The sequence below is a fragment of the Ixodes scapularis genome, unplaced genomic scaffold (genome assembly GCF_016920785.2).
Source record: "Ixodes scapularis isolate PalLabHiFi unplaced genomic scaffold, ASM1692078v2 PGA_scaffold0__279_contigs__length_252992795, whole genome shotgun sequence".
NCBI classification, from domain to species: domain Eukaryota; kingdom Metazoa; phylum Arthropoda; class Arachnida; order Ixodida; family Ixodidae; genus Ixodes; species Ixodes scapularis.
In genome coordinates, this window is record NW_024609835.1 from 46,293,052 (window position 1) to 46,437,230 (window position 144,179).

Genomic DNA, 144,179 nt, shown 5'->3' on the forward strand with positions numbered 1-144,179 from the left:
CCAGACGTCCTGAGTTTGTGTGATTATTTCTGTGGTCAGCCTATAATCAAGTCTGATATCTAATTGGTAGGAAGCCTTATTGTTCAATATACCGAGGGCACCAGTGCACACCTGTCGGTATTTTCAAGCTAGCCAAAAAAAAAAAAAGCTTTGTCTCGAGCTGTTTTTTTTTGGTCTCTGTAACTGCACGTTGAATGCCCCAGGTGCATAGAACATGAACTCAGCTGTTGGCTTTTGGCTACGAGAAAATCGTTTAATGTGCTCTACACAACCCAGTCAAGCTTAGTGTGCGAAAACCAGTGCCGCTATCCTACGTGCGGATAATTTTTTTCTCAAAAGGAGGGAGGTAAGGTCATCTGAACGCTGTCTATCCTTAGGTTCACTTACACATCCCTATGGAAAAAAGTTCTCCAGGCCTACAATGTCACGACCTCTTTTTAGTGCCGGGCCAGAGATATGAAGGGATCACTTTGGTTTCTGAGTAGTCATCCACGCGCGGGTAGCCTTATTACAGCGGAGATGTGGGCGAGTTAGTTATTTACCGACAAAACCAAAACAGCGCACAAAAATAAAGACAAGACAAAAGAGTAATGCACATGTCAAGCACTGACCCTCGACATATATCGTCATTGGAAAACAAATCCCAGAAACAACAACCACCACACATTGACAGCTGAAATGTTGATAGATAGACAAAGCCACAACAAGAACCCCACATTGACGATGAAAGTGAAAATTCGTGGGCAAGCTGGTGAATTAACTACGTAACAAAAAGCCCAAGATGTGGAAAACATCATGTAATGACCAAGAGCAACAAACCGTCTGAGTTCTGAGACGCTGTGTGTGTGCGCGCGTGCGTGTGCGTGTGTTTGTTTGTGCGTTTGTGTGTGTGCGTGTTTATGTGTGTTTGTATGCGTGTGCTTGAGTGTGTGTGTGTGTGTTTGCTTGTCCAAGATTGTTTTCTTTTCGCATCACGATATTTTCGTTATGGACATATTGACGGCTGAAATCTTCATATAATAAAATTAAAGTTTCAGAGGAATTACCCCAGTGCTGAAAAAATATTAAAGAGTACAACGACAAAAACAAACAATAAGCAAATAGTTAAGAAAGAGAAAAACATGGCTACTGACACTCGAAAAGAATAGAGTACAATCAGCAATTTATACAATTGATGCAGGCAACTGTTTCCATTCCTTTGAAACTCTCAGAAGAAATGAGGCGAAATATTTGTTATAGCGGCAGGAAGGATCGTCTACTTTGTGATGGTGATCAGGATGAGCTAAAACGGATAATAGTGGGGTTATTAGCTGATTTCTGAGTGCGGAGTTGTGTTGGAAAATTTTTTTGAAATAGGCAAATGATAGGCAATTCTACGGTGATGTTCAAGGCTGGGTAGAAGTAAGGTGGTTTTCTTTTACGTTTCATTTGCTGTGCGGTTATAATTAGCCAACATAAAGCCGCGGATTTGTTCTGGGTGAATTCGAGTGAGTCGACAAGGTAGGCGGTATCGAGATCCCAGATGGAGGCTACATATTCAAGCTTCGACCGTACTTAGTGTTTTATAAAGAAAGCATTTCAGAGATGAAGGAGCTAGATAACAGTAACGTTTTAGTTGACGAAGCATACGGCTAGCGTTATTATTGACGTAACTGACATGCAAGTTCCAAGAAAGTTCGGAGCTAATGAACACACCCAGGTACTTGTAGGAGTCTACAATTTCTAGCGGAAAGGTAGTAGACAGTAGAAAAATAACCTTTACGAGCTACGCGCATTTGTTTACATTTTATAATGTTAAAATTCATTGACCGAAGCTGGCACCAATTAAATAAAAGTTACTATCATGCTGCAAATGTTACGAATCAGTTTTATTAGAAATTATTGGGTAAATAGCACAGTCGTCGCCAAATAATTTGATCGAGGAGGAGACAGTACTGGGCAGGTCGTTAATGTAAAATGGAATAACTAATGGACTTAAGACACTTCCCTAAGGAACTCAAGAGGAAACAGGTGGGAGAAAAGAGTTAACACCCTTACATATGACGAATTGCAAGCGATTTTTTAAGAGTGCTTTTAGCCAATTGAGAACGTGAGGGGCAATGTTAACTTCGCTTAATCTAAGCAGTAGAAGATTATGTGATATCTTATCGAAAGCCTTAGCACAGTCAAGAAACATGCAGTCCACCTAGAATCCCTGATCAAAAGACACTTAAAAATCGTTAGTAATAGAGAGGAGCTGTGTTTCGCAAGATATCTTCTTTCTAAACCTGTGTTGAGCTGAGGAAAAAATACGTTAGATTCAAGGAAACTAACAAGTTGCATTATACGATATGTTCGAAAACATTACATCAAATGCTAGTTAATAAAATGAGCCTGTATTTGAAAGGGAAGTGCTTGCCACCAGCCTTTTGCAGAGGAATTATTTTACTAATTTTCCGGTCATTAGGCAGAGACCAGGTGTCGAGTGATTGTTGAAACATACTAGCAAGAATAAGTGATGAATAAGGATTTTTCTGATTTCAGACACTTGGAGTTAATTTCATTTGCACCTGTAGCTGAAGATAATTTAAGCCAATTTATAACTTTTGAAACACCATCGGGGTTAATTATGATAGGGTCCATGAATGAGAACATAAAAGCTTGATAAGTCGGAACAGTGTTACTAGATGGTCAGGAAAGGACTTCGTGAACACTTTATTCAAAATTGAGGCACACAGTGACTCATCAATCTGATTGTTATCGGCTGTTTTAAGTGAAGTAACAGATGGTATTTCAGGAGAAGACATAACACGCCAAAATTGACGAGGATTATTAGAAAACATAGATGGTAGGAATTGGTTAAAAAAATTAACTTTGCGTCTCTAATAGCATTTCTATAGCATTCTGCAGCATCTGAGTATTTGTGCCAGGGAATCGGACTGAGTGTGCCTTTGGCGGCTCTAAATAGGCATTTCTTTCTGTTCAAAAGTCTGAGAGTACTCTACTAAACCAAGGATAAACTGGCATTAACAATAATAGCTTTCAAAAGATGTACTTTTCAGTCAGCTAATAACCAATTTTTTTTAAGTGTCAAATTTTGTTTCAACTGGACATTTTTTAATCAAACTTTTCTTCAAAATATTGACTTAGAAATGTACATAAATCACCGTTTATAGCATCAAAATTGGCTTTGCTATAGTCACGAATTACTTTTCTCTTATTGCTAGCACAGCTGAAAGGAATAGTCAGTGCAAAATGTAACACCGAGTGGTCACTAAGGCCAGGACGATAAGTAATTGGACCAAATAGACTAGGCATAGTAGTTAAAATAAGATCCAAAAGCTTCGATGTTGTTGTTCGCGTTGGCTTATCAGCTAATTGAGATAAATGAAATTTGGAAGCAACACCCAAAAAGTAAGCATACTTAGTGAAGAAGGGTCAGGATAAGGACTAGCCCAATTCCAAACGATGTTTGGGTAATTAAAATCACCTAACAAAAGCAGTGGTGTATTTATTAGGAGAACACGTTTCGACCATATTTAGACATCATATAGCTTATCAGCAAAGTCGTCTGAACATGGAGATAGGCGGTAACAGCATCCTAGGGTGAGCCTTTGATGTTGAATGGTAATACAGACAAAATATTTTAAAAGAGAACTCTTAACGTCAGCGATGAATGACGAAATACAGTCACCAACCCGACTAAAACGCCAGCTCCGCTACATTGCTTCCTGTAGTATCTAAATTAAATTCAATGTCTTTGCAGAGAAACAACTCCGTATATCTTATTTTCGCCGAAAGTCACGTCTCGGTTAGAACAACAATGCTACACTCTCAAGAAAAAAGGGTTAAAAGGGTGTATCGTTGCACCCTTTGTCCCATATAATACACCCCACAACTTCATTTCGACGTACTGAGCCCTATAGTCGAACAGACGGCCCCAAATTTTACGAGTGGCTTGTTAACGGTGCGATATAACTTATTAAATAGCGAAAGTGCGTATCAAAGACCACATAAAAAAGACAGAGTTTTTACAGTAGGGCCAAGAAAACCCCGATTATATTTTTTGTAGTACGTAACACGTACATTAGCTATATTAATAAGTTGTACCACACGGCTATCAAGCCCCTCGTAAAATTTGGGGCCGTCTGTTCGACTGTAGGGCGCTGTACGTCGAATTGAAGTTTTGGGATGTATTATATGCGACAAAAAGTGTAATGATGCACCCTTTTACACACCCTTTTTTCTTGAGAATGTAGCGTCACAGGAATCCATCATAGCACATAATTCGTCGCGGTTTTTAATAAGGCTCCTTATATTAGTAAAAAGAGAACGGTCATATTTCGTGGAGTGTCATGGGACTATTACCCCTCGCTGACAGCTCATCAGACGCAGGGGGCACCTCCAATTGTCGAAACGCCACGCTCTCTGCTAGTAGAGGCCAATGGGTGAGAAAGCAACTGTAGATATTACAGTTGTCAGAGAGCACTCATACTGTGTATTCCTTTTTCCTGTCTTCGTTTTTTTCTTTTGTAGCTTTATGTGAAAATACCCCGCTAAGATCCTTATCTGACAATATGGACCAGCCCTGTTGTTATGTGTCTGCACAATAATGTTGCTCACATAAAGTTCAAAGTTATGTCACTTGGCATTTTTGAGTCACTGAGATCCTAAGATACACAGGGCGTGGTGAATCACGAAAATATCTTATCTCATCAGTTAATGAGATTCGGCATTAGTCGATAGGAACGCCAGAAATCGAATAAAATTTCAGAGCGCTCTCCAGTGGTGTGACGTAAGAAATGATGGACTTTCAGGTCGCAGAGCTGTTAGTCTTCGAACCGAGTATGGCGATCGATTTTTTCGCACTCTTTTTTCTCAACATCAAGAATCTTGTAATTAGTTTTAAACGTGGTTTGCTGCCCACTTTCCACCATTTCTGTCGTTACACTTCAATGGTGCTTGTAAAAGGCTCTTGGTTTGAGAAACATGATAAAAACAAAATTCAAAATTCAAAAACTTTTTTTTTTCACACAGTATTTGCAGGACTGGTACAGCAGTGCCTATTGTTGTGTTGTGCAAATTTTGAAACAAATCAGCGACCACAGAAAAAATCGCAAAGTACTACGTAAAAAAAGGAAAAGCGACCCCTGATAAGTTTACAAAACTTTACGCTAGATATCTACCGAAATACGTATGCACCGTGTGGAGACATCGCCCCCTTTTTAAAACGCGTAAAAACGTCGTCGGCTGCGGTGTTTCGTAGGGAAGAGTGCGAGCCGAGAGGCGCGCTGAAGGCAACCCGTAGGAGGAGGCCACACTGGTGGCGAACGCTCCCCGGCAGGGCCCCGGAACTGGCTTGTAATAACCACCGATGTGGCAGGCCATAAAACAGGGCACTTTAAGTCACTTTCATTGCTCATCGGAGCCGGTGTCGCATTAATGGCCCTATCGCGCGCCGCAAAGAGAAAGAAGGCGATAGGACTCGAAGACACGAAAGGCGAGCAAAAAATTGAGCGTAGGAGCGGCCAGGGGGCATAATATGGTGGCAGACACTTCGTAAATGGCTTCCCATGGCGCCCGGCCTTCTCCTTCCTCGGCAGCGGCAAACGGGGACGCAGAGAACGTCAGTGCCTTCATTTCGGGACATAATCGGAGACTTCTATCCACGAGTCTTTTTTTTTTTTTTCATTAATACTTAAGAAAGAAAATGCTCGTTCTCTTAATGTCATGGCATTTCAGTTTGTAATGCTCGTGGCCTTCACACGTGCAAAGAGTTTCGCGTGTATCTGTCCGATCTGGTTCGTAAGACATATCTGGTTACTTTTAATTACACACTATTTGTAATCAGGCAGTGCACGCCCTTGGAGTGAATGAGAAATAGAGAATATGTTTCTGACCCACTGTTGATTATGGGTTTCACGTGAATTTGGGGAGTTGGTGGAAGTTCTTACGGAGAAACTCGCATACTTTCAACACGCCGTATATTTTCTATTTTCATAGTAACATAATCATGAAGCCTTCCGGCTCAAGATATTTGATTCTCCCTAGGAAACAAGGGAAAAATAAAAAATAAAACCCAAAATATCCATCTAAACATTAATGAGATTCTGTAGATTGGGGGGGGGGGGGGGTCGGCGGTAATTGCTTATAATACTTTATCAAATAAAAACATTACAAAAATTTTATTCATACCCTTGTGAAAAAATAATATATATGAACATGTCGAGCAAACATGGGAACGTATACGATTTCATAAGAACATATATTAGGCCTTATATGTGCTTTATATAATTGACATAAATTCTCGTATGTTTATCAGACAAATCATAAATGAACCTTGCCTTCTTTTTAAATAGAGCTTTTATTTTAGCCAATGGTTATTATTTTTAGTAAACATTGCACTTATGTGCATATTTTATCATCAATCTCATTGTTCTTCGGGATTGACAGTTTGAGTAGGAGCTGATGCTATTTTTATGTAACTTATTTTGTTTTCTTGTGAGCCAGTCTGTCTAAAAGGGCTCCTGTATCCGCTTTGTTCTCAAAGCATCTGAAAGGAATGCCAAAGGAGATCCAGTATCTTGAAAATGCTTGCCAAAACCGCCACAAAACATGCTCCAAGACACTCGCATGACTGAAATGAAATCAAACTAGCTTTATCAACTGCACAAAGGGAAGGAGCATGAATATGTCTACTCTAATCCCAATCAACATGTCTACTGGCTATTCCGGCCACGAACTTTTTCTTTTTAAGTTTAGTGAGCCGCATTTTTTTGGAAGTCTTGAAAACGTCTGCAATCACGATGCGAAGGTTTCGCATATGCTAAACATTTTATAAGAAAACATTGCTTACTTGAGAAAATTGTATATGATATAGAAATAAGCAACGGCTGGGTGTCTTCTTAGTTGGAGTTTCCTCCAACAATAACTCCTTATAAGATACGTGATAATAATTTGTTCTCCTGAAAATGGGTCGATGTAACCCAAGGAAGGTAGCGATATGGGGCGCTCTTTGCAATTGATAGCGCTGAAATGGTTATTTGAACCTAAAAATTGAGGGTGAAACGTAAATTTCTGGTAGATTAGGCAGGGCTTGCATTTCATTAACAAATAATTAAACATTAAACACGTTTGGCACAATGCCCTTCACCATAGTGAGGTAGGAGAGCTGTGGAAATAATATTCAAAAGGGCAATTTATTACCATCCAGACAAAGTAACACAAGACAAAAGGAGGTACGAACCTACAAAATCCCGTCAGTATACGCTCGCTTTCAGATAAACAAAAATATAGGTTTTAGTTGCAGTTTTTATTGTCCTTTTTTTTTTCAAAACTTTGTTTTATATATTCGAGTTGATCACTTTCATTGTCGAATGAACCAAGGGGTATGAAGTCTTGAATTTTCCACAGTATGCATCTCGTTCTACGCAGCCGCATGCATTGATTCATTTTTTGTTTTAAACTTTTCAAGTTAACCCCTTACCGTTTGACAGGTTCTAATGTACAGTCAAAATAAATAAAGAAGGAGCAGTTTCGACACTAATATTTGGGAGCCCCAGAATGGCAGTTGACGTTTGGCTCAGAGAAGGCAAAGAATAAAAGCTTAAAAATATCTGAGAAGCAGAGACATGCCGAAAAAGCGGTGTTTTAGCCAAACTCCACCAGCTACTTTCGGTCTCTCTGTAGCTTCCTTGTTTACCTCGAGTAGGAGACATTTTGCGTACTCACGCAGCGCAAAAATAATTTCAAAGTATTTGCTTGAAAATTCCTTTAAAACATTATAAGTCAAACAATATTTTATGATGTTTTCTGCATATCGGGTATATCTTCGAGGATACTTCGTTATGCAAGAATGAAGTTTGTCCACCAGTAGACCATGTTATGAGTGTAAATGTGACAATTCATTATACTCCCCAAAATACTCTCTGCAATAATTAACACATGAAGGCGAGCTAGATTCATAACGACTTTCGGGAAGGCGGTGAAAGTATCAAAAATAAACATTCCGAAAAAAAAAAAAAAAAAAAAAAACACGGTTTCAAACGCAGCTCATATCTCAGTTGAACAAGCTCAGCTCTGTGCGCTTACTCTGTACGCTCTTATCTCGTTTTTTTTAATTTCTTTTTCCTTTTCACTTCCTAGAGATTGTCTTGACGCTAGTGTTCAACACCTAATAATAAAAAAAAATGTTTTTGCTAATCGAAAAAGATGTTTACGGCGGGATATTTCAAACTTTATTATTTGTACTTACTTTAAAATTACATGGCCTCAAGCGGCTCATATATTTCTATGATGCAACTCCGCCTGTTTCCCAGCTTTCTCCTCATCCTTGTTGAATGACAACAGGAACGCCCACCAATTTTGAGATCCGTTTGGTAGTTGTAATCTCCATTCAAAATATATTTTGACATAGTTTCATTTCGAGTGCAGAAAATTTGCGTTATCCTCTGCGTTATCGTAAAGAAATACCCTATAGCTTTATAGTTCTGTGATTGAATAAGGTATCGCCTTCCTTCGGAGATAATACCCTATGCTTGTTCTGCGCGAAGATCACGTGTGAAGTCGATTGGTTGCATGTGGTGGTCAAGTTCTTTCCATTACTGTTTGGACAGTTTTGTTTCGTTCCACTGTCGTACATCATTGTGTTGTTAGGCCTAGTGCTGTAGCCTTTACTTTTTTTCTTTTTTGCACATGTTGGGTTGGAATACAAATAGACCTCTGAATTCTTGTTCTTTGTTTTCGAGCAACGAGGAGTCCTTTATGTGATTATATTCTTGAACTAAAGAATCCAACTAATGTTACTGCTGTTAACGTTGCTCGTATTTCAGCTCAAATGGGATGGTACTAAAAATCGCTACTCAAATTGGTCCAGTGCCCACACAACTAACACACAGATTAAAGCGCTTATTTCAGAACTTTTCTGACACAAATAAAGCGAACAAGCGGGATACAGTTTTTATTTTTGCCATTATCGACTGTTTATTTCATTTTATTGCTTGTTGAAAAAGGTCGGCTTGGGAGATACACCTCAAGAATAAATTCACGCCGAGTTTTTTTTTTTGTTCTCTCTCCATCCGAAGGCTCAGGGTGAAATTCATTGCCAAGCATCACAACAGCTGAAAGAAAGGCTGGAAGTGTTTCCCGTCGCTACGTGTGCAATGACGCGCTCGCCCAGAAACGGAGAGCAAAGGGGCGCGCCGCCGTTTGCCAGCTCTCCAAGCAGCGCCAGTCTCTCGAGTCGGCTCCAGTGCTGCCAAGTCGCGCCAACAACACGTCCCGCGCACCGCCGCCTCACGCAACGCGCGCAACGCCGGCACCAAGTCGGCCGACACCCTGCGGGGAAGCGGCCGCCAAGGGACCGTTGTCAGTCAGGTGCCGAGTTCGGCCGAATCCCGCGCGAGGCGCCGCGCTCGCTCTGCGAGGGCGAGGAGGCCCGCGGGAGGGGCGAGAGTCCCCCTCTGATTGGCCGTGCGGTGCCGCCAACCTTCCGGCACCAAGCTGGAGTCTCGGCGAGCGCCGGCCATGGGCGATTTTAATCCAACACCTTGCCCGGCCGCGTAAAAAAAGACAAGAAACGGCCAACAAATCCCATGTGGGAAGGAGCAGCGAGGGTGTCATCGGGTGCCAGATGATGAACTCGTACTTCGAGCAGAGCGGCTTCTACAACAGCCAGGCGGGCAGCGCGGCGGAACAGGCCTACCGGTTCCCCCAGGGCCTGCTCGTGCCGCCGTACCCGCAGTCCACGGCCGCCGCGGCCGCAGCGGCCGCCGCAGCCGCCGCCGCCAGAGTCGCGTCTTCGCACGACACGGCCGCCGCCGGGGCCCCAACGGCCTACGACGCGACGACAGCCGCAGCCGCTGCCTGCAAGCTGTACCCGAGCGTGAGCGACGCAAGCGGCGCCTTCAAGACGGAGTGCCTGGTCAAGGACCAGAATGGGTTCGGCGGTGCCGTCAAGGACATGGCCGCGGCCTGGCCCTCCACCTCGCTGTCGAGCGTGCGCTCGGCAGCCGACCAGATGCGGTCCTTCGACGCCGCGGCCAGCACGCCTCGGGTGTCGGACGCCTGGACGTCCTGCTGCCAGAGTACCACCGCCGCCGCGGCCGCAGTCGCGCAGGCGCCCACCAACGCCTTCTACCCCTGGATGGCCATCGCAGGTTGGTCCACCTACCTCCCGATCACTCTCGCGCACTTCTTTCGAGCGCAAGCAATTTCCTTTGCCTAAAACAGCCAAGACCCCCTCGTGAATGAGCCGTGCCAGGGATCTCGGGGCGCCGTCGGATCCTCCGTACATTACCTGGTAAAGTCCTCTATTTACGGCGAGGCAGACGAGAAACTCCTATTATCCGAACTCTCTAAAGGTCATCAATCGCACTCGCGATCATAAGACACCCGGTTAAACGATATTCCGCTCGGCACATAACAGCTTCTAACAATGCAGCAATGAAGGATTAGGTCATACTTGTTCTCGGAACGATTAGGCAATCGCGGACGTGTTGGTTTGAAGGTGCAGTACCGTCTCGGGTCCATTCTTTAGAAACGAGCGTCTGGCGGTCCGACATCATATCCATGCAGGCGCAGAGTACAGAAACGTAAATAAAACAGAAATCCTCACGTTCCTCTTTAATCTCGACGCCACACCGTCGCCGTGTAACTCGTGTAACTTCAAAGCGAACCACAAAGTCAACGTCGGTCACCTTTATTGAGTCGGTTCAAAGAGGAGCTCATCTTCATTATGTGTCGCTTAGGGTCAGACGGTCGCGCAGTACACAGACTGAATGGCCCACGCCAGCAACTGTGAAAGGAAGCGGCCGTCGAAAGACCTCCAGCGCGCTCGGGGGGCCATGAAGGCTCTGGGGGTTGGCGAGGAGGGGGCCCCACCGACGCACGTGGAGGGGACTCTCGAGAGAAATCGGGGGGGAGGCACCGGAGGCCGGGAGGGCGAGGGGCCATTGTGGCCCCCGCCTGGCTCCTCGGTTGGTAACTGCCCGGCCGCCCTGTCCCCCTGCAACGACGGACTCCCGTAAACTTGTGGCGTTTTCAGATCTCCCGGTCGGCTTATGGGATCGTTTGCAAATTTGCTAACGGTTTATGTGACCATTGGCCATTGGCATGAGCGGCCATTTCAAACGTCAGCCCCTACCTACCGCGCGGTCGCCGTTTTGGGGCTTTTTCTTCGTGGGCATACCCCGTGGCAGTTACTGCCGCGTTTGTCAGGGTTGTTTTCTGTGCGGGGCTGTTGTGTCTGCAGTGATGTGGGGTCGTACATCGCCAGGATGAATTTTAGATGCTCGTTGGTGGTTGGCTTCGGTTTAAGCACGTGGCTCGTCTGCTGATCGGTTGCTCTGTGTGGAATCGGAGACGTGTTTTACACTTTAATCGATTGTAGAGGACGAGCTGAAACAAATTGACATGTTTCGCTAGATTTGCTTACACCTCTTTTTGGAGTCGTTTTGTGTAGGTTACAGTATGGGTGTCCCAAACAGCCTGGCGAGCATTAGTGGGGTATTATGACGCTCTCCTCCGAAGCTTCGTTTCAGTGTGGTCTACGCGGTGCGTACGTTCCATCCCCCAAAACGGCGCGAGCGGTACTTGAAAAGGCGCTAGCATATTTGCCTGATGTGTGCCTGCAGCGTATTGGAGGTATGCTGCGCTGGTTCTTTTTACGGCTTAGACGGATTTATATTCCACTTTGATTGAACTTAAAGCGCACAGAACATATTACTGAAATATGTTATTTTTTAAATTTTTTGTTTTGTTCTTTTTAAGCGGGGGTGGGCAATCTCTCAGTATAGTTAGCAATTAAAACTGTAGAGCCAGATGTCAGACGGATTGAAGCAAAACAAGTTGGTGCCCCTTGCTGGGCGGATGATCATCATTGAGGCGAGGAGTATGACTTTCAGGTGCCGCACAACCTTCCAAACACGGTATCTGTGCTTTAATGCCTTCAGCGGAAGTCTCCTTGAGAGCCTGTAAATGTGTAAGAATGTCGGTTCACCAAGTGAAGCACCTAAAAAGGCATTTCGAAGTTTATCAACAGGACCCTTTTTGTAAATAGTGAAAGACATCTGATTGAATATACCTGATAGTTTTCAATTTATTGTCTTCATTATGCTCGTCGTCACTTTGCCTAACCACACCACGGAAGACGCTAGTTTAGGGTCTACGTTTTCGTCGCGTATAACCAACTCGGCAAGCGAAAACAAGACTGCTCAAATCGAACCACTCCGTTGTAAATTTGATGTACGACATTTCGAAAAAAAAAATAATAATTCCGCTCTACTCGAGAAGGGTTCCTTCTTCACGTCACAACAAGATACACCATATATGAACATCTATCATCCGAACATCCCAGCACCGTGATGCCTGGCATCATCTTGTCTCCACATACGCACGCTTGGGCGACGGTGCTGCGCCACCAAAAGGCACGGCGATAGTGTAGTGCGCGACGTAGTCGGCGGCTGCCTCACTCGGAGATCAGGTTTACAACAAAATTTATTGCGGTCTCGATGATTCACCGACTCTAGTGTGAGGGAGCAAAGCTATATGGCCGAGTTGGAAGCGCGTTCGCCTTGAATACCGATGACGGTGGCGCGGAGATGCCAATCGCTGATTGCGGCGTGCATATATCTCTCCGAAAGTGATCAGACGGACACGCAATCCTCGCGGCGCGCATTATAGACTTCGTTTCCCATTGCGATGCATCGTAGAGGACACTACGAACCCTCCAAACCAATCCTATGCCGTGTCAGTGACACGCTACCACCATGGGGGGCGCGTTGACACACTGTCACAGGGCCCTTTCACGGGGCTGGGTTGGCTGGGATGACTCGTGGGGTCGGCTGCGGTACATCGTAAAGTGAAACGTCGTGTAGAAAGGGTCTAATGGAGAAATCTATCCTCTGGCAGAAAAGACATGGCAGTGGTCCCACGACGCGTCGTTATCGCCCGCCGAACTTACGTGGTCGATCGTCTTTCCGCTGATTATAGTTTTGCTTGAACTTTTGAAAACTCGCCACGCTATGACGCAAAAAAAAGTTTAAACAAACTTTCCTCTTTCTTCTTTCTTCTTTCTTTTGGATAACAGCGGCGCGCGCGAGTGTCGCGTTTCTCGGGTGGTTAAGTTGGATAACAGCACAGGGGATTCCGAGAAGCTGGGGTAACCGAGTCGGTTGGCAAATGGTTTGAGCAAGCCGAGGTGTTTAGAAGTGCTTCCCGTGTTACCTGAACCACTTTGTTAAGCGAACTTGACAATGTTCCAACACTGAAATGAAGAAAACGAAACAGCGCCGAGGTTTGTCGCTGCGAATGACATTTAATCTCATATTGTGCCGATATTTTGGAAGCATTGAAAGGGTAAAAGAGAAACAAATCAGTAAAAGCGAATTCTAGATAACCGATTTGAAGGAAATAAACTTGCCGTTTGGGGGTGACTTAGTGACGTCGTCCTTTGATCGATTACAATGAATCACCCATGCTTCAGTTCAGGTGTATGTTCTAACTAATATATGTGTTCCCTACCTACCGGAATGTGTGTAACCTCCCCCCTAACTGTGGCCTCGATATAATTCCGCTTTCATTGCATTAGTTATATTGAATACTTGAGTGGTGCAAATAAGAAAGTGCACATTGGCGAGATGGATTGACACATAAAATATGCCTAAAGACATGCAGCATTATTTAGTATGGTTGCACTTCGTTCGGTCCCTGCTTATGGTAGAGAGCGAAAAGAGCTTTTTACGAGAGATGCAAAACTTGGAACCCCTGAGGTTGGACTCAAAGAAACCGCGCAAATGAGATGAAGAAGAGAAGACGAACACCAATTTAATATCGGGAGCGTACTACACCTGAGGGTTGTATGGTGCGTCAATCCGCCTTGGCAGCTAGCTGCTTGACAGCAACACCAACTATAGCGTCCGTGTTAAGTCGCGTAGTGAAATTCTGCCCGCTCCGACCTCTTCTACTGCACTCGCAGCGTCTCAGTCCCGTCTGCGGCTTCCTGCAACCGAGTTTCTGCAGTGGATCTCGCTCTGAAGTAAAGGTTTTCCGCCTTGACAATCGAAAACCTACCCACGTCTAGCGTTCTCTGCACGTGCTTTCCCATCATTCGACCCATAGGGGTTGCTTCGAGCTCCAGTTCGATAATGACCAGCGCAGTTGTAACCGGCCACGAAGGCTACATTCCGCCACGTTGTCCGTTTACCTTCGCTGAAATATGCCCCAACTAAGCGCTGGTGTCGAAGACATTCACCAGGGCTATATAGTGATTGATAAAATCTGCACGAGAAGGATTTTTCGCTAATCTTATTATCACTGGCTAGCGAAAAGAGTAGACGTACTGGGATAGAGATGATCGGGACGGTTTTCGCAGCGCATGGAGGGGATTTGTGTTATTAATTTCCAGGTCGTTGCTGAAAAAAGGTTAGTTACGACTGTGAACCCGAAGATTTTGTATAGCACTGTGCACAGGTAAGCAGATATTGATTGCAAACTAAGCTTAGCTGCGACATAAAATGTCTAAAACAGGCCGGCCGTGGTCAAGGGGAGATGTTTCCGCTAAGAGCCGCACCGTGGCGCCACTGTCTTCTCGCGCGCTTCCTATACCAACCAGCCCGACCGTCAACTCTGGCTGAACCAACCCGTCATCGACACTGAGTCACGTGATTACACAGGCTCGCGCTGAACCCCATCGAGCATGTTTCGTACGTATTGAAATAAATGCAACCGAAAGGTCCTGTTAATTATGGCGATATGAAATATAATCAACTGCCCGTTTGCTATCTAGGGGTTTCGGACTTCCGTTCATCTGGGCCCGCTAAATAAATCGTGTGTATAGCATTTTTGTCATAAACCCAAAATGAATGGTTCATCATATCGCGCTTTTTCCTCGTGCATGCGTCCTGTAACTCGTATCACCAGGCAGCTGATGATCTTGATCGCGTGGGATACAACGGGTGATGTTCAAAATCACCAGGTCTTGGGCTACTTCTCAGGAGACCTGGACGGCGGTTGGAATAACCTTTTAATAATGCGCATCACTGGCGTTATTTATACTCCAAAGTTTATTATCTTTTTAGTATACGAACTCGCGGAAATAATACAACTAAGAAACTCAATCTCATTGGCCGCGGCCATTGCCCCGCAGCCAAGAAGATTACAGCATTAGCCGGTAAGAACGCATAAGAACCAATCATAAAGCAAGGAGCTGTCCGTAACTATGACACAAAAAGGGGGGGGGGGGGGGGAGGGGGGGGGGAGGGGATGGAAGAAACGAAGTACCGATTGCGCTAGAAGCAATCGTCCATTTCTGTATCTAACTATGTGTTTAGAGAACACGATTCTACTCTCGAAAAAAAAGCCTGTGCGGCTACTTTCCCGCACAACACGCGGAGAGCCAATCAGGGCAACTTACGGAGGCAGCTCAGCGAATGGCGATGCCAAACCATATGTTTAGACCAAAAAGCGTAGTCTGAGTTGTGACATTAGGCAATGCAGAACGTCACGCTTGCATTGCTTAATGTCACAACTCAGTCTGCGTTTTTTGGTCTAAACAGATGTTTCGGCATCGTCATTCGCTGAGTTGCCTCCATAAGTTGCGCTGATTGGTTCTGCGAGTGTTGTGCTTGAAAGTAGACGCACATACTTTTTTTTAGATTGTATGTCTTAAATTATAATCTTCGGTATGAGCCTGAGCTTGCGCTAATTGATCAGATCCAAAGCGAAACATTTTACAGAAATACAGTGTCTGATTGAAACAAGCTTTTTTTCTTTTCGAAATTGTTATTAAATTTGAAGCATTGACTTATAGAATTCACGTGGCCGGTTTAAGAGTGCTTTTCTGTAAGGCAGTAAAAATGCTTATCCTTTTTTTTTGTTTTTTTTTTCTTTCGTTTCTCATTTGCGTAACGTTTGAACCGAATTTTGGCCCAATACAAAAAATATTTAAATATATGAGTGCATATGTCTGTCTATCTCTAGTGTAATAATAATAAAGATGACTAGCCCTTCACTCTAAAAAAAGTCTGTGCGTCTACTTCCACGCACAACACACGGAGAGCCAATCACTGCAGCTTACGGAGGCAGCTCAGCGAATGACGAATCCGAAGCATATGTTTAGACCAAAAAACGTAGTATGAGTTGTGACATTAAGCAATGCAAAACGTCACGCTTGCATTGCTTAATGTCACAACTCAGTCTGCGTTTTTTGGTCTAAATAGATCTTTCGTCATCGCCATTCGCTGAGCTGCCTCTGTGAGTTGCGCTGATTGGTTCTCCGAGTGTTGTGCGTGAAAGTAGACGCACATACTTTTTTTAGAGTGCTCTTTGACATCTTCAACTTTTCTTATAATTGGTTCTACGCTTCGTTAAAAATTCCGGGCTCGAGCAAGCTGATGCATCCATCAGTGCAACACAAAAGTACTAGTGGTTCAAGTATAAAGCTTAGGTATTAGGAACCAAACTTTCAGTTACTTCGTATGCGTCGATTGGTGAAGTGCTTTAAAGGAGGGAGAAGAAATTCAGAGCTCACTGTTTTAAAAGGCTAACAAGGCATGTTGTCCTTTCGGTCGGCGTTTTAGTCAATAAAAGCGCCGCAGTCAATGTTGTGTACACCGCACTAGGTTAATAAAAAAAAATACATTATTGTTTGGTTGAAATTTTATAAACAGCAAACGGAACGAAGTACGAAGCCGCGTAGTAGACACTCAACAAGCAGATTTGCTCCAAAGCTGGTGAGGTGTTGTGTTCTGCCGACGTTGTTTTATATGTAGTGCATTAAAAACACACACACACATACACACATTGTGCAATGCCGTAAGTGCGTCTAGTTTTGTCTGCAACGACTGTTGACACGGGGGCGATGACACATTAACAAAGGAGTGTTAGTGTTTACACGAAATCGTCGCAGGCTACTTGACATATGAACCAAAGATGACAAGTTTTACTAGGCTTAGTACAGAAAACAAATTAATTTTTATATTCCACGATTTGCATAACCATGAATAAAACTTTAACTTGGCGCACGTAACTGTGCGGCAGGCAGCCTACCCCTCCCAGCTTTCTCACTCAATACCACGTAGAAGACAACGGCCGCGAACTACGTGATTGTTGGCGGCTCCCCGACTTCCCACTAATAAGAAACAAGCCGAAGCTGTACGAGAGGATTCGAGAAAACGCCAGACTCCTGTATATTGGCGTCAACGCACGTCAGCATTGCGGTCGTTGATAGGCTGACGCATCCGGGGTCTGGAAATGGGATGGGCTGTTAGCGACGCAGACACGATTCAGGCGAGGTGGCGGAGGTCCCCTCGTTTCACTTTAAGCACCTTTGTAAATAAAGTTCGGCTCCTCGCAAAGCATTACGAATTTTAATGAGTATATGGTGCATTAGGATACTATGTATACTGTGTTCTTCTGTATATGCATTCAAAACCCCTGTAGTTTATTCTATCTATATTCACTCAATTCAGAAGTAAAAAAGTGTGCAAGAACTACCTATGGGGTTGACAATGACTAAGTAAATACGTTCGAGGGGGAAAGGCGATCCTCGCAGAGCTTTCTCCTCTACGTCTCTGTTCCTATTTTATTTTTATCCCTGCGTGGTTAGTCTTTGCGAATTCCCTATATCGGCTACGGCTGCTAGTGAGAAAGGAAGCTGAGACCGCGCCAAAGCGAAAGTGACAGCGATTGATGATGTCACGAAAGGTTTCTGACAGCCCCCCAGAAGTCCAGGGTGAAAGCGGTATTTATTTATATGGGAAACTAACCTCAGCAAGATCGGCCACCGCACGCGCGTTGGTTGGATGACATCTTTTGATTGGATTCTACGGTCACGCTTGCGTCCAATCAGCTGACTGCGTTCGATAAACATATAAGGCTTCTCTGCGGGGCACGCACTTGTTTGTTTGTTCTCAGTCTGGAATTAAAGTGTTCTGGACCCGTTGCGGATCTCCGGAGGGAACGACGATAATTACAGTTTGCGAAATATGATTTACTCTGAAAACTTCGTCAGTCCTTGCACGTACTTACCATTACGTCTCGTGTGCTCTGTCATCCACACAGTAACACTAGATAGAATTGCAGCAGTGTGCTAGCTTTTCTTATCCTGCTTGACCGATCCGGGGATGGCACATGATGCAGTCTTCGTACGTTTCACAATGGGGTATCGCAGAGCGAGGATAAAGCTCTTTATTTTGCAATACGCTTTGCTCCCTATTGTGAAATTAAAAAAGCAAAGTGAGTCTGTTTTGAGTTAAATGCGTGCACTGTTTTTGTAGGCGACTGCGCCCTTGCAATCTGAAATTTGTCAGAACGAAAAATGGAGGCATAATCGAGCATGGGCACATATGTTTAGGTTCTCCCAGACATTTGCGGCACCCTTTTTTGAGTTTCTATCGGAGGCCAGCTGTCTCATTGCCGTTTTTTGGCAGAAGTGATAAATGAGCCGCTTGTCGTTTTATGTGATACCAGTTCATTATTCGAAAGTTCAACATGAAATGAGCTACTGCATTTTTAATACGTTAGCATTAAAACGCTCGTTTTGACGAAAGCTCTGCGCTGTGTTTCGTTTGTCAGCGCCGGGAAGAGAGGAAAAGGAGGGGGAAAGGGTGACGCGTGCGACACTCCCATTGGTGCGAAGCGCTGACGTCAGCACATGCCCACCTCGCTCTCTCTCCGCGGCGCTGACAAACTGACAGACACCGCCAGGTTTTTGTCAAAACGAGCCCTTTCGTTTTCATCAAGTCACGCTCATAGCCCTCGCGGAGCCAGAAAGGAGGACGCGCCACGCGCGGTGGTATGCGGGTGTGCTTAGTTGCCGCTCTGCTGGCGCCGGTTGTTCTTCGCTTTGGGTTTTCGTAGTAGAGGTACGTGGGCTGTGATGTGTGTGCGCGTAGTTAAAACGATGAATGTGGGTCCCTCCACAGGTATTATGGATGGGGTTCCACCCACGAATGATATGGATGTGGTTATTTTCACATGTGATATGGATGACCGTATCCAAGGGTGTCGACGTACTCTGACAGGCCGAGTACAGGAAAAGGGTAAACAAAAATTACAGGAACATCCATTCTTGGACTCTTAGGCAATCCGCTGGAATGACCCTTGGGAAACTCCACATACGTCCCTCTTTGGGAAATGCTAACAGCGACCTCGTAACGAGGTTGAAAAGAGGCAGCAAAAAATAGAGGAAGCAAAGGAGAAAGCCAGAACAGAAAAGTGAAAAGGTCAGCCTTGGCGATTCCCAGAAGGGGACGTTTGTGGCGTTTCTCGAAGGTCATGCTAACGCATTCCCTATGAATCTACCAGTAGATCTTCCTGTATTTTTGTTTTAAAAGTCAGTATTAAACTGGGTATACTCATGGGACTAGAAAGTCGATATATAGATAAAAGAAGCAAGAATACAGTATAAAGTGAAAATAATTATAATATCAAATCTATATTGTAGGTTCGGCTGCGCAAATGGCGGGTTATTTGAGAAGTGTTTTCCCCAGTAGCAGTGTTATGGTCTGGAGCTAGATGCGCAGGCCTCACCTCGAGTAGCCTCGAAGAGGTTCCGCGGGGCGTCCAGAAATTTCCATTTTTGATTCAGAAAGGTTGCTGAATATTAGCGCTCCCTGTACATAAAGTTTTTTTTTTACTCTCCATCAACAACCGACTCGAACTCAACAACAGCAGCGCAGTCATCGGGAGTTTGTGGCGCCTCCCGAAGAAAGGACCATCACCATCGACATTTACTGATTTCTTTGCGAAATATTTATTATCTTGTTCGGTCGCAGAGGTAGACCAAGGGGACTCACAAAACAGATTAGGTTATCCGACAGTTTCCGTCAATAAAATTGTCTTCTCATTGTTTCTTTTTTTTTTTTAAAGAAAAAAGCTTTCCGTTTTTGTGTTAAGGAAATGAAACGTTGTCTTAATTGTATTGGTTACCGCAGCACTTAAGCGCATTGAGAAAGTAGCAATAATACTCATCGTGAGCAGGTGTAAAAACCTGTATCCCAGTGCGTTTATTGTTCTCTCAGATAATTTTACAAGCCAGGAATACGAGAGAAATAGTATGGAGATTTTGCTTGATCAGTAGTATCGTAAAATTACTGGATGAACATACAGATTAAATTATTAGGGTGCTAATTGCAGGGTAACTTTCTACCGCATTAATGGGTTAAAATGGGACCATTCATTATCTGCACGCAGATATCCCGGGATTATTGTCGCCGGTTCCCAGCTAAACATTAAGAATTTATTTGTAGACGAGACCTCCGCTCTTCTGGAATGTGAGATTTCAATAATTACCATAAAATTGTTCCTTTCTAAAAAAATAAAAAAAAATGTTTTATGTACACCATGCGGTCTAAGAAATGCCTGCGCGAGTACTTACCCGCAAAACGCTTAAAGAGCCAACCTCTGCGATCTACGAAATCAGCTCAGCAAATGATGTGGCGGAACATACGTTTAGACCTAAAAATGAAGTCTGCGCTGTGCCATTGCGCTATGCAAAGCGTCATGCTTGCATTGCGTAATGCAACAGCGCAGACTAAATTTTGAGGTCTGAAGACTCTGAACAGATGTTTCGCCTCATCATTTGCTGAGCTGATGTCGTAGATTGCAGAGGTTGGCTCTTTGAGCGTTTTACGGGTAAGTACTCGCGCAGGCATTTCTTAGAGTCTGTTTGCTGTTTATCTTCCTACTAAAGAACAGCTCTTATTTTTTGGCAGAGTATATAATTTTTTGTTATGTCTGCTGCTTATGTTTAGATGAGGGAGGTGAGGGATTAACAAGGCAGTGTGCTTCTTGTTCGAGGCCTATTGTCTGAAATCGTAGTAAATAGACGTTTGTTGCTTAAGTACACGTAGCTTGCACTTTCCAAGTATACGCTACGAGTACTTAGGTGCTGGGAATTTGACGTCAATAAAGTTTGTATAAATTTAGTTCTTCTTTCCTTTTTCTGTCGGAACCCATGGCTGAATAGTGCGCCAAATAAACCGATGGACGAAATAGAATAGCTTGATTTAAACAGACCGCTCCATCATCGTTAAGGCTGTAGGATCCTTATAAATTGTGATCCTCAAAAGTATATCTTCGTCTTAAGAGCTTTGTAAAACGTTAACTATTTTTATAAGCCTCCACCTTAGACCGATTTGCCAACAAATAATTTATTAATCTCTCTTCATCAAGCCATCTGCTCGAAATTCTTAAGCGGTGTCTGGCTCAGGCAAATACGTCTCACGTGAAGTCTGAGATGGTTTCCTCAGCCTCGTATGCGTTTCGGGTTTGTTAAAAATTGTCGAATGAATAGGGTCATGGCAGAACTTCCCATGGAAGGCAGCAGGATATTAAAATGCCGAATAGTCTTCCCGGAAATCTCCACAAGATGTCTAAAAAGCTACAAATACTTTTGTCGCCATAAAAAACGTATACCAACAAATAAAATAGTCACTTTTGTTTCCTATATTAAGGAACAAAATCTTTCAGATGTGCTCCATCTGACCTCTTGCAAAGAATTGCTAGAAAACGGTCTATTTGGAGAACTTGCTCGACGAGCGCGAAGAGTGGCCTCTGCGATGTCCAGGTGTTTCCCGATTTACAGGTTAATGAGTTTACAGGTTAATGGGTTTGAGTCTCGTAAAGGCTGCCCCTACACTGGAGGGTCTTTGTTGTGCTACGTAAAGCCCAAAAGTTCGTTCGTCAGTTGCAAAAAACTTTCCACCTCCTTCGCTCTAAATGAATGCAGGATTTTGCCGTCCTTCCCGGCCGCTAGCACCTCGTCAGGCAACTTGTTTGCCTTTTGTGCCAGCGGGCCGTTCAAGTCGAATTTGTATTTCACTTGGAAGAATAAAATGATTGATTGATTGATTGATTGATTGATTGAAATCGTTACACGCAAGAATTCCAAGCTATAAACAAGGCTCGGAAGCTGTTTTTTCTGTAATATTTTAAATGACTGTTTAATAACAATTAAAGCCGATGTGGCGGAGACTATTCCCTGCCACATCATAGCAAAAAACAAAATGAGTGAGTGCACTTCAAACAGGTGGTCGCCAAAACGAGAAACAATACACGTCGACCAGCACCAATGTTGCACGTGTCCCCCATACTTCAAAAATAGAAATAAAAGCAGTTAAAAGCAACCTAGTAAAGAAGAAAACGCAAGATTCTTGAACTGGCTGCAGTGTGGATTGCCTCTACGAATTATGATTTCAATAAGCGGGCCAAACATCGGTCATTTTAAGTCGTAATCTTGCAAAATTAAAATAATGACCTGCGTTAAAAACCTATGGTACTGATTTTGACACACAAATATTGTAGCACCTCGAATACGTATTTTCCCATTTCAAATTCGGTTTTCGTGATTATTTTTATGACCAGTGTAGAAGTCCCTACCCAGAACGCGGTTCATGTTTTACTAGAAAAGGGCAAGAACTAACATTGACTAAATTAAGATCACAACTGTTTCTTCAAGTTATGCCCTATTAAACATCGGTACCAGGGGGTGGAGCATATTAGAATTATTGTTAGTTATCCATTTTTTCTACATTGCTAGACATTAGTTCTGAAACGCGGGACATATATATGTTTGCTTATACAAACTGTGGGCGCAGAATGGCACGAGTTTTGAGGGGTCAATGCAAGATCAACGCTTCAGAACAAGCTGTGGTGTATTCTTTGTTGTTTCGTGTCCACGGAAGTCGAAGGCTTCTAAACGTTATTAGGTTTTGCTTCTCGGCATTTTGGCATTTTTTTTGTTATATAATTATGAGAGACGACTCTGGAGCATTTAGGTCTAGGACTTTTCGGTGAGGGCGTTTCGGTGCAGATTTTTCGGTCTAAGGAAAGGATACAGTTCAGTGCATACTTCCGGTGTACCGACTTTTCTGTCTACGGGCTTTTCGGTGTACATACTTTTCGGTCTATATTGGTGACGTGCGCTACTAAGTATGTTGGTCGTGACGTCAGCGATAGGAACCATAAGAGGGCACCACCGAAGCATCTAGTCTCCAATAGTAGTAGTCTTGGTTACATTGTGATTTTCTCGGCCCACCGCGCATGAACTGAAACAACCTTGCACCGAAAACATCCGTGCACCTAAAATTCCGCACCGAAAAGTACCACACCGAAACGTATTTCACTAAGGTGTCCAGATCCCTCACCTGGGGATAAACGATAGGGGCATTGTTTTTCTTTTTTTTTTTGTCATTGCTCGATATCACAAGCTACTTTCAGACCATTCATTCATGAGAGGGCGCAGGGAATATAAAAAAAAATTCTCTTAGCAGATTCATCCCGCGAAATTACGCAATGACTGCTCAGTTATAACCCCATGTCCTTTTCGGGCCCGTCTTTTTCAAGGCGACATCTTTCGAAGGTCGTAATGGCTTTGAACGATGTTCGGCATCACCTTCTAGTATCTGTCGGCACTCCCGCTCGATTGCCTGGGAGGAGAAATGCGCTATCATTTTCCTCCTTAGTTTTGTCGCTCCTCCTCCTCTTTACTAAGATTATTTTACTTTAGTTACACGTCTCTTTTGAGCTTCGTCGCGTACCCATTACGTTCTTTGGTCTAGATACCCTTTAATTTAGTACACGCCGAACTAGAGCAATCCGATAGCCCTTCATCGTGTCGCTCAGTCGAGTCGATGTCTGCCGGCAGCAGTTCGAACGACCACCGTATCACATTGTTATTGCGCGAATATGCCCAGCCTCACCATAGGTGTCGTAATTTAAGTTGGGGACCTTGTTTACTGGCCTCCTCTGTAACCATCGGTGCCTTTATGCGCGAGTGTGGCGAGCGCCAACTTGTATAAAAGGGAAGAGCCAGCCAGGTTCGTATAGCGCTCGTCCGGATTAGAGAGGCGAGTCGCGTATGAGAACGCCGCCGCATCTGCATACGGGCGCACGCGATCATCTCTTCCGTGTGGTCACGACGAAAGAATGGCGGTGCGCGAGCCCTGTGCGCATAATAAACGTCCGCGAGCCCACGGGATTACCGAGAGTGCGCTCGCGACGGCGGCGGCGCAGGGAGCCAACCGGAGAATAAAGAAGAAATTTGAATAATAAAACTGCGATCGCCGAGTAACATCGCCAGGAGTGCTCAGTGCGCGCAGGTTAGGCGCTAGGAGGGGGAAGGCGGGAAATGGCGGAAGGCACGGAGGAGAGTGGCATAGGTGCAGCGAGCGAACGAAGAAGCCAAGATAAGAGTATAATAATAATAATAATAATGGGAGAGAGATAGAGAAAGAGAAGAGCAAAGGTAGATGCAGAATTCTTCTTTGACTGCTTGAACCCCGATGACCTTTCCATAAATCTGGCTGACGTGGTCGAGAATGCAGACGCCGTGCAAGCCCGGCTCTGCGGCGCGTGCGTAGAGCGTACGGAGGTCTTTCGGCGTCTTTCGATTCAGACCGGATTCGGCGTCTTGGGTCTCTTCCTCCTCTCCCCCACGCGCGGGCAAAAGCCGCATCCCGGCCCTTTGTGTGCCGAACCGTCGCGAACAGTGCGAACAACTGTTAGCCGAACCTCGAGGAGCGCCCGCCGACGGACGGGCTGCGCGAACGTGGAGTGGACTTTTTGTTTTTGCGGGTTTGGAGTTCTGGCCTGGGCGTGTGTATCCCTGCCTTGCTTAGGGGCAGGGATGGGTTTTTCTATAGTGGATGAAATAACGTTGCTAGTTAAGAAAAAAGCGCTCGAATCCTTTTTTTTTGTGTTTATTTTACGTTTGAGATTGCCCGCGTTCAATATGCAAACGTTAGTGCCGTTGCCGTCGAGGATACTTCGACCAGGACAGTGTACTTGAAAGGTGGAGGTTATTGAACCGAAAATAAAATGTGCGGGCTGTTCATTCCTTCCCTTTTTGTTTGTTGATCGCAACTAAACTAAACCAGATCTCTTATATTTCCGACCTAGACCTCCAGACGAAAGAGGACGCGATTCTGCTCTGCCTGAAAAGGGTATTGCGCTCATCTAATTTGACGTGGGATAAATTGCGAGTGGTAAATATTGATCGCTCTTTCTTTTTGACGTAGAATAAATTGATGACTGATAACCTTTGCTTGATCTATCCACATTTTACCAATACTCCTGGGGCGCCCACTCGATGGTCCAACGCAAGAAGCGCTCTCGTCACATGCGAGTTCCCTCTACGCTGGTGGACGGCCCACCAATGCCGCTAATTATCGGGCAGGAAAACAGCGCCGGCCAATACGCAATCCGCGCGAGAAGGTTGTCGAGGACGCGGCATTGCGCAGGCAGCGGCGCGGTCCCGGAACACGACGTGTCCAGCAGCTGCCCGCGTCGCGCGGCAGCACGCGGAGTGAGCGCCGTGCATGCCGTGGCCTTTGGCGACGAGCACGGAGCTCGACTATTGAGGAGGCAGCTGCGGCGTTTATCTATGCGGCCCCAGTGTTGATATGCCTGGGTGGTTCTATCAGCGATACAACGAAGCGCCGCGGGACCAAGGGGGGGCGGGCGGCCGTGTTTGCTTCTTTTCCGGACGCAATTTACGACTAGATGCTCCCTAGCCTTCGCGGGGAAGCCAGTTCCGTCGTCGGACCTTTGCACGCTCGTATATTTCTCCGCGAAGGAAAATATTCTCCAGCGCGCGCGTTTTTCCGCGCACAGATCGAGTGTTGCTCCCGTGAAGAGTATAAAATTACTGGGAAAGGGGGACGGTTTCTTGGCAGCGTCGAGAGAGAGACTCGAGCACAGCGCTGTCGGTGGTGCTGGGACGATGAGTGCCTCTTGAAAGGGACGACGGAGTTCTGGGCATATCCGCATTGGAGAGCTGGGAATGACCAAGAAATCGCCATAACGCTCAAAGTTTTTTGTTTCTTTTTATATATAGGATTGTCACTCTGTTGAGAATATAGACATGATTGACCATTGAACAACTGAAATCATTATGACGCTCAGTATTTGTGTCATGTGTGACCTCAAGCTGTTGTTCTTTTCAGATCTGCGAATAAAATATTTTTGATTCAGGACTTCAGTGGCATATTTCAACACGAATTATATGAGACACCTATATTCGCTATATTTATACATAGTCTTTTTCTTTTCTAGTGGTTTCGTATATTGTTACCGTAATTCTTTCGTTCGCATCAACTAAGCTATAGGATGCGCACATTTGACGATACCAGAGCAGCTAGATTTCTTCTAGGAAAGCTCCGTAATCCCATTGATGTCCTGGGCATTTTACCGATAAAAGTGGCACACAGCAGCAAATGAGTAAAACCCCTTTTAGAGGCAGCAATAACGTTTTTCTGGAACAGCCTAACGCTGGCGGCATCATTCCGATTGTGCAAGTCCATGGAAGATAAGAGGATAACTCTACAAGACAGTAATAAAGATGATAAAATTATACGTGCCCGTGGTCGCTGAATTGAGTGCGCGCATGCTCAGAATTATTCTAGAACAATTAATGTACATTGCTCACAATGACTAATGGCCAAATCTGCTGGTGACTATAAAGCATTGTTAATGCAAATTAGTTCCTGGTCTTTTCCTTCTTTTTTTTTTCATGCACGTCCGAGCGCAGGTTATGCATATCTTGCCATAAAACACGAGCAGAGAGAGAGAGAGAGAGAGAGAGAGATTACTTGAAGAACACTGTGCGGAGGAGGTTAGCTCTCATTATTGTCGTCGTTGTTTCACCCTATTTATGACCCAATATGCCAGGACGTTCAGTTTGCGGGAAGACTCCTAATCAGCGCACAAAATTAAAGATTACGCCCAAAAATTTCCCGGGGCATTACGTGTCGGCCACGGCGAACGACGGTCGCCAAAGCCAATCCAGCCCGCCTCTGGAACGCGCTAACTGCCGCCCCCGCCCTAGTGGTGAAATTTCGGCCTAAATTAGTGAGCGACCGTGCTGGATTTCAATTAGGCGGTTGCCGGAGCGGCGCGTAAATTGTGCCCGGCGGTGCTAATGGTGCCACAGCGCTGTCCGCCCGATATTGAAACATTCATTAGGCTCGATGAGTTTGGGGTTGGTCGGAGAGCGAGGCGTTATTTTCGTAATGGTATTTCCTTTCCTCTTCATGCGGAAGCGCACGGCACATTGCCGGTACGCATAGTTGAACAGCGCTGCACTCTTGAAGCTATGCTTCTCGCGTGTGCGTCTGGGTATACAAAAAACGGGGTCAATTATTATCAGGCTAACGTCACAAGTGATAATCACCGCTGCGCATTTTTTTTTCAAAGCTCTAATTTGTTTTTGTATTGTCAAATTTATATTTTGTAGTTCCGTATTTCATCAAATTTGATTAACGAAAGCCGAAAACCATGTAGCCTTATTCAACATCACGTTATGCGTATCAACATTCTTTTATAGATCGGAACGATTATAAACTCGCCTAATTTTGTTGGACTGATATCCCTTTGTTTTAGATGCAATAAAGAGTTGAGTTTATTTATGAGAATTTGAATCGTATGAGCTATCGAGAGCAAATGGCAGGATGAACACCAACATGTGTATCAAGATTTTCTTCGGGCATAATGTTCAAGCTATGTACGTGCTTATTACCCTCATATCTTATAAATATGTTCAAATTGCTCAATCGACTGCATGTATAACTAAATCATACACTCCGTGAAATGCGAATCTGATATAAGACACACCTGTATTCATATACCTTCTTTCGTCAGTTATTTCATTTGTAGAATTGAAGAGCACGTTTGCAAATGTTGTGTGAGCTTATAAGTTAACGCGATGTTAGGATTTTGTTTTTTTAGGTTTACATAATGATATTCACTGCCATAGAATTAGCCTTTCTGTGCACTGTTATAAAAACTGCTTTCTATGAATCATAAAAAAATATACAATGGAATTTGAGTGAAATTTTGTCAAAGATATCGGCATCTTCGTGTTGACCTTCCGTGTAAGAAGGTGAAAACGCAGTGCAGGTTAAGCTAAGGTCATGTTAGTTCTTCTAACGAAGGCCTCACGACGTCCGCACACACGCGAAATGAAATAAACAGATCAAGTTATGCCGATGAATGGGTGCCCATGAGCCATTCCATGCGATGTTTCCGGCGTCATTCTGAGATCGACATTTATTTGTTCGGTTATTCCTCGGTGAGAGCGAGATCATATACGGCGTTCGCACACAGTTACATCGGCGCAATAACGCTCTGAATACCGCGCGTGGCCATACTGTACACTAGACGCTGATGACCATCCCGGTAGTATTTGTTCCTGTATAACCACGTACTTGGCTTGCCTCTAACGCACATGCTTGATCGTCTCGGTTCTGCATCAAAACTATTCTGGACGTTAAAAGGCGTTGATTTAGGTTATCTAAACTCCTTTCCGTCCAGGCGCGCGCTATGCCACCCCACCTTGTTTTCCGGGCAGGCGGATGAGGCTGCCCAGCCTTAAGTGCGCTAACGCACAACTCTGTTTTTTTTTGTTTTTTTTTTTCCTTTTAACCCAAACCCCACGACGCACCGTGGCTTCAAAACGAGGAAACGAACGTATCCGGCAGAGAACTGCTCGCTGATAAGCGTCCGCGCACAGCTTGGGGTCAAAGATAGGAAGCGCATGCGAGCAACGTTTTGACGAAACATACGTATATATAGCTAGGCGTGTTCGACGTGCGACCCGCGCACGGGCGGCCTATACAGCTTGGACAGCGAATGAATGGTTTCAGCAATGAACGCGCGCAGACGCGTATAGGCTCCTGGAAGCGCGCGCATTCTCTGCCTACATTCCTGACGTAATCACCAAACTGAGAAAGAAGGAACAAAACGAAAAAAGAGCGGACATGGATTGCGGGCACGCATGCAGCGAGGGACCCCCGACTTCGCAAAACGGGTATCTCCAAATGAAATAAATAAAACTCAACGAAACTGAGAGAGGAGAGCAAGGGGGGGGGGGGGGGGGGGGGACCTAAATCACTCGAGCTCATTGGCTTGTGTCAGTCTGGAGGGTCTAACCCCTCCCGGGATGGGGGAAGCATACTTCCAGGAGAAAGAAGCCCCCCTCCTGTAGTTTTAATTGAAAGCCACGGTGAATTCGGCCTCGACGGCAACGCATAATATTAGCCGCTCTTCGTTCCGGAGCCGGCGGACATTTGTCATCGCCGTGGATCCGCCCCTCCTCCTCCTCCTCTTTTTTGAATTTTGTGACTGGGCAGTTCGGCGTGAGTAAGCGCCCGATACCACTCTGCGTCCGCTTTGTTCGCGGGGGCTTCGGCGTGGCGGGGGGCGCTCGCGCCGGCAGCGCTCGCAGGCAGGTCGTTTATTGGGCTAACGATAAGAATCTGAATGGAGGCCTCTTGCGTGTAGCGACACCTCGTTACGGCCAGCTCCGGCTGCTTCGGAGCCGTTGAGGGGGATATATAGTGCCGATTCCGCCGAGATAAAACCACCTCTTTTGCAACATCCGCTCACATCTCTTCTGGTGTGTACACGCAGTGTGCCCACTGCCTACCCTTGGGAAACGTGTTCCTGAAAATTAAAATTATGGTGGAGTTTGCTGGGAATGTTTTCCAGAATCGTTTCGGGCAGCGTTGGGCTACGTCACTTGTTTTGTAGTCAAAACTAAGGGCTCGCGGCATTCGTGACAGAGTTAACGACCCGAAGTTGATGAAAGCGATGAACTTTTCTAACATTCATTTGTTTCGTGTTTTGCTCTTTTTTTTTCCGAGTTTTGTTTTTCGGAGGACCAAGTTTCCGTCACACAGTAGCAGTGGTATATGGAATATCGTTGAAAGAGCAAACTCAATCGGCATTTAGTTTATTTTTGTGTACTGCAGCAACTGGCTTGTTCCTTCCACATGTAGCATGAAACGTGTTCAGGTACTCAGTATGTGAAACAACAAGTTAAGTGTTTTTGAACCCTGTGCATGAATGAACAATAGTTAGTTTTTGCCTTAAAACGTCGAATTCCTTCGCGGAAGGTAATTTTTGTAATCTGCTTCAGAGTTGCAGTGGTATATACGCGTGTGATACATTCGTCCCGTTGCTTCAATATAATGTCCAGCTCATTTTGAAGATGTGATTCTTATCGTCCTGTGTGTGATCGGGGGATATGGCACGTGATTCTCGGGATGAATCAAGCCTTTTAAACGTGGTTAAGAAATTTAGACCTCATTTTACGGTACTCTGAATGGAGTCAAATATGTTGATGTTGATGCGCTTCGCTGTGACTGTGAATCGTGACTTCTGGAAACAATTCTGTCCTGTCGGAACCTCGATAGCAGTGAGATAATAGGAATAAGAGAAACGCTACCAAAGTGTGTAGGGAAATATTATTTTAAAGATGAACAATGTCTTCCGACTGGGCACACGCAATTAACTTGAAAATTGCTTGAACTATTGCATATCCAAGTCAAAAGTAGATGACAGTTAAGTAGCGCATAAGTGTTTAAGTGTTTCTGACATAAAATAGACAACCGTATTGTCTAATACATATATACCTAATTAATATCAATGAAATCAGAAATTTCCTCAGGTATGCTCCGTAGAAACTTTCCAACTAATGTGTAAAATGATTATGCCTTTACCAATAGAACCCGTAAATAAAAAAATCTGACAACGCTAAAAAAAAAAGCGAACGGAACGTTTATTTGTGAATTTTGATTTAGCCTTACATTTGTGAACTTTGTTTTTTGTTTCTTTAAATATTTATTAATAAATAATGATATAAATGCTCTGAAAAGAATAATCAACCTCTCAGGCAGCGGGTGGCAGCACTGGATGTCAATAACAAGTTTACATTCTCTAAAAATAACCGCACGTTCAAGCTGGTTGCCTAATTTTTCTTCTTAGGCCAGTATCAAATTCCTTTTCTAGAAATGTGTCCGTTATTCGATCTGCAGAACAGCATCTTTTTTCTGCTTACGCGCTCCTTCGAAGCAATTTCGTTAGTGAACCCTGTTTCGCGATCACGTCTTGGAAATCAGTAAACTCTCCGTTCCTGTTCCCTGCTGACCAGGCGTCCTGGCAAGGCAATTTCTTTCTTTGAGTCCGGTGCCCTTTTTGCTGAATTAGTGTGTTCGTTACGTGTTATCCGGAATTAATCGAAATAAAGCGTGCCCCCTCTCCTTCGAGCAATGCCCTCGAAGCAGGAAAAAGGAAAAATAATATCAGGGAATGAAGGAGGTTGAGAGAGAAGAAAAAAAAAAAAGTAAACGACAGCGAAAAAAAAAAAAGAAGAGAAAATAGCCTTCGACTTGGTCTTGGTTCTGGCGTTGTTTTCCTTTTACACGCACGACTTACTCCCGAAAGACGTTTCTGGGGGTAGTCTAAATAGATTTTTTTCCTCTCCACAATGGTCATCCCCTCTGGCCACATCGGCGGCACTAAGGCTACTCATCATTCCCCAACAGAATGGGCACTGGGTTCGAACGTTCATTTGAAGGAGGCCATAAAGGACCTCCTTACCCCCGCGCACACGCGCACAAAGCCTCGAACATTTTTTGGCTCCCTCGTTACTTTCCTCCATCATTTTTTGTTTGTTTTCTTTCCCTCCATCTTTCCCTAAAAGCTCCTCAAGAGAAAAAAAAAATCCCGTGTGCGCCTTTAATACATTGGTATCTTCCCACTCGCTCTTCTCCCCATCCAGTGGAGGCAGTGCGCAGAAGCGTCCATCATTGCCGGTCACAGCTGTCACGGATTGCCCTATACCGCTTCCACGAGCTCTGAGAGACCCTCCGAGATGTCTCTTTACTTCCCCCCTCTACCCTACTCCCCTATACCCCTCATTCTTCCTCTTCTCTAGCCCCAGATTAGTGCGCGTAGGCCTCCTTTCTTTCTTACTTTCTTCCCCTTCTCGCGTTTTCCTTCCTCACAGAGCTTCCATCTTTTTCATTCGCGCTTGTTTCCTTCCCCTCCAGTCGGTCGTGTTGGGTGGGGGAAGAGGGGGATACCAAAATCGATAGGGCCTAGGAACAATAGCCTGCACGTACGGGCTTTAAGGGACTTTGCTTCGGCCTAGATGGGTGCTACTGCGCCGCTGCTGACGTTCAGAGTGGAGGGGAGAAAGTGTCCGCCCCCTTTTTTCCCCCTCCGTTTCGCTTCTTTTCCTCCCTACTGTGAATGGGAGAAAAAAGGGGAGAGGTTGGAGTGGAGAGTGGCACGGAAATGGTCCGGCGTCTGCCATTTTCAGGCTCGAAACAGACGACCAATGGCGTAACGTCCTTCTGCGAAATGTTTCGGGGACTATGGTTGAGCAGAGGGGGGAGGGGGGGGGGGAGTACGGGGGAATTCGGGACGATGGAGGACGAGGGGGTTGTGGTGTTTCTATGGCGCAGTTGCAAATATTACTCTGAGTTGTTCTCGCTTACGGGGTTTTCTATTGTTCTCTCCGATCCCCGCGTTGAATGGAGCCGAGTGTTTCTTAGGAATGGCGAATTGTTAACGTTCCTTGAAATACGTGGGAAGCTTCCGTTGTTGTTAAGTTATGCGTATTGTGTATAAATTAAGAGATTTTTTCGTGTCAAAAATGTCGGTTATTTTAGTTACGGATCTTGTTCTTATGCTTTATGGTGGTTCGTTCAAAATGCTTGCATGATTGATGCGAGGTAGTAAGCGCTGAACGATTTTTTTTTATTTAGAAGAATATCGCTATGCTTTTTGTCACCTCAAGATAGAAGCAGATTTTACGCAGAGCGTTAAGTAGGTCTTTCCATACTCGGTTCTCAGGCGAAAGAGAAAAAGACAAAAAAAACTTATGTTTAAGTTTCAAGCGTGTACGTTTCGATTAAATAACAAATGATGTCGCTCACGCACCACGACGTATCTTAATGCCGCACAGAATATGAGCAATGTTTAACCCTTTTCTGCCACATATTTCAAGATGAACACGACTGTAGTAAAATTATTAAAATTATTTTGTCTTAAACCAGCACGAAATAATCAAATAAAAGTAAGTTTATATGATCCATGAAGGCAAGTGAGCGTCCTTATAGAAATAAATATTGCTTGGTAAAACAAGTTTTGGGACTTCCCTTAATTTATGACAACAAAATGAAACTAAATTTCATGGGTGTCCTTTCGTAGCTTATAGGCACTGTCAGACGTGCGTTATGAATTTTTAGACCTCAAGCCATAAGGAAAATATTGCTCTTAAGAATGTAGTAACCAGTGTATAGACAACTGATTCGATGACTTCGATACACAGGACAACATTTACAACAAATCACTAAGGAATCAAAAGCGTCCAACAGGCTGGAAAATCGCAAGTGTGGTGCTAATACACAAATAAGGATCTAAAAACTGCGTGGAAAATTACCGACCTATTTCTCTAACGTGCATATCTGCAGACTTATGGAGCACGTGATTTATAGCAATCTTGTTGCTCACCTGAACCTAAATAATTTTCTTATCCGAGATTGGCATGGGTTTCGATTTGGAGCATTCTATGTCACTGTACTTGTTGACGTTTTTCACTTTTTGGCAGGCGCCATTGATACTGGAAATGAAGTAGACTGTTTGTTTCTAAACTTCAGAAAAGCCTTTGATCTCGTAAACCATTAATTGTTCATTTAGAAACTTACCTCACTTGCCAATGAAAATAATGTTTTAGGTTAGCACCAGGACTACCTGAGAGAACGAAAGCAGTGCGTTATGCTAAATGCTGAAAAGTCCGATCACATTGGTGTTACATCTGATGTTCCCCGGGGTTCTGTTCTGGCGTCTTTGCTCTTACTGGTATATATAAATGATATTATTAACGGAATACCATAAAATATAAGACTATTTGCAGGAGACTGCATTATTTATAGAAAAAGTATGATTCGAATGCTGTAAATTTCTTACAGGCTGATCTTGACAATATTTCAATGTGGTGAAACAATTGGAAAATTAATCTGAAGGTTCAAAAACATGTTCACGTAAAATTTACTCCAAAGAAAAGCTCCATTGGCTCTACCTACATTATATACAATGAAATAATCCAGGCTAACTCGAACGTAAACACGTGGGTGTCATTTTGTCCAACGATTTTACGGGGAGAGCTCACGTGGAAATGATAACTCTAAAGGCTGTATGCATGCTTAATTTTATGCGACAAAGCTTTCGACAGGGTTCATGCAAAATTAAAGGAACTTTGTACTTTACGTTTATTCGCGCTTGTATTGAATATGCAGAAGTTGTGTGGGATCTCCAACACAACCACTTAATAGAAAATATATCTGTACCAGATTTTTTGTAAATGATTACGAAAGCGGGTTGAGTGTCACCACCATGAAGGATAATTTAAAGTGGAAATCACTAGTGGAACGCCGAAAAATGTCTAGGTTAAAATGTTCACATGAACTATTTAACAATTGCCTTCTAATGAGTCAAGACATGTTTTTACATCATCCTTTTGATACATCAGGAAGGGCAAACACCCAGTACAAAATCCGACCCTACTTTTCCCGTAAAGATTTTTTTGCGTTTTCATTTTTTCCGAAAACAATAGAAGAATGGAGTAGGTTGGCTAATGAAGGATATGTTTGACGTTTATATAATTTTGTTTGTGTTTCGATGTGTTTGTTACAAATTAATGTATTTTATCTACTCACCCCTGCTATAATGCCGAACGGCGAAGCAGGCCTTTATGTAAATAAAAATATAATTGGTCTTCGGTCCTGATGAAACTAGTAGTACTGCCTTAATCATAAAGCTATACCAGCTCGCTTGTCATATTACTTCAGCTTCTTCTGGTTATAGGCACATATATTTGGTCATGGAACTCACTTGTGACACATGAAAAGCGTGAATTCGGAATATATTAGCTTTATACATTGCCACGATAATAATGGCTACGCTTGATACACGGGCTGTTTCAGAGCAGTGACACCCAGAACACGTGAGATGCATTGCTGTGCCTTCAACGTGTTCTAGAAACACATATTAGTGAATAAAATATTCAAAAAGGATAATGGGAGACGTAATTCGTTGTCTGGTATAGATTCCAATGGTCGTATTGCTCGCAAATCATTCGCTTTAGGTACTTTGTCAAATCTTAAACTTTTCAGCACTGACGTGACAATTAAGGTACTACTCGATCTATGGAGATTACTAAACGCGGCAGGGAACTTATATCTAATACCAATGGGAAGTTTTAGTTGATAGTTCCAATAGTTCCAATAAGGTCGATAATGATATTCAATACGCATGCGCTTCTTCGCATGCGTTGCATCGCTATCGGCTATTGTTATCAGAAAAACGAAATCTACTGTGAGGGTGTTAGGTATAAGTTGTCAGGCAGCTTGTACTGGCACAAACGATTCCTGTGAGATAACAGCGTCAGACCTGTGAACTAAGTCATCTATGAGTTCTTTCCTCTTTCTCTCACAATATCTCATCAAAGGGAGATATAAAAATTTCGTAACTTGATGGCTGCAGATTATTGCAATACTCTTGCTTAAAGACAATTCGAAAACTAAAGCAGTTTGTCCCCGAATCTACTTCAAAACCTTTCAGATTCCCCGATTCAAGATCACTGAAGACGCCGAATCTCTCATGGTCTGTTTAGAAATAGGCCTACCATTATAAAGAGGCCTACGGCATTATACTTTGGACTCGTTAAAATACTGCTTTCAGGAATAGGCAAAATATTTCCAAAAATATACCAACATACAAATACAGAAGACTTTGCCAAAAGTATTCTTAATTACAAATCGAATTGCACTTATTTAAGTATATAAATTCAAGATGCAAATATGATGAGAGTATTTCATCCCCTTTAAATACTTTCCAAATACATTTTGTTCCCATTGTGTGACATCTTAGACATAAATTGAACCCCGGCTAAAAAGAACTGTGCCTATATAAAGAGCTGAGTAAATACTTATACTGAGAATTTAGCGCTTAAAAGAAAGGTGCAGCTCGACGATAAGGTGGTATACCGTCAGGAAACACAGTTTATTCAGTTCGAGATCATTATGAAAGGCTCAGTTGAACCAAAAAAGGCTCTTCAAACATCATGTCGTTAATGCGACGTCTAAAAACGTTAAATAAGGCAGCCAAAAATCGAATAATTGTACCCTCCCCGTTCATTCCTTGCTCTACTCTTCCTTTTTGTTTCATATTTATAATAAGCAAAGCACAGCAAGTTACATGCTCGTTGCACATGACTCCCATCGCGAAGAGTGCATAATATCGTAATTGGTTAGGAACCCAGAAAGTTAATTTGGGCAGTATCTGAAATATTAAATTTTCAGTATTTAAATACTATTGACGAATACATTAGCCAAAATGTAGTTGAATACGAAATACAGATTATTCAAAGTATTTAAATACGAATTTCAAGTTCTTGTATTTTAAATGCTGCCCATTCCTCACTGCAATGTCAAATATACAATATGAATAAAAAACGAGCGGCACCTCAAATACAAGCATTTGAAAGACTTTAGAATCAAAATGTATTCATAAAGATATCTGAGGATGATTCAATACTCTCTTGGTATTTGTATCTTGTATTAAAATACTTTTCTTACAAGTGCAATTGAATATGTAATTTAATTCATTTTTATCAAGGTATTTTGTTCGAATAAATAAGATTCTAGCAAATCAAATGAAGCTTTAGTGTAAGCGAATAAAGCCGTAAGTGTTGATTTCGCGATACAATATTTAATAGAGAAAAAAAACTACATTCTAGAAAAAAGAAGCTCGATTTGGACACAAAAAATTAATGTGCGCACTTCAGACTGGAGGTAAAAAAAATAAACGTTGGTGATAGATATGCTCATAAAGTAACTGCGTTTTACGTTTAATGCCGCGCCCAACCCATCTGCGCGTAGTCTCAAATATGTCTGTTTCACAATTTTTTGAGCGGGAATTGAGATATACGTACATAAAAAGTGATTGTGTGCGCTCCTGTCAATAACTAGAAAAGCCGATGATAAATATGCTCATAATGCATCTGCCTGCCATAATACCGCACCGAACCATTACATGTGCCTTAAGCCTTGGTGATGCATTTAAAAGGGTTTAGGTAAAAAAAAACAGTTAGATTTAAATTTAAAAAGAAATTCCAGTCGGTTGAAAATTTTGCACAGATGCATTGAGCGTGGAATCGTAGAACGCAATTTTTATGATCATATATATCATATATGTCGCCGAATTTTTGTGTTGCTGTGAGTGGGAGCATCATTGCTGCAAAATCTGCTACGACCGCAAAGTTTAGTTGGAGCTTTTAGCTGTTAAAAATAGCAATCGCTATTTTGAATTTAGGGGGATCTGGTAGCAGGACTATTGGGGAAAACGCATTTATAGGACTCTTCGAGCGTCAAATAAAATAAAAATCGGCAAACAGATGTTTGTTTTGCGACACCTACCATTTCAAGTAAACAGGGATGGGCAAAATACACCCAAAAATGTATTTAAATACAGATACAAAGAACTTCAACAAAATATGTTACACTGGTAAGAACAATATTTAGATACAATATGCAAATACAACGAGCGTATTTGATCATCTTTAAATACTTTTTAACTTCCATTTGTTCTGAAAGACTGACCTTTTAGACTAATTTAACCCAGTTAAGAAAAAACGTGCCCACCCCCCCCCCCCCAAAAAAAAAATAGCGAAGTTTATATATACTAAGATTCAAGTGCATAGAAAGAATATTTCAGTTGTAAAGATAAAAGATGTTCGTCATAACTTCATAGACGGATACAACATAACTAAATGCAATGCATTCAATGTAAGATTAATTTAAAAAGGCTGAGTTGATGCATCGAAGCCTTTTCAAATATGTCGAACATGACATGTTTAAAAACTTAAATCACTTAACCAGAAAGGCAATACTCGTAGTCATCCTATTATTGCATTTCTACTTTTTCTTTTTTCTTCAATGTTGATTCTGCACAAAGTGCAGCAAGTTTCATACTCTTTGCACATGACACCCTTCGCGAGGAGTGCCCACTAATAGATTTAATTGCTAAGATCAGTGCCCAAATGTGTATTTTTTGCAGTATTTGAAATGTTCAGTTTTAAGTAATTAAATGCAGTTGACATGTACATTCCCCAACAAGTAAATAAATACAAAATACAAAATACTCAAAGAATTTTAATAGGTATTTCAAATACATGTAATTGAAATACTACCCATTCCAGCACATAACTGCTAAATAACACCACGCGTCTAACGCATTTAATCAGCTTAACAACTGTCAATACTTTCACAATGTGGGTCGCAGAAAAAACAGCGACCACGTTATTGGTGCTCCGTAGTTAGGTATTTACATTTCAAGCGATGGCCTTAAATCGGACATTCCACGTCTGAGATTTCTATATCGTTTAAAACGCATTACTTATCAACGTTGAGTCAACAGCCCTCCATGAATCCCGCATTTATATATTTTCTTATTTTCTGCCAACGTTCAAGATTTTGCGTTTCAAACTAGATATGCTAACTTCAGTTTGGGTTATATTTTTCCAGATTCACCATAGGGAAAATTTGAGACAAACACATTGTTTATGTATCATGGAAGTGAGATTGCCAGAAACCTTTGTGCACTCTTTTGTCCTGCCCCATTGTTGCATGATGTCTAATAGTTCCCGTATTAATAATCCCTTCACTAAATCCTACGAAAAGTATGCTCAACAAGTACCAAGTATCTTGAAGCTTCTTCAAGCACTGAAAAAGTCAAGTGTCTTAGCGGAATGTCGGTAGTGTGCCCATATTCAACTTCCAAAAGGTGCTTAACGTATATTGAATGTTGCAGGATACTTCGTCGATTTCCTTGATAGTTTCCAAACGTTCTGAGGCAAAAAAGAATTTATTTACATTTTTTTCTGCAATGAAATATGTGTATTAGTCTTGACTTCATTTTTTTAGAATTTCAAGGTTCGGAACTTCCCAGGATTCGGGAGGTTTAATAAAACAACCTCCGGGATCTCAATATTGAGTTATTTGTTTACGAAAACAAGGAACCACTGGCCATTTAAATAGAACGGAAATGATGTACACCTATATGATATTTGTCTTAAAAGCTGGAAAATTTTACTATGTAAAGTTTTTTTTTTCTTAGTAACACTGGCAACAAACTCATATTGCAAAATGTATAAATCTTATTGTTTTGTATATGTGACTGAGCTACTCATGATAAACATTTTTACAGGTTATTTGTTTGTGAATTGAATATTGTATCTTACAACATAAAAATAACGTTGCAATTTGCGAGATCTCCTTTATTCCAATAAAATAAGACGCCAGTGATCCTCAAAATAATTTTTATATGACTGGGTTGTTTGCAGACATTTAATTTACAAGTTATTTCTTCCTGTACAACCCAAAGTTAGTCACACTTTTTAAGCTTGCCAAATACCACGAAAGTCCTGCAAGTCGTCCAAAACGTGGTGAAATAGGTCAAAACATATTGTTATCCAGAGATAAAAAATTGTGCCCTTGAAACACGAAGAAACCGTCTTAATCTATGAAACGCCTACTCTGCAGAAACACGAAGTGGAATTTCACATGCAATGGGTGAGACATCACTTCGCTAACGACTCTAACGTTTGTTTTTGTATTGTTGTTTTGTTTCTTTGTTTGCGTTTCCATATTTTCCGCGTCGCAAAATATCGTCTATTCCGGTGAAGGAAATTTCTATCTGTGCGCGAAAATCTCACTCGATGCGTGAAAGGCACACGAAACCCGTGAATCCACCCTTGACTGATGACTTTACCGCTCGATTCTAACTCGCAGTCGGGGACGTGAGTTAGAGCTCGTAGAGAACCGGTCTGGCATCTTTGTTACGCCTGGCCTTGCGTATCTCTCGCGTTTTGACCCTTCCGTGGTCATGCACGAATGGACAGGAAGCAATAGTTCATCGCGCCGATCGGGGTTTCCGGCCTTCCAAAAGCACCCCTCTGTCCGACAAATCGGCAACGAAGATGATACGGCGCAGATTTATTTGGGGCTCGCACAGCTGGAGCACGCGGCATTTCCGAAAGCTTTCCAGCGAAAATGTGTGCTGTCAAACGGAAGATCGCTTAAGTTTTGCTTTATATATATACGCTGTTTAATGTGAGAAACTCATATATACATTTTTTTAATGTGCTCTTTCTAGCGAATGTTGATTTTAATCAAAATTAAAAATTGAGTGTACGGTGTGTCTCTCCTCTTCGTTGAAAGAGTCTAATCAAAAACCACATAAAAATGTTACAGCGAACACCGTTGCTGATTTAAGAGTTATATGGCTGAAGCATTAGAAATGTTGCTAAGGGGACATACGTACACAGTGAAAATAACAGTTTGGCTCAGGACATTCACATGCATTTCAAACATTGGCCCCTGTTGTGCCTGTCCCTCCCGTTATTTTCCCCTCGATGAATATTTGTAGACACGGTCTTGAAAAGCAAATACCGTGTTTTGCTGCGTCCAACTCTCAATAAACGAAATCGACGCTTCGTTGAAATCTGCCGGTCAACAACAACCGCGCTAAAAGTTTCATTAGTCAGATGGCTCGTCGTTTGAACTCTGGGCAGCAAAAAACAGGAGTGCAACAATGAACGTGGCATGAGTGAAATGATGTATAGTGCCGATACGTCGCATGCCGTTCTGTTGAGTTACTTTATATTCGTATTGTCAATAAAATTATATTTTAGAAGCGCTGGCCACACCTGCGCATATGTGTAAATTTACTAGGAGATACGTGTACAGGTGTGTGTTCGTAAATTCGTACACAGCTCGATAGGGATCGGGCAGCAGTTACTTGCAGGGATGGTGTGCTTCAAAATGTCGTAAAAGACGAGGCACGTTTGGAAAACGGTGTGCTCTATGGGGGACTCTTTGTAAAGTTGCACATTATGTTTAGAAATATTCCGTTACGACGTCGTCCGGTATTTAGATGCTGTATTGATTTCTCACCATCACCGTTTCAGCGCGTACAGAGATGTCCCACCGCCGTAAAGGCTACTTTTATGGGTTGTGGCAGCGTTTTTGGCGACTGCCGCGAGGGATACGAAAAGCTTTAGGACATGGGGCGAAAAATCGAACGACGTGTTTTGTGACCTTTTCTTGCCCCAGAGGCGTATAAAGTATGTTACGTTGCTGCCTTTTCCTTGCTCTTGATTTGATAGGCTGTTCCGAGATGTGTGTTTACCTTATAATTTAGGGTATCTCTTCTGTTGTATCTATTTTAACGACAGTTTAATATTGTGTGAAATAGACGCTTCCTTAGGATTTTTACGATAATTTGCATTAAAGATTTATTTCGGTTAGCCTTTTGAGCCATTGTCACTGCCGTAAGACGTGTTGGTCTTCGCTTAAGATGATCCTTTTTATGTAGCAATTTGTGCAGTGTGTTTTGTCATACTCCTTAGTTCCGAATAATTTGGATACTATAGTTAGGCAAATCGTTCATAGAAGTATTTCAACAATGTTTATCTGCAAGTAATAAATCACTTGAAATCTCTTATTTCACTTTAATGTATAGAATTATCACAAAGCATAATTTAAGATTGAGAAACACGACAAATAAAGAGCTTATGTAATATTGACACCCTTGAAATACGATAATTGACTCGTGAAAATGAAATACGTTTTTTATACGTTAAACAGTAACTTTACATATCAACATCACTTGCGAGATGCGTTGAACAAGGGTTAGTTACAAAGCTTCTTTTTTTTAAAGATTAAACCATCTACAGTTAGAACTCCTATTTTGTTTTCAATAAAAAACGCCATTAATGTCGTGAAGAAAAAATGTGCAGTCGCCCCAGCATACTGTTTTGGCAGTGAAATTTGCTGCCTACAGATTTTTTAATATCTGATATTTTGCTTTTGCATGTTTCCATTCTTAACCGGCGTGTAGAGACAACTGTGCGACATAAGGGCGCCGATGGTCCCTTGAGACCTGGGATGCAGCAGGCTATCAGGGCCATACGCTACAAAGCAGGACCAAGTGGGACAAGCGGCACCATGGGACCGGGACAATGCTGTCTGCTGCGATTGGTCAGCGGCGCGGCGCTGACCAAATGCAGCAGACGACGTAGTCCCGGTCTCTTGGTTCCGCTGGGTCCCGCCGTGTAGCATAGGGCCCAAAGGTCTACTGGAAATGACATTTCTTTTCTCAGATTTACTCCCCGCACGCGGCGCGGTGTTGAAGCATTGTAATTGCCATCTACCTTGTTGTTGATGTCTACGACAACTTTTATTTGAAAAGTTCCCCAACTTCATCAAAAACATTACATCTATTGATGCCTTCTACAAATACGACTTTCGTTCTCAACAGCGTCGATGCCTCACCCTCGTGCGAAGAGCACAAGGACATATTACCTTTTAGAACACCTTATTGTTACATTCCCTGATGCGGCAATGTATTAAGTAAATTGCATTAAAATGTATGCTTTGTGTCGTAAACTCATCCTAGAAATGTTTTAGTATAGGCAATGAATAATTTGGAAGTTTAGCTATTTAGGCACCTCGGCATTATTTTACAATCGGCAATATTTTCGTATAATTTAGTTTCAGCTACTGGATAATATACCAGCGCTTTTTTGTTTGCTTGATATATTTAACGGGCGTATTTTTGAGGCGGCTTTAAAAAGTAGCTCGTGTATGTTGGTCCATTGTGAGAAATTTTATAAACAATTTTCTCGCTATCTATCTTTTGTCCTATTGCTTCATTTACCTCTCAGTGGATCGAAAAGCGGTAAATATATAGTTCACACGCAAGGATGGAGCTATATTCAATCCTCCTGAGGTGCAAGCTGTTCATTGGCACGCCTGAACAAACATCACATATCAGTTTCCACCGTATCCATCTTAAGGGGACAATGAAATGGATGTCCAACTTCGTCCTCCTTCGATTTACGCCTCAACTCAGCAGCGAAATGGGAAATCACGTGGTTGTGGCACGCTTGGGCACCGGATGCGATGACTCCTAGCTTAAACCGTGCTTTTTAAGCACACAGTCATGGGTCTTGTCAATCGAATGTAATGGGAAGTGCCATCACGGCACTCACTGGCCAAGAACGCGAATTCAAATATGCTTGGACGAATGAATGGTTGACGAACGGATGCGCCCGAGTGACGCAGTGCTCGTGTCCAATGCCTGAGCTGCAGGTTCGAGTAAAGTTCTTGGTAACCGCGGATGCATCAGAGTAAAAAGATGCGGCCCTTTTGAAGGAAAGGAAATTGGAAATAGTCCGCAATATTTTAAAAGTTTTTGTACCCAAATGCAGGCTTTTGGTTTTCTACCATCGCGCACTAGTTTTCTTTTGGTGCACGAAATTATTTACAATTAGTAAAATCCAAATTTACCCCTGCCCGAAATTCCTTTCATGGTCCCTTTAAGATGTTTAATCAGCGATAATAATTATTCCAATTGGGATGTTTCAATGACACCGCAGGGCAACACTGTTAGTGCAAACACGACATGGAGTTTTTCTTCTTTTCTTTTTATTTTGCGTCGAAATAAAATTAGCTTGCACCGTTTTTACCACTTAGACTAGTATCCCATAATAGAATTCCCAAGGTCCCACCAAACTTTTGCTTTTAATGACCAACATTAGAGTATAAGAAAAAAAATAACCGACGGCCGCTTGTTCGCGCTAACAATGTCGCATTGTTTCTAAAATTGCGATTAGCTATTGCAATGCATAACGATTCTGGCGGTACGTTGAGCCATGGATTTAAATTGTTATTAAATTGTTTCGGACATTTTGTTTGGGCACTCTTCGGATGATCGAGATAAGGCACTTCAGCTATAGTCGAAAGAGGATAGAGAGTTGAGACACTAATATTTGGTTATGTTTGAAGGATTCGAGCGCATTTATGCTCACAAATTTTACTTTCACTCAGAAGAAAGCCATTAAGACTTCTACTAAAAAAAGAATTACGCTGTTCAGGCTTATACCTGAAGAGATATACAAAAAAGATATGAAATTACCTGTAGGAATAAATGAACTGCGCAAAGGACGAGGACAGGTAGAAACGAGTACAACACACGGAGCGCACTCGTTTCTACCTCTGTCGCTCGTCCTTTGTGCAGTTCATTTATTCCTACAAATCATGAACCAACTAGCCCGCCAAAAGGAAAAGGTGTTATATGAAATTACCCTATGTCGTTTTTGGGATTTACTCTATGGGAAATCGTCTCGTCAAGGAAAGGGGCAGTGCCCTAACGCTGTAGGCGTAAAAACGTTTACCAACCGTGCTCTTTTGTATTATTATGTTTAACCATGTGCAGTCACACCGAGTTTATGTTGAAGTAGGCGAAACAGTACATGTTGTTTTATATATGTTCTTTACAGTGTTTGCTTAACTAAACAAGTTACGAGTAGCAGTCAAACTTGCACACTCTCATGCTCATTCCCTAGCTAATATCGATGGTGAAAGAAAGCCACGCGTCGTAAGGCAATAAAGTGCTTCGTATGGGTTCAAACAAACAAAGGCTGAAGAGTCGTACAGAAAAGCGCATTCGGAGTTCTACTAGGCACAACTCAAAGGTCGCTGCGCCGCTAATATCAATAACTGATGACATATGAAGCAAAATGGTAATCGCATCGTTGGACTGAAATCGAGGTTTTTGAGTGATAGCAACTTCTAACTTAAATTTTCCCTCCAGGTTGTTGACATTTCGAAGCGAACATATTTTAAGTTGACTGCAATTCAGTTTTTGACGTTATGTCGACCGATCACTGCAATAAGTCTAAAACCCCTACGAATTTAAGATTTTTTTTATATCCGAGAAATATATTTAAGCCCTTACCACGGATTCATAATACGAAATTCGCTGTAATCCCAAGCAAGTTCCAACTCAAGGATGCAGATAGAAGTACCAACCAAAGGAGGGTGTTAACCTTGAACAAATAAACCTTTACAAACACATTTGCCTGCACAATATTTGTTATAAGTTATAATATACATTTCATCAACAAGCTGAACTGTATGCTTCAGGTATTGTGAGAACAGTCACCCTTTCCTTTTCAGAGAACAACCCCAAAAAGAGAGAATCTATTCTTTCGGCTCCACAGAGTAGATAGAACACCTGAAATCTCTTTCCGGCGCTCTAAGTAAAGACATACAAGTCTAAAGCATTGATACCGCAAACCTCTAATGGCACATATGTTTCATCTTTGTTCGTATAGCTATGTTGAACGGCTGCAGGTGTTTTCGGCAGTATCGTGTTCCAATAGATGTTTTGTTTCTTTTCACTTGAGTGGTTACGACAACCTTTCTTTTTTCATTTTTGGGGAACCGCAATGTACCTTAACAAAATGGCGTTCCTGCATTAAAATTGGGCGTCCACTCATGCGTTTCCCCTTCTCTGGCTTCCGGGTCTCTTTAAAGTTGAATATTGAAAGAGTTCCGCGCAATGTCGGAATCCCAAGTACTCAATTCTGCATAGGTATTCTTTAGTTCGTACTTGAGCCTTCTAAACTGCCAAGCGATTTTACGAGGACTCTGTCTTGGAACTTCCGGCGCGTATGCCTGAAGCCTCTCTTATGTTGGCCGTCACGCGCACTTCGAGGTTCATTGGGTCTAATAAGCTCACAAAAAAAGTTCCCAAGTGCACGCGATAGGCTGCTCAAGCGCTCTTATGTGCGGCTGTGATACGGCCCGTCAGGCCGCGTTGGTACACACTTAACATCGTAACACCCTTGTGGGTGTAAATGGCTTGTCCTATAACTAACACCCATTTGGGTGTAGCAAAACGCCCTAAACAAAGGGCGTTATTCCTAACGCCCCTAAAATAGGGTGTTTTCCCCTAACACCCTTAAAGGACGGCGTTATTCCGAACACCTTTCAATTAGGGTGTGATTCCACTGTACACCTTTTTATTAGGGCGTTATGTCTGCGCAGTACGCCCTCTAAATTGTGTGTATCACCGCCAGAAAGGGAAATAAAAAAGGCGCGATTACCAACACCCAAAAGAGCGCTCGAGAAAATGACTGCAAATGCCTGGTTCACTTTTTATTTTTTAATCAAGGTTCTAACAGGTTCTACAAAATTCTCTATAGACGATTGCAAGCAGGTCATCTGGCCGCAGCCATGTCTCTGCTTATGCGGGCAAGTGCGTGCAATTACAAGCGTGCCAAAGGGCAAAGCTACGTTCACGCGCACGACATCAAACTTGGCGAAGGCAAGACAGAAAGAAATAGTTCTCTTTTATCCTCGCAATTCCACCACGACCGAGACGCTTCTAAACCAGTGGCGGTCCGTGCGTGTAAGGTCATGAATATTTCAACCGGACATTGCTTCATAACCCTTTCAAATTGTACAACCGAAGGCCCTAGTTGAATCTCCAACTGTACTTTTCTTGTGACGTTTATGCTTCCTTGCACTGGCGACGTGGACAAAACTGACAAGCTTGCAAAGACGGTACGACCAGGAGTTGCTTGGGACGCAAGCGGCAGTTCATGTTTGTAAACCGTAAAATGGTCGATTGAAACGGAAGCAGGGAGGCTATGTTCGACAAATGTTTCGTTACTCCTAAAAATAAACGGAAGTGGCGGAAGTGACGATATCGCGTTTGATTGGTTAGAGGTTCAAATGACGAAAGTTACCTATTTTCGCCTTTTGACCTTCCAACCAATCAAACGCGATATCGTCGCTTCCGTCACTTCCTTTTCTTTTCAGGAGAAATGAAACATTTGTTGAACATAGCCCCTTTGGACTACTATCAGAAGCATGCTTGCTGAGTACTTACCAATAAAACAGCGATCTCATGTAATCCGTGATAGATGCATAATCCGATTCGGGCAGCACAGAACTATCCACAAACACAATGTCGAGGATGAAGCGGTCTCTCACATTCAGCGGAAGTTTCGCGGTCGCCGATGAGCACCTCTCTGTCGTTATAGATGCGTAATCCGATTCGGGCAGCACAAAACAACGCAAACACAATGCCGAGGTTGAAGGCGGTCGATCACATTCAACGGAAGTCTCGCGGCCGCCGATGAGCAGCTCTTTGTCGAAATGCATCCAACAAATACAGCACAATAATTCCATGGACTCCGACGAAATAAACGATCATTTCCGAAAACTTGGCATGGATGTATTCCGGCCGTTCACGACGAAAAATCACGGCTGCGACTTAACCGCACGAAAAACAGGAATACACTGACGGGCGCCCCCCTTTTTGTAAACCGAACCTACGTGGCCCCTACAACTCATCATAACTTGGCATACGGCAAAGACTACGGCCCCAGTAGCCCATCAGCGCGGCAGAGCGAATCACGTGACAAATTTTCGTCCAAGCGTCCTTGCCCTACGGAGAGCGATCACGTGTTTTGCGCCACCCCTCTGATTTGCTAGAAGTGGACTTCGCACTCGCTCAGAGCAACACGAAGACACAAAAGAAGGTTTCGAGGCTTATCAGAAGACGAGGTCAAAGGGGGTTGGACAAAGCCGCTAATCTCCCTCTGCTGCTTTGTATTGCCACCTGCCCTGCCCAGGGAAGGTCGCGAAATCGGACTCGCTAGGGCTTGCTTTGCGTAGTACAACCTTGAGCGTCTCAAACTGCTACTCCTGTAGACGCGCATGATCTGGTACGGACCGCGAGATCACAAGATAAATACGAAAAAACATTTTTAACGCCGCCGAAGACGCGGTTTCACGTGTACCAAAGAAAAACCGAAAAAAAAAGCGTCGGAAAGCTAGATATTTTGGTGTCATTACGCAGAGATAAGAGTCGCGTCCCTGGGGGCGTCATTAATCCGGCACTTTCGATTGTGTTGCGACATTGTTTCTTCAGAGCTACACTCCAAAATAAAGTATCAGTGAAGGTGCTATAAGTAGTGCGAAACCCAGTCAGGTGAGTTTGTAATATCCGAAATGAGGTCGCCACAGTTTGTTCAAGTCTTCAGCTTAAAAAGTCTTTCTCAGGTTAAAAGTAAGCAGATTCTATCTCACTTAATCTTGCTTTGTACTGTTTTTTAACGTCGGATTTTAGACAGTCAAGCAATAGAAATACCTCGCCGGCATAGCCGATTCACACAGGACACTCTTGACAGTCAACCAAAAACGGCGCCACGTACGGTATGTCAGGATAGCGTCGGCGCGACCCATCCCATTTTTCAGATATTGGCTAGACCAAAATAATATCGGCACAATCTTTCCGATTTAATTCCATAGCAGCGCAATAGTGTGTGCTGCCTAGGTTGTATATTTACACGTCTTCATTCTTTTTTTTTTTGCGAGCGGAGATGGGTTTTTTTTATAATCAAGGTTGAACCGAAAAAACTGATGCACGCGCAAAACGTAATTTTAGGCTCGTGTCGAACGAAGAGTTCAATAGGAGTTGCAAAAACTATTCTCTAGCATTTCCTAATCATACGCGACTCCGTGTGGCGATTAATTATACTCGATGTTTGTACCGCCGTACATCAACAACAGTTTCACCAAAGCAATACATATGAACGGCCAAGAAATCATGGGTGTATTTGACAGCATCATCATTACGCCCGTTTCACACCGTGTGGATGAAGGGCGTAAAATTCGCCCATACACCCTTTCTACACGATTTCAGACACCATCGCTGCAAGTGGGGCATAAAGAGGGCGTGTAAAGGGCGTAAAACGTCAGCACACCCTTTTTACACCAACCGATATTCAGAAATCGTGTAAAAAGTGTGTAAAAAGGGTGTTTTTCCTAACCTACACCCTTCCTACACCCTTTTTACACGATTATGGGTGTTACAATGTTTAGTGTGTACTCCAACACGGGGTTTATTTTTAAGAACTACTTAGCGAGCGTGAGAGGGTTAGACATCAAAGTAACCGATTCGCTTCTGGAAGTGGTGTGTTTATTGTCTCCTCGACAATCTCGGAAAGCTGTCTTGTCATCTAGTTTTCTTTTCGCTTCTGTCTTCATATTTATCTTTCTTTGTGAATAAGAGCGATGGGCGGATGTCTTACGCTCTACTGTAAGCCTAAGTAATTTTGTTGGCATAAAAAAAGAAGTGCATTTTCGTTGAGTAAAGCGACCGTAATTATTTGAATACGTAAAATTGCGAACACAAAATTAATAATGGCTTGTTTACTTTTGAGATGCCTTGGGCCTATCTAAGCCTGTAGAGATATAAAATAGACAAAATTGCTGAGGCTTACACTAAATGAGGTCTAAACTGAATTTGTTTTTTCTTACAGAAATCGCAAGCTGCATCTCTTAATATATATATATATATATATATATATCTGTCATCTATGCTTTGTCGTTCGTATCCTGTGTCTTTCCAATGCTGTGCAATATCATGCTATGCCCAAATATTTGGTTGTTGTGCTAATTTTATTGTTTGATTATCTTTTCAGGACTGAACAGCTACATTGCACGTGAGTACCACCTCTTTCATATTACACTGTCTGACATGTTCGAATTATGAGCTGATAGTTCCACCAGGAAATACCAGCGGTCATACATCAGGCATTTGCAATTACTTTAAGCTATCAGGGGAATATTGTATTGTCAGCACCTCTCCACCTCATAGCAACTAAGCGCGAGCTGTATTGATTGTAGCCTAAAAGATACCAGAAACTGTTTCTTAATAAAAATTCAAAATTAAACACAGGGCCACTGCGAGGATCCTGACACGCCTAACTACATTACTTTTCATTTAAAAGTATGTTACCACGTTTTACTACTATTGCTGAATATAGAAAAAGTATTGCGAAATAGCACTTGTCTGCAATAAATTCAAGATTGAAGTTGTTGAAATCGAAATAAGCAATGCACATGTAAATATACGACAAAACACATTTATAACATATGTCAGAAAGGTATAGTTTTGAAACCTCGATAATATTTTGGTGAATTGAATGAGCCGACAAATGTAACTTACTTTTTTATAATTAAAAGCAAACCGAATTGTAGCCACAGTGCATGGCTCTGGTACGACCTGCGATTAAACACGCTAGCAGTTGTTGCAACAGTTGCATATCTAAATGACGGAATTAGCTTTAGTGTTATGAAAACGTGCAGTCTAATTAACTCTGAATAACGGAGGCCCAAGCTCTCCGAATTACAGTAAATAGTGCAAGCAGATATTATTTCAATGTAAGGGTAGATTTCTAATATTTACATATTAGAGGTTCGTTTGTTGAAATAATTATGTAAAATCTGATGTATAGATATTTTCCTCTCTTGTTGACGGTACCCTAACAATTCATCGACGTAATACTCATAAAAATAAATCATCCCCCAAAGGACTACATGTTCAAATAATAATGTTTGTGTCGTGCATTTCACAACTTAAGTGTTATGTACTATTTTCGTCGCTTGATAGTCTGGACAATACGCTCCACTCTATAAATTTTTGGCTTCTATTTTGTATGGCAACAAAAAAAAATAAAACGAACTCGGGACAAGGGACGTCGTCCCTTGTCCCGAGTTGGTTTTATTATTTCTTTTGCCAGTCAATGTTACAAACACGTTCTTAAGTCAATATGTCCTATTTTGGACAGTGGTATATTTTACGTTCTGATAGTTAGCGTGGAACAGCGACAACCTTTGTTATGAAATCCCAATAAAAATGGTTTTACAGAACGCATAAAATTATTTTATTGCTGCGCGGTATTTAAACAGTGAATACTGCTAATATTTGTAGCTACAAGCTGTCGCTGTGAATCTTTATCATTGTGGCTAGGGCCACTTCCGCAGTATAATACAAATATGTCCAACTGTCGCATCGTTTAGATTGGCTTCGGCGTCATCTACATCTTAAGATCAATTAAACATTCGTAGTTGAAGAAATTCAAGATGAACTGATATCTTCAAAAAAAGAACGTCAGATCCAGGTTTAAGCGCGTGCATTGTGATAGTTTGTTCTTTCGCCGAATTCCTCTTCATATGCGATAAAACTAGCTCCACAAAATATTTTTCTGCAGAATATTTGTTCAGTGTACAAACCTCGCTGTTTCTTGCATATACACTGAATATCTTATTATTTTACCTAAAATAATATCGTTAAGGCAGAACATAATGTTGGTTACGGTATTCAAGTTGTCCATTCGTTTTTAAGTAAATTGGTACGCTGACTATTTACTGGCGATCTCAAGTTTCAGGCGCCTTGTTTCAGCTCATATTTTGCATTGGCCCGAGTCTCGTGCAGCCTTATGCAATTATTAGCATAGTGGAACTTGAAAACACGCTTTAATATAACCAAGGCAGCATTATATTTTATATATATGTAAAGAATTGAGAGTTATTAGCACCTATAAAAAATATTGACTCCTAGATTTCTAGAGGTCTTGACCATACCTTTACTGGGGCAGCTAGATATTATCTCCATTTGATGAATAGTCTATAATTAATTATGCTGCAAGTTACTTATGTTAAAGACACATTATAAAATGCTCTAACCAACGCTCGCATTTAAAACTCACGATGCTGACACGTGAAGTTTGGACACACTCGAGCATATATCAAGTAGTTCTTAAGTAATAAACAAATGATACATTTACACCTTTTCAGATAACCTTAGTACCATCTAGTACGTTTAGCGCCGCGGAAGTAAGAGATTTCACACTCACATTTTCTAAACGAATCTGCATGATAATTTCGTAGAAAGTTGAAGTCACCTCTCAAATTTAAGTGAACACCCATGTAATGTTTGATCACGCCACTGAACATAACTTAAAAACTTACAAGTATACCTGTATATTTGTATACCTTGGAGGCTAAAAGAGTTCGTACTTCAAAGCCAGTCACCTCGGAAACACACACCCGCTATAGTACACACAGATACTCTGGTAGAACGAATGCGAGATCGAAGTTCGCTAAAATGTTTTCGAAGACGAGCTCTTGTTTTATAAAGAACGTTATTCACAGTGCTAAGGTGGAACGTATAGCGATTACCGAGATTATAATAATTTTATCCGGCATGCTTCAGTCTGCAAGAGATATCAAGCATTCGTGCTGCATTTGTCAGTATTTGTATCAACAAATCATCAAATCGTGCTCGCCTTACCTCGATATCTGGTACAGTGAAGCTTTTTATCCAAAATCCAATAGGAACGCACACAGGTCACGTATACTTTTGCACAAGTTGAAACCAAACTAACTGCACGCTCAACCCAAACGCGGACATTCTTTTTCGTGTTCGTTTCAATTGGTACAATTTGAAATGTCACTCAAGCCATAACTTTCCGAAGCTTCTACTTTTTGAAGCCAACATAGGGCCAAAGGTTAAAAAAAGGGAGGCACAAGGATAAAAAAAAGAATGTCGCAAGAAAGCAAGGCACTCATGCTTGCTTGTGAACAACCGGAGAACGTGCGAGGGCGTGATACCGGCGCCTGTTTGTCTGTTGCCTTCCTTACCGTCATGCCCAGTGACGTCAGCAGGGCCGATCTACAGGAGCCAATGAGAAAGCTGGGAGGTTGGGCGGTGAATCTGTATCGCTAGCTCTTTCTGCCAGGCCTGGTGCTTTGGGAAAGGAGGCTCTGTTGACTGACAGGGCTCGGCATGGGTATTCTGTTCAAGATAACTTTGGGAGAAAAGCAGACCGATAATGAGAACGTAGATGGCCATTACCTTTAGATGAGAGGACCCGACAGAGAAATGCGTCTCTTGAGAATCCATTAGGAAATACAAGTAAAAACTGAGAGAGATATTTTGACACTACCGTATGTTTGAAGTGAACTTCGCTCAGCTTGTGACATGTTTTTTTTTTCTTTATTTTTGTTTTATTTATTACTTCGAGGGTCTTGTTTCCCATATTGATCAAGTCCGTTAACTAAGAACAGAGTGACCTTGATGTCATTATATTGCTGGAAATATAACAAAAGAAATTTAAGCTAATTTGTGGTCGGAGGTCGAGTTTCAATCAGCAATAATCTCTCATTTATATTTTATACTGTCTAGTTTAATGCACAGAGCGCGCATAACGTTTTTATAAATTGCAGTGATTTAGCATAAATTCATAAATAATTTGTAAACTACATTCAATTTTCTAATATGTCGTTGATGCACGACCAATAAAAATACCATAGGTGCTATAATTAGCGGTACCTAACATTAACCTTATTTCAGTGTAAGCCTTTATATATGGCGGTGCACACAATTATCAGCTTTTGACGAGTGGTACAGGGTTCCGATTATATATTTTCCAACTTCGTAATTTTTTTCGTGACTCTACAACATAAATGTTTGATACCGCTCTGTTGGGGTAGAAGCGAAATTTAGGCCATACCATTGGGCACAGGGGACAAATCGAAATTAGCTTACGCGCCTGAAATCAAACCGCGTCCAACTCTTCTACCTCATTCATGCAGATGGCCATAAACTAAAGATGCACAACTGAGCATGTTTCGTTGGTTAAGTATATTCATATTGGGAGCCTAGTGATTGAATTAGTTCATCGACGAGGAAACTAACACGAAAATTACGTATTTCCGCCTTCGCTTGAATGCTGTTCATTATTTTTGTTTATTTAATCAAAACGTCAGAATCATCAAAGCGTTCAACAAAATTTAAGTTGAAATAAATATGGGTGATTTCTTAATCAGAAATCCAACCGTCAAACACGAGATGTTTCAAATACACACACCCCTCAACACCAGCACTTTAGATGACAGAATCGTGACAAAAGAAAAAATTAAAAATCCGGCGATGGCGGGCTTCCCCTGTGTTCTGTCCTGCGAATAATGTTTTCGCTCCTTTCCGAGAGTGTCGAGTCACTTAATCTTAATAACTGTTCATCAATGGGCACTCTGAGGCTCGCAGCAGTCTGGGGTTATCCATATTTTCTTCCCTTGAGCATTCCACGTCGTCTTGCACCTGAAACAGATATGTGTTCAAATCTGTTAAACAATTTCTAACAAATCAAGATTAATCTTATCTTGATGCACAAAACCACTTTGGAAGTACATCTATTTGAGTGATTATTTTTAAATTTGTTTTCAGGTTTCCTTAGGCATTGGCATTTGAAAAACGTAGGTGTAACATTCAGAAGTGTAACGTTACGAATGCAATTTTATTTAAGCACCTCAAGTCCATAGAGTGATTTTATTTCTTGCATTAAGTGTTTTTTGTAATCTATAAATTTTCTTACTTCATATATCTTACAAAAAACATAATATTTAAAACATAGCCAGTAAGCAATATCACTGAACCTTGGGGCGAAACGTTCGTAATATTCACTAAAATCATGTACCCAGTCTTGGGACCATTAAAACTGATATTCTATTACTTATTTCTAAATACTATTGGCGACTGGTCTTGTAAAAGCATTGAGGTGTCGTCTACGAACTAACGGAATTCCGAAAATATTTTACCAAGACACTTTAACGGCCATTTTAGAATATTATTTCAATTATATAGTTAGCATTGGACTGGAATAACATCAACTTAGGAACACTGTTCACGACCTTTTCAATACAAATAAAACAGATATCGCCTCCTGGTAAACTTTTTGTATCCCAATTCTTACCAAGAAAGCATTAGTCAGTCCTGCGCAACTCGGGGCACCAGAAATAACAAAACATCATTATGTGTGCGTGCTGTGTGTTTGAGTGAGGTGAAGTAAATATTCTTCGCATGCCTCGCAATTTGTTGCAAATATTTTTTTTTTTTAATAATGCGACTCTACAATATATTTTTCAGCTATCAGAATCATCGTCGGCGATAGTTCCCGGGTACTGAACACCCTGACGCGTCCATTTGCGTAACCTTTTGAACACACGAATGCATGTCATTCGCCAGCGTCCAAATGTGATTTTAGGATATAAATAATTACCATAGCCGGTTCGCAATTTCAAATTGGCTTGATGTGATAGCATTGAACACAAACATGAATTGAGCAGAATAGAAGACAGTAGAAAAACAAAACAAATTGGTCGTAGATTTGCGAGGGACCTTACATAATTTCTATTCTCAAGAAAAAAAAACTAAATCATGCCATTGCCGATTAAAAAAGGAAGGTGTTGCCGAACTTGTAGAAGTTAATCATAATTCAAGTTACCCGACAACTCTAAAATCGTATAGCTAACACAGAAAAGCTGAAATATAAAACCAGACAAAAATTCATGTTGAAGGAACTTTTCTTTTCAAAATCTAGAAATGTTGGTTCTTAAACTGTATGACTTATCACCCCAAAAAAAAACTTTTTTTTTTCTATGCGCGGCCATATGCTGCTGAGATGCAAAACTAGCAGCAACAGATAATTTTCTTTTTTTACCATGCTGCAAAAACCACTGCAAGCACCTTTCCAACCCATGAAGAGGTTGCGATACAGCTTTTCAATGCCATTTCTCAGTTATTTTTTTTTTTATTTTTGTGTAATTTTACTTTTGTTTGAATATTTGTCCCCTATGACTAAGTTTTGCAATAGAAAATTGCTATTTTACTATTCAGTATTCCAGTTATATTCCTTCGTTTTCAGCTTCGGCCTGCAAAAAATGAAATCCAGGCTTGCTAAAGGGAAGTCGCGCCACATTTTGTATAACATACGCATTGAGAATCGTGTTTTCGTTGCAGCGATACAAGCCACGAGGCGAACACATACCGGGGGCGGTACGGCGAAACCTGTAGCAGCCATAAAACTGCCGCTCACCCTCGTCGTAACTCTCCTCATATCAACTCGTTGCTGACTAGAAATCATAATCCGTACGGTTATCGATGTTTATGCAAATGTAGATAGTGCGTACGGCTCCAGCGCGTTATGCTCTTTCCGGCCCATAACGTCGCTGCCGCTGAAGCCTGGATAACATTTACGGCGCTTTGTCATTTCCCGAATCGGTGGCGGAAGGAGACCCGAGAAAGCCCGGTCTCGCCCGGGTCTGCCCGGCCACGTCCCGAGATTTATCGGCGTCGTAACTTCCATGACACGCGTTCGAAGCGCGCCGATGGTCTGGCCAAGACGTTAGGAGGAGGAACACTTGCACGGGGCTCCTGCGAGGGCACGTCAACCAGTCGTCACCGCTAAGTCACCGCGGCACCGATAACGTTTTCGGGGGTATTTATGCGAACTGTCCTCGGGTCTAATGGGTTCGTACCTGTCTGGGATATATTCTTAACTTGCTAGCGTTAATCTTCATGGAGTTTTGGGGTAGATATTAACGTCGTAACGTGTACGGCATTCAGCCTTGGTGAATGCCCAAAATGAGCTGCGATGTGCCAGTGCTACTTGTGGCAAGAATATTGATAACGTTCGAGGCTATATAGTATATAGACTACACTGAGAAGATTCAGCTATGACCAGACCAATTTAGGTCAAACGGGTAAAACGCCCCATCCATACAATGTACATGTATGTACTATGTACAACTTTTTCGTTTATCACGCTCATTTTGGGTCTTATTATGCATGGAGCCGCCATCGGGTCTAATGCGTTCGTGCCTTTTTGGGGCATGTACATGGCATATAAACATGTATTACAGACATTGGGTGCGATATGCTAGAGTTTCTGAACTAGGGAAGATGATCGTTCGGGGTGAATATTATAGTCTGTATTGAATACAGTAAGCTCCGGCAGAAACAAATTAGGTTATATGGTGCAGCGTCACCGTACAAAATTGCTGTGTTAGCACTCTACGGGGCTTATCACGCCGAACGAATGCATTTAAAAGCAATTTGGACATACTGCGTGTTTATAGATCAAGAGGTCGGCCTGCGCTGAGAGTGGCCAATATTCGTCCTGCAATGTATACGAGAGGAATAGCCAGTACAGCGTGAATATTAACATGATGTCTTTAAGTTGTCTCATGACGTCACTAAAGACAGAAAAACACGGCAGACGCTTAGCGCGTGTACTCCAGCTGCAATAATGGCTGCTTTAACGTGCATTCTTGCATAGTATGCTGGCACAACCATAAAGTTTCTGAGGGCCTTGTTCATTTGTTCTGAACTTTTATCCTTCTAAGTGTTCTATAATTTCATGATATACGGTCATGGTCTTCTTTATTTCCTGTTACTCTCGTCGAAGCTGTTATTTCTTTCCTAAAAACGAAGAGGATTTTTATGGAAGAAGAGAAAAAGTGCTCAAGAAAAGCTTAAGAAAATATTCAATTCACGAAACAAAACTACGTAGATTTGAATAACATGTTTGCAAACATGCGTTAAGGTTTCATTGACTCTTCGTTTGTCTGCTTTATTTTTATTCTTGTAATACATATCATGAACACCCAGCTATACGTTACTTTTTATCTTTTTTTTTTACGTTTTTGTTTGAAGACATGACCTACCACTGTATATGTTTACACAAAATAGGGGATGATTACTTTACTGGAATGTAACAAGGATTCCGTTTGCGCCCTTGTGGATGTAGATGTAATAGTAGTGTGTTTACACTATGTTAAATGATTTAGGGCTCACTAATTATCCGAGTAACCTCCAGTTTGGATAGGGGGTCAGGAACCTTTTACTGCAGCGGGGCGAATTGACGCAAAGCGGGGACGTAGCGGGTGGCCAAATAAAACACCAGGGACAAATTATAAAATGAACTCTTCCAAGCTTAAAGTGAGGTACAAGAGTTTTGGTATGCAGCATATTGCCAAGACACAAACATTCACATTAAAGCTGTTAACTAAGAGCCGGAACACTTTTTGAAGGCGGTGGTTGGCCATTCGCTAACAGATTGGTTTTGTGGTCTCCATCTAAAAATATATATTTGCCGATGTACATATTATAAGAACCACTGCAATCAAAGCTGTTGAGATCTTGTCTTTTAAATTTGAAAAAAAGAAATACTTCAGGAAGGCCAGAGTAAAACTTAACAAAGTCGTTCACTGAAAATACTTCATACCACATATCTGGGGGATCAGCTGATCAGCGAATTTTGTCTCGTAAGCCTCCTGAACTCGGCTGGGGTCTGTCTTAAGCAAAATTTAGAAAATGTGGATGTCATCACAGCATTTCGTAATATCAGGGAATTCGACTCCGACGCTGCAGTTGAAATTGCGCACTACCATACAGATACTTTCTTTATCAACCGTGTGCTTGTTCCTCCTACAATGATTCTCCACAAAAGAAAGTTATATAGATTCTTTGTTTATAGAGGTTCCTGGAGTTGGAAGGTCCCGAGCTTCAGCTTGCATGTTTGCGTCTAAGAGCATGCACCATGGGTTTCTCTTTCCTTTCTAATTTTACGTAATGATCAATAGGGTGGTGTGATATTTCAGCCAACAAGAATGTCAAGTCGCACAGCCAATTTGAATCAGGAAGGCTCTGCGAGGACGTTTTTTCAAAGCTACAAAAGAAACAGCAAACACTCTCGCTGTTTTTGTGTAGTGCTGGACAGTCCCATACAAGCCTCTGTGTGCGACAAAACTGTTGAAATGAATGATGCATGGTACAAGTCGTGACTCAGGACATTTACGCTAGACACAACATACCTTAGTTACTTATTCCCAGTGCACCACTTTGATGCACAATAATTGCCGACAGATGAACGTGAATAACTTATCAGCCCCCAGGCGTGCTTTGGAAATAAATACGTTCGATTACATCACATTTGCCACCAACCAATTATACGCTTTGCACCACTGGTCCTGGAGTGTGTGTGTGTGTGTGAAGGGGGGATCGTTTCTAGTATCGTTTGGGAGCCGCATAATATTGCCTCGCTGATTGCCGACCCCCCGTTGAGGATATTAATGCATAATTCACCGGTTAATTAGCTAACCAATTAAGCTGAAAGTGCACAGATGGCGTGGAGATGTTTTGATGGAAAATTTCTACGTCGCTGCCAAACTCACAAACGAGACTATAATTACTGGTAAGAATTCCCCCCAGTGTCCTTATTTTAAAGTACACAAGGACTAGTATTTTTTGTGTTAAAAATATATACAATACTTTTTTTAAAATTGTACTATTTTTCTTGCATAGCCTCCTGCTGGAAAATGTTCTTGCTTATTCGAGTTGTGTTCTATTCCCCATTTTATCATTGCCCAGAAGACAACTGTTTCGTATTCCTGTCAAAAGTACATTTCTGCGGGAACAACAATTGCTTCCTGCCTTTTTATTACTTCCACGGTGCTTTACTGCTAGAAACCTGAAATCAATTAAAGTATGCATTTTTCGCTGTTCACTCTTCTTCTATTGTCAGGCCATCGCGTTTGAATGTACCTAAAGATTGAAGAAAATATGTCTTAAAACGATATAGTTTCTGCACTGTTGCTGCTCTGCAAATGGAGGTTGTTGTGTCCCAAAGTAACATTGTTATGATTTCGTCGTAGTTTAACAGTTCTATAAGTCTCTCGCATTGGGCCAGTTAACCTCTTAATTATTTTATCAAAGATGACATATTAATCGGTCGCAATTCTGTATCGGTAAACAGCGGAAGCATTAATTATTGTAATCTTTAAAGTTAAAATACGCCTTTATTTTGCCGATACAGTTGGGTGGTTTCATTTGAAATCAAACACACGTGTCGGGGTGGGTATTTTTATTTGGATCAAAAAATTATATATTAAAGCACCATGTCCGTAATAAACAAATATACTTTTAACTTATTTCTTCTTTTTCTTTTGCAAACATCATGATCAGCAGCATTATTAAAAACAGCGCAAAAGACGGGATAAAAGTAGAAAAAGCACACAGGGCGGACGCTAACTGACAACTAAATGTTTTTTGTTTGTTTTTAATTCCAGACGAGCAAAGTAAATCGCACATGAACGTTCTCATCTAATTATATATCTTGTGGAGTCATACACAGAGTAAAATCGGCACTATATAAGATCAAACGTTGGCTCTTGTAAACCAGCTGCGTCACACGTAAATACGTATAAAAAGATGATTAATCACTGGTAATGACTTGCAGTTCCCTGTTCGTCAAACGTACAGACGCGACACTAATACAGCGATCTTGTTCGCAGGCAAGTATACATCTTCCAACACTTCCAACATCTCGCTCTCCAATTTTCCTAGGTTGCGTATTGCCACCTGGGTATTGCCCAATAAGGGGCCCGAACAACTACAACCCTTGCGGTGTATTGCCAAGTGAGGCCCATGCATACCTTGAGCGAAGCCGCATGCTGGCGCAGTCTGTCGTTTAAACAACGACCGGTCTGGCCTATGTATACACTCGACCACGTCCTTTTGCGCTGTTATTAGTAATGTCATTCAACAACCAACTATCCCAGCAATCTAGCATTTTATGTTATGAAGGGGAGCAAGGTGGAATGCTACATTTAGGCTGCTTGAATTTCGTACCGAGTTTTGTTGGTTGTTATAAATAGTTGAGAACGAACGTACTCGTAGCATTTCTTTCTCGTAAATATACGACGCATAAGCTAATATTTCCTGCAGATTAAACTGCGTTAAAATATTTACTACACGAAAATAAGAGAAAGAATCAAAATATCGCATCTTTTACATTTTTGGTAACATATTTGGAGTCTTGTATTTTAGGGTTATATAAATATATATTATTAAATTCGATACACCTGTGTGCTTAAGCATGCGCTATCGAATGTTACCACTTTCGTTAAATTTATTTTTATGAAATAATTTGTAAAAACCGAAATGTGGTCAACAAATAAATTTTCCAATAATTTAAACCCGCTTAAGTAAAATAAATATTTATTTTTTATTGTTTTTAATAATATCAACTTTCTGTGGGCGTATTGAAATTTACTCTTTTTGGTGCATTTTTTATAAAAGTGCTCGAACAGAGATACGTGCACCCGCATCGGCGAAAGGGTCGAAAGTTGGCTATACTGCAAGGGGATTAAGCCGTAAAATGCTATGAGCAGGGTAGTCGGAAGTGTTTGGAACGTGAAGGGGCGATGGTGATTGAGGGTGTGGAGGGAGGGGAGAGAGTTGTAGAGGATGTACCCCCATGAGGAGAAAAAAGTCTGCCCCTTCCCCTCCGATGTTCCAACGCCACTGTTACGTACATTTCTTATTTCTTTTAGCCGGTCTGGGGGGGTTGGAGGAGGAGGGGGAGGCAATTTTAATTAGGGTACCTGAGTCGGGCTGCATATTCCTCTTTATCTCAGTTAGTATATGTAATATTTCTTCATCTCTCACCTCGTATGTATTTCTGTGAGCACTGTTAAAAACCATAAAACAATATCTGCGACCGGCAGTCTTGGTGTTGCAGCTATCATTCCCATCCTCTGCTTGAGCATTTTACATTTGAGGTTCCTTGCGTCCAGTTTTATGAACAGATGTCGTTTACATATTTCATCATGTCTTCTTACGGTGGTCGACATAAAAAGAAGAAATATCGAAATGAACGTTTTCGCTCTGTGGAAAAGCAGCTTAACATGGATCTGCTGATGTCAGCCTTCCCCCTCACTGCGCTATTCCAATAAGGTATTCTAACGTGCTTACACCGGAATTGCTTCGCACGTCCCGATGAAAACTCTGTTTGCTCTTCTAGCAAGTTGAGCTCGAATTTGTGCCCAAGTGTAATTTTCAAGCATGATAGCTCAGGGACGTCAAGGAAGGAATTCCTGGCGGTGGACTAAACACGACCAAATGAAGATTCCTGTCGGCGTATAACAAAAAATTCCAACAGTCAGAGTTAAAATGAAAGTAAGACAAACTAGAAGTCGCATTCAGTTGAGATGCTTTAGGAAATTACCTACTGGCCTATTAGACAAAAACAAACAGGTGACACTTCCCAGATTATTGCTCCTGCTTCGCTCGTGGTGAGTTTTGGCTAAATGTGCATCAAGATGTCAAATCGTTTCTCAGTCGGGAGAGATGCCAGGTTCAAAAACTCACTTCTGTCAGCGTTACGGGAATCCCCGATTAATTCCCTAAACATCAACACACATGCCGTAAGAATGGACCCAACAACATACTCACTTTTTGAATGAAACTTTTGAGATTTCTATCATTCGGGAAAGGTTATAGTCTATCTATTAGGCTTGGCCACTGAGTACTGCACAAGAAAGGTCTTCCTTGCTTAAGTCAGTTAAAACACGAAACATCCTGTGAAAATGATTAAGAATTGCAAGAACAACGTCGTACTAGAGCATACATAATAAGGTCTTTATGGGAGATTATAGCTTTTTAATTGTTTTTGTTCACTGCGTCTAAAATGTACGGGGATAACCCCAAATCAAAAAGTACGTGCCTGCGTGTTTTGTATCAATTTTTTTTTTTCGTAATCGCTTATATATGAAATTACAAATCAACATCTGATCTTTATGAGCCTTCTACAAAGCTAGCCTCAGCATTCCGTGCTGACGTGTCTCATTGTGGGAAAAAGTTAATTCTGGCTAAGCGCGAGTTAAAAAGTTCAACCCGATTAATCACCCCTCTTTTATCGATGAATGAATCGATTAATCGTTCTCGTTCATGTGCATGCATAATATTTTTAAAGTCAAAATTTCACATGCATTTCTTTTTGCTTTGCTTAATATAAGATAAACAATGCAATATATAATCTCGGATATGAATCAGCTTCAATACGTAGCTGAAACAGTTCAAGAACACTCACATACACAGATTGTGACTTCTCTGTAAGGCAGTGGTTATTTGATACACCCCGGCAAAAGCAGCCTCCTTTGATTGTTCACAATAATATCTTCTGAGCTGAGCAAACACTCGCAGGGCGTTGAAGTGGCTGAGGGACGTATAACCTTCTGCAATTGTCTGGTATTACAAATATCACCCTTACAGTTTGCTTTAGGTTAAAATTTCACCTAAAGTTTGCCCTTTATATTGGTGTGCTCGTCCATTTCTGCGTGGTGAAGGCATTTAATGTTTACTTTCTTTTTGGGTCGTCCAGCTTTACCGGTTAAAAAATGTCATCGCGGTTAAAGCATTATTCGCTAATCGGTAGGTTAATCGATCAGTTGCCCGCCCCTAATTTTGATATATCTTCTTTTTATATCGGCCATCGCAGGGATACTCGAACGAATCTGTGAACGTCCGCCATTGTTAAAACTGGAGACAAGTATTTTGGAGTGTAAAAAGCTGGAGCAGCTAGGGGTTTGAAATACTAGCGGTAACACCAGAACTACCGTTTGTATGTATCATCTGGTATAAGCCCTTAGAATTGAGTCGGTGCACTCCTTGGGAGGAAAAGCACATTACAAACTGAAAAGCGCAGAAAATATGAGAGATAAAAATATTATATATACTAACCGGAGATAAACAACAATGCGCACCCCGACTAGAGTGTCTTAACTTAAATAATATTAATAATAATATAAAAATGGATGCGTTGCCAGTATCGCCAGAACAGCGGAAGTGTAGGGGTAAACATTTTATTTTTTTTTTAATGGGGGCACTCTCACATAACCCCCCTCTCCCCCTGTCCACCATCATTTTCGAAAAGATGACAGACCGAGGGCGCCAGACGAATGACCAGGACACAAGGGCTTATCAGAACCCAGGAACGCCATCTTCAATTTACTGGTGGATTACATAAGATGATCTGGTATCCATCACCTCATCTGCTAAGGATAACACCGCCAAGGCCGTGTTATCTTTTGATAAAAAATAAGTACATGGTTTCTTCGCCTCCCAAACACGTTCGAATCTGCTTTCTTAGAATTTTAAGGCTATAATACTCGCAGTAAATCCAACTTGTCAATCGAACCTTTCGGACAATAGAACAGAAAAAGGGGAACATTGATTAAGCGCACAGAAACGTAACATGATTGGATACAATAAAAAACGATAACTAAATAAAAAAATAAATGACCATTTCTAATAAGCCGGGGTTAAGTTATGAGTTTATTTAATTTTTGATAAAACTGACAAATCTATAAAAATATTTTCTAAAGCTAAATTAAAGTTGTATCAGTCCGCATCATATGTACAGGTCTGCATATACTTAGTAAGCAAATTGTGTAACGAATCATGTGATACAAGACTCCGTACGTGTCACCAAAACGTCACAGACGTGATGTCTGGCATATTTATTTCTGAAAAAAAAGATGCCAAAGCAGTTTAATCTAGAAGACAAAAATAGGCCATGCGTCATACATTTATAGAAAACATGACTTGATTGTATTTTTTTGTGTTTTTTACCTATTTTAGCAACCGACAGAATTGGGTATAACAATCAAGCAACCTAAAAGCACACTTTCACCAAATTGCTCCCTTCAAAGTTTTTGCAGATTTTTTTTTTTTTGCAAATTAAAATAGAAAGTTGTTTTGCTCATTGTGGAATAGGGACTATAAAATCTCATTTTTGAGGTAAATGAAAATACCCGCCCTGACAAGGGTGTAAGATTTGAAATGGACCCACCCAGCTATAAAGATTTTGTTTTCATCTCGGAAAAAAACAGGACAATTGCATTTAGATGAATTGATGAGGATCGGCCAACGTCATTTTGTTTTAATGCAATTATCATAGGACGTGACGTGAGTACGTGCAAAGACTGTAGCACTGCATGTTTGTATGTTACGAATGAACCTACGCCGAAGGGCCGTTTTGTTTAAGTACTCATATTTATTCTAGCCAGTCAACCACTCCTAAGAACTCTTTCATCACAAGTTGCATAACTACACCCAGTAGCTGTCTTCTATTCATTTCTAAAAACGTTTGGCATAAAGGTTTTGGAATATTGTTAAAAAGTAACCTATCGACCTTACCCTGAGTTGGATTACTACCTTTAGCTCTCATGAGTCATGACAGCCTCATTGCAAAGTTCAAATGTTTAAGTATGTTTACACCGTTAATACTCGTTCATTTGTATTATATATATATATATATATATATATATATACAATGTATATTAGCTTGAAGCCGCTGCGACCTCCAGTTACTTTTTTATCGTTTTTTTTTGCGGCAAAGAGAGCGATGCACTTATGAAAACGACGTGCTCCCTAGCTTTCCCAGTTCCGCTTTCACAGCTGAAATGTTGGCATGTACAATATCTGTTTAGCATCATATGCTGTTGTGAATCACCAACTTAGGTGGTAAACTTCAACGATCGTGACTAAATCCTTGAGAACGAATTTCCCCTAATAATCGTACATGACGTGGTTGATTTAACTGTGTAAGGCAATGCATATTGCCTTTTGTAGCTGTACCTCTGAACATATCGCAAGCTTCCAGCTGCCTTCTGCTAGCGCGTTCACGAGTTTCGTTCATTAAAATGGGGTGCTTCGCATTTCCTAAGTGGCGTGAGTTAAGTGAGAAAGAAACCGGTTCAGCAGCCTGGTCACACTATTCCGGCTCTAAAAGTTTCATTGCAAACATCACCTTGAGATTAAATCATTCATATAACTTCGCACGTATTCATGATGCGCAGTATTTACTTTTATTGATGGATATCTAATCAGTTGGTTAAATGGGCCAGCCAACAGATAACACAAGGTGATGGAGAATGAAGGCGATGATCGCTAAGATGTTCAAATGTTTGTGGCTAGTGACATGAAAAAATATAAATACATCCACTTTTATATATATTTCCCAGCACAGTTAGCTCCCAAATGGCATTGTCCATTTTTGTAGTTTAGTGAGACTGTCGTACGCCAAAATTTATGCTTAAGTTGCTGTCCGACGTTGTGCATTTCGTAGAGCTAGTTTGAATCTTCATGACAATTATTGGATTTTAACTTGTTTCTGAAACTATTAAGTAGCCCGAATTTACACGTTATCCAATTTGTATCAGGCTATATAAACCAAATATAATCTACTGACAGAGAGTGGTTCTTATTGTTTTCTAGAACATGTTTGCAATTCTTCACTTCCGGATCAAGTAAAATTGCCTTTTAAAACAATTGGATATATATATATATACGGAGGTGCCGTATTGTGCAATTCCGAAGAAGGTTTACTTTTTGGCACCTTTTATCCTTGTTTACGAACCGTTTACTTAAATCAAACTGTTAATATGTCCCTCCTAAATGTCATATTAAAGACCATTTTAGAAAGAAACACCTTTTTTTAGCTTTTATGTTAACTTTTACGTGACCATCTCCCCTCCTACCAAGGGAAATTTTGCCTCATATTCAGACTCCTCTAGAGAATAAATTGCTAAAAGCCATAAAACAGCCTTGAGCCTTTGGCTCTGAACATAGGCTATCAGGCGATACATTGATCGTGTTTTTACCGTTTATGAACAATTATGTTCTGCACCAAACCCTTTTTAAACCGAATATCTTCTGGTTTTTCGGTTTTTAAAAAAGCTATATTAATTTTTTTTCACCGTTTTGTTTTAATTGCTCATAAGGCATTAAATCACAGGATATAAATATTAGTTAATCTTTCATTCCATTTGTGAAGAAACCAAATAAATGCGGCGCTTTTCTTTTTTTTTGTTTTTGCTTCACTTTGTACAAGCCTAAATTATCAAGGTATTTGAAATCAGCTTCTTTAAAAAAGGTATTTTTCCTAACTTTTTGTTTTAATTTTTATGCGGTTCAGAGTTACTGTAAATAAAAATGGACTAATTTGGCTTTTTTGTTGTATTCTCCAGACAACCAGTTAAGTAAACAATTTTTCACAAAGCCTTACTTTCGGCTCAGGAATGCTGGCTGTACTCTACCTAATTTATTGTTGGACCCATGTATTGCAGAGGGTACGAAAGAAGTTATTTACTTTGACGTTTTCTTTGCTCTATCCTTCTCACAATTTCAGGGGGAAGTGTAAATCATCACCCAGGGATAAAATAAAGCACTTTTGTTCAATTAGGTCGGCTCTAATCACAGCTCGTGATGAGCTAGACTTTCTACTTCTAAGTCTTGCAACAGGGTATTTTCTGCAAGGGGAAACAATAATCGCCCCTGCTATGTGAAAGAAAAAAAAAAGCTAATAGTTTCAGTGAAGTCAAACGTTAGCAAAGAACTGGCGAATTTGCGAAATTATCCAAATACGCTTTTGACGCGCTCCACCACCTGAGTTTTTTTGTTTTTTTTTTTTCTTTTTTTTTGTCTAAAAGTTGTTTAGTTTTAATTTAGTTTGAAGTTTTTTACGTTACAGAAGTGGAGCTATCATATATACCTTTTTCTAAAAACCTAAGGACCCCGTCCTCCCGACATGCTTAATCAAATTAAAATGCCGCCACCGTAGCTACCTTCTTTAATTATATTTCGAAGCGAAAAAAAATAATGAGAGCTACAACACACACGTTAGAGGGCAATTAGCCCGTATACGTATATACGCTCAATGAAACGAACATGTTGAACCTTGCATTAAGCTGGGATTTTTCACTGGCGGAACTGAGCTCTAATCTTAGTGATTTAGCAACACGGATGGAGAAGTTCTTTCCTCTGGAATAGAAAAAGGTATTATAGTTTTTATACTCTACTCCCCTTCTTGTATGATTTACCTAAGTGCTGATACAATACTCCTTTAACTTCTCTTGCTACTGGTTTTAGAAGATCCTCACATAATGACCAAAAATGTCTACAGGTTATATTAAAGCTACCCTATATCTTTGTTCTTTAGTCTTTTTTTTTTTTTCGACGGCAGCTGCAACGTATGCTCAACTACACGTTCCGATACTTTCATTCAAAACTTATTCGTCTATCCGGGAAAAGCCTCGTAATATCATAAAAGCGAAACGTGTATTTCTGGATGAGCTATGAAGCAGCTGGAGGCTTCTTTCGTGTCAGTGCTACCCGCCGCGAAGCCTCGCAGTCTCTGCAGACACAATTCTGCCTCTTTGCGTTGCGCAAAGGACACAATACATAGACAAACAAAAAGGGGAGCTCGTGGCTTAGCTGTGGACCGGCTAGGATGCCGCAGTTGGTGGATTCGTGCGCTGCCGTCGCCGGGCCGGCACGCTGCCCGCAAGAACCGGCAGCAGAAGCAGCAGCTTCGCCCCGGAGTTGCGTTGTAGCAGCTGGCGTCACGTTTGCGCAAAGCGGGCCAAGATGTCTGAGCGAAGAAAAGAAGGAAAGAAAGAAAGGAGAAGAGAAGGCCCCGAGCGGCTTTCTCCCTTTGTGTTTTCATTTCTTCGCGGGTGCGCGCTCGCGGTGAATTAAATTTACGAGCGCTCGGCATCGCAGCCGCCAGTGCCGCCGCAGCCGCCGCGGTGCCTTGATCCCGCGCTGGGTAGGAGGCAGCGGCGGCAGCGCGTCGTCTTGACGGTGAGCGCCGGCGGCGCTGTCCGACGTTTCAGTGGACGGACTCGGCGGCTGATCGCGTTCCGAGAGGCTCCTTGCCGCCCTTTTTCCCGGGAAGGCCCGCCGCCTTTTTCTGATTAGTTGGGCAGCGGCGATGCGGCAGGGCATGGGCAGGGGCGGCTTTCAGCGAGTCTATCCGGGCACGCGAGGAACGTGTCTGATGAAAGTTTGCAAGCAGCTATCAGTTTTCGTCGAGGACCCTTATGAACGGCATACGGACTGGTTTGAGCCGGGAAGATGTCGAGACTATTGCGGTAATAATATCACCGTCCATCACGAAATAAGCGGCGTTCAGCAAAGAACGCAGAAGCCACGAGGTAGGAACACCGCGTCACTTGAGTTCTAATAGTCATGCAGTAGAAAGTAAACGCTATACGCACTCTCTCCCAGTAAACGATCAATTTATGAGAAAGATTGCTAATTAGCCTAGTCAGACTAGTGTAAGAAACGCTTGCACTTCTTGCAGCCTATAATATATATATATATATATATATATATATATATATATATATATATATATATATATATATATATATATATATATATATATATAGATATATATATATATATATGCGAACATAATTACGGTTGATTTTGATGATTCCTGAAGACATTTACGAAATTATGTTGCGATAGCCAGAAACGCAGCAAACGGGACCTTGAGCTCGTCCCCATATAACATTTACTAAGTAATTATAGACCCTGAAAACACTCTAATATTTTCCCATAGTTGGTTTGCCTACATAAACTTACGTCAAACTAGAATGAAAGAACGGCATGTATTCTTCCGATCCGACATTTCGACATGTGCAAAACTGTGCGTCTTAAGAAAAATAGGGAAATTGTTTTATCTCAGCGGTTCCACTGTTCACCAGTGTTGCAGAATGGAAACCCCCCTCCTATTCCATATCAACTCCTAGGAATGAAGGAGACACTGGGTCGATTCCTCTTGAAATGGCTGAACTCGGACATTCTATTCCTTATCAAAGCTGTATGTTGGGCTAGTTGGTATTGGTCTTGGGTTGCCAAAGGCATGGTAGCGCTTTTTTGGACGAGGACAAAAGAAAGAAAGACAAGACAGACACGAGCGCTCGTGTCTGTCTTGTCTTTCTTTCTTTTGTCCTCGTCCAAAAAAACGCTACCATGCCTTTGGCAACCCAAGATTCTATTCCTCTCATTCCCAAACGTGAAAAATGGCTATTGACAGCTGCTCTGTGTTGCTGAAGAAAAGCAGCATAAATCTGACGTTAGCAAAAGTACATACTATTGCACGAGTATGTAAAATGCTTCTGAAATGCCCTCATTCTGCTAAGTCGAGAGGTAGTCGCAAATGGCGCTTCGTTGCACTTGATATCACTGCATACATCGATCGTGCGATCAAGAATAAAAGGCTCGCCCCATACGCCATAACTTAAAACCATCCATTTTCTTCACAATCGGGCCGTAGGCCTCAAAAATGTCTAGTTCGTGCGTGGTGCAAGTAGAAGCTATCTTAACCTCTGCTTCGAATACCTGCACAACGGCACCTCTAGTAGACTGTTAGCACAGACGCCGCGTATACCTGTCCCAAAGCCCCATGCACTCCTGCATGCACAAGAAAAACCGCTCACAAAGGGAAATCTCTATTTTGAAGAATGCAAGGGACTGCAAAACCATATTATGAAACTGACTTAATAATGTTTGATGTACGATTCTCAAATTTTTTTCCCATATTCAATCCAATTCGTTATCTTTTTCTTTTTTCTAGGGAAACATTGAAAGGACTGCTGAGTTAAAAGTTACATATTATTTTGGCACGGTCACAACAGCCGCTTTTTTTGCGTTTCGCGGCGCCAGTAATGACATCTTGTTCGTCTGCAACTTTTCAGTTTTGCTTGCTTTCTGGGGGGTGCACCACTTTCATCCTCCAAAGAGCATTACCAGGTTGGGCATTCAAACCGTCCGTCATCTCGGTGCAATGATGCTGCTTCAAGAGCCATTCTGACCGTGCGCTAGCGTTGCGTCAGCAGACCGCGGACTCTAACTGGAGATAAACTCACTTCGCATAAGAACCAAGCCCATTTCATTCCCTCGCAATTTGCAGGCGAAATTCATCTAATTCCATTCCCATCCATTCCTCCCCGGACTGCCACCATTCCATTCCCATTTCATACAAGGGGGCGCGAACGTGAGGAATGATTCCGGAATCATTCCAACTCCACGCCTGTAGACGTCAATGCCAAAAATAAATGATAAATGTGCGTTTTAATAAAAAAATTTAGAAAAAAAAATAATTGAGCATGAATTTCAAATGTTCTTTTTATCTGATCTGTTTCCATTTCTCTTTCATATGCACAGGAAATTGGACAATTATTTTAATTTCTCCTTTAAACGTTTTGACATTCCGAAGTGCACTATTTGAATCTCACGTCATATTATCCTGAACCACCAAAAATGCAACAAAATAGGGCGGTGAAGGCTGATCTATGTAGTGTGACTCCGAGACTGTATTTATAGAGCTCGCACCTTTACTTAGTCAACTCAAGCAATATGACGTTATGTAGAGCAGATGCAACAAATGCCGTTAAAACTGCGGAAACCCGGTCAGTGCTTGCCTAACTTTTCGTAACGTTAATTTCTAATGGACTAACATGCAACGATTGTTTCTTTCGTAGTGTAACATATAAGTAGGGATAAGCTGATGCTTCCTTTGTGATATGTATTATTTGCTGAATATTAATTGTGTCCATTCATTTTTTCTCTGTTGTTTATTGTCCCACAAATTGCATTTATTCGGTTGTGGAGCACCAGGTAAACGTAATGCACAATAATGAGGTTTGCTGCTCCATGGCCTTCTGCCCCTAAAGGTAAAGGATATCGTGCTTATGTTAAAATCTATAAACATGAATTGCGAATAAAAAAATGAAGAAACGTTACGATTTGAGAAAACCCATGGTTGACAACGAGCGCTCTTACAGATAAACCACGGACCGCCGAACTCTAAATTTCGCTTGAGACATGGTATTCAAAAATGGGTCGTTTATTTCCTTTTATATGCGGTTTTATGCAACAAGAAAAATTTGGTAAAACCTTCGGGAGGGCCATGTCATTTAAAGTCCCGAATAAGAGGAAAGCACGTACATCAGCAAGGACGAGCTTAAATTGCTTATGATTACAACACTACCCTTATCAACCTCGAATTCCGACGTAGGCAACAATTGGTCAGGGTTTTTTGCGTTTTTTTTTTTTGCTCACTATTTTTTTTTGTTTGTTTGATGATTTTTAGAGCTTATTTTTTATAATTGCGCAGGTGCTCCCAGCTTACCCGCATTCATGCCGAGTGAAAGCGACGGCTCACGCTTCGTCCGAGCTGCAGCTGGATTGTTGCGTTTCTTAATGCTGTTAGTTTCTCTCCGCGCAGCGTCGTTCATTTCTTCCACAATTTCCGTGTATTGAGCGAGGCAGTCTACTCCCGAAGTGAGTATCCAAATCGAGATTGGTAGATTGAACCTACAGCCAAACGAAGTAATCGATCCTGGATCAGAGTGTGGCGGGCCTCCTAGCAGCGCGCCCTAACACGCTGCTTCATTTGTCTGACGTTGGTGCGGTGTACAAAGGCAGGCAGGCACAATGGAACAGACTGGCGCTGCTTGCTCACGTCGCCTGGAGCCCCTTGAATACTGCAATTCTAGCTCTAGTCGTTTTTGTTTTCTCGCTTTTTTGTTATTCTTTATTTACGTTGAGGAGAATTCCAATATTGAACACCTTTATTTTCGATCCAGATGTCTGTCCCATGCGGGGTCGGAGAAAAATATTGGCTAGTATCGTACCAAACTACAAGTAAAAAACAAAACAAAAAACAGCTGATTATTTGAAATACAGTTTGAAACTTTAATCGATTTTGTTTCGTTGACAGTAAGCGCGACTTGAAAGAGTGACATGCATATTATTAATAGTTTAATTAGACAAAGAAACTGTTTTTAATTTAATTCGTGAGGCAATAGGGAAGTTTTTGCATTCATACTGATTCGAGAACTAATCGCCTCCGTGGCAAACATCACCCAGGCTTCGTTTACGATCAAATCTCAAAAGGTATCATACGCTATTCTACAACCTTTCTTGTCATCAGGCTGAAGTCTTGTTCACATATCAAACAATACTAAAGCAATAGCCTACTTCGAAAAAAAATCTGTTTAATAACAGGACAAAACGTTTTCATCTTTTACCGTTCGCTTCCAGCTTGTTCTCCTCGAGCTCTTTCGTAGCGTTCTCCTCCGTACTCCTCTTCTTTGCTACACTATCCCCCCTGTCATTTGAATCTTTAACGAGGCTTAATGAAGTCTTTCGTACAAATAGCAGGTCGCTGTGGACCACGAATGCCCGCCATCGATCGTTGCGACCTATACGATAGCACATATCTCTGAGGTGTTTCGTGACGATGAAAGGTACTTGCCACTGGTGTTGTCGGTTCAGATTCAGAGACAACCTTTTTCTTCGAATCGGGTTGCAGAGCCATACTTTGTCACTTGACGAGAACAGGCGTGTGGTGGCATGCGCGTCGTACTGGGTCTTCATGCGAGTCAGACCGCTTGCCAAAGGCTGCCGAGCAGATGCGTGCATCCTTTCGAGGTTTGTATTTGAATCGCCGACGTAGGACACAGCGTTTGGGGCCGGTTCTGCAGTTCGTGGTATAGCATGCGAAGGTTATTGCCGAAGAGCATTGTAGCAGGCGTGTAGCCAGTGACTCCAGGAGCAGCTATGCGGCATGCATACGAAAGTGAAGGTACGTGCAGCCATCTTGACGATAATTCACGAACATGGATAGATGTTGTAGAATGGTGGGATACATCTTCTCCACCCAAGCCGTTTGACTACGGGTGGAGAGGCGTCGGTCTCGTCTTTGTAATGTTGATTTCGCAAACTTAGAACACTCGAGATTCGAAGTTGCTGCCTTGGTCCAAGTGGATGTTTAGGGGAACTCCATGCCGGGTAATCCAGTTCTTCACCAAAGCATCGGCGATCTCCAAGATCATCTTGCTTGGAATGCGATTGACCTCCGTCCACTTGGTGAAATAGTCAGCGATGACTAGCAAGAACATGCTGCCTAGTTTAGATCCAGAGAACGGCCCTAGTACATCCGTTCGAAAAGTGCCCCCGTCACATGTTCTTGAAGCGGTGCTCGCTGTTTTACGTGAAGCTTTTTAGCAAGGCACACATGTCGCATTAAGGGCATGATTTGTTTACGTCATTATGGCACTGCAGCCAGTAGAAGTGTTGCTGAATCTTTTTGACCGTGGTGTTCACGCCGAAGTTCGCTCAATCGGGGCTAGTGTGCAGCTGACAAAAAACTTGGGAGCGAAACCTTCTTGATAGCACCAACTGCCAGACCAGAGTTATTTGCAGCGGACTCTAAGCGTCGGTAAAGAACACTGTCCCGCAGGAACAAAGAGTTCCATTGCGCCAAGTAACTCTTGAGGGCCAAAGACAATATGTTCACTTAATTAGACTGGGATTCGCTATTCTGTCTCTTACATCTAGTGAATGGACCGATGTTCGGGTCGTCATGTTGAGCATCAAAACGTATTTCCGACGTCCACGCTTCATTGTCGCAAGAGATGTTGTTTATTGCGTTGAACAATACGAAGCTGCGTTTTGAAGTTCTCAAGCATTGCTTGCACCTTTCACTGCATAGGCAACGGGAGAGTCTATCGGCATTGGTGTGAAGTGAGCCGGCACGACGTTGGATGTCAAAGTCGTATTGATGAAGGCGTCCAACGAGCGGGGGACCTGACTAGCGGGGGTCTTGAAACTCAGCATTCATGTCAATGATGCGTGGTCTGTACAAGTTATTACCTTCCGGTCCGGTAGATAATGGTGAATATCAGTGATGGCTTTGATGATGGCCAGCAACTCACGTCGGGTGGTACAGTAATAGCGTTCACTTCGTAGAGACCTTGCTGTAATACGGAATGACGCGTTAAGTCTTGTTTGTCTTGCTCCTGCGATAACAGAGCACCAACTGCCGAAGCACTGGCATCGGTGTCAAGTATAAAGTGTGCAATGTCTTCTGGATACACAAGTTTTGGAAACGACGTGAGTGCTGTTTTGAGTGTCTCAAACGCACGCCGACATTCCGAAGACCGTACGAACTTCGCCTATCTCTCAGCCAGGGCATGCATACAGAGGCTTGGAGATGTGAGTAAGTGAAACTGGGGGAGAAATCTTCGATAGTACGACACCCAATGAAGCTCTGCACGTTGATGGTGGATCTTGGGGCTGGCCATTCAGCAAAGGTAGAGAGTTTCCGTGGGTCTGTGGAAAAGCGATCCGCCGAAAGGATGTGGCTGAGGTACTCTACTTGTTTTTTAAACAACAAACGTTTTAATTGAGTTTCTATTGTATTCTATAAGAATACATTACAGACTAAATTGGAACTCATTGATCGTTTTTGTAAGGGTAGTCTCTGAGATGTAGCCGAGGCATTGCAAAGTCCAAATGGAATCACGCTGAACTGATACGAGCAATTACCTGTGGTACAAGCAATCTTCTCGCGGTCTTCTATAGGTGCACTGGGACCTGCCAATATCCGCTTTTGAGGTAGAGTGTAAAGAATTGCGCGCACCCGGCGAGAGCGTCCAAGATGCCGTCAGTTGGAGGCAGGAAGAAAATAGTCTTTCTTAGTGACGTCGTTAAGTCGCCGATAGTCTACAGAAGATCGGATAGAGCCGTCCCTTTTTGCAACTAGTGTAACTGTTGAGGTAAAGGGAACCTCGCTGGTTCAATCACACCCTTTTGTAGCATTTTCATCCCCATATGAGTCTGTGCAAGGGAAATACGTCGAGGGTGTTGTCGAACGCGGGAACCTTGTCCTGTTACGATTTGATGTGTTGCTGCCTGTGTCAGCCCTATATCTGCCTCTCCCGCACTGGAAAGGTTTGATGAACCTTTTAAGTAGCTGGCAAAACCTCTCACTTTCGGGTTTATGCAGGTGAACACACGCGCTTTCGTAGAGTGGTAATAGTGCGTGACTAATTTGATAGGGAATGCGTGAAGATACGGTTACGGGGACGTGCCATTTATTGGCAGCCCGCTGTTGCGGAGAGCCGTCACCGTGGCGGCTGGTATGCGAAACGAGTCGTTGCCCAAATGCAGTAATCCAGCGTCGGAATCAAGCACGCACTTGTGAGGTTTGAGGAAATTGATGCCAAGCATGTACTCTTCCTCGACAGCAGTGACGACAACAGTCACAGTAGCCTGAAGCCTACCCACGGTAAAGTTCACAGTTGTGCACCCAGTATAGTCACCCTCTCCCCTGTTGCGGTTTGCCCTACGTAGCTTTCAGAGTTTCGTAAGAAAACTCGGTTTGTCTTCGTCAAAACTTCAGGCCTGATTACAGGGGCTGTAGTTCCTCGGTATTAACATGTGCTCCCACTGGCACCCCATCGACGACGCCTTGGAGGTAAATAGAAGTAAGAGCCGCTGCCGGGACATGAGTTGACGTGATTCTTCGCGGAGTCGTTGTTGTTGTGGTCCGGCTGCCAGGGCCGTTGCTACAGCACTGTGCCTGCGTGTGAATCAGCTGATGGCAATTCTAGTAAACGGAAGCTGGAGACACCTGCGTCCTTATTGACGGGGTTCGGTGGAACTCCGTGGTGCGTCGCAGAAACGTAGATTGAGATGCCTGCCGAGTCGCTTCTTGCTGCCCGCTGTGACTTGGGACGTGCTAGGCGAACGGCATCCTGCACCTCAACAGATGAGATGGCGTCGATAAATGCCATAGTTTTCGCAGCCTCAGTTGTGTCCTCCGGGAAACCGGAGAACGCAAGATGTGCAAGGCGTTCAATCTAATCGGCGACATGGGTTATCGTCTCGGTCGCAGCCTAACCGCGGTTGCGAAGTTACACATATTCAAGGAAGCGGAATGTCGCTCGTTCAGGACTGCGACCAAGACCTCGTAGGGACGTCGGGTATCAGGTTGTAAGTAATGCAACACTGTCAATGCTGACCCGGTTAGATGAGAAGCCAGGGCCTGCGCCTTTTGAGCCGTAGACCATTTGATAGGGTTAGCGATGAGGTTGAACTGTGAAGGCGCTCAATGAGCTATATTGCGTCGAATTTCGATTCTTTGAGTCGCAGGCTTGAAGGTCCAGTAGGATTCTGGACCGGGGATCTAGCCGTGTAGTGTTCCTCGGGTACAGGGAATCGGGACTCCCTCTAGGCGCTGCAGATGTTCGGTGAGCGAGGCGGTCAGTTCCTGGATGGATGACGCCATGCTTTGGTGAAGCTGGTTATCGCGTCGAGTGTAGGGTGCTTAGGGTTGCTCGAGGGGGTTTGTGAGCAGAGCCCTGAGTTGGGAAGCTGTCGGGGCGCTAACCGGAACGGAGCTACACTTCTGACGCCTGTTAAGAAAATTTTTGCTATAAAAACTGTGTAATGAGAGGACAGAACGTCCGTTATCTTTTATCGTTGGCTTCCAACTTGTTTTCCTTGAGCTCTTTCGTCGCGTCCTGCCTCGTTCTCTACTTCTTCGCTACAGTATTCCACGAGTTATTTTCGTATCTTTCATTCTTCTCATCTAAAACGTGTCGACCACTCTTTTAAAGTTATAATAGAGCTTGGTATGTACAAGCAGATCACGCAGTGCATATATTGCTTAATCTTTAATTTCAGAAATCCTGTCAGAATCTCACCTTAAATATGTGGGACTCGTGCTTCTACGGGATTTCTGCCATATGCCTCATGAGCAGCAGAAAGCAAAATTTTAATATCTTCCTGCCGTGCCCTTTGAAGAAATGTGAATGATCATGCATAGAGCAAAAAGCAAACGAAGAGAAATTCCCATTATGCATTTACAGACCTTCAACATATTTCGAAGGGCACTATAAATGCGGTGCCAATTTCATAATTATAATATAAGTGAACATAGTCAGGATATACTTAACATGACTTCAGCGTGTTCCATTTAAGTACTTTTTCGCTTTCACCTTTGATACTAGAAATACAATTCTTTTGATGCAATTCATTTGATACAAGAAATCTGGGTGCATAAACAAAAGAAGGATCTCGTTTTTTCCAGCTTCCATTTGGGACCAGCACTCCTAAGGCATACTACTCCTGCAGCGATTGTTTGGATATAAAAAGGATCCTGATCTTAAATTGCTTAAAAGCAATTTCTGAGACTAGCTCCTGGTTTTTACTGCAGCTTGCGGCACGGGATGGCTTCGCGAGAAAGAATCTGATATCACAGATCTGGCGGAGGATGCTAAGCTACTCTTCATAAGTGCTGTGTACATGTTTGTTGACGTTGTAGCGCACTCAAAAAACTGTCTCTCACGCTTTTACACACACAAGAAACAAAACACTCACTGGGCGCTGTGCGAGAATCTAGTTCCTTGTGTCTGTAAACGCGTGACGACCGTTTTTTTAGTGCGCTGCAACGTCGAACAACATGAAGAACGGACTCGCCTAATCTAAAGTTCTAACTGTTTACATGCACCTTAAGATTGCGTGTTACAAAGATTGCACAATGAATTATATAATAAAAACAATGTTGCCTAATTTGCAGAATTGGTTGCCGTACATAATGACTACCCTTGTCCTACGTGCAAAAAAAAAAAAGGATAAATATGTTTGCATTTCTAAATCTGGGCACCATTTAGCAAGTGAGAGATGAAGCGTAATATGATTTGCACTCTTGGTTATTAACATTAAAATATTGACTAAGGTGCTGAAATTTTTGTTTTCTGCTATATGATCATGATACCGTTTCTAAAATGAGCCGCAGTGAAAACATCTGGTGAAGCATTCTCCTGAACATTTTTCATAGCAGTTGCGGAATAGCAATTAAATAGAACCTAGAATTTCGATTATAGGCTAAGGTATCGACTATTAACTCTAGTGTCGTCCGCTGTACAGCTTTTGATCTAATAATAACGCCTTAAAATTCAGAAAAAGATGCGAATCCCAACGAGGAAAGAACGTGCAGCCTGTCTTCTGCTTCCTTTACCTAACAAGTACTTTGATAAGGAAAAGAAGACTCCTTTGCGCATCGTGTAATAGCGTATAGAAATTTATAAAGTACATTCTGTTGTCGAGTCTAAACCTATATATTTAAACTCGAAAGATTACACAAACAAAACGATTAAGATACTATCCATACGTTCTTGAGAGAAGAAGGGGACGCTGCAAAATTAATGCGAATGTATCCACACGTGACTGTTCCAAAGACCCATTTCGAAAGGCCTGAAACTTTGGCATATTTTGCATAAATATACATCAGGAAAGCGATTTTGAATTTATCAATTCAAATTCTTAAATTTGGTCATCCCGAAAAAAGACAACTATGAATAAGGCCAGCTGTAGTTTGCAATTTAATCACACTCTTAAACAATTCATGAGTTGGAAAAAATGTATATCAGTGAACCAGATGTATGCGAAGATGTCCTCCGACCAGAATTCAGAACGGTTATTCGAAACTTTCGCGTAGGCAAAGAAATAGTGTCCTCGAAATGCGCCACTCCCAAAACGTAGTCTGGGCTTGGCGCATGTTCAGTGGCGACAGCGCTATTGCTTCGCGTATGCTAAGCTTTTGGTTACGCCCTTATTGAACTCCTTTATTACTTCTTATAAAAAGCGAGCTTTATATATCTTGGGATTTTATGTTCAGGAAGGCATGCACTTCGAAAAAAAAAGGTGGATTCTCTTGAGCTGCCTTGACTTTAATATCAAAACCTCTTCCTTTATTTTGTTTCGGCCATTCTCCTGAAGTTTAGTGGTGTGCACTTTCTCCTTGTCGCAAAAAAAAAAAACATTGCATTTTGAAATTTTATCACATTTCGAGTATCATGGCATCTGCAGATGCAAGAGCAATGGGCGCAGACAAATATATTTAAACAATCCACATTAAAAACATCCACACACATTTCTACCATCGTATGATTACAACATCTCTAAGCAAATTACGGCAGCTCTCCGATAGAAGCCCATGCATTTATTATACAAATATGACCGTAACACCTAAACGTCGTGCTTTAAACAATTTGCCATGCTACTACTCCATTGTATCATATTCAGCTGTTATTTTGCCAAAAGTTCAAGATGATGACTTCTAAACTGCAGGTTCCTCAGTCGAATAAATGTTTTTATGTATTGCTACCACGGATAGGTATCAAAGCTAATAAAGGCGTGCAGTTATTCTTGGGTATAAAAAACTCGTTATGATTTTGTAAATTAATCAAAACCCCTCCCCAATATTGTGGCAATTCTGAAGTGTATAAAACATGCATTACATCTGTAGAAAAATATATTTCGAAGGCACCTCACGCACATTACCGAGAAACAGCAAAGTTCAAGTGAGGAGAATTTGAAATTACAACAAAATACAAGATTTGCCATACCCGTAGAAAAAAAAAAACAGAAGAATCGAAAATTTACTGAGTATATTTTGTTTTTTCTCAATTATTTTGTGGGATCCTGAGACCAATTCGCCAGATAAAGTTTGTTCTCGTTTGGAGCTTTACGATTGTTTCCAGTATTCTGCTACTGCTGACATCAATAAACTACCGAATACAAACAGCTGTTTTATTTTAAGATAATCTCAATTAAAAATAGAAGTATTGAAACTATTTTTGTTATTATTAATGTTATGTGATTATAACAAAGCGATTTTTATTTTAGGGAGCGGGAGCATTGCGGTCAGTACTAAATTGATGAGAGGATGATTGCTCTTCTGAATTTAATATCCACATGTCAAAAGGAATTACTAATCACGCGCCAGACGTTTACATTACATGCCCACGGAAGCATTTCTGCTGCCGTGGGCCTGTACCCTATCTTGGTGTGTTTCTTTTTAGTAAATAAAGTATGATTAGTATTAAAAAAGTACACTTCGACCATAAAAAGTTATCCCCGTCGCCTTGGACAGATACAGCAAAAATGTCCGACTTATCAGATCCCTCGAAGGGGGCGGAAGCCAAGGATTTTGAAATGCCAACGGCCTGTTGTCGGCGTCCGCAAATTTTGTATTGAGTCCCCGGTTGAAAACTCGGTCGACCTCGAAACGTCCCCGGACAAGGCGCGGGTTCCCAAATTTGAATTGAGAAACGAATGCCTGAAAACTGTCGTGCCATGCCCGCTACAAAACGAGTTTTCTCAAAGGTGGCTCATTTTAGAGGATTTTCCGTAGCAGCAGATTGTAGTCGAAGGTCCTAAATTTTATAGTTCGTAACCAGTTCAGCTCTCCGTCGAATTCAAAAACTACATCGATGAGGCGCGCGCGCCGGAATTTCAAAAGATGAACTAATACGTAAATGCTGCCAAACCATCCCACGTTAGGACCGGTTTTCTCAGAAAGGAGTCATATAGAGGTATTTGTCACAAAACTAGGACCTGCTTGATGAATTTACATTTTCTATTTCGCCTTTTGCTGGGAACTGCGTTGTCCTCATAACGTTCCCTGGCGAGGCGCGGGTGCCCACATTTCAAAATATAAACGAATGCCTAGAAACAGACGAACGATCCCCACTTCGAGACCGGGTTTCTCAGACAAAATCTACTTTAAGTATTTAGAAGAATGGATAGTTCGGCGAGTTGGTGGAAATTCGTCGTAGGAACCAGCGCGAAAAGCGAAAAACAGACGAGGACGAAGAAGAAACACACGGGACGAGCGCTTGGGCGAGTTGTTGCGCTTGTCCCGTGTGTTTCTTCTTCACCCTCTTGTGTTTTTCGCGCTGTTTCCTACAATTTGAGCATTTACCATTCTACCAGGAAGAGCTCAAGGGCTTTATATTTAATATTCCTTCTTTAAATAGGGACTTAAATGTTCTCAACAAATTCCCTGATGAGGCGCGGGTGCCCGAAATTCAAAAGGTGAACGAATATATACAAACGGCCGAAGCATCCCCAATGTGAGACAGCTTTTCTGATAAAGGACTCAAGTTGAAGTTTTTTCATTGGACCTGGATGAGCTTCAGGGATTTATCATTTAAATTTCGCATTCACTTTGAAACTCGGTTGTCTTCAAAAAGCTTCCTGTGGAGACGCAAGTGCCCAAATGTCAAAGGGTGTACGAAAGCACAAAAACAACCGAACCATTCTAAGTTTGATACCGGTTTTTAATTAAGGATTTACTTTGATTTATTTGCCATAGTACCAGGATGTGCTCGAGGTCTTTGTATTTTACGGTCCGTCTTTAGTTGTGGAATAAAATGTTCTTAAAACGTTACCTGGCAAGGAGCAAGGGCCAAATATTCACAAGATGAATGAATGCGTAGAAACAGACGAACCACCCCCCTTTGAGGCCGTGTTTCTCAGAAATTATCCACTTTACGTATATGCAACAAACTTAATTAGGCGAGCTAAATCTACCTATTACTTTAACATGTTCAGCAACTTAAGTGTCAGTGCCAGTATATGGAAGAAACTAAACTTGATGTTAGGAAAAACGTCAGCCTCTTCTAGAACTGAAACATTAAAAATAAACGGACAAGAACTCGGAGGAGTTTAACTAGCCAACAAACTTAGTGATTATTTTATTAATTTAGTCAGTAATGACCACAGTGGAGTGAATGAAGCACTGGTATATGTATCGAGATTTATAAATAAAAGTATCTTCTTTTATCCTACGGATGTTCATGATGTGAGCTCTGTGTTTTGTAACCTGAACAATAAAAAAAGTTGCGATATTGATGGCATCCAAATAAAACCCATTAAATATGTGATTGCGCAAATTGCACCTATTTTAACTCATATGTTTATCCACCGTTATCACAGTGCATTTTTCCCAAAAAATGCAAATAGCAAACATGTCAATACTGTATAAATCTGGAGATAAAAATGATTTATCAAATTAGAGACCAGTTTCTGTACTTCCGATATTTTCAAAAGGTTTAGAAAAACTGACACATTTTCGATTAATCCAGTTTTGTGAAAAAATTTCAGTTTTTTCCAGATTCTCAATTTGGATCGAGAAAAGGGGGATCGACTGAACTTGCGCTGTTGAACATGAAAGAAATAATTCTGGAAAATTTTAAAATAAAATTTTAACGGTAGGAATTTTTATCGACTTTTCGAAAGCCTTCCATCGGTTAAATCATGACGAACTAATGAGTAAACTTTACAATTATGGCATTCGTGAAAATTCGGTGGCGTTAATAAAATTTTATTTGAGCTTTCGTTTTCAGAGCATTCACGTCAATGGCCACTTCTCTGATCTAAAACAACTACAGGCAGGTGTACAGCAAGGAAGTGTGTTGGAACCTATTTTATGTAACCAATATATTACCGACATCATAAATATTTCACATAATGCCCAGATAATAACGTATGCGGAGGATACGCGCATATTTTTTCATGGAACGGACATAGATATTATTTCATCTGGAGTTAATAGTTTCCTCAATGTGCTTAGTTCGTGGGCAATGGTAAATTCGTTAAAAATCAATAGCAATAAAACAAAGGCTTTTCTATTTCGCCCTAAAAGTTCCCTATGCCAAATAGGTATACCACTTAGGTTCAAAACATCGACCAGAGAAGTTGTTCCAACGTTAAAAATACTAGGGGTGTTCTTTAACCAATACATGACTTGGAACGAACGAGTAGAACATGTTGTCTAAATTTTCAAAAATAAGAGGTATTATTTATAAACATCGTTTTTTTACCAGAAAGAGTCAAGATTATATTATATAACACACTGTTTTCTTTACATTTAAAGTATTGCCAGCTTGTATGAGGCAATACGACAAAATTAAATCTCGATAGATTATACATCGCACAAAAAAAGATCTTGCGTTTAGTAGCCAAAACACCATATAATGGTCATGCCGATATTTTATTCTCAAAATTTAAGGTAACACGTGTTTTTGACTTGTATACACAGACATTAATTAAGAAATATAAATGTAATATTTATTATAATAACAAATCATTCCTTGACTTAGCTTTGCTGGATAAAAACAACTCATTAAAAACAACGTTCACAAAAAATATGTCAAAAAAAAAACAAATTAGACAGTTGTATTTTAACAACAAATAATATTTTAAAAGTTCTGTACTGTTCATAATATCAAAATCTGTATAACGTTCTGTATGTTTTTTTCTTGTTTTTCGCATGTGCCGACTAATCTGCACAAGTCTATATATAAGGCAGGGAGTGGTCAAGCTACGCAATGTAGCTTTTTTTGCTGTCTCCTTCTGCAAACTGGATTCAATAAAGATGAATTGAATGTGCTCTAGGGCTCTATATCACTGTAAACGACTTAATTTTCACGAGGACCCAATTTTCGTGAATTTCGCGAACCGCTTACCATTCGCGAAAAATAGGTCCCGTGACCAATTCCGGTCAAATGTCAACACATTGGAATCTATATTGAGATTTCACTGCGTCGCGAATATTAGAATTCGCAAATTATTCAGAAACTTCACCTTTGACCTTTAACGCGAAATATTGAGCCCACGAAAAGTAAGTCGTTTACATTACTATTGAAAAATCTCATTTGTATGAAAAATATTTCTTCAATAAACTCATATGAATCATACAAGATATATAGGAATCTATAAGAGCCATATTGGAACTATATAATAACAATACAAAATAAATAAGAACATATAAGCTCCACTAAGAAACTTGTGAGAAGTTTATTTTAAGTTTCTTATATGGTTTTTATATGCCTTATATGGTTCTTATATGTTCTTATATATATTGTATGATTTATATGCGTTTATTGGACACAAGAAATTTCTCATACAAATGGCTTTTACAGTAGTGAGTATATATTCCGTCTTTAGTTAGGGGCTGAAATGTCCTCAAAAAGTTCCCTGGCTATTGGCGGGTGGCCAAAATTCAAAAGTTGAACAAATGCGTAGAAATCGCCGAACCATCCTTACTTTGAGACAGGTTTTGTTAGAAAAGGACTTATTTTGTAGTTTTTTGCATAGTACCAAGGATGGGGTCAAGGGCTCCAAAATTTATATTTCACTTTTAGTTGGCAGCCCTCCAAAAGCTTCCTGGCGAGGCGCGTGTGCACAGATTTCAAAAGATGAACGAATGTGCAAAAACAGCCAAAATATCCCCACTTTGTGACCTGTTTTGGCAAAAAGGTTTTATTACGGAGTATTTGCCATAGTGCCGGGAAGGCTCGGGGACTCTACATTTCATTTGCCGCCTTTAGTTGGCCACTGGCTTGTCCTCAAAACGTCCTCTGGCGAGGCGCGAGTGCCATAGCTTCAAAGATGAACGAACTGTAAAAACAGCTGAACTATCCCCACTTTGAGACCGGTCTTCTCAGAAAGGATCCCTTTTGAAGTATTTACCACAGTACCAGGATGTGCTTCAGGGCTCTATATTTTATATTCCGTCTTGTTTGAGAGACTGAAATGTCCTCAAAACGTCCTCTGGCGAGGCGCAGGTGGCAAAATTTTAAAGGATTAACAAATGCGTAAATACAGCCGAACAATCCTCACTTTGAGTCCAGTTGTTTCAAAAAATGATTTTTTAAGTATTTTTTTGTGGTATTAGGATGGGTTTGAGGACTCTACATTTTACATTCTGGCTTCAGTTGGGACCTGGGTTGTAAACAAAAAGTTCAGCGGCGAGGTGGGTATGCCGAAATTTCAAACGATGAAGGAATGCAACAGGGCGTAAAGTTGGGCTAGTCGTTTATTGGAAATTTGGAAAGAGCGCGAAAAAAACAAGACAAAAACAAGAAGTGAACAAACAGCGTTGTGTTCGTTCACTCCTCGTTCTTGTCCCTTGTATTTTCGCGTTGTTTCCAAGTTTGCAATATGAATGAATGCGTAGAAACGATCGAATCATCAACAATCTGAGGTGCTACTCGTGCTACTCTTGCTCCTGATGCGCGAGTGGCTATTTTAGCGCTTCACCGTGTGTCTCATGTGCCGTGATTTTTTTCAAAAATGAGTGATCTATTGGTTTTCGATGACGCTCAGTAAGTTTCTAATTTGAACATGATGTTTATTTTTACTGAGTAAAACAATTGAACAAATTCTAGTTAAGTTTTAAACTTATCGTGACAATCATCCATATATAGTATGCCATCTGGCCGTATAACTTACGTGATTATACTGCATTATTGTAGCATTAACGAACTTTAAAAAAAAATAGGGAAAGCCTAAAATAAACACCCTATGTACAGTGCGCCTCAAACTTAACGCCGCCACGAGATGGTCCGGTTTCTTCACTTTTTTTAGCTATTCCTAAACCTAGCGGTCGAAATAGTTGGTGAAGATTTGTGTCGCCGATGAAAACCCATCCAGAGGAAGGTATTCAGGCAGCTGCAGCGATCAATTTATCTTTGGGTAGCATGCAGTAGATCAATATTTGCGAAACTGAGCGGCGGCGTTAAGTTTGAGGGGCAGTGTACATCATATAAATGTAATAAATTTAATACTCTTGTACATGCGGACGTGGTGTAAGTGCTTTATTAAGCGATAGACTTTATACTTTCTTCCGCATAAGTCCAGAGTCCAGACGTAGCCGATGCTTCGAAATGGGATGAATGAAGCCGCGTCAAACGAGCAGGTCACTGGACTTTTCTGTTTATGATTGGTTGACTGATGATCGAACATGAATATCGACGAACATAATGATGGTGCGCTCTTGACGCTTGGTCCTATCAGTTTGTAGCGTCGGCTGCGTCTGCACTTAAAGGTAAGGCGAAAATAAATTAAAGATGAGACGAAATACACGCGATACTGTCGCGTGCGTGACAGAGTTGGCAATGTATGCGGCTGTCACACTGAGGAATGGGGGTTCGAATCCCGCTCCGCCTGGATCCTTAATTTTATTATTTCTGCAATTTTCTAAGAAATCCCAAGCCCTTCTCGACTGCCATTAAGTGTTCTTATACAGGACATGCCTGAACGTGCTGCATATATGAAAATATAGTGGTAACGCGCTGCTTCTAGTCAGTCAGCCTTCTGTCGACGACGCAAGATACGTGTCACCTTTCTGTAAATGTTTGTAGGCACGATTTTGCCTCATTAAAATTTTATTATCGTTCTAATTTTCTTAATTTTTTGTGACAACATTGCACCTAACCAAAAGTGGATATACATGCACGCGTAAAATTTCAAGCGTCTGAAATACATAATCTGGCAATCCATCCTTAAATAAGTCCTGTACGGAATCAACCACTAATAGTAACATACGTCTTATGCCCCGTACTTACTTACAACACATTTATATTTGTATGTACCTAGCTATATTGCACCTGAACTCAGTTATAAGAACTATAGAAATGCGTCCGATGAATCTTACAAAATCGTTTGGAAGTTGCAATGTTTTTCCTCAAACGCAATATCACCATAAAATGGTAATGTAAAATGATAAAGTTATCGCTATGTTGCAACCTCAACACACTAATTAACTCACCTTTTTAACCTTGAACTTTCTATATTTTTCTTGTTTTGTTTTTTTTCACTGGGCACACACACCGCTAGGGCGACAATTTGCGCACGGCATACAAGTTAATGGTGAATACGCCAAGTGGAGTCAAGTAAGTAAACTAGAAGCGCTTGTCGCAAAGTTCTGGCCATGGTAAACTAATGGGGGCTTCGGAGTGGCGAACGACGTTTCGCTGAGGGTCTAGAAAGCTGTTTTTAGCTGTACATTGGCAGCCATCGTGAGTTTAGCCTTTACAAGGCTCATATATTATTTTAGGTACTCTCTTTATGCCTTTTACCTAATTCAGATCTTACGTTATTGTTGGTGTGGTTTGCGAAGAGTATGGACAAACCGCTTTTTATACTAACGATTCCGCACGAGAACAAAGGATATTTCTAGGGTATATATTGTACACTTATTTTTTTCCGAAATCGATTGTCATTATTTTTCAACATTGTTGCAGTCAGGCGGATGACAAGTCACGTTATTCTCTAGCAGTATACAAAAAAAGCAAAAGCATAATATTTTGCAGTATAGGCCGGTAAAGTCATTCTAAAATACAATGTTATATTTGATACGCGGGTTACATGTTCTTGCCATTCTAAAATTATATTCAAAACATTTGGGACTGTACGCTATTGTACCATATTTAAAGTTGCCACTGATTCAAACGGGTGGCAATAAAGTTGAGTGAAATATAATCCTTTGATATTTGGCAATCTCTTTAATGTGTCCACTACCACAGCAATGCCTGACAATTAACATATCTAGATATAAATTTAAACTATACTGTCCTATCTTTTAAGATATGTAACAGCTCGAACACATTTCTATTTGAGATATCACACTCAGAAGCTATAGGCACTCATCCTTCATCTTCCCGTCTTTACCGATTCATTTTAATGGCAATCGTGATTAATGAAATAATATGATACATGGCTACTTTATTTTGGTAATATTTTATTTATTATATGCACCAGTTCCCAAGATCAAAACAGGTCCACATCGGCGTCGTCAAGCAAGGCGATGGATTTTAGACTCAAAATCATCGAGATAATGAACCTGCACAAAACACTTCCAACAATGTTTCGAAATGCATATGCAAAATGCTTCGGCAAAAATGTATTTAATTCAGTTGCAGTTACAATTACCAAAGAATATTAAATTCAATTTATAATTACGATGGGAAGCATTTTATCCTTTTTGAATATTTTTCTAAATTCATTTGGGCCGAGACTGAATTATCCTAACCGAATTATCCTAACCCGTATAAAAGTTTTAAAAAGTCCAATGCCAAAATGAATAATGAAGTCCATATGCTACGTAAATCAAGTGCATAAAATCAAAATCACGAATCTAAGGACAATATTTTTTTATGTAATTTGAGAGATTATACCAAATGAATCTTGTGCAGGAGAAAACCATCTGTGTTGGACAACAACAAGAAACTTCTTGTAGTTCTCAAGTGTGAACAAGGAGGTTACATTAAAAAGAAGAGACGGGCAGAAACTATGGGGAAGAGAAAAACAAGGAGGTCATAAACTTCGAAGAGCTCCGACCAGACATAAGATCTGCCAATTTCAATATGGACGACCATTGTAGCGGCGTGCGATCGTGTAATTATACTACTGTCTGCATGCGTTGCAAGCTCCAGGTGAACAGTTGTGTTGCCCTGGAGAATTACTTATATAAAAACCGGAGTTGCCATATCTCGAGCGTGGGCCTGCTGCTTCTGGCCTTCTAACATTCAGACATCTTATTTAACTAAACATGACGATTGTGTCGGAAATTGTATTTCAGTACAATTGTATACGTAATCCAGATTGTTTTTAGTATAAAAGTACAATAACACAATTTTCTAATATGTAATTAAATACAAAGATTCAAAATACTGAAAGTATTTTAAATACGAATTTTAAATATTTGAATTGAAAATACTGCCCATCATATAACGAGATGGACAAATAGGAAGTTGGCATGTCAGTTATTTGAGATTGTTCTAAAGGCTTGCGTGCATGCCATGTATATATATAAAAGTATTCATGTTTTTTGTTTCTTTTTTAAAATTTAATTTTGTTTTATAGTGATAATAGTCGTTTAAGAGCTGGGTGAGTTTTTATCGGTCATTTTCGTTCGGTACAACATTATAAATTTCAATTAATTTTTGTTTATTTTATTTATGAATAAGCTGGTGTAAATATTACCATAAATAAAAATGTTTTTGAGGCACACTCCCGTGCCTAAAATGCTGATAACCAAAGTTATGAAAATAATTTTACACTCAAAATCTACAGTGTTATACCTTGTGTTTTTATAGTATCTACTTTGTAGCCGGTGGTAAATATTTTTTTGTAACAAAAACAGTGGAACAGTGGATTATGAAATGAAAGATAGAAATAACTTTTCTTTGTCGTTTTTTTTCATTCACTTCTAAATGCTTTCATTTGCATCAAATTCCGATTGATGTTATCTAACAACATAGTAAATTTCACCAGCCCTCCTGCGCTCAGATTGCCTGCTATTTAAATCGCCTGGTATACTATTTTAAGAACATAGTTCATTTCGCACTGGGTTATTTTTGTCGAATGAAGTAATTTTCTTGAATTGGTACACAAATTATTTTGAATCATTCAGAATATGGTAGAGCAGATAATGTCTTGTGTCATGTTAATGCTGCGAACGGCATAGAATTTAAAAACACAGGTAGCTTCTAAGTATGTCCTGTCAAATACTCTTCATCTTCAGGTCATACGGATTAATATGAGAGAATATTATTTTTATTAATTTATTATAAATGAGAATAACTAAATAAGAAACTTGCGCTCTGCTAAATAACATTTCTAGACACCATCATGCTTATCAGGTCATAACAAGTTGCTTTTGTTGCCAGACATGGGGCTGCTAGCTTTTTGTAATTATAAATACCATAATTTTTTTAAAGATTTCGTACTACGTAATTTTATAGCTACAGTGTGTAATGCCACAAAAAAAAAAAACTATGGTTGGTAGTGTTGTTTATTGCATTCATAAATGTCAGCATAATGCGAGACTGGGGATCACAATCCTTGTCTTCGATTTAACTTCGACGACTAAGTCATAAGAGGCAGCAGGCATTGAGTGTTAGGGAAGTACATAAAGTCAGCGTTCGGATGGAACACTCTTTAATCTAACACACTCAGACGTTGCGAGCGTGTTCGATGATAATCTGCAAAGGAAAGCATAATCATGCGAACGCCCGTAATAGGAGGATCTGTGAAGGATCATGTTTTTCTTTACGGTGATACTCCGTTAGGAAAAACATAATCGTGCTAACACTTGCAACATCTCACTACAGTGGTTGTTTTCGATGTGTCCTTGAAATATCTCACATTGTGGCACTAACGTAGTATTATTTAAAAAAACATATCGGCGGATCTTTCACATCGTTTTCTGGGAGAGTACGTATCCGATGTCACAGGAACATCTTGCATTTTTTCGGGCATCTTACATTTCTCACGGTTCCTTCGCGCCAGATGCGCCTCGCTATATTTCCAACAATGGAATGCTTGCACATAAACGGAACGGAATCGAGCGAAAATTTTGCCGCACGCGGGCCATTCAATTTGGCTCCTGAATCATACGCATCGGTTTCTGGTCCCACCACACTCGCCAGATACGAGCAAGAAGCAAGTTAGTGGAAACTATTCACATAGCAATACGCAAGTCCCGCCGTCCCGTGTGATGGCAGCGAGTGGTGCCTTGGATTCGTTTACTGCACTGAAAAAGGCATCATGGAAATGGTATGGTGCAAGACAATAATGCCCGCAAGGCGTACTACGCCGCCCCGCGCACGCGCGCATAAGTGCCGCAGCTTCACGTGCGAACGTTATCTTTTGTTTATTATTTTACCACATTTGCTCGTTCTACGGTTATTTTTTTTTATTTTACAGAAATATACATGCGCGGAAATGATCAGAATAAAAACGAGAATAGAAACGACGCTTCGGGACAAGCGGGAGAAAGCCCTTTCGCTGAAATTGCAGATAAGAACGGCATGGCGGCATTCACTCCGTGCGCCCGCATGCAGATATTCGGGCATAATACGCTGATATATAGTAGTGCGCAATAAGCATGTCTACCGCGATGGAATGGAAATGGTATCATATCGGAGCGCGCCGTTGTCTCAGCGATGCCTCGTGGCCGTAGCGACGACGCCCATGCCCAAAGGTTTTTTTGTTTTCTTTGAAAAAGCGCGTCTGGGGAGTTTGGTGCCCCGATGCTGCCGGCGGCGTATATACGATGCCGGGCGCTCGTTCCTGCTATTTTCATATATGCAAATCGGCCCCCTGAAGCCAGCGTGCGCCAGCAGCGGCGCAGTGCCCGGGCAATGTGCGTGCGTAGCCTTTGGGCACTGCCGGTGGAGAAAGGACGAGATCGTGCTAGAATGTAAATTCGGGAGCTAAAGGCACCGCACGATAAATTTCACGCGTAGAGGGATTTAGGTTTTATATACCTACGTCTTCATTTTCATGCCCCTGTTCTTTTTTTTTATTTTAGGTTTATTCGGTATATATCCATGCTCTTCGTATATATATGCTTCGTGCTTTGGGGACTTTTGTACTTCCGTGTAATCGTTCCTTCGGAAGTTTTGTTTCCGCCTTATAAGTCGTATACCTGGTACCTACGTTGCTCCGTATCGGTGTTAATCGGTCGCCTCTTAAGCAGCTTCCCAATTTGGTTAAACAATTTGTGCTACTTATAGACTTAGTGGATCAAGCGAGACGCTCCAGGTTTCCCGTTATTTTCTTTGTTCCCTTCCGTGGTCATGCGCAGCAAAGAAACACGAAGAAGAAATTCGTTTGTTTCGGTTGGCTCTTGGTGAGGCAGGTCTCCTTCCAAGAACGCGCTAACCAATAGCGTTTAGGCGGCCACAACCGGGCTCACGGATTGGCCAATCGCCTGCATGTCAATGATCCTTCTTTTTTTTTTTCAAGATAGGGACATGTAGCTGCTGTTGCTCGCTCACAGTCATACTGCGGTGCCTTAGGTCTGCTCGCAGTCGTCCTCCTCCTCTCTCAAGCCCTGTTTCCCTTTCTTATTTTGTGTATGTTGTATGTCTAGAAGGAACATCCCTGAGGCCTAACGAATAACGTCCGCGAGCCATAAATCGCTGTCGATTTCCTTTTTGCGCACCCCGAGACGAAGAACACCGCCGGTGAAAACGTCACCCGATGAAATATTCCCTGTCCCTTGAGTGCATGCACGTGGTGCTGCCAACCGTGCTTCCACTAGTATCTCTCGCCTTTTTTGTACACAGATCTTGGTTGCGCTCCAAGATATATATATATAAAAAAACTCTCATTTTTTTGTTGTTTTTTTATCAAAAAAAGAGGGATGGCAAAAAGAATAGGAAGTTCTGGGATACCAGAGTGTAGTCGAAGACAGAGGTCAGTTTTTCTTCCGTGGTTCAGTTTGGGATCTGTAGCCAGGGAGAGTAGCGGGAGGCCGGCGGCGCTCGCATCACGCACCCACACTTCGATGTCTTCCAAAGCTGGTGCCCTCTGGAGCCCTGCCGAGCTGAGGGGACGCTGGATTGTCCAACCAGAGGCGCTTCGTCTCCGGGCTTTCCAGGAACTGTTGCCTTTCCCCCTCTCAGGTGACTTCCACGGGCTTGAGCTGGGTCGTGAGAGAAAAAAAAAAAAACATAACGAGGGATAGTAGGGGCGGGGTCCGAGGATTTCACATTTGCGCACACAGTTGTCGGCTTTGTCAGTGCAGTGTTTAGGAAGGTTAGGTTCAGGCGCCTGGCGTGGGCGAAGGGCCTCATGGCACCCGGCTTTGAAAGCAGTTTTCAATTGTCCATTGTGTGCGTGCATCCACGTTTGCCGCATCTGGCTCCCTCGGGTTCAGCGGAAGGTCTTGGCGTGTTGGGTAAATATGCGCGGCGATTGTTGTTTCTTCGACATGCATGAACGGGTTTCGAGCGCGCGCTGGGGCGATGAATTTGGGGCTCCCGTCGTGTCACGACTTGTTTTCCTCGACCTCGGTGCTTGTAAGAGACGTAATCTAAGTATGAAAAGAACTAGAAGCGACGGTCGAAATGGAGGTCTCTAATATAGGTGTGTGTCTCTCTGATTCTAGATCACGTGATTTTATTTCGTGGTAGTGGTAGATATTTTTAGCCTCTGTGGAACGTGCCAGAGTCAGCATAAGTAGTTTTGTGCATCTTATTGTGATGACTCTCACTTTCCAGAAAACACAAGCTGTTATTACGTTGAATTAACTTGCGAGTGGCCGTTGTTTCATCGTTTATGGCGGTTAGTTTCTTTTCAATTGACTAAAATTTAATTTAGTTAAATCTTATTCGAATGCAGCAGTCAATTTGTAAATAATATCTTGTAAACCAGAAAGCCGCTTGAATTTATTAAATCCCGACTTACGTGTGAATTCGCGATATTCGGGTTTAATTGTTCTTGAACACATCTGTAAATTTGCATTTGAGCATGATGGCGCATGTTTCTTATATATTGTTGTGGTTTGTTTTCCTTAGTTTACTTGTCATTAAGTATGCTCAATCTGTGTCATCAGGAAAAACTTAGGCGTATCATGTGCTTTCGGAAGGAAAACTGAACATTCGTTCCTGAGAAGAATATTTGAACATTTATTATGTTGATCACGCATTTCTCATACCATAGAAAGTGCTTTACCACCAAAATATTCAAACAGCGTAAAAATTGAGTGTGATGGGATAATCGCATTAGCGCGTTTACGACTGGGGTTGGCCGTAAATAGTATCTTTATACTGTTGTAGCTTTGTCCGCTATGTTGTGAAATTGGGTATATTTCGCAGTGCTTCTTTTCCTAAAATTTTTTCCGTGCGAAAGTATCAGTTCATCGATAAATTTTTACGAAACATGCTGAAAGATCTTCTGACGTTTAGACGTTGCATTTTATGCCTATAATGATATTACATGCTTGACGTTCCATGAAGCGTAGTATATTTCTTTTATAAACAATTTTGGTATCTCTCATGGTTGTGCGAGTAATGATATCTGAACAACCTCGGAAAAATTATCCCAATATATCTGACGGTGTGTTTTATTTAAATACATATATTTCACAATGGCACTCTATGACACGTTTTGCTTTGTTTTCCTTCTGGCAATTTTTACATGACGCCTAAAATTAATTCGAATTTTTTTTATATTACAGTTGCATAAATAACACTGCAATTAGATTATCTATATAGCCACATTCTTACACATATATGTTGTGCTGATCGTTTTGAAAATTGTTCGATGACGTCGATGTGTCCTGCCATTGCTATCCAAAAGCTGTGTCCAATTCATTTCGCAGAGCATTTATTACATTTTCGAGGGAGTGAGAACACGTAGTGGTAATGTGAAGATGTAATCTTTAACCCGAGCTTCTGTTAACATAATTTTAATCTCAATGGAATTTTTAAGAGAATTTCGTTGTGAATTTATTATAAAATATAACCGTGTTTTGACTACATTTACAGAAATCGTAAGTCATTCCAGTAACCTAAATACTTTCAGTTTGTGCATTCTATCTCGGGGACAGAATCTAGAATTCTATCCACAACATGGATGTTGGAAGGGCTTGGTTTTTAAGAGATTTTAATCGACTACCGGTGCTCATTTGGACCTGAGATTGATAGCTAATTAAAATGAAGAGAAATAATACTCATAATGAATATCAAAGTGTTAAGTTCCTTTGGAAAGCAGCCACTAAAATATAAGATAACGCCCAATGCTTTCCCTGATAATTTGAACTTGGTCTAATTAAATTAAACTAAAAAAACGCGTCGGTTTACTTGTGTTATTTTATTTACATGGTGTAGTCCTTTCCTGTTTACAGAAATGTTGCAATGAATAGTTTTGTTTTTGCTCAATCAAACTTGAATAATTGAGTTTCCTGCATCTCTTTGACGCTTGTCGGCATCTAATTTATCAGTGAAATCGGAAGTTGTTTAATGCATTAAGAAAATTGGCTTTGTTCTCACATAAAACGACTGAGAGCGATTTATTCGAGTGTCAATATAATGCGCTTAAATTTCCTCTTAGCCACGCTCGTAGCGGACGTTCGTCATGAAAACAAATATGTCGTGTGAGAAAAACAATCCATGTAATGTGGCTTTTTTTCGTTTGAGTTTGTGATTACAACACGACATCAAGGGGAACCACATGGTTAAGACCGGAAAAGACGAAAACAATGTCCTGTCCCCATGCTTTCCGTCGTCTCCGGCATTAACGATGTGCAACCAAAACCAGCTCGCCTGTTTACTAACTTCATTATTAAAAGAAATTTTTAGCTTAGAAGGCGGCAGGTTATAAACCTTGAATCAAAGTTTTCTTCGTTTTCTTTTCTAATTATATGCACGTTTATGCATAGTTGTATACTTATGTATACGTCGAGCCAGCCTAAGAACAGCAGTACCTTCTCTCAACAGCGCATTCGCTGAGTAGCAAGTTTGGTGTATACAGCGTGCAAGTGCGCCTGCTCCTTGTGCACCTCGTGCGCTTGTTTACCCCCTAAACGTGCCCCCCGTGCGTTTGTTTCCAATCGATTTCATCCAATGACGGCTTGCGCTTGGCTGCCTCGTCATCGAGCGTTCACTGTGCGCTCTCTACGCTGCCCTTTGATTGGCGTGTGCCTCTTCGCGTTTCAATGCGCCAAAGACGTATGTTGGAACACTTGCTCGCAGTATTCATCGGTTCGGTGATCGACGCCGCAACTAAATCGGACCGATTTGTTTGCTACGGTGGTATATTAGGCACCTAGGTTATGAGGATTTCCGACAGCGGTTAATATACTCGTTATTTACTTACTGAGAGATAGTGCAAATAATGAACCTGTGGAGTCACCAAATTAATCGTACGTTTAAATCGTAAGTGGATGGAGACTATCGGCAAGGTAGCTATAGGATTGGTCATTTGTTTGACACTGCGTTCAATCTTTACAAACACTAGTTGTCGTGTGATCTTTCCGCCGACCCAATGCCGTCTGCACAGTGTTCGTACAAGGGCGTACATTATTCACTCACGCATGCAGTTTTCTTTCAACACTCGGTGGAACTAACCTCGCGACTTGCCTTCGCAGGTGCGAGCGGACTGCGTCGCCGAGGACGCCAGACGTACACCCGCTACCAGACCTTGGAGCTGGAAAAGGAGTTCCACACGAACCACTACCTGACCCGACGGCGGAGGATCGAGATGGCCCACGCGCTGTGCCTGACCGAGCGCCAGATCAAGATCTGGTTCCAAAACCGGCGCATGAAGCTCAAGAAGGAGATCCAAGCCATCAAGGAGCTCAACGAGCAGGAGCGGCAAGCCCAGGCGGCCAAGGCGCAGCAGGCGGCGTCCGCATCGCAGCCCTCGGCCGACTCCAAAACGTAAGATCCAACCGGTCTCCGCCCCCTCCGGGCTCCACCTGGAGGGAAACACGGACCGTCACAGCGGCCCATAACTACTGTACGGCAAGCAGACACACTCGCGCGAGATCTTAGTTCGCCACGGTTCGGCCCGTCTGTCCTCATCCGCTGTCCTGCTTGCGGCGGTCCGTGCCAGGCAGGCTCGATAGTGCGCGTGGTCGATACTTTAGGAAGCCGTTTCGCGTCGAGCAGGCGGCAACGTCGTCGTGAAGCGTGCGCGAAAGGTAGACGCGGGAAGAAGAGGCTCTGTGTCCGTTGATTTAGTTTTCTGGTGCGCGAGTGAGCCGACGTCGGCGGTAGCGTGGCACTGGGAAAGCGGTCAGTGCGTTTTCTCTTGGTGCGTCCGTTTCCTCCGAAAGGAACGCGCTGTTTCTTTGTTTGTTTTTTTGGTGGTGCGCGAAGAGACACTGCGACATCAAAGATCTTGTGGAACTCTTGCGCGCGTTCTGTACGCAAGTTCGCGAAACAATCACCGTGGCATGACTGCAATGTCACCCCTGGATGAAGAAGGACAGTCCTACAAAAGCAGCACGTTGTCGGATTGACACTTTCTTACTTGTTTTCCTTCGCTTGTTGTGTTCTTCTTTTGTGTGTGTGTGCTCTAATGATTTTACGAACTCTGTCATGACCCGTGAAGTGCTAGTGTGTTTGATGGTGCGTTGTTTAAAGCCGAAATACGTGAGAGGAAAATGGTGTGCGTTCTCTGCAAGTGAACTTTTCTACAGCAAATGTTCCAACTTTTTTTTTCCACGTGGGTAAAAGAGGACTGTGTCCTTGACTGTGTTGTGATGGGTATGATCTCTTTTTATTTTATTACTTCATGATCACGACAGAAAACCACCGCAATTCGTAGTCATGAAATATTGGATCATTTCATTTTTGACGATAGTTTTGTTTCGTACCATTACTTTGAATGTCTTTGATTCAACTCTCTCTCTCTCAACAAAAAAACGGTCATATATTTTTTTTTTAATTTCGAACTTTTAGTCATGTGCAAATATTATCTCAAAATGCGTCGACTGTAATTATAGAGAGTGCTAACGAGAATCTTCTTTCCTAAATCATTTGAATTGTTAATGAGCTGGAAGCACTTTTCGATGTGGATGTTCTAACGAATTCCATCCCTCGCCATCGATATACGTAAATGAAATCGCCTAAGGTATACGTGACACTTCCTCTGGCCTACAGTTAATAGCCACCTCGAGCAGTATTTATAGGCTCTTCCTGTAGGACGTACGTATTTACATGTCGTTTGATCGACCGTATAAGGCACGACGTAAGCGAACAATTTTTTACACCCTGTCGCTGCCCGAGGGAAACGAGGACAAAGACACTGGCTGCCACTGCGGGTGGTCAGACACGTGCGGTTACGGACGCAGTCTTTAGCGGTTATAGGGAAGTTCGGCGATTGATGTGCGTGTTTAGTTTACGAGGTAATTTCTTGAGACACGCAGTGTGCGCTGTATCGCCAAAGAAGTGGCATGAGGAAGTCAACGTGTTGCGAATTGTGTACGCCATGCAGGCCTGAATCTCGGACCTCCTGGTAATTTTTGAGGTCCTCTGCTATTCGCCCCTGTTGCGCCTGTGAACTGTTTGAAATGATGTAGATAACACTTAAGAACCGTTTGGAAAGTGAACTTTACGTGACCGTATATACGTTAGGATCCTCATAATCGAGTCTTGCAACAAACTCTTGTTTTTTTAATGTGTGTGCACCTCCTGTCATTGTGCGTCGTCTAGTGTAGTCGTTGTTTCTTTGGTGACTCCGTCATTTATGCAGCAAGCACGAACACACAATGTTACATGCCACTCAATTCAAGAAGATTCTTTCGTCAGAAGCTTTTTTACGAGATTCATACCTGAGGCTAAAATGGTGCTACACCGTCACTTCTGCTAATTTGTCTGCTCTCATGAAACGATTATTTTCCTATTACTTGACGAGTTTTGTTACACAGAGAATACTGCGATTGGAAAGTTTACGCGTTCAGCAGTTATGTAGGGCATACTGAAAAATTTTACTTGTAGCTCTGAAAAGGGTATGTGCAGCCGTACAGTAATTGCCACGAACCTTGCACTAAATTGCTTCACAAAACAAAGCTGTTAGCCTCTAGTAGGTTTTCCGATATGCGCACATCATTTCCTTTGTTGGATGTTTGATGTGTTCATTAAACGAGTCGGCCCGACCTGAAAGATTTGTATAGCGATTTGTCGTATTAGAGTGTTTAAAGCTTCTGACGGAGGGTTTTTTCTTGGAAACCAAAGGGGTCGGATTAGAGTACACTTAGGATAATCTGGGGAAGGCTGTCTTGAAAGCGGGGATTGAAACTATCATCCGAAGCAAGGAACGAAATGATTATAGTATTGTCGCCATTTCCTTCGAAGTGAAGATTTAGGGTTCTTAACATTTACTTGAATTCAAAACTGCACAACCATATTAAGTATTTACTATTACAATGCCTCATTATACGTACTCGTCAGGCAATGCATTAGATTCTCTTGTATGGAAGGTCGTACCTGACTTTCAGAATAGAGCGTAGAAGGAATCAATTATGAGATTCAAGTATTCATATTGTGATGCGAGTTTAGGCTCCTGTATTGCTATGCCAAAAGTCTGATGAGAATACAACTTTCATTGTTTTTCTATGTCGGGACACTGAGGAAACATTTATTATGAGTATCCCTGCGTACGTCGCTCGATGGGTCGTTTTTATTGCCAAATAAATGTTCATTACCAGCTATACGTACTTACACCTGGTTGGGAAATGATAATGCCTTCTTGTGGGTTTAAAATGTGTGCCTGTATTCTCAAACATTCCGTACTGATGGCGCCACAACGTTTCTCGAATTATCCACCATTAAGGAATGTTGATTTAAATTCGGGGGTTGGGGGGGGGGGGGGGGGGTTGTGTGCAATAGAATCCCTAGTACAAGTTTAAGTTAGTCTTTTCATCGCATTTGGAGGCTAGGTGCATACACTATTTAGTTTAGAGAGAAAACACTTTTCTTTAAAAAATAGAGGGTCATTGTGAGCAGACTTTAGAGGGGAATTTGTTGCGATATCTAAGAATGATAATCTGAGCTGTTTTTTATAGGTCTCTCATGAGAACGTAGCCTGCCATTATATAGCTCACCAGGAGAATATTCCCCTTCGCAGTTACTTTCACCGACTTGGGCTCCATCGTGACTTATTGCAACAGTATCGGGAGGGATATGAAAGAATCAAATGTAAATAACATCTGATATCTAAAACGTATTTTCTCAGCGGAGTTCTTCATGCCCGTACATCCACTTTCATTTTGTCATCATATTGTCAAAATAGTTAAGAATTCTTGGTTATCATACCACTATTTTAACTTTTTTTCTTCGTGTATTTTCGCTATCTATTTTTAATTTTGCGTATAGGCTTGATGGCGGAAGATGATTGGTTAACCTTCTTCCTCCGCTGTTGCACATGGGCCTGAAATTATCGCTGCCCGAAATAAATGTTTTATCCGTTTTCCTTCATATGAGAATTTCACTTATAGCGCCGATTTGACAAATTTTTGTCATTGCTCTTTCTAAATTACACAAAAGTAAGACTAACGGGATAAAAATGCTTGTGAAGTGGTACCTAACACATCATTTTTGATAATCGCTGTGATAAGTAAGAAAAATTAAAAATACTTGTGTGATAGAGAGACATGCAATCTCAAACTGTCAAGTATTAACACCATTTAGAAAGAAAAGTATGCACTTACGTCTTAACGTCTTAGGTCATAAAAGCACACGTCTCCAGAACTTAGTTCACTGTTGTCTCTCTCGCCTAGCCCACATAGTCAATGGTGTAAATTTGATACTTAGTTCTAATGGGATTGTCTCTAATGCATGGGTTACTGAAACTTCTTTTATAACGTGTTATTCAATGGAGCATTGTTCTTTGTGGCGAAGACAACAAGAAATTATGCGTAATTTTTAGCTTCCATAGTGGTGGATATTTCGAGCATCGTCATCTTTTAACATTCAAGTCACTGAGGTCGTCTCTCCTTTCGTTAGATATACTTAAATTTCACGTGCACGCATCTTTTTATGTTACGACTTCGGCAATGTGTGCTACTGTTTCTTTTCGCTCGTATATTTATGCGGGATATACGTGTATGTACTACCAGTATACGTATCAAGCTGACAAGCCAAAATAGCCTCGAGTTACGAGTATTCTGCCCAGAAGAAGATAGAGATAACGGTAACTAAAACAACAACAAAACGCTTTCTGAATACGACACGAAAACAGTTGTGATTGCTCAGTATACGTAAACCAACAGATTGCTGTATAAACTTAGCCACAGACATATTTTGACATTTATATATATCTATATATATATATATATTTATACACTTAGACGTGCCGTAATGTATATTCCGTTCTCGAGGATTTTAGAGGCGAATCATTTGTTCGCCCACGTCTGCGGCCGACATGTGTGGCGACACGAGAAACTTTGTCCCTGTTAAGCCTTTGTTTGTTCGATCCTCTCCACGGTGCATTTTCTTGTACAGAAGCATGCTGTTGCATACGTCAGTGGTCTCCTCGTCTGCCTCATTACAGATTGCCATGTAATTATCATGTTTTACGTGATGTGACGTGTGACATGACGATGAAATACAGATCTGGATTACATCACATTGACATCTGACTTTGTCTGCTTTCTTTCCTCGTTGCGTCGTGAATCTTACGCTCCGAGTTACTCGGTACTCACTTAACTACTGGTGGATGGCATACGCCGTGAGATGAAGCCTGTGTCTAAGTGAATTTGAATAAGAAGATAGTCAAGCAGAATCGTAAGCTCGGCTGAAATCGTGAGGGCCTCCAACGGTGAATACATGATTCTCGCAACGGGAGAGGGGGGGGGGGGGCTGGGAGATGGCTGGACTCTTATGGCCAATTTAGAATTATTGTATCACAAAATATGATGTGTTGTGGTATTCCTTCTACAACGAGCGTTTGCTTGAAAGAGTCCAGTGGCTGCGCTTTTTGATAGCTACTTATTTTAGTGAGGTGTCATTAACTATGGCTTGTATAAATGAGAATATATTCATATTGTCTTGTCGCAATAATCGTTACTTGCTTTCGAAGAAACACCGGATATGTGGTTTAGAGGCACACTGCGATTTTATGAAGATGAAGCAATTTTAGCTATCAAGTTCATAAAATTGGGTTGCTATGATACGGAGCGTCGAATCAAAGGATTGATCTCTTCGACCTTCAAATGCAATTCTGGAAATCATTTTTCGTTACTTCTCTTTATGTTTGGACGGTTGTTGAGATTTCGATCTCTTCCGTGTATCTAGTGGGATCTTTCATGCGTTTGCTTCGTCCAAAGCCCCATCTTTACCCCCAATATAACCTGTTTTTTTTTTCTTCTTTGTAAACTAGGATTAGAACCAACAAAGACCATACCAAGTTTTTTTATAGCCCAAAAACTTCGCAACCTTACCTCATTTCCTTCATGCCCCGAGACATCTTAACCACCGTTTCCCGCTTCATAAACCACGACTTAGCGACTGTATCTCAAATCAGAGCCCTACTACTCTGCATCTATATGAGAACTTTCCCGAAGCCAAAGGGTTGCGGTCACGGGCCGATGATTGGAATCCCTCGTTCTTTTCTTTTTTTTATTTTCATTTTTTTTGATATTTTTGCACTTCGCCGATGGTTCCCCCGTGTGCCCTCGGTCGACTGCCCTAACACCCCCCCCCCCCCCCCCTCTCTCTCTCGTCCGAGGCTTCACGAGCCACAGCCGCGCATGGAGGAACGACACTCGAGGCAATAACTCATGCCGCACAATGAAGGAGCTGCCAGATCCGCCAGAGCCGTCAACCGAGCTAGAGTCCTCTGGGCAACTCCCGCGCAAAGCGCCTCGCGCTCGCCGCCACCGCATGCAGTGGCCGTCCTGCGGCCTGCTGCTGAGTGCATGTACCCTTTTTATCCGCCGTACCGGCAGACAAGACCTGCGCGATTGCACGAGGCCGCCGTAAGCAGCTGTCTATAGGTGTCGGGGAGGCGAGCGACGCGGCAGTTTCTTCGTGGATGTAGCATTTGGCACCTCGTGAACGTGTCTTTAATCCTTTAGCGTTTACTCGGGGACTGCTCCATACCTCCCATGGGTTCGTATTGTGGTGTATATTCAATTAAATATATAACAGAACCAGGCTTCGATGCTCTTTCTATCGTCAAACCCGGTTTTAATAAGCTCGTCCCATGCGAATAGCAATTCTTTACACGGCATGTAAAGGTAATTTCCTAGAAAGCACCAATTTCTCAATGTATTTACAGATTTACAAAACAAAATAAAAAGACTGCTGGGTTCCATGACTTCTTTTTACTTCATTTTGCCATCTATGGTCTATAGGAATGACAAGAATTACAGACTGGCCGATTTCCAACGCGCGAATATCTGCATTCGTATATTATTTCCGGATAAACCCGAAATCAAAAAGGTAGTAGACAATTCTTCTACTTTCTTTTTTTGCATAGTTGCATGAGCAATTTTTCTTCTTGCTAAAAAGTTCAGCCAATGTTTTTTTTTTGTTCTTGTTTTTTTGTATAGAGCTTCAGCGGCGCAGTGGATGAATGTCTGTCAGAAATGCGCCAATCAGTGAATTTGTGCACTAAATTCATTGTTCTGGCCACAGGAAATGCAAGAAAAAAAAAACATTCATTCTGAGCAATTGGTAAGCAAATGCACATTTTCAAACTTGGAGAATTTTGTATTCATTCCTTTTGAACTGGATGTGTGAGAGATGCGATAAACATACTTAAAAGGAACCAAGCACATGCGCCCTCTTCTTCGGATTTATTCTCTTCTGCCCAATAACAGCCGTCACATCTTTATTCGATGTGCTACGGTTGTATTCATTTATTCGCGGCCGTGAGGCAAGTTTTGGTATGCGTGGGCTTTAACGTTCGCCCTTAAGATACATTCACGTTCAAAATTGGCCAAAGTTTGTGGTACGAATTTTTCTAGACATGATGCTTCGTAAGGGAGCAACCTCCGAATCTCTAACGATAGTACAAATAGTCTTTTTTTTTCGAATTCTACTGTGATCCTCGCCGCTTTTGTAAGCCGATAATTGAATTCACGAAGTACGACAAGCAAGGAAATGTAAATAATTCCTATGTCTAATATCAGACTACGCCGGTCAGGTACAAAATATATGTTTAGTTTTCTACCGTTCACAAAAAGCATAAATTCGAAGTGTGTGTATGTACTGTGTGGTTAATAATTCGATTTTAATTTTGCGTTTTCTGGGCTGCGATAGCTAATTTGGTAAAGTGCGGCTGCTGTTTTTGTGTAACTCAAGGTGAATGTACAGCGCGATTCGAAGTTCATATTACTACAGTTACAGGTTGATTAAGCATTGGGATTAAAACGCCCAGCCTTTACAGTCCACCAATAAATTTAATGACAACAAGAAATAAGGGGAAAACAATTTTAATTCATTTTGTTGAGCAATACTTTTCTGGTCAATCATGGGTAGATGTTTCAAATCAAACGGAAGATTCGGATTTCTTTTTTTGTGTGTGTGAACTCTTTTTGAAGGTAAAACTGAACTAGATATAAAAAAATACATGTTTTGACCTGGGTAGCACATAATAATATTGTATGATTTTTTAATGATGTCGCAGCGGTGTACTTTTTATGAATTGAAAAACCTACTTTGGATTCGGTTTCGAATATTGAGGTGCAAATTTTAGTTTTCGTTTTTCCTTGAGCTGTATGGTTTCCCAAAAAATGCGCGAACGTTTCTTGGTAACCGTGCAGTGGTGAAATAGGTAAAGAGTGTGGTGTATGCTAATTAGGGTTTATCCATCCAAAGGCTATAAATGCAACCGTATCTTGTATATATTACACTACTTCAGCCAGTAAACTTAAATATTGTTGCGCGCACCCTAAAACAAATACTTTTGAACACGAGTTTGCGTCAAACAAAACCAAATTTGCACTTGGTGGTTCAAGGTCCAAACTGGTTTTCGTCCCTGCGATCGACTAATTTGTTTCCTAATGGTTAGGCGCCGACACCGATTTGACTTGAAATCCTGATCTGGGCAATACGGTCTGGGCAAGTAACAAGCGGTGACATTTACCATACGCAAAGCGCTACTGATTTTTTTTTTCCACGAACTTTTGCAAAATTTTGGTTCTTTTTGACATTTTTATTTAAAGGAGTCACCCTTCAAACTGCAGCGATTGACCCATTAAGTTCACTGCCGGAAAGTAGACAGAAAGACATTTTTAAAGTTTGTATTTTAACATACTACATTGCGCGACACTGCAGGACCTCAATATTTCTTTGTGCTTTGCTCAGACCTCTAATTGAAAAAAAAAATTACTGCTTAAGTTGTTGTTTAGAAGCAATCATATCGCATCTCAGACAATTTCGTGATAGCCGTTCAATTTTCTAAGAAAACCTTAGAAATACCGGCGGTCGCTTGATCGCTTGCTTGTGCTAACATGTATCATGCTATCCACACTCATTCATCTGAACTGCGGCCGCCGCAAAGGTTTCTGTAAAAACAGCGGCGTTTCAGTGAATTTCCAGCAAATACGAGCTAATCAATATAAGATATATTTAGCGCGCCATTTTGCGCGAACACGCAGGCAGTGTCTTTTCTGTTTGCTTTTAAATCGTATAGTCTCTACTGTGGTAAGAGCAAAATTTGCTAATTTGATGCGTTGAACGTTTCGACGATACCTTCTCGGCGTAAAATTCGAAAAAGGCGCGAATGTTGTATTCGCGCCAAAAGTGTCGCGCACTGCACTAACGCGAACAATATGAGCTCAAACAGCTCTTCAACTGACCAGTCTGTTTTTTGGGATTTTTTTTTTCTTTTTAATAAGTTTTGGTGTGCAAGCATTTGTTTAACGCAAATCTCAGGTTTCAATCCTTGAACACTTTCACAATTTAAGAGATCTTAGATCACGTGGGAACTGTAGGCCTGGCAAGGGTCCAGATCGAGTGTTTAAGCTTATATTGTCCGGGGCTTTACATTCAGGGTTCAATTCATCAAAGCATATTCCAGGGATTGGCCGGTACCTAAAGGATTTCAACCTTGATGAAAGAAGATTCTGAATCCACCCTTTATAACCTCATTTTCTGCGTCATTTTGTCCCCACACACTCTAAAAAAAATTCAGTGCAAGCTTATCGGCGTGCACAGGTTCGCAGACCCATTCAACGAGTCCGTTCTGAAGGTCTTTTAACGTTCACGACAGACAGCGGTAACTGTGACGCCGAGCACGACATTTCACGGGCTTACGTCATGCGCTGTGTCAAAGCTCAGACTGTTTACTTGGGCCTAAATATATATTTTAGGCTCGTCATTCGCTGATCTCACTTCGTAGTTAGCAGCTAATGGCTCTCCCAAACGCTTGGTGGAGAAGTAAGCATTCGTTATGTTTAATTCAAACCGTACTTTTGGGGGAAAATATTAAAATATTTGGTCGTACGTCTGCACCGTCACCAGATTTTAAGGGCAGGTTTAGTTGCCTCGAACAATTATTTTGTCAACGAGATACGGGTAGATACAGCGAATCGACGCGTCAAAAACGTTGCACCAGGTGCTTTTGCGAGTCGCCTCTTGGCCTAAGTTACTGTCAGCTTATTTTAGTTTGAAAACACTCTGTATATGCTACGGGAATCTCTATCGATGTTTTAAAAAGGTGGATATATTTTTTTGCCACTTCAATATGAAATTTAATTTTCACGTTGCACTCAAACAAGCGCGAGTCATTTTGCTGCGATATGTTGTAGGTTTTATTTCGTGTCTTTCAGTGCAAACTTACGAAGAGAAGCTCCATAAGTGGAGCATCCTGGCCATCCTCTCTTTTCATAAACATGACTTCTGCATTCCTGGCAGGAGAGGTGCTCTGAAAGAAAAGCAGAAAAAAAAAATAAAGATTCCATCCCCAACTTTCTTGGACACCAGCGCCTCGGGGAATTGACTAAAATGAGAATTTCAACTGAACACAAACACACATCGCGATGTTCCCCGAGAAAATTTTAGATGACAGTCATTAAATATCAGTACCCAGCAATTAAACCTTGGTATTTGTATAGTATGCATTCCACGTCTCTTCAATTTTTTTTTTTCTTTTTTTGCATTGACTTGTTTGGGGTACATTTACAAAATTATCAACTTCTGCTTGTCTCGATAAAAGATCGTAATATGCCCGAGTTCTGTAATTTCCCGGGAATCATAGAACCTGAAACAATTAGAATTTTTTTATTTCCTTAAAAACATTTTATTCCAAAAATGTCCCAAAACGTTGGTCATGATTTGGCCTTATCGTTTTGAGAATTTTTTGCTAATCAACGTATGTAATATATTTGCTAAGCTATATAACATACGTTGACGGATATGGTGTAATATATATGTATATCAATCATTCACGAATGTAGAAAAAAAAAACAATAACATTTCCAGAGGAAATGAGTTTGGTCTGTCTCATCGTACGCCACTCCTATTTCTGCATTTTCGGAGGGAGGTTTTAAGCTCTAGATGCCATTAAAAATCACTCTAAATATTTCATACGGCTGTCTTTATCTATCACAGGTTTTTGTATGCGTATTTGAAGCATTATAAGCTTGAATTTTTAATGTCTAAGCGTATTTCTAACCTGCTGTAAGCATTTGGACCTAATCACGCATCGAGTCTATATATAAGCATTCTTCCATTGTGGAATGTGTACACTGTGTATCTACATACTAAACATATAAATAAAATGAGCAAGAACGATCACTTTTCAGTGGTAATCTTGGGCCAGTGCATTAAGCGTGTCAGAACCATATGCTGACACGTTCTGGCAGGCACAAAATATGAGCTACTTGCGCATCGCAATTAAAATGGTTCATATCGATAAGATCGTAATCTTAGTTTTTTTTTTTTTTGAGTGAGTGATTACTAAAAAAGTATCAAAACGTAATCTACCACAATATGTGCTGAATGGAATTAGTGACTTATTCTAATGATGTTGCGTGTGCGGCCAATTGTAAAGCTGCTTCCATTTCTTGATTACGACAGATAGCAATAATGATAGAGCAAGTAGAGATTCTTGACCCACGAGGCTCTCAGATCAGCAAAATAAAACATCACTCATTATCCTTACTATTCTGCGTACCAAAATATATGCGTTACTGTGGGCTGTGACGAAAAACAAATACAAAATATTTAACTAAAACTTTTGCTAGATTCAGTTTGATTAATTATAATACATATAAACTGGAAATGAGATAACTCCGCTTCGGTAACACAGAAACCTTTGCGTTTCTAAAACAAACATTATTATGATCGACAAATGACTTCCTTTGCTCAAACTTCGTGTCACTATGTCATGCGAGTTTATTTCTTTTTAGTTTGGGTGAAGATTTTTTTATTTAGTTTTTGCTTAAAATTTTGAGTTTCTTAGATGTTTTATTGGCGTCACCACAAACTTAGCGGCTATCAATAAACTAATTTGTAGACTTCCACACTCATGGCTCAGAGCATGAAATCTGTTCCGAGACTACTCGCACAATAAGATAAAACATAAGAATTAGTCAAAGCTCCTATAATTTTTAATTGTTATTCAATATAATATTACCCTAGTACTTGCATTGCAACACAGGCATTGTCAATATATTTTCACCATTTTGGTACTGTTTTCTGCGCTTGTCAGAGTTCCTTTTCTGAATATCAGATGTTTTTTTATTATAATTTAGGAAAGTAGTCATTACTAATCTTAAGATTCCTACCGGCAATTGCTTATTGTAGTATTGTTAAAAGCTCGAAACCGAAAGACAGATACTCAATTTACACAATTGCTAGTTGATCTCCGGCGAAGCCTGCTACGACGTGCATAAAGGAGAAATTTGAAAAGATTCAGTCGGTAGAATCTAGAGCAATGTTTAGCGCCGACGGCTTATCAGACCTTGCTTTTTCGTACGTATTACAAAACGTCTTGCCATCCGGCAACTAATTCATGGGCCGCGCCGTATTGTCCTGATGATTGTTGTGCTAGTTGTCAGCTAAGCCTCATCTCATCTGAAAAATAAACCGTCCAACGCTCAGTCATAATCAACATGACGATGTTAATGCCCAAGTGGTTAAAAGTTACATGTTAAGTTCGTCTTCCGCGCCATGGAACGTTAGGGCAATCTCGGAACACTGGTTGTCAAGGCATGAGATATGTATCGCTCGTTCCGAAGGGTTGTGGTATGATCAAAGTCGATAGCTCGCTTCCAAAGGTTGCGTGCCGTTCTTCCGCATCTCCTGTCGATCACTGAAGAGTACAAGTGTAATAGCGCAGTGCGCGATCTACCGACCCCACCTGAAGCCGAACCGGCACGGTGTGGTACACACCACGACCGCACGGCCTCCGCTCGGGTAGTCGGAGACGCGGGAGAGAGGGGACTCCTTCCCCTGGAGCCGTGCAGGACCAGCGATGCCGGCGCCATAAAACAGTTTATGAGCCGGAGACAACAAGGGATCAAGTTTTACGGCGTCTGTGGCGTCGTAAAAAATAAATGAATAAGCTAACCACGTAGAAAAGCGGTACGCCACGGGCTCCTGCGTACAAGCGGGCGACACGTATAAAAAAAAGCGTGGTCGCTCCGGTCCGCGGTGGAGGAACCTTCACGAACTTCCGTTTGGCGATACTTCCCATATACTAACCGAATTGGTCATTTATTATGGACCGTTTCGGCTAGTTGTAGTTCGGGCTGAGGTATTTGTAACGGGAGTATATCGTGGATGTTTACTCCCGGCAAGGGCGATAGCCCTGGGTGCACCCACATCCAGATGGCCCGAGTGGTGTTATATAAGAGGAGCTCGTATTAAGCGACTAACATCCGCGGCTTTGAATTGGGGTTTGGTTATGGCCTACCGGCGGTCTTGTTTTTAGGCCTGGTTGATGAGCAGAATTTGGAATGATGCCACTTGTTTACTATGCATGAGGCGCGAGTGGGGTTTCGTGGAGGACTCAACCGATAGTGCTCCGTAATCAATATTTAAGCGCATTCGTGGCGCACTGATGTTTTGACGGTGCCGCTTCGAGTCATTTGTCGAAATAGAAATTACTCTAAGATACTGTGCACGTTGTGTTCTATCAACTACTTCTCTCGAAGACTATCGAAGAAGCCGGATGCGTAGACACCGCCTGTCATCTACTCAAACAGACGTGTGCTGTATCACGAGCCATTCCAGGTTGAAAGACTGCAAAACTACATTGTGTGTGGGTTGCAATTGTGATGCATATAGTGGCGTTTCTTTATGGTTCAATGCAGTTTCCATGTGTAAGAAGTTTAGTGGTAAACTTGTCAAAATGTAAAACTCTAATGTTTTTGTTTGTTTTTCAATTCGCTTTATGTTTTTTTTTTGTGTGGGTAACATTTAAAGGGGAAGGGGTTCTATTGTAAAGGCGTTAGAGCGAACAGAGATAAAATTCAAATAACGACATTATTTAGATATTACGGAATTACAGTGATTACTGGTTTATAGACTGAGCTAATGGCTCCATATGTATGTCACCCCTACCTGCTCTGTATTTGTTTCGCCGAGCTCCGTTGGGTTAATAGGTCACTGAATTGTCGCACCATATAGCAGATTACCACGTCTTCAGGTCAAATATTGGAAGTTATATCCTTCCAAACCCATTCTTGTATACTGGAACAGGTAAATTGAAGTACGCCGAGCAAACAATGAATTATTATGACTCTATTAGGCGGTTCAGACAACCGGAATCAACAGCGTTCCATACGTTTATTTGCAATCCGTGCGATTCACTCTGCCTCGGCCAGCTCCAAAACCAGCCGCAGCATTTCTGAGAACCCGCACACCAAACAAAGCAGCGGGAAGGAAAGTAACGCACGGGGTGCTTGAGCGTATAGTCAGCAGCTTCCTCCGACCGACAGCGGCTGGAAGATGGAGGAATGCCCACTTTGAAGAAGACGATCGATAGCGAAAGCCGCCTTAATGCACGTCGTTAGCCGCACTGGCGGTCCTTCTCCGCCGCCCGCTTTTCTGGGCCGAGTCACATGACGTGTTACGTCCCCGGCCCGGCGACCAATAGCGACTCGCCGCTTCCACAGGGCTTGCATAATGAGCCCAGGGACCCAGTGGGAACGATCGATGCCATTGCAGCGCGTAGCGACTAAGTGTATTTCCTCCCTTCAATTAGCGCGGTCATGCGAAGCGACGTGTTCCGCTGTCCTTCGCGTTCCTCGGCTGGCATCGCCGATGAGCCCACCGATAGAAATGAGATGAGCGCCAATGGCGCGTTGCGAAGAGAAGGCCCTCTCTGCTTCGATAGAAGGAGGAGGGAAGCTGGCCACTTGGGAATGCGCGGGGACTCGAAGCACTCGTCGTATATATAATTTCCCTTTATCACGATTAGCAGACGGTATAGAGCGAAGTGTGTGCCGTCCACTAAAGCACTGCCTTTTGAAATGAAAAAAGGAGTCATTTTACTCGTTTTTGTTTTGGTTTTTGGTTTTTCTTAAGAGCGAAGAGCGCATCACCACGATCTCGTAGCCATCTCGTGAACGGCGAGGCACCGCTGAAATTTAGGGTCAAGCGCCCAATACCCGTGTCGAGAGTAAGCATGCTGTTTGACATGTTCAATAATACAGAGTAAAGTTAAATTTTCATCAGTACGTGGCGCTTAGCTCATCATTCAACGTGATGTTTTACGCGTATACTCTGCGAACAAACAGGAGTACCCGCGCATTTCTTCTTTTAGATATTAAACTGCTTTTACCGTTCTATTGTCGGGTTTAGTCACTAAAAGAACTCGCTCTTCTATTGTACACCGCCAAGCGCGCAGATCGATAATTACTGCCAACTATGCTCTGAATCAGCTGTCAAGTGACGTGGCACAAGACCCTGACTTGTTCCGGGACACTGAGCTAAAAGCGAACATCGTTACTAAGTGCAGATCGCTCTTTCGGAAAATACTTCAGAGCTCGCTAGGCTCCCGGCGTAGGTCGCTTCAACTCTGCATCCGAGTCTTTTGGGGGGAATAACAAAAAAATATATGGTTTACATGCCAAACAAACGAAGGGAACCTGGCGCGCTCTTGCGTTGGTATAAAGTTTTTTTTTGTTTTTTTTTTAATGAATTTAGGGGTTATAACGTGTGAATCTCAATTACTGAGTGCCGTCATCGCCTGACGTCTTTATCGAACTCAGAGTACCTCGCCTGTATATGTCTGCCCACCAACCAGGACCCCCTAGCTCACCAATTCCTCCTCAAAACCGAAGTGGGTATGTGGGAAAAGGAAGGGTATTTTTCAGTTCCCCACCAAACACGCACACCTTTCTTCCTTTGGGCACAACAAATTCAGTCGTCAGGCCTCATGTGATTGAATTTCTTTTATTTATATACTGATTTAATCTAACATGCAGACACCAGAAGGCATCGTTGCAGGAAAGTGATAGAGGTACAAACCTAGAGGTGTCGACAAATATGAACAAAAATATAAACAAAAAAATGCACAGATACATACGTTGAAATATAGACAGAAAAATACATACAAATACACATACTTACAAGCAAAAATAAACTTGAATATGAATAAAGAAATCATAACACAGGAAATAAAGCGGTGATAACGTTTGCTTAAGGAGGAAAACCAAGTCATTCAAAAGAATTGTTCCTATTACTCGGTAGCTTCTATGTGAAGTACGCGTACATTTTAGAGTGCTAGAGAGTTCAGTGCTTTTTGATGGGAATGCATTAAAAACACCCTGTAAAAAAATATATTCTTTTCCAAACAGGGAAACCTGTTGATCAATACCTTCTAAGCCAGTCGCGCGTATAAGAATAATTATTCTAGGCGTCACGCTTCTGTACATATGCAATACTCTTCATTCGGGGCGGGCATGTTCGCACCTGTGTTCGACATCCACCGCCGCCAAAACGGGAGAAGGGAGAGGCGAAGAGCCGGAAGCCCGGCATCAGGTCATAGAATTGATTTATGGGCCCGTGTGCGGTAAGCAAATGTACTCCCCTGTGCTCATCCTTGTGACTGGTATTGGGAAACGGTTCACGCCCCCGCCATATTCTTCTTTGAATACTACACTTTCATGAAGAGTTTATGTACAATGTACCATGTAATGTAGACTTTTATGAGGTATAACTATCGTTCGGAGTCATGCCTTATCTTTATTGCGGCGCTCACTCGCCGTTACAAAGCTTATCTGAATTTGAAGATAAAGACAATATCGTTCCCCAATGGGCATGCGCTGTTTAGATTAAAGATAGGTTCCGCCAGATAATTATATTTCATTGTTCGGACATTTTAAACCAAACACCTTGATGGTCTTGGTTTCCAGGGACGAAGTCAAAGGGGTGTCAAGTAGTACCTAGAACATATCTAAAGTTGTGCGTGAAGATTTAAAGAAATTGCTCTTGGACATGACATGATAATCAGTATGACCTGTCGATTAACGCTTGCTTTTGTTTCAATGCGTTTTAATGAGTTTGGTTTTTCGACAAATCGCGTTGCCGCTCTCTCCGTGTGGTTACGCGCCTACACTTCGCTTTACGCATATGCATGCTTTTCCGATGCGGCCACACGGTCACCCTAAAGGATGTCCCTGAAAACGCACTTCACTCAATGACACCAAGCTTGACGTACCATATACCCATGGCATACTCAAAGTTACTTCACAAGCCTGATTCTTAAATATAAAAAAAAACGGTTGTCTTCGAGACCCACGCGTATTTTCAAAATGTGACTAGGAGTAGTCGGTCGCCACAGCAAAGACGGACCTGTAATCAGGTTTTCAGGGGAGACGCCCCATTATACACAACGCCACAGCCGTTCGTCGAGGTCGTGACGTCGAGCTTCCGTAATGAGTGAGTGTCGTCGTCGCGTTGGGCAAGCTCGCGGGGCATGACACGGCCTCACCTGCGCGCGAGCGTAACTCCTCGGTCGGATAGAAGCGCGTGGCAGACGTTGATGGGTACGCATTTCGGCGGGGCGTAATGAGGTCAGGGAAGACATATATAATGTATCGAGGGGGCACGCTTTCCTGTCTGCGACGGCGAATCGAGGTTCGCAGTGCTCCACGATTACGAGACACTGCCCCCGTCGCCGTTAGCGTTGTCGGGGACTGTAGAGGGTAATCGACCCTTGCGAACGCTTCCCAATGGGGGGGCATAAGGGAGGGTTTTTTCCTCCCAAAGTTTGTGTTCGCATCCTCCTCCGTTACGATTAGAATAATAGCGAGTTTTAGTAGACCGTGTTTCCCGCTCCGCTAAGCCCCTCCGCTACCCCGAACTCTACAGCCAAGGCCATCGGCGCGCAGGCGCAGTGGCGGTTTCTTCGTAGCGGAGGTCTAGCGGAGCGGGAAACACGGTCTACTAAAACTCCCTAATAAGGGGGACGGTTAACCGGCAGGGAGGGCTATGAAGAATGGAATCCTTGTCTTCATTGCAGTTGTTTCTTCGACCCAGTCGTCCGCCGAGCTCCCTTCGCAGGTTTATTACAGCGATTCGTTGTCCCAAGAGCTTGAAGAAACATTACACGGTTTGTTTTTGTTTTTGTTCTTTTTTTTTTTACAGTGATATAAGTGCTTGTCCTCGCCGGATAAATCGCTCGAAATTAATAGGGTCGTATTTTAGCTTTTAGTACACACACTGCTAGTATCGAGAAAAGGACACTGCTGGACTGGCTTCGATAGTTTTGTATTTCTGCTGTCGCCTTAAATGTGTGCTTCATCCATGCTCCTTTATTTCCCAAGTTTTTCCCTGTTCATGTCCGCATCTCCTATTCGCGCTCCTTTTGAAAGTATGTAATTAAAAGTAAAAATTGAGGAAGAAAAACAACGTTTGCGCCCTTATCATGAATTAAAAAAAAAAAGTTTTGACGATTTCAAAACAGTTCTTATTACCAAGTTTCGAGTTCTACGGAATCACTGGCGGTATTTGTGTATTTACTCACGTCAACGCGAACGAACACTGGTGTGGTATGTTCACTGATTTGAAAGCTTGTAGCATAGGTAGGTAGGAAAGCGCATTTAAATATTTTGTATGCGTTTTTTTTTTTTAGTGTGTGTTTCTTTCTGCTACTGATTTTCGTAGTGGGGGCTTTAGAGCTTGTTAGTTTGTTGTAAAACGTGACTTCGTAGTGTCACATGGTGTTCAAACAGTGATGTATTCGCTAAAGACATTATAGTGTAAATGCATGCATGCATGATGGCGTTAAGTAGACTTCAATCTTTCATGAGAGACAAAAAATGTACGCCTACAGTACTTGATTTTTCGAAACGTGGCTTCTTGAAGTTATGGCTGGGAAATTGATCGATTGGCATACCGATTAATCGAATGATGCTCTCATTGCGATTAAGCTTTTTTAAACAGATAATTGGTGAAACTTTGACGAACCAAAATAAGGTAAAAATTAAACGGTTTCCTCACGCAGACGTGTAAAAGGACACCTGAATGAAAGGTAAACGTTAGATGAAATGTAAACCCCAAGTAAACTCTAGGTGGGAGATTGGGAACCAGTGCAGGAGGTTGCACGCGTGCCGGTCACTTTTAGAGCCTCACGTTTAGAGCCGCAGAAAGTCCGAGACTATTGTGAACAATGAAGGGAGGTCGCTCTTGCCGGAAAATATCAGAGAACCTCTATGCCTCATGTCGCTTAATTAATAATTTGTCAGTGCGAGTGTCTTGGAATTGTTCTCTACTACACATTCAGGTTGGTTCGAAATCAAATGTTATATTGCGCCGTTTGTCACATATTGAATGAAGGCACACACAAACTATATGTGTTATACACATTGTGCACGGAAATTAACGAGACCAATTAATCGATTAATTAGTCGATTAAAGGGTGGCAATTAATCTGGCCAAGTTTTATAATCGACGGCCAGGCCTACTTGAAATTGTCTCAGTTACGTTTTATTCGTTTCGTCTCGAACAGCGTGAGGCGATTTTATCGTTGGTTTGCTAATAGTTCATACCTGCAGTCGCGGAGACAGCCAATCGGTGCGAATGATAGAATAATACCAGAGAATGAAAAATTTCGGAATACCATTGCTATGATGAACACCGGAACAATGAAGAAATGAAACGCCATGCTCATTGTACCAGTGCACTGTGCATTCTTTTATTTCATCGTATTCCAAACTACGTCATTCACTACGATCCTTCTATTGCTTGTCCTCATTTACTGTCTCCGAGTTCTGCTAAAAAATCAACTTAGATGCGTTTTTTTTTTTTTTTTTTTTTTACTTTTAACATGAAACATGTTTTGCTTAGTCGCTCCGGATTTCGCGAAGCCACATTTCGTGAAGCCGTGGCCTATTACGCCACATAACTTCAGTTTTCCCGCTATATTAGCGGGAAAATCGGCGGCACGTGTCCTCAACATCAATTCAGTTTCTCCGTTAAATTTAGCGTGAAAAATTAGTCACGTGACTTCGTCTCCCGTGGCATATATACCAATTCGCTCTCCCCGCTAGCGGAAAAATTGACGTCACGTGACGTTATGTCACGTGACGTCAATTTTTACTCAAATTCAGTTTCCCCGCTAGATTTAGCGGGAAAATTGACGTCACGTGACCTACGCGTAAATGTTGTTTACCCACTAAAATTAGTAGCTGCCGCGGCCCTCCATTCGCCATACTCTGTGGACACAGGCTGACCCGAAGACGCCTGGAGGCAGAGTTCGAGAAGGAAGGCCTGGAGGTTATAGCGCTAAACCAAGAACGTTTCACGTAGCAACACAATATCAGGGCAATTAGCCCTGAATTTTTTTTTCCCTTGAAGGACTTATTTTTTGTGAAACAAGCTCTCACTATAAATGCGTGTGCATTTGTGCAGGCTGTTTACTGAAGCTATAGTTTAGCCGGCATTATGATTTCGTTTACTTTATAACGCTTTGGATATATGAATCCTGTAAGACGAGGATAGCACATTTAATCTGTGAAAAAACAACAACAGATAATAACGTTTGTAAGGTTCAAAACATTTATTAATTTCTTGTGGGTTTCGGAATGCAGAAAGATAAGCGGAGCTCGCTCATCTCGTGTGTCGGTATCTACTACCTTGAATCGTTGTCGCATCTGCAGGGATAATAAAGTGCGGCCATGGGTTGGTGAAGCATCCTCAACAAATGATCTCATGTTGCCATTTTACGACAGGCATTGCCTCCTTAACAAATAAACTCCGCGAAATACCTTTTTGAGCTGATCAACACCATCACGGGCGTCAAAAATATCATTGCAACACCTATTTTCTCTCCCTTCTCATCATTCCACTCAAGCAAAAAAAAAAAAGTGTGATTGCCCGATAATGTTTGCGATATCATCTAAATACGCTTGAGTTCCTTCGTTCTAACCTCTCTAATTCACTTCTTGATCAAAAGACACACGAAATGTATGATACGCAGGTATGCACTTGAGACGCTTTCCGCTAATCTAGCCCGGACGGCACCCCAGATTGCAAACATCCTACACGCGAAAGAGACGCCGCACTATGTCAGGACGACGGGGCACCACGGAGACAGCGGAAGGCCACGATCAGACCTCGTGGGAGGGGAGTGGGAAGGTGAGAGCTGGCTCCAGACGCCATGACGGATACCTTTTTCCTTTGAAAAGTACACTGTCTCCCGTTCTTGCCAGCGCCATTAGCATAAGAGACGATGCCGCCAGGTCCCGTCGTGCCCCTCGTTGCCGCCGAGCTAATATCTCTCTCGCCCGGCAAGTCTGAGCCATGGTACACGTGGGCGGATCCACTCGGAGCTCGGTCCTGTTTGCAGCTCTTAAGACGCCGCTGTTCTGGACCTTTCGATGTACTCTGCTTTATCTTACGGTGGACCACGGTCGATGGTAAGAGCCAACCCAGCCAAGGCAGCGCTGTGAATCGGGTGACTAAGCATCAGGCGACTACGCTCCTCACGCGTCTGTGCCCCGTTCCGAAGGTAACGTGACACTCTACACGACGTGGGATTGGCTATACGACGGCTCGTAGTCCTGTGCGGTCCATCCGAATGTAAAATAGAGTATAGTTTCCCGCAGGAAGAAAAAGAAATTGAAAGACTAGCTTATTTTTTATGCTAGTGCGCTTTATTCTATAATCAATGTCATCATCGTTATGTTTGCTTAGCTTTTGCTTGATGCCGCTTCATAAAACCCCATGTAGCAAAGTCCTCCCGGTTCTCAGTCTCTGTTATAATTGAGTTTTAAGAAAGTTTGTCGGAATCAAATTCCGTAAATGGAATGTGTCTGACAGGATGTACTACATCGTGCTGGCCTCATTATGATTACGCCGGAGGATGCCATTAACCAGTCAGCCAGCCTCCGGAACCCCCCAATGTTACTCAGAATCACTTATGCCAAGGTCTCCCTGCTTTGCAGATCGTATGGCGGCTGAACTATATGAATAATATGGCTTCAAATCATGGAGGTAGGAAGCTTCTGGAGTCGACATGACGCTGTGGAAGGAAATGCGGACTTTGCTCCAACGGCGTCATGTCGCCTCCAGAAGCCTCCTACCTCCATGCACCAAATGGTCTTCTAATAACGTATGCATTTGCTGAAAATAAAGCAATTTATTGGTTTATTGATTGATAAATGTGAAATATAAAAGAAGCAAACCAAACGAGTAAAGTAGAGGGGGTTACGTCATTCACGCCGGCTAACAAAACATCTGAAACCCGTTGCCGGCTACCCAGGCTCTGAGGTCAGCGGTAGCATTGCAACCTCCTTCCTCTTGTGTTAGCTGGCGTCGCTGTATACCCGCAACCCTCCTAGGCACTTGGCTTGTGTCGCGACATGCCTCATGCAGGCCTTTCTTTGCACTCAGGACTACACTATAGCTGCAAATCTTGTAATTGGCGGAGGGGATTGCATTTTCCGCGATCGCAGAACTGCATTCTAGCATCGTCCGATCTGTATATTTATATTTTTAAAACGCTCCATCATCCGTTTTTTTTTTTTTTTTCATTTTTATTCTGCAGCAAAGTTTTATTTTTTTTTTTCAGTAATGAACCGCCTTAGCCCATCCTAACGTCAATTCCACGCAAGAAGGATGCAGCAACACAACTAACACGCCGTGAAACTTGCCCAACGATCGACACGAACGGCAACGCTTGTCTCGTCATCTATTTTGCGTACCATAATTCAAAGTATGCGCAACGCCAAGTTGGACAGGCACGGTATACCGCATTCCTCGGCGCTTTCTGCTAGGAAATGTGAAAATGTAAGCATTCCAAGATTTTAAACATGTTAAAAAAAAAATAACCGTGTGACAACAATAATAAAAAAGAAGAGTGACCATGAACCTAGTGCATAGCGGAATACGTAGAGAGGGAGAGAGAAAAAAAAATTGCAATCTGTGGAACGCGCGCACATGGCAAATGATGACCCTAAAAATATGCTTAGAATTTTAGATCTAAGAGCACTCTAAGGAGGAGGTAGGCCCCAGCAAAATGCAAGATTCCGGGGGGGAGGGGGAGGACCCGGGCCCATGCCGCCCCCCCCCCCCCCCCCTGGCTACGTGCCTGCCTTAATACTGAGCGTGATGAAACTTCATGTTAAATTACATTGAGGCGTTTTTTTGTTTTGTTTTTTTCTTCACGTCACTATATTTTCTGTTTCGTCCTTCGTCGACCTCCCTCCGTAGATTACAGCGATTGGCTCGTCCTAGCGCTTTCCGGGAAGGGTATACACTTCCGAATACTATTCTTTGTACACCGCGTCTTGAACTCTCTCCCTCCACAGCCTGCGGTGATTGACCTTTCGCGTGCCTTGCGGGGCAAATAGTAACTTACAGCTTAAAAAGCACCGGTGGGAAATCAAGAAAATAAATTATTCCACCCCGTGCGGTTTTTAAGCTGGAGCTAGAAATGTATTCGGCGTGGCTTGTTCCGCTCACCTTAGTATTCCTTAAGAGCCAACGGCATTGCAGCAATAGCCCATGAATATAAGACCGCCGAAGAGTGAATCTATAGAGCATGAAAATGTTAAGACACTCCCTTCAATTTTTAATATGCCAAAGCTCCTAGTGAATGACGATTTTTAGAGCCTAATTAGACGAGCTATACAGCCATTGCAAGGAACAGTAGGTGCATTTGTGTGTGGGCAACAAGCGCGTATAGGATCAACAGACGACCAATCGGGCGTATTGAGTGCTGTAATCCTCCTTGTTCTTCTATCAAATTTAGGCCAGTGTAACCCTGATGCGATGGACTACAAAAACATTCGAGCAGACGCAGCCAATTAACAAATGCACGTACGTCGTCCATGGGTTTCAGTTCACATCGTATTTGAGAATTTTCCTTCGCTGTAATTTTTCGGTTCTATTCGCAGTTATTTTGCGGACTGTTTAACTGTAATCTCGTGTACTGTGCAGCCATGATTATTAATAAATGTGCGCTACTTCCAGAATACCAGGATACAAGGCTTTTGCACCGCACCCTACAGAACTAGCCGTAACACCAGGTGTCCGGATACCGCTGGCTATTGGCGGCGCCAAAGAGCTCACGCAAATATGTTAACAGATGAAAAGGGAAGCAGCGACAGATTACTAAAAGAGCAGCCCATTTTTCGTCTTTTTTTTTCTTTGTTATTTTTTTGCATTGCGGAACATGTTAATTCCCCTGGAGTCTGTCGTAAAATGAAACGGAAATTGGCGAGCAGCTCACAGTCATTCACGTCGCTGACAGCTAAGAGACGCAGGACGAGGTGAGTCTAGAGTTCAGAGGCAAGGCTGCGCTCTATAAAGGAACTATTTTCTAACATCGGTTTTCTGGCTAAAATAGGAAGACTAAACACACGGAAGGCTTTCGCAGATAAACACACTCTTTCAAATACTGTTATTGGCTGTGAACGTCCTCCGTGATTTTATTCTTTATATTCTAGATATTCATAATTTCTGCACCTACACTTTAACCAGGAAGACTTCGTTTACGTTTTAATATGTTCGCATAAATTTGTTTGCCTGCCACAAACTTTACACTTTAAGAAACCTGGAATTTCCGCATTGCTGCAAAGGCCAACCGCAGTAATCTACGATCTACAATGCACAATCTACGTCTATTAACAAGCCTAACAATATGTAGAAAAAAGAAAAGAAAAAAAAAGCTTTGTGCCGTGACTCAGGGCATGACTTTGGCTCTTCTAAGTGCGCTGGGGAAGAGAAGAAACTCTGTATTTCTTATATCTATATGTGTTTTCAACTTAAGTCCAGACGCAACCGACGCTACGAGATAATCAAGCAGCGTCAAATGCGCAGGCCACCGGGGCTTTCCTGTTTACGATTAGTTGTTCAGCGTCGATACAAACCGTGCTTGTGAGCTTTTGACGTTGTTAGACGGGTCCCATCGGGTCGAAGTGTCGGCTGCCTGTGTATACAAGGTGAAACTGAGTAGTGTAAGTTGGCTTTTACGTCGGCCTTTAAAGATATTTCGAACGTTACTATAGTAACGTTCGAAATGTCCTTAAAGGCCGACGTAAAACCTCGAGTTTCTGCAGGGAACATAATCGTCTTAGCACTCCGCACCCCAAAGTTGTGTGGGGAGCCAAGTTAGGACAGGGTAAAAAAGTAGAGAATATATAGGAAAGGAGGACGCGGGCAGAAGTGGATAGCGCGAAATGTACGTCGGTCTTTAAATATCTTACATTAGGGGACTTATGCAATTTTTTTTATCTCTTAACCATTCAAAAAAAAACGTTCAGAAACGTGAAATATTTTCGTTTTCTACAAAGAAAAAAAGAAAAAGAACATTGAAACTTTGGTCAATTAAAAAATAAAACTGCACCAATCTGTTGAGTCGGAGAGTTTGGGCCGATGGTTTCACAACAAAACCCCCCGAAACGAGCCGACACAGCGCACAGATGCAAATAGACTGATAGGAAGGAGGAGGTTACTTGTTGTCACGTGCCCAGCCAACCTCCAAAATGTATCTTTGCCTCTGCAGCTGCCCGACGCTACGCTCAGCGAGCTATATATGGGAGATTTCTGTACCTTTCTGGAAATACCGGTTCCGTGTTGGCGTGCATGTTTTATAGTTTTGCAATCGTTTTTTTTTTTTTCGTCGGCAGTCTTTTTTTAGTTTTGAGATAAAGGCTGAACCTTGTGTTGCTTCGTTTTATTCATTTGTTTTAGCGGGCATTTGAGCGTTAATCGCCATATCTGAGACGCCGCCGCGACAGATGCGGACCGTCTCGAATTGCACGGATGATATATAATACAATTTTAAGCTTTATCCGTTTATCTCGAGGGGGCTCCAATCAGGATTAGAGGGAGCCAAGGGCTGGGGTGGGGGGAAGGGGATGGGGGTAATGTACAGGGTCCAGAGCTGTGTCGCTATAGTCATCGAATTGCCTCGAAGACGCCCACTCTAAAATCAATTATGCGAGTTCCCTTTTCAGCAAACTAAAGTAGTAGCCAATCCTGGCGAACACAAATAAGACCCCAATGCAAAAGCTCAGATTACAACTAGATCTGTAGAATGCGATGTATAACGCAGGTGGCAATGAACATGCAAGTAACCGGACTGTTCAGTGTCCCTGCGGACATCTTATATTATTCTTACGTCTAATCGTATTCATAGCTTCCTTATGCCTGGTACACTAGTATTCTTTGTCATGACTGGCTGTCTTCATGCAAGAGAACTCTAGGACTGTATTTATTTTTTTTTGAGAGGGGGAGGGGGGGGGGAGGTACTGCTGTATATTTATGAGTTTGCCTTGGGTAGCGCAACGGGATGTCAATCGATGTTTTATCAGCGTTAACCCTTAACAATCCATGACATTATATGTGATGAATAACATATCCCGATTTTCTATACTTCGTTTCATCGTTCATCCAGATGCAGCCGACGGTACGAGCTGAGGAGATTAATCAGACAGCTTTAAAAGCAAATCATAATGTTCGTCGTGTTTCCGTACTATTCTGTATAGCTGAACCAATCATGTACAGGAAAGGCCCATGGACTTGCTCCTTCGACGCTGTTTGATTGCTCCTATCAGCTCGTAGCTTCAGCTACCTCTGGACTTAAGCTTAAACGAAGCATAGTATTGGAAGAACCAGCGGTTGTGGTTGCTTACGCGGACGAGAGGTATACAATCCTCGATACGGTACTTAAAAAGGTAAATTTTGACGGCGACTGGAGTTTCTAGGGCAGTTTGATACTATACGCGTAGTTACCCTGGGTCGGACCCAGAATCTCTCATGTTCATATGTTCCCCTTAATCAGTAGTAAAGTGGGAAACAATTCGCAGTCGTTCCTTTTTGTCTGAGACATAAGCCGTGCTCGTTCAACACAGCCGTGCTCGGGATATATCAATATATCATACTCTCTGTGGCTGAACTGTTATCAAAAGGTTCAATTGTTTGTACATTCCACAGGAATCAGAGAAAACTATACAGGAACGGGGGGGCACTGGGCTCGGGCCACCCCCCCCCCCCCCCTGAAATCTTCCATTTTGCTGGTCCTCTGCCCCCCCCCCCCCCCCCCCCGAATCAAAATCCTGGCTCCGTGCCTGACGGTATATATTAACTCTCTTATTCCATAAATTTCTCATATATTGAGAAAGACGATACCTAGCAAGCACAGATCCTTTTTATTTACTTATTTTTTTTATTTTATTTATTTTCATTTTTTTTATTTCATTCTAAAGATTATCATGAACGGAGTTTTATCCGATAAGAACAACCATTAACCCAGGTAAATCATCGAAAGCTATTGAAAATATTTTAAATAACTTTTTTTATTGGCAGGGAAACTTCACGTAAACGTAAGGTGAAAAAAAACAAAAACGCAGAGGTGTCGCGGATACGACGTCATTGATGACGTCAGTAACGACGTCACGAGTCACGCGACCTGATGACGTCATCACCTACAAAACTGTAGACAGTACGGCTACGGAAGGTTCGTTATTTGGCAGGACCTTCTTAACAAAAATACACTTTCGGCGAGGTAGCTTTGTGAAAACGCACGATGTAAAAGCGTTCAGGCCGGATGACCAATGTATGTGGACACCACTGCAGCGGGGCTCACCCTCGCGGGTGGCTCCTCACTCCGATTGGCTGTCGTGCTCTGTCACGAGACCATAGCCACAACCACTGACGCTCTCTCCGGAAGTCGCAGAGTGAGTCTGGTACGTAAACAAATTGCGCCAAGATTTACCGACCCCAAAGCGTGTATACCTGCGACTTTTTTTTATCAGGAGCGACTAAAGTAATGCCGCACATATGTGTATGTCGTTTTGAAGGGTTATATCTACAATTTCTCGAAACACTGTTCTCGTGGCAGTACATCGCACTCCACTTATTTACATTAGAGGACGCGCACACAGCGCCAAATCCTTCCGTAGCAATGTAGGCACCGCGCGCGACCGAGAATGCATGCGCGTCGCTTTGGCTCCTGCCTCACCGAAACCGGACTGCGCGCCGATGGTTTGGAGATCCATTCGGGCATACCTTCTCTTTTTCGAATTCCTTCTACGTGCCGCGTGGGGGTTCTCGTTGAGATGGCCATAAAATCTGCAAACGGGCGCTCTGTGTTACGTTACGCAGCAAGAACCAGTTCGCAGGATTACCCCGTTTTTGTGTGGCTGCTGGTAGTGCGCCACCCATTCACTGCATTGCCTTTAGTTTTTTTCTGTGTATATATTACGTGATCCATTTCGTGTCACTTATATACGGATGTTATCTCGGTTTCAAAGCGCACATAATATGGGGTGTATACGTGAGACCCTTTTATGAAACATGTTCTTTTTGTGTACGACATATGTTCATTCACTGCCTTTCACTTACCTTCGCGTGATATAGATTACGCAAGATAATAATGAAACCCTAGATTAGTGCTGATTTTGATTTGTTTCTTCTATTTTATTTTGCCTACCATGTAAGCAAATGTTTCCGTTTGCAGATTTTGTTCTTTATTTGAAATTTAATCCCCAGAAAGCAATGGTATTTGTAAACATAAAATACGTTCCTTTTTATGAGTTATATATCTTCACTGTGTTTTAATTTGATAAGATGCTCCGAGCTTTGGGTATCTGTAATTAGACAAACTAGTCGAAGACAAGCTTCTCTAAATTTAATCGTAAAATAAGCCATTTCGTGCGGTTTTACTTTGAAGAAATTAGTCCAGTTTATGTTAGTGTCTAAGCGGTGTGTGACGCACACACTGGGCATCAGAGAACTCCCGGTAACCGAGCAGTCCCCGAGGATAGTTGGCGCTATGGCATCGCTTCCTATAGTCAAATCTCTTTATACTTGGAGTTTCTCGCATTGTTTTAATCATGCCGCGAGTCAAGCAACCACAGTGTAAAGGGCCTCGGTTCCTAGTCAATTAGACGAAGCAAAAAAGAAATACGCGAGGCTGCAGTGCATCCAATCGTTTAAATTACTCGAAATCTGTCTGTGCTGGGGCTATTGTATTTTCGCAGAGTAAGAGGATTTTTTCTCAGTTCTGTATTTGGCTTCGCTGTTTTTCTGCGCTCCTTTCCCGGAAAAATATTGCATACACCTTACGTTGATTTCCAGGATCTGCCCTTTGCTTGCTTAAGATCACCATAACTTAATTTTCTCTTTAGCCATGCCTCGTCAAATTTGATGAGGAAGTAATTTTTTTATTTGTTTCTCTATATAAAACTTGCAATACCGGAAACTTTCAATAGGTACAGTACAGCCTACCGGGAGGATGAATGCAAAGAAACCTGTAAATCTGCGCGAGCAAAAATAAAACATTAGAGGACGCATGCCAAAATGATATTTAAAATCAAAGACATACACATGTCGGGTGAACACTTGGTGCGTCTGTTTGTAGCAAATACATTAAGGGCACACCACCCCAATGAGTTTATTTTCAATAGGCAGCGATATTGCCATCATGTCTTTTTTTTTTTTTTTTCCTTTGAATTAAGGAGAACATTATTCCTTCTTTCAGCTTGCTTTAGATTTCTTAATTGTGAGTTCTCTGCCCAACTTCCTAACATACTGGTGTTTTGAGGTTTTTTTTTTTTTTTTTTAAACTTTTAAAGAATTGCAGAGAGGAAACTGCGTCCATAAGAACCGCCGATGGCGGCGCCTGCTTCCTCTTTGTTCACTCGGCGAGGCTCCCGTTAACAGCGCTACAAATCTCGTTTACAGCGCTGTCGAGTACGCGGCGCGCGCAGCTCTTCCTCCCCCTGGGAACCACCGCCGAGAGAAAAACAAGTCCGGGATAAACAGAACAATCTTCCGGTATATATATATTTATATACCGGCAGTGCCTTAGAGAAAATGTGCCTTGTAGCATGCCGCCATATTTTCTTCACTGTGCTTCATGGAGAGTATAAGGGCAGCTGAAGAGATCAACATATCTGCGGGGCCTAATGAGTCATGCCACGCATGGAGTCACTTTTCTAAATGTGGCATTTTAGTGGCGTTTTAATGTAATAAATTTAACTTTAGTGCCTACACTTGGATCGGAAAATGGACATGCTTAAATGGTTTTATCGGTCATATTTAAATACAAAATATATTTGCCTACCTCTCAACAAGACATCTTTCAGCGTTCCAATATACTCCTTCCGATAACGATAACCGAGAATGATGCGATGCATGCGCAAAGGTGGCGGCGGAGTGTCGGGTTTCGTTATCGGACTGATCGGAACGATCTACTGTAAAACTGTCTATTACGGCTCCGCAGCCATTGAGATTACGGTACTTTCTGGTAAAAAAACACTCAAGGAAGATTCAAGAAGCTGGAAGCGTTAATTTATTAGGCAATGCCATGCGTCCTTTAGGTCGTCATTGAGTATGGAGTCCGGCCGCCACTAACCGTGCCCACCGATCTGAAGTTCTTCTAGCATGTTGGGTGACACGCCCTAGGAAGGTGCCTGCTCGGGATGAAGTCATGTGACGCTTGAGAGGTAAAGGAGATCGGTGCACACAGCACGAAGCTTGGCTTTCATTCGGAGGGAACGGTGAACGGACACGTACGGAAGAGATGAGGTAGAGGAGGCGGCGCGTCACGAAAGCAGCAACGAGAGGTGGTATTTTGATTCGAATGAAAGTATATGCGTATTGAAAGACGCGAAACATATACTTCACCATTTGAGTTTAAACGGGAAATCTCTCCTGGGTGCTCTCATTAGAGCAGAATATTCTGTTACCGTGTGCTCTCCCGTCGCCAGCAGTTGTGAAATATGTGGGAACCACTCAATAATATTTCTCTGCTTCCCGAGAAAAAGGGTCTGGGACGCGAAAGAGTAGTGCTTGTTCGTTTTTTAATACGTACATATATGAATTATTTTATGTGTTGTGTTCCTTTTGCTATTTTCTTATTTACTTTCTGGCCTGTGTCTGTTTCGCTTTAACTCAATTGTAATAATCAATCCAGTTGACTTTGATTACACACTCGATGCAACATTGTGGTGCAGCTTATTACGAAAGCTTAGATCAGCGCGGAGCTGCCGGGGCAGACGATATTACTAGCCACCGTCTTATTCTTCGGGTTGTGCCTGCTTCCTCGTACGACGACGGACGACGAAAAAGCAAGCGCGTCGGAGTCCATCTCGAGCGCAACTCGATGCTTGTAGCCGACGCCGACTACCACGACGCACGCGGGCGGGCCCCGTTTTGTTGCGAGACTGCTTCGCCATCCGTGCACCGGGCGCGAGAGGCGGTCCTTCTGTTCCCGCCGTGGGCCGGTCCGGAATCGATACGGTGGAAGAATGCGGGGGGGTACCCCTAGCGACCGACGCTCTCCACGCGGCACCCTAGCAACGGATGACGTCAGCGCGCGGTTTCTATGGTAACGGGTTCTTACTCACCGCTTTCTCCTCCTCCTCGAACGACCGTCCTCGTTGTTTTTCTTTCGCTTTTCCTTACTCTTCTCCATCTTTCTCTCCCCTTTACGATTCCTTCTCTCTCACTTACAACTTTGTCTGAGAGCGCCCTCGATCGGGTGATCGTCGCAACTGGAGGACAGCGCGCAGTGCTTTTTTTTTTTTTTTTGATTTTTGTGGTCCGAAAATGCATACTGACAAAGCGGAAGGAAGCACATACCTGATCCAATCGCTGCATTCTTTGGAGGAATCTGGACGAATAAGGGGCTAATAATATGTTTAGGCTTTAAAAAAATTTTAAAAAAAACTTGCGCTATGGCATTGAGCAGGGTGAAACATCATGCTCAGTGCAACAACGCGGTCTGTTTTTGTTTTTTTGTATTTTAATGTCTAATCATATTATCAGCCCGTATTGTGTGGGGCGCGTTCCTTTGAGAAGGAACGGAGAACCGTGGTTCCTTTTAGAAATTGTATCCAGAATTAGTAAACCTTTCGTGTGTGTGTATGTGTTTTTTGCATTAGCGACTTTTTTAAACTTTGATTTCAAGGGACGGGGGAAGTGTTCGTGAGATAGCCGAAAACAAAAAACTGCAACAAGTGGAATCGGAACTACTAGACGCGTATAGCTCGATGTCATTGGGTCGGGTTTTTTTTCGGATTATCTAGCGCAATATTTCATTAAAAGCGCGCACGCGTACCACTTGAACTTGTAACGGGAACTCGTTCCGAGATTGAGAAGGAACGTGAAAACGAGCTTCCGTTCCCGTTTCTCGGGAACGCGTACAACACTGCTATACCGGCGTCGTGAATCGCCGAGCTCCCTTTGTAGATTGCAGTAATAGACTCTCTCAAGTGCTCTGTGGGAAAGTAGACGCTGCAGCTTTCTAAGAGTTGTATATGGAGTCACTGACGGGAAAAGAAACCAGGAGCACGGCTTATCCTGTACAGGGCTCGTGATTCGTTCCTCTGTGTTTTTATCCGCTCTCATCGGCTCAGGTCGACAATAGGATGCTTGGAATTCACCACGTCCCTTGGTTTCTTGGGTTATCTCTGACTTATGGAACTTTGGTTCATACCCATCGATGGTTTGACGAAGGTCTCGGTTTTTGCCACTAATTCATAAATTGGGTTGATTCTAGAGAAGTTGCCTATTCCTCACACTGGTATACGTACTATGATTAGTGACTTGTCGATTGCTTTGTGGTATGCTTTCTTCTCGATTAATTACCTGTTGCTTAATCGCTACGCGTTGAGCCGCAGTGTGTTCTCTTCGAGCCTTTTTGTTTTTGTTTGTTGAGCTCGAGACTTTCGTGCCTGCTACGCTCTGTCTGTTAACTGCAGTATATTCTATTAATAGTATACATAGACTTACCGGGTTGCATAAAGGGAAAAAATATACGCTCGTAATAGTGGGATGACCGACATGAAAACCGCTAATATCATATGATGGGAAGCACTATCGCTTTAATGAATAGTCGCAACCAGCTCTGAGCATCGAAGAAACGAACATACGAACCGCTGAGATTGGTAGTTTTAAATATTGATAACATTAACTGTGTCCAAATCACTCAGTTTACCAAGTATAAGATTACTGTAATTTTGATTTTATTTTTTGAGCTTAAGGGTGTCTGTGTGAGGAATTACATAAGGGGGGATCCAAGGTTGATTTGTTTTCACACTTGTATTTTAGTAACCTTCCTTCATTTCACAAACGAACAGGGGAGTTTAGTTAAAGATGGAGAATTTAAGGCGTTGAAGGTCAGAGACAGAAAAGGAAATGTGCGTTTCTTTATGTTTAGGAGGTATTCACTGGTCGACATAATGAATCGCGTTGTCGTGAGCGCATGCCCAGAACTAACTCCCGTTTATTCTCTGTCGAGAACGACAGTCACGATTGGGTAGAATGCACATTTATGCACGTTGAACGTAACACCCAATCATGATCGTTGTTGTTGGTAGTACATAACGGAGATATTGTTCTGACATTAAACAAATGCAACCTCTGCATGCGTACACTCTGAAAAAGAAAAGTCCTTGAAATGTACTTTGACACCCCAAGATCTCTTTCAGCTCGTTAAGAACGGTTTCGACTCAAGCCTTATTGCCACCTGGCGCAATAGATAGGCAGCTGGCCGATCAACAACATTTTGGAATGAAAGATAATGTGCTTTAAAGAACCTTTTATAGCTTTCTCATGAAGAACCCTTGTAAAAGGTGCTTAAAATAACTTTTTAGGGTTCAAAATATGGACAAAACTCCTAAGAGTGTTTTTACGACCAGTTGTTTTTAGAGTGTACCAATGTTTGGCGTATATGCGACACTACTCTTGTGACAGAGAAATAAATATTGAGTTTGCTTGTTCAATAATATGAACACTTCATGTATTGCGTCAAACTGTGCAGTGTTCACATGTTTAATTATTAATATTCACTAGATCTAGAAATATAGATTATGTAAAAAAACACACACAGTGAACAACGGTAAACATTATTCACGTTGTCTTTATTCTTACATGTCATTTTCAGGCGAGGGAAGGAATAATCGAACAGACAGGCGAGAACCATGCATCCGTTTGGCATCTGCGTTTTTAATAAAAGCACTTTTCAAGATATAGTACATCTGTGACTGCAATACATTGTTTTTATCGCCACCAAACTCGTGTGCTCAGTTCTGGAGCACAAAACCGTCACACAACAAAGTCGAAAGCACACGCTAACAGACAGAAAAGCCATGGTCCTAATTTAATTACTGCCTAGGATCCCCATAATCACTAAACATTCGACGCCGGAAAGGCACTTTTAGCAATGGTGGCATTACATTGTTGGTCATTTCCTTTATTCAGGTAATTCCAATGACACAGTAACTAAAATAACAATGAGAAACAGAGAAGTAGCAACCACAAAGCACCATGGCCATCAACAGAAAAACTTGACAACTCTCGCACAAACAACATATGAAAAAAAATGAAAGAAACGCCAATATCGGTGAAAGGCAGGCAACGTTTATGTTGATGGTTCATAACGTTTGCGTATTTGTCTATGCTCGGGAAACGAAATAAGTTTCAGTAAATTATGTTTTATTATACCATTAACCGTCATTAAAACGTATGTTCTATTCCTTATAATTGCGGATGTTAAATTCCTCTTACCAACGTTTCAGAACAGCTCATTCAGTGATACGGTCCTGTTATAAGAAATCCGCCGATAAACGAGTTTATGTATGACACCGTGAATTTTAATTAAACCATATGTTCAATTATGCACAATTATGATGTCGAGCTTTTACTGCCCAATAAAAACGAAGTAACCGTGTTACTTCACACCACATTCACACCGCAAATATCAGTGGTAACGTACGGGTCACGCGCACATTTATTCAGTTGCTTGAGTTTTTGCATGAGTTCAAAAGCGACATTCGGTCACTGGTGCTATACAGCGCGTATTTCATTCGAACATCAACTTACTCAGGTCATACGCTGCAGTTTCCAATTCAAGGGTACGCACAAAACATGAAACACAAAGTCTAATTAGATTCCGGAACAATTCAACAATCACCACAATATATTATTCTTGGTAATCAGATGGAATACAGTACACAAATTGTAATCCCTCTAAAAATAAGCAGTGAAAATTGTCTTGCAGTCATTGGAGCCTTTTCAAGTAGTTAAAGTATAGATTGGATAATTGATCGGAATACCCTCTGGCGCCTCATGTTTGTAGTTTACAATATCATTTGCGTGCGTGTGTGTGTCAGTGCTTAATCTGTGCAGCAATGCCTTCAGTTTTTTGTATTTTTTCTATTGTTAGTAGACGTTTTTGCTACTGCGCCATCTTGGGGACGTAGCATGAGCAGCCGACTCAGTCACTGTTTGCTTTTTCTTAAGAAATCATTAGTTGGGAATAACATATTCAGATATTCATGCTTACACGACCCGAGTAAGTTAAATGCCCAGAAATCACCACGCAGCACGAATAGAACATGTAACCGCATTAAATGTGCTAGGCGCCCCACACGTTCCCTGATTTAGCCTAATAAAAATCGCCGAAATGTCTCAGCTCTAATGCCATCATCGCAATTTCCACTCTCTACGCAGTGTACAAACAAGTCCCAGACAGGCTCGGAAACCTCATGTTTCTCGTATAGTCCGTCTCGCCCGGCCGGCCGTCCGCGGCCGCACAAACGCCCACCTCTGGACGTGCCGTTGAAGCCAGTTCAACGAGTCGTTTGTGGGCCTATAAAACGGCCTCGAAACTGCTTGTCCCAAAGCTCGTTATCCACGCCATTCCAGATAAGCCGGTGGCTTTTATATTTTATCGTAACGGCCACACAGCCTTATCGCGGTGGGCTGGCGCGGGGCTCATGAGGATGGCTACCGTATGTCAGAGGTGGTCTCGCAGTTATTATGGCCTGGCGGCAGCACTCTGATACCGAGGGAGCCGCTCGCTGCAGCCCGCGCGACGGCAAGCTTGAGCGACCTTCTAATGGCTGACATGGCACGCTTCCCCGGGGCTCGAGTAACAGAGAAAGACGAACGAGAGTTATGCAGTTAACGAAGGTGTATACCCACGTCACGTTTAGAGCAGGAATGTTGTTGTTCTTGGGGGTTTATTTATCTTTTACGCCGATGACTCGGATTTTAAGAGCCGCCTAAGCGTATGTACTACATGCGCGCTCGTGCGTTTTATGGGGAGTTTGGATCAGCTCAGCCGAGGGTAGCGGCGGTATAGGTTCTGCAGTGCGTGCGCGTGTATGGGTAGAGAAGGTGCCGCTGGCAGAGATGGGAGTCGCGCGTTTTGAAGTCCGATCCTCTGACGTGCGTTGCATATTGGATGGGCGTGCTCGTTATTTGTCGGCACTGGAAGCTTTGTTAGCCGTTAGAGTTCCCTGGGTGGCGGTAAACGTTATTTGCATAGCTTAAGGAAACAGAAGTACCAAACATCGACCTCGCCAAAGTCTGCAAAATAAAAAAAAAAGAAACACATAAAAAATGGAAACTTTGAAGGCTTGAATATTTTCTGGTTATAAATTTTCTGCTTTCTTCTGTTTTTCTGTATCCACATTTCCGTAGAAACAATAATATTTACCGTTCTGGTTGTCCTCGTAAAAAAATTGAGCTTTGTATTAACCGGGGTGATATAATAATTTCAATTAGAGAGCAAAAAATCACAGAACGAACATACTTTTTTTATTACTGAAAACAAAAATTGGTTTAAAGCGTTCACGCAACAAGCTGTTTTTTTTTTTTTTAGCTTCTGGCTTAAGGCTTTTAGGAATACGATTTTTTTTTTTCTGGAAGTCCTGTAAGCACTTTCGTTACTATAGGACCAACTTCCTAAATACATCAAGGCATTTAAAAATAATACAAGAGGAAACACTGTTTAGCACGCGCGCTCGAACGTGTAAGAGGAAGCACTTATAGCTATAAGCCGCCCCAGGAAAATCAGTTATCACGTGAGTCACACTTGGAAGCACTTCCATAATTAAGCTTACTTTTCCCAAGTAAGGACAGCACCCCATCTAACGCACTCTTCTCTCTACAAATAATGAATACCATTTTTTGTGTAAGTTCACGTTTTTTTTTTTGTTTTTTTTTTTTGTTTTTTATTGTTCCAATCATATTTTGCCTTAAGTTCGTATAAGACTAAACCAATTTGAAACCACTTTGCTCTTTAACTCCTTCGCTGATCTTTGTTTATTGAATGTTCTTTTCTTCTTTGGTTTCACGGTGGGAGTTGCGCGTTTTTATAGATAAGGTGGATTTAAAGTAACGTTTGTTTACTGAAACAGAATTTCTAGATATGAACTGTTCTTTTCCAGAAACTTTGACAATCTCCAATGGAATGCATTGTGTGTGTTGTGTAGCGAAAAGGCATAGGGCTCACCTGCGCGGTGCTTAATGCAAGCAGTCGGCGAAGTAAGTTACGAACTGTCAAGCACAAAAGTGATGGTGTGAATTGAACAAAAATCGCTGTTCTTCCGCACCCGATTTAATAATTGCATTTGTTCAGGGTTTGAAAATATACCGTATCTGCGTTGCACAAACTTCTCGGTAAGAGTTCTAACCGTTGAAACTTTTTGTTTATCATTTTGTTTTTTGGTATGTACTTCCATTTTGAAAGAGAATAGTTTGTCGATTGCTCGCTTCGTACATGACGTCGCCTATGAAGGTTATATCATAAAACTCTGACAGGGTTATCTGTAACTGGTAAATCAAAAGTGTCCCTCTTAAGCCTTAGGTTATGAAAACGAGATGTATTCGGAGTTTTGAATCACATCTCATTCGTTGCGAAAGCGGTGTCACGAGAAAATCAAGAGAAAACAGCAAACGCGGATATAGGGCATTCTGAATGGGAGAATGGCCCGGGAAAGCTGCAAAGAAGGGTGCAAAAAACACTCTTCTGCGGCTACGGTCTCCGACAACTCAAGAAACGCAGGGCGGGGCGAGTTCCGAGATTCTAATTATTTCTCAGCTGCCAATCAGATCGGATGATTAGCGCCCAACAGTTCCGTAGATCCAATCTCCAAGCAAGAAGTTTGAACTTATGAAGCCACGCCCCTCGTTTCTTAAGATGTCCCGTTTTTTCTTAAGATGTCCTATGCGCCGAGAAACTGGGGGAGAGGAGGAGACGTGGTAGCTGTTCTAATTTGTTGATGAGTAGAAAGTGCAATGATGAAAATGTATCTTCACTTTCAAGTTTCTTTTTGTTTTTGAATTGACGATGATTATGACTGATGTTGTTAAAGCTTTTTGTGCTCCCTATATACCAACACCCGTCCCTGACGTCACGCAGCTGCGGCGGCGCTGTCGATGGCACTACGCATCCGCAGACGCTTCATTTCGCGCGAATTCGATTTCTTCGCAGGCGCAGTGAACACACCTGGTGTGCACAAACGCGGGCTTGTTTGTAAACAGCTTGTCGGTCCATACCCAACGCAGTGTAAACGATTCGCGTCAAAGTATAATACAAATACAATTATTCGTTCAACTGGAATGCTGCGTCGTCCGCCATGAAACGGGAAGGATGTCTCTCCTTAGAAACGTTTCTGAACCGAATTGGCCTGTTTTGTGTACGAGTGCGTAAAATTTTATTTTAGAGCCGGATGCTATTTAAAGCATTGTGCGTAAGTTTGTCGCGGTGGATGAGAGTTCACGCATCTTGAAGACGTCGTAAATGTCGTAAACAGACGTGAAATGTCTGTTTCGTTTAAACAGTTTCTTTGTAAATATGCACGACGGAGAAGCATTTACGACCTACTATTTTCTTCACGTGCGTTGTGCCCACGAATTCCTCGATCCGTGATTGCAGTAGAGCAAATTCAGAAATAAAAGGGCACAAAAAAAAGGAAAGAAAATTTGTATTTTTAGCGCGTGCTCAGTTTAGCGATCATAGACATCTGCATGGATCCTGATTCTTATGAAAGGTGGCAGTGTTTTTTGTTTTTTTTTATACATCTAAAATATTAATCATCACTATTTTGTTAAATTATCCGTTGCAGACTGCGTGGCCGTCTGATGATGCGTTTATTATTTCCTTGATGTTTCGCGTGATATTGGGCTGGGTCCCATGATATAGATAGATTTAGAAAACAATTCATGAGTTTACGAGTAGCTCGCCGGGTGACTATACACTCCAGATTTGTGTGTTCTTAAAACTGCTCATTTATAGGGTATGGCACGCAATTGAGTTCGTTTGCAAACGCACATAATGCAAACCTTCAATAAGAAAAATATTTTTTGTGCCCTAATATACATTCCTCAGCGCTATTTCTTTGTGTTTGAAAAGAGCTTTATTACGTTTTTATTTGTTGATCTATTTAAGAATACAAGCAGTTCAACAAGGATATTTATGCAGGCGCTACACAACAGCAATAAAATAATTAAAAAATTGGACATAGAAAACAATTACAAAAGCAAACAAGAAGGTCCTAAAAATAAATTTTCGATTTAAACGAGAAACGCCACAAGCACCTCTAAAGAACCTTGGTATACTATTTCACAAAAGAGCCCGTGTCAAAATTTAGAAACAAAAAATGCACAAAGAAAAACGTTTATACAGCAACCAAATAAACGAGGCACGAAACAAACATCTGTAACATATCTTACATTTCTCCATTGTTTACCCAGTTGGGTTTAAACTCGGCTTATATTTCAAGTAAGTAAATAGCAGAAGTGAAAATGTTTCCCAAAGTCTCGAATAGTTCTTAAAAATAAAAGAAATATCGAGATTGATTGAGTCAATCTGTTTTTAGATATGCCGACGTGTATTTAGCCTTTTTATTCACAAGTCTTAAGTGTAAGTTCGCAGATTTTTATATCTAAATCCTTACTTCTGAAGAATGTTTCATAACCTAAAGCGCACTCTGGAATTGAAATAGCTGTAGTACATTTTAGTGACAAAGTCAGGATTTTAGTGCTGAAACCATGTCCAAATAGGCCGAAACTCTTGGACAAGTGCGCAAAGCAATAGCTTTGCCTTTCCCGTTTCACCCCGGTATTTACGGTATTTGTCTCCTCAGTGACAACCAAGGAGATCATCAAAATATTTAAGGAAAGAGAAGCCGGAAAGTATCATTTTCTCAAAATGTGTAATCATGGCGGATTGAAATGCGGCATCTTTTCAAAATTTTCCACAACATGACACCATCTATTGGCAAGTTCTCGTTTACGAGTGTCTGTTATATATCCGTTTACTTTGTTCACTCTACGAGTGTTACGTATACTAGTTTGTTCACTCGTATATGTAATTCTGACCCAATTATTTTCAAGCAGCCAACAGTTTCACCTCTTAGGATTAGTTGCAATAATTATAATACACACAAGCACACACACACATTGGTATGAAGACAAAGAAATTGTAAGTAAACTAGAAATTATTAGAGGTGTAATCCTTGTCTTCAAGTGGGCGTACAAATAGCACACGTAAAGAAAATGTCAATAGATACAAATATTGTCAACAGACATATAAGAGGCCAATGTATCTCAGGCCAAACAACGCGAAATCCAATTCGGTCAGAGCCGATACTGAACACAAATATATAGATTCTTTAGAAAAATAGTCATTCAAACAGAGGAGCCCACTGAAGCCAGCTTTGCCGAATTGACACTTGGGGGCTGCGAGCGAAAGACGCAACAGCATCACGACCACCCCCACCCACCCCTACACGGCGCTTAGCGGCTGTTCTCGTCATGGCATTCAACCCCCCCCCCCCTCTTTCCCCTTTCTCTCAACCCTCCGAAGCCTTTGTTCCCTTCTTTTTTTTGTCTCAACTTTTCCTTTCTTACTTGTATTCGAATGCTACGTTTCTTTCTCTCTTCTTTCTCTTTCCCTTAATTCTCATTCCCCCGACTATTTTTCTTGGTCACTTTCGGTCTCAGCCTGGAGGAACGGCTCAGCCTCTCGCTCCCTCCTCCTCGGATTGGCGGCGGGGGTCCCAGCCGATTCCCCTCTCTGAATCAATTTTCCCCCTCTTCCACGACGCTCATATTTTACGATTACTGCACGCAGTGTCGGCTCTCTCTCTCTCTTGGCTTGGCTCGGCTACGCGTGTGGCAGCAGCGGCAGCCGCCTCGCCGCCCAACGCCGAACTCTGAGCCGGAGCGAAAGCCTCCACGGTGGGCCCGGAGAAGCCGATTTCCACGGAAAAAACACAACTTGCCTCTTTCGCTTCCTATCTCGCAATCGACGCGTACCCGCTTCTTCTTCTTTCGCTGGTTGCTTCCATCTTGTTCTATACACCCTCTCCCCCCTCCCTTACGACCTTCCCTCGCCACAGGCACCTCTCCCCTCTTTTCTCGTCGAGTATTGCAAGTAGTAGCGGCAGCAATAGAAGGATCTAGGCAGGCTGTAGGAAACGCGCGGTCGACTTAAATAAGAAGAAAAAAAAAAAAGCAGCTACAGCGTAGCCTGTACGTATACGAAAGCAAGCAAGCTAGAAGGCAGGCGCCGGCAAAGCAAGCGGCGGCCGTCTTTTAGCCCTAAGGGATCCCTTGCGTGCATTGAATGAGCGCTTTTGGCTTTAGAAGGAGTGTTTATCTTTGTGTATATTTGAACGGGGGCAAACAAGCCGCCCTAGAATGGGGCGGGTTTGGACCCGGCTTCTGCGGCGAGGAAAGAGATCTGGGTTAGAAAACAGAAAGAAGAAGAAGAGAAAACATCTTTTTCGCCATTTTCTTTTTGTTTTTGTTTTTAAACGTCGGTCGCGCGGAGCCCGAGTTCACGTTCGCGGCGGCGCAGCGAATTTCTTCTGTTTGTGCACCGCATGCATCACCCTCACCCGTGTGCGCGCATGTGAAATCGAGGGTGCGAAGAGAGTAAGCGGAGCAGAAAGAAAAAGGTAAGTAGAGAGTTAGAAACGAAAAAAAAAGAGAAGGGGAGCGGGGAGAGGGGTGCGTGGAGGAGACGGGGAGCGTGACATGACGGATGCGTTTCGGGAACGTTTACAAATGGGGAGCGGCGACTGCGGGAGAATGCGTGCGCCATGGGAAGCGCGGGAGAGGGGCACGGCATACGGGGGTGGGGTCTTGTGCCCCAAAATTTGAATACGACGAGACGGCCTCTCGGTCGAGGCCCCCACCTCCCCTCGGGAATTGGTCGCGGGGAGAGCTGGGAGGGGACATTTGGGGGAATGGGGATGGCACCGTGAGTCGTTAGGGGACATGTACTTAGAAGGCTGTCTCCGAGAGTTTGCTTCTCTGTGTTACACGCGGGCCCTGTTGCAAAAGCAGCTCGCTGCGAGAATCTTGAAACTTACATGGTCAGTTTTCGTGTAATAATTGCTTATTTTGTGATGCACTCACCCAAAATAATAAAGGTTGTTCGGTAATAGAGACGCAATAAGAATCGTATTCGTTCTTGCAATTATGTTGAATTAGACCACTTCAGTTTTGGCAAGTCAGCCCACGTAATGTTTCCGAAATTAGGAAGTTGTCTGGATGTACAGATTTCATGGACCGGTTCCGGCATCACAATTCTACGGTTAAAATGTTTCCCTCGAAACTAATTAATAATATAAACGAAAAAAAAAAATTGCATTACCTAAAATTAAGTTCAACTTTTTCACGGGTAGACCAGGCTGAAATTTCTTAACACGTGTTACGTGTTTCTATTTTTCTCTGAGCTATTTATTTCTATCAGTGTTGCTTTGTTGTTCGGCCTTATTCTTAAACTTGATTCGTATTATTTTACCGCAGATTTCCATGATGCCGGAGAATAACAATCAATATGTTGAATCATTATTTAAATTATTATTTACATCATACCAGTTTTACTATATCGTTTAAAGCAAACCTTTCCCGCACAGAAAATCGGCAATTATTTTTCATTCACTGTTTGCCTGACGCTTGAAGCTTTCTATGTTTCATTTGTTTTGTATCTAAATAAAAGAATCATTCAGCAACAAAGATTTATGTAAGGCTGAACACGAGCAAATCGATGTGCTCTTCTGAGCAAATCGGATCGTTGAACTTGATTTTTACCTTCCACTTTGTCAGCTACGTAACTCTTATTGCCACAATATCGGAACGCAAAAGAAATATACGAAGAGGTGAAAAGTAATGTTTTTTTGTTTTTTTTCGCAATCAAGTCAGAGTTTGAAGAAAAAAAAACAATCAACAACAATGTTTAACTAAAAATATCAAGCTGTTTTTGTTTTAGTATGGCGTGGATCACAGGAATAGAAAGTAGCTAATTAAACAGTACTTTACCTTTAGAGTAATGCCTCCTTCTTGATTGTTATCAGCGATGAAATAAGTTGATCGATCTATCAGCCATGTTGAAAATGGTGATAAATATTCGCTGCTTTCTAGCCACAGCGATTTAAATCAAATCATAGTATTAAGAGCACATTAAGTTAATCTTAATCACATATATATGATTCCAATCAAATAAACCCGACTTAATTTTTTTTTAAAAGCAATCATGATTTTTTTTACATTTATTTTTATTATCTTGCTTTACTGAGCAGTAGTGTGAGCCTCGCGAAAATGTCAGTATTTGTAAATTTATTCACAAAAGAAAACAAGATTTGTTGCCTACTTTTGCATAACAGGGCATAAAATCATTGCGTTGTAACCCCAAGTCATAAACTATCACGAGGTCGTTGCTAGTGATGACGGAATTCCAAGAATCTAAAGACGACACTAAACACCAGCGAGCGGATTATGCACACTTCTCGGTGCATCGGCTTCGAAAAGGACAAAGTAAATATACCTTTAATCCATAGCGTTCCAGTTCGGATAGTAAGCCAGGGCGGTATCCGCTCTCATCCGAATAATACCGCGATTTCAACGGTCCACGGCAGTTCATGTTGGAGAAGCGTTTCCGGGCTCCTTCGGCTCGCTAGCCCTTTAAACGCGAGCGGAATTCTCTTTACGGCGGACCATTCATTCAGATTAGGTAGCTTCCTTCGAGAAATCCCGCTTTACTTCTTCCCGGGAATCGGAGATTAAGTTACACCGTTGCGAAAGCCTTTCCGTCAGAGCCGTGCAGTTCGCGCACTGATTTTTATCGCCCGTAGAGAGATTTCCGCCGAGGGAAACCCGATCGATGTGCCACCATAAAAAAGGCAGTAATGGCTTTTTAATGGTCGCTCAAAATACGCGCGATTCGTGGGATGGCTTCCTGAGATGGATTTTTCGCGTCTCTCGCTTGGACGAGGCAGAGATGTCGTCTTGTGGTATACAGATTTGCACGGATTTGTTAATTGTTTACCCGGGATAATATACTCAGGTAATAAAGCATTTCTTTCAACTTTCAACCGTTACATGCAGCGTCTCACAACACGGTTGGCAAGGTATGAGGGCTAGCGCTGCGAGGCATTATAAATTTCTGAATTTTCTGTGAGAATGTGTATAAAGCACCCACTGAAAAAAACAAAAATAAGATGCTTGGCTTTTATGCTAATAAGCGAGATGCGGAATTCGTAGATATCTCTGGAAACATGCGTGATTTGAGTAGGAAACTGGTAGCTGGAGTTTCGAGGGCGTTTATAAATTATGGTGATTATCAGATTACCCTCAATACGCGTTGAACAAGGAATGCAGACAGAGAGGCTTCGGTCAGTCAATTCAATAACTACATTAGCAAAAAAAAAAAAAACGAAATAGTTTGGTTCTGCCTTTTTTACGATGAAATTAATGCTTCTACTGCTTCGGGAAGGAGGTGGGAGGCGAGCTGCTTTATATGTTATAAGGACTGCGCGGTTTCTATTTCAATGGCCTATTTGCTTGTTGTATGCTATGCCCTTTACTTCACAGAATAGTTCTGTTTTTCGTGTTCTTTTTTATTTTAAAAATCAGCTTCATACTGACAGGTTTATTTGGCAGCGAAAAGAGAAAATTAGTTAGAATGAGGTGGAATATTTATGCTTGAACCACAAGATGCGTTTTTTAAGGAAACATAGCTCTCGGGATCTATTGAAGCCGTCCGTTCATGAAGGTTTGTAAACTACTCTGAACTCTCTAGTTTCCTGTTGGAATGACATCTTGCGACTTAAATGTAGCCAACAAAATGGGTTCCTCAGATGAAGCGCAAACACATAACTTAATGTTATGGCGACCTTTCAAGGGAGGAATTGTCTGTCAAGTGCCACTATTTCAAGCTCAGTCCACCCAGCTGTCCACCCCCCCCCCCCCCCCCCCCCAACCAGAGTTACCCTCTTCCGACCAACCATTCGGGCACGACACTTAAGACGAATTTCCTGTCGCATTTCCCACGGAGCCCATTTATTTGGAGTCTGGTGCAAATGCCTGAGGGGCTTTTCCTTTCGGTAAAGCTAAAGTTTTAGCTTTCCAAGAGAGGCACTCTTCTGACCGTTCATGTCCGTTATAGGGGTGGCATGTGGCTCGTGACAAGGAACATTTGAGGCCAGCGGAATGGGTTGCTCTTGACGGATGAACCGCACGTGGCCATATTTCTCGTCGCCAGTTCTCGGTACTCGAGTCCATTGAAGTCAGCTACTCTTTCTGATGTATGGCCGCGATGAAGGCCAGCGTTACTACCATGTTCTGCCTTTCGATAGAGGATGAGAGAAGGCGTTCTCTAAACAGGACATGAATCTGTAAGCAGACATCTTCAAGAGAAATTGGCTGTTGACGTTGTGACGTTTTTCTTGGTTTTGTTGAAGTTTGCTTATTGTAGTAAGGCGCCGAGCGTCCCTCACGATTATTATTTTTTTTTATTTTTCTCTTAGCCACCCAATTTTATTATTTCCCATGAAATAAATTTTTGAGAAATTTTTGCCAAAATAACCGATGGAAACGTGAAATATTTCAGCTACGAAACATGGGATAATTTTTATGGAGGGCAGGCAAGTTTAAGATATAACATCTGAAGTATTTGAACACTTGTGAACACTTTTGTGTTATATCATGCTGGTAAAACTTTGCAGTAACACACAAGCAAATCTTATGAAGTAAGTTTGTGTCGAACCACGCTCGTTATAGAGCGGGGTGTGTACCTGCCTAACTGGGATTTTTGATAATAAAACGACGTCTATAATAGAGTATCAAAAGTGCGGTATTTGTGAGCCTCTCGATCTTCATGCCTATTGTGCCGTGATGTTTTTTTGCGAATATCAGTAGACCTTCATACCCGTAGATAATATCCAGTATCATATATTTATGAGTTACGCCAAACTTTTGCTGTCTAACCGGAAAAGTGGGGTTGCAAATTTCAACTGCGCGCGTGGTTGCCTTACTTTGTTAGCAAATATTTTGTGTATCAGATGACTGATAGATTTTCTTGTCAAACTTCAGTGAATTACAAGATATGTTAAGAAGACTATGTCAGTAAACCATTAAAACTGTTTACTTCAAAAACGATTCTAATGAAGCAATTTGTTGCAGTAGTACAGAAAGTCAGTGTATATTTATGACAGAGCAGAAACTTACACTAGAAAACCAAATTTTAACTGATGTCACCTTCTTAATAAATGTAATGCGTATGTAATGCCCTCAACACGGGCACTTTTCACATTAATGTTATAAATTAATGCGGGAAATACCGTGTGCTGTTTTAGCCTGACTTTGGACAATCAAATCAATGCATTTACACATATATATATACCTTGTAGTAGTGGTGCCGTAAAACATTTACCCGGTGCATCAATATTTTTTTAAATGTATTGACCACACCTTACTTATCATAACTACTGTCGCCTTTCGGTGTACACAGTCTTAAGTGCATAGTCTTTTCGCTGTATATCTTTTGAAATTTTTGTTAACTTTTGATAGTCTCTGAACGTACCTCACATATTTAATTAATTGTACTGCTTATACTGAAATACCCATACAATGTGTATGTGACCTCGCGGTATGGATGACTCTCATTGTGGCCTCTACAAATAACAATTATCTTATTCGTGATGTATATTAATCGGATGACTCTCATTATCTTCGTCTTATATCTCCCCTCTCGCTACTCTGTTTCCAGTACACATGTAGTGACTTTTTTATGCCATTGTTTTGGCTTGCCTAACATAAACCTAAAACTATGATTATTATACCCTTTTATTGCATAAATTTCGTTAGCTATGAAAATACGTTGCGTTGTTTGTGAAATCTGTTGCCTGTTCAGCTTCTCATAATGACCTCCTTCTCAACTTTATTCATATATCGTTCCGTTCATTAAAAGTTACTTTGAATATAATAATTTTAGATTGAAGACGCATTTAATTTTATTCGTTGAAGTCTACATTCTCTATATTATTCATAATGGACAAACGCTGACAGCTAATTGAAGAAAAATCGGAAATCCCACTACAATGCATTTTGTACCTTTCATCAATCACAGTACTAGTTTACAAAGGTATACAGTGTGTGTTCAGATAATTAGTGTCATAGGAGGGACATGTCTTCCATGCTTTTCAATAAATGTTTACATGAGGCAGCAAAACATTTACACACTACAAAACAAACCTTACTTCTGCAAAAAAAAAAAGCGTTTTTGTTTTTGTGAAAGAAATCGCGTCTGTCTTACAGAAGGTGGAACTACCGTTGTTTTTTTTTTTTTTCACTTGCACGATGAGGCAGCTTTGAGAGCCACAGGATTATAAAATTGAATTTTCTATAACATAAATAATTTTCTGTATAAAGAACGCCAACTGGTCTACTCGAATCAGTTAGATTTAGGTTGATTAAATTGATATTTAAAAAAAAAACATACTTGATTTTTTGCGCGAAATTTTCATATTTAGGTATATTTAGGCGACTGAAAGCGATCAGCGTTGTGCCTTAGAATTAAGTTATCAGGCTGAAACGTTTTGTACAGTGTATTTTATGCTTAGATCACTTTTAAGAATAAAGTTAGCGCTCAATTATTGTAAATGTTATTCTTTTAAACTGCGCCCGTAATTTATCAAATAATCTAAAAATTGAAAACTGAAATATTTCATGACAAAAAAAAATTATCCTCGATTTTCCCTAAATTTTTTTCGTGGAACCCTTGTAAACGGGAAATTCAGAACCCGCAAAAACATACTCCGTTTCTGATTACGATAGATTGTAGAGGTCATTACGAGCTATCGCAGTCAATTGAGCGTATCAAGTACAACGCGTCCCTGCATTTCTCTTAAAGGCCACGTGACACTTGAAATGGACTTGCATGGCTCGTATCGTCGTCTGTTTTTCATCGTAACGCGAAGCGAAGCATATGAACAGGAAACGTTAGGAATCGTATGCTCCGACCAATGGCGGGCGTGCGAGGGCGGAACTATAGCAGGTTGCGTCCAAAGAAAAAAAAAAAGAAAAAGGGAAGAAGAAGTGGAAATCATGGTAGCGTCTTTGAACCAGCGTGGCGCTGTCGCGCAAGTGATGCCTCTGGTGTTTGCAACGCCCCTGATCAACGTGTAATGTCTGCACCACGCAGTCGAGGAGCTGCACCTATTTCCTCAATCATATCTGCCGTATGGTTTTACCGTACCATGTAAAGTAACATAGGTGTGAGATATTTGGAAAAAAAATTAATTGTTGTTTTAAATATTTGTTTTTCGGTATTGATCACATGGGTACGTGAGGATGTCTGAAAGTTCGCAGACAATCGCTCAAGGTGTCATGTTTCGGAGTTTTTGTAAAATATAAGTAATGAACCTATTCATGTAATATTTAGAGCTAGCATGTACCAGGCATCGTTTTTCTTTTTTTTTAATGGCCTTTTTAATTGCAAGTTTTAGGATAACGTACCAGATTTGTGCCTGCGCAAAGAAATAGCGTCGTCGGCATGCGCCAATCCAAAACGCATTGTCGGCTTTGCACATGCGCGCACTGGCAACAACGCTATTTATTGCTTACGCAAAGCTTCTGGGCACTTTATTCTAAAATTGCGTAATATTTTTTAAAGTTATTTACTATCAAACAGGATCACATAGGCGGTGCACGTAAATTTGAGTGACAACCTCGCACTTCACAATGTACTACGTTTTGTGGCTTTGAATATTTATTCTTAGAACTAATTTTTTTTATTTATTTCCACTATAAATTGTGATAGGACATGCAAAATATCGAGTGAATTAAAAATGTCGACCCTTCACCCGCTTTTTAATCTCATCTGAAATCGCCCAACAATGGTGTTGGGTGATTTCATTCTTCAGTTGCGTGGTGTAAACACCACCGGGTGTGCAGTGGTATTACAAACACCAGAGGCGTCACTTGCGCAAAGGCACAACGCTGATCGAATGACGCTACTAGTACCTATCTTTTCGCTTCTTCGTCCACTTTTTTAAATTTTTT

The 144,179-nt window shown here is 42.0% G+C and overlaps 1 protein-coding gene across 1 annotated transcript; it reads left to right on the top strand.

The window, feature by feature from the left end:
- Nucleotides 1-9,610: 9,610 nt before the first annotated feature.
- Nucleotides 9,611-95,613, top strand: LOC8038051 (homeotic protein ultrabithorax). The gene is made up of 3 exons (XM_040501703.2): nucleotides 9,611-10,136; nucleotides 49,172-49,192; nucleotides 95,318-95,613. The coding sequence occupies exons 1-3, from the start codon at nucleotides 9,611-9,613 to the stop codon at nucleotides 95,611-95,613; spliced, it is 843 nt and encodes a 280-aa protein (XP_040357637.2).
- The last annotated feature ends 48,566 nt before the right edge of the window (nucleotides 95,614-144,179 follow it).

Bases quoted from the DNA above. Each gene is read 5' to 3' on its own strand.
- LOC8038051 (XM_040501703.2), top strand. From the start codon at position 9,611: ATGATGAACTCGTACTTCGAGCAGAGCGGCTTCTACAACAGCCAGGCG. The intron at 10,137-49,171 runs GTTGGTCCACCT...TTATCTTTTCAG, and splicing joins CCCCTGGATGGCCATCGCAG to GACTGAACAGCTACATTGCA. The intron at 49,193-95,317 runs GTGAGTACCACC...TTGCCTTCGCAG, and splicing joins ACTGAACAGCTACATTGCAC to GTGCGAGCGGACTGCGTCGC.